The following is a 140,543-nucleotide window of genomic DNA, read 5'->3' as shown; positions in this document are numbered from 1 at the left end:
TAATTTTAATATTTTTGTTTGAGATAATTCTTGGAATAACATGATTCTTTTCAACAATAACATTAAAATAATCGTTACATAAAATTACATGATAATCATGGTCGAAATTTTTACGTATTAAATTTGTGAACTAAAAATCGAATTTGTATTATTATATTGTCACTGAAGTTATTGTATGAACAAAAAAAAATTTACCATATAAGATTTCAAATTAATAATGGTTAATACTTATACTATTGTACGACTCTCGCATCATACCACGAATTAAAGTAACCTTCACTTTTATCCATGATCTTTCAAGTTTTCTTATATTAATCTTTTATAGTTTAATTAATCAAATAGGTATATAACAAAATTAATTTTATAAAGTTTTAAGTAATGATGATTAAATATAATTCAGATAATGTATATAAAAGAGACTTAGTTGATAAAGGTTGTAATTGTAAGAACACTTATTACTATGTTCTTACTACTTATATTATAAGCGTTTAATTTCTATTTACTTAATTCGTAATAAATTTTAATTAGCATACAGGGAGATGTTGATGTGACAATTCTACTCGTCTGTAGCCCGGAGCTACCGACGTTGAACTAACAAAGAGCAGTTGTGTTTGATTTGCCGTTATAAACATAGATTTTAATGCTATTACTTTCGTCTTATTTATAATATTAATAACATAACTTGTTTTATTCTATGACTCGTCTATCGCCAATTGTCACCATACCCAATCAACTCCGTCTCACTTAGATATACCTACTAATCAACTGTAGGATTCAGGTCAGACGTATTGTACATAACATATAACTTATATTTACTGAATATCTAAAATATAATTTTACTTTATCGTTTACATAAAGCAATAGTCTAACTTTATTATATAATCTATCTCTTGTAACTAAGGTACACGATTGCCTGTGTATCTCCTTCAGGTTATTAAAACTCGATTAAAACCGAGCATCATGCCTTTAAGACACGACATCGCTATCCGATACGGACATCGATAAAAATTTTGAGATTATGCTCGCCAAGAAAGGTACGTACTCAGGAAGGGGTAGCGGCTTTATTCTATCACATATTGACGGTATTATGCTCAGCGTATAGTAGTATACGCCCCTCGCGTAATATCATAGATTACGATTCTGCTCGAAATTAATCATCAACCCACAAAATAATGATCAATCTTGTTTCAAGTGGTCCATTTTGTTGAAACATGTCAAGGGAGACCACAAATATCGCGTTGATCGAAAATATTTTAACGAGCAACACAGGTATGATTTTACGGGAATGACGTTCCTCACACCTGTGTCCCGAATTAAATATTCGAGCAATGAAACCCTAACGTGTTTGTCAACATGTACGGCTTGGAACGGAACGACGTGAAGATGAATTGATTGGTGTATCCGCTAAAAGTCGTCGACAAAGAGCAACAAAATCATTTTGACCTCTTATATATTGGCGACTCTGAAAAATTACATTACGTGTATATTTCCGATTTTTCAAAGCTTGTTCTTAAACAATAAATCCTAATATACATATACACTTACAAACGTTGCTTCACTAGCTTTGATGATCAGTCTAAAAAGCTTATTTTTCGAGGTAGTCAAGCTAGGTTAAAACCGTAAATTGAGTTGAAAACACTCAACTGCAGAAGAAGGCACAAAATGCTTTTGAAATAGCGTTTTTCAAACTTATGAATAATGCCGTCTTTTGTAAATGCACGCTCAATGCTAAAGCAGTTGTGGGATATTCGATAAATTTTTCATGTTATAGAGAAAACCACGGAAAACATGTGGAAGCGCACCCTTATCGAGCTGATCACCACTCCCGAATCTTCAAAGATTATATCAAATTTATGGTGAAAGTTTGTGCGCTATCGTGATGGATACAAAGATTGTAAAATGTGTAAAACCTATTTATGTCGGTTTAGCAGTACTTGACATAAGCAAGACGTTAATGTACAAGTACTGCTACTATGTATTAAAACCACATTATGGCATGGAAAACGAATAGGTTTAAATGGATTCTAGTGAGTACAACCTATACAATATAGATATATTTAAGTATTTATTTACTTATTTTATTTCAGACCCCTTTTTATACCTGATCCGTGTCAAAAACTATTATCAGAATTAGGCTGACAGACCCAGTTTACTGGTGAACGTGGACGCGGATGCAGGGTCCAAGGATCACCCTTGCTACTACACCGATAGAAAGAAGAAGGCCTGTTTTGAGACGAGATCAGTAGTCATATACTGTATGAGATCGCTGAACTTCGATCAAAGTGTTAAGCTATGACATAGAAGGCAGCGAACTCATCAAGTTGAAAGGTCATGTTGTCCGCAATCATCTATCTTTGGATGATTACAAACGATGATAATAACGATGGTGACGATGCGTTTAAACGAGTATTGGCCGGAAAAAATGTTCGTGCAGTCATTGGAGCTGTACGAGGTGGTGAACGTTATTCATCGACATCATCGCAACCATACACTTCGTACCAAGAGAACGTGTAAATCCGTTTATTCGAACACGAGGTTCTCACTGTACGTACAACCAAGTTGACGCTTAACCGTTACGATGATAAGCGTTATACGCTCAAAATAGAATCGAGACATTAGCCACGGGCATTACGCTATACCACCACCACCACAGGAAAGTTAATACATAGTATTATGTATTACGTATAGTACAATATAGTAGTTATATTTTTATAGTAATCTATAGTATTTATAGTAATTTTTATAGTTAATATTTAAATAGAAAAAGTGCGAAAACCGAACCCGCCGAAAAGAACAAGGCGCTTATTATTGCCCGTTTATCACGCGATCGTGCGCTGAAATCAATTAAAGAAATCTACGCAGTTGCAGAAATGGTTAAAAGTGACCCATCACTAATGTCTGAGTTGGAAATTCGTTCGCGCCAACTAGATTCCCATGTTACGCAATTTCGTGAACACCAATATTCTGTGATTGAAGCTTCGGTTGACCAAGATATGGTCGAAGAATTCGAGTGTATTGATCCTCCAGTACCGATGTAATGGATACGCTTATTTTTAAAATAAATGCAGTATTAACGCCAACTACTTCCACAAATAGTATGCCCACTTCTATAACGCCTCAACCACAATATAACACATATTTACCGAATGTTGATTTGCCTAAATTTGATGGTAATCCCGAAAAATGACGTTCGTTCTATGAAAGATTTGATTCTTTTGTTTCCGCTAGAAATATTAATAAAATCGACCGATTTCATCTATTATTATCATGTTTATCTGGTCCGGCGTTAAACACAATAAAATCTTACCCACTCTCTGCCGCTAACTATGATAACGCATGGAGGGGTATGAAAACCAACGACTATTAGCATCAGTACATTTGGGGATAGGTTATTTTCGTTCAAACCAATAATAACAGAATCATTATCAGCCTTAAATGATTTTATTGATGTTTTCAATGACAATGTAACAGCCATAAAAAATATCGAAGTGGAAGATTTATCTGGGTTTTTACTTTTTTATATGGGTGCTAAGTAGAGCTTTGCATAGGCCAAATTTTCAAGGACCGGACCAAACCGTACTAAAAAACTAAAAAGAAGACCGGACTGAACTATTATATGAAATTTAAATTGGACAGGATAGAAATTGTAAATGGACCGAACCGAACTGGACTATAAAGTAAAAAAATTCTAGACCGAACCAAACCGGACTATTAAATAAAAAAACTCTATCCAGACAAAATTAAACCAGATATAACAAAAATATTGACCATACTGAACAAAACATGAACATTAATTCAAATAAACTTTGGGACTTGATCGGACTGTTGCAAAAAATGAAAATTGTACCTGGCTAAACAAGACCTAATTGAAATAAACTAAAACTTTACATATTAAAATCTTTAGACATTATACATTAATGGAATACTTTTTTTTATATTTGGTCCTAAATTTAAAACAAAATGATTATTCACAAAAATAACTAAAAGTTTACTCAGATATAAACTTATTTTAAAATCATGAAGTCATAAGATAATTTATTACTCAATATAAAAAATTAAATTAAATTATTATTAATTATTTAAATAGAGAAAACAAAACATATTAAAATATTTTAATTACATAAAATTAAAAATTATCCTGTTATAAAATTAAACAAATCAGAAAAATGTATATTATACTATTAAAGTTAAGTTTTGTAATAATTGTTCAAAAATAATATGCCATCAACTATAGAACCGTTTAAACAACTCCTTCGTTCTTCTATTACCCTACCAGCAGTACTGAATGACCTTTCACTACTTGCACTACTAGCTGGAATAGCCAATATTTGTCGTGCTAATTTTGACAGGCATGGGAATTCAAATTTTTTATTTTTCCAAAATTGTAATAAATTGTCTTCGTGGACGTCGAAGTATTTATTTTTGTATTCTTCCAACTCCTTTTTATATTTTAAGCGACTTTCTGAAATTTCTACACTTGAAAGGTCTTCTCATTCCGAAAAAATTGTATTTTTTTTATTATTTCACTGATTTAGATTTTCTTGTTGTGAATCACTATAAATTTCATTAGTTTCCTCTGATTGAATTTTATATAACTTCATATCAATTTCGTCTATAATTCTTAATTTGTCAATTTCAGAAAACATTTTTAACGATTTCAATTTCGGCGATATAAATACAGCTATTTCATGTTCAATGTCCAACTGGAATTTGGAGTTCATGAATTCTAATCCTTTCTTACCTAATAATTTTAGTATAATCGAAATGTTGACATCGCTATTAATATGATTGCATTCTTGCAGTTCTGTAAATTTTAAATGGTTCTAAAAATTCAACGAGTTTTTTCAGTAACTCTCCGTTAATATTTTTTCATACACTACTTTTCCCCTCGTGAGGAAACAAAATATAATCTCCAGAATCACTCAATAATTTTCTTTTAACAGTATTTTTAAAAACAGTAAATGCTGGATTTTTTTCTAAATTTATTGTTAATTGAGTTGTATTCTCTAAGTTAGAAGGAATAATAGAATTATTTGAAAAGTCATCATCAATAGAGCTCACCGAAGTTGAGTTCAAGAACTCGCGAATTTGTTGAGAATTATTCATGATTCTAAAAAAAACAACACTAAAATGTTTTTTTTAACTATAATTATTTTTATTTTGTGTGTAATGGAGTTAATGATTTATGATAAATGAATCATCCTGTATAGGTTATAAACAAAATTCAATAACTCAAAAAGATCCTTGAGTAAACTAATAATTTCAAATTCGTGTTGTACAGAATTTAACATATTTAATTTATACCTACAGAATAATTTTTTAACTATACCTCATGAAATAGCTTTGAAATTATTATTGTTAATAATTTTTTTTTACATTAACGATTCATTTTTGAGCAATTTAAACGAAAAATTAATTTTGTGCTACCATTTCGAATGTCAAATGGCAACCCCAATTTTTTTCATTCAATCAAATTTATTTAATCGAAAAAAATATTGTCTTACATATGAGGTAATTAAATCATGACTGATTGTTAATTATTACGATATATTTGAATAAGCTTTCACTTAAAATATTAAGTAAAAACTATTAGTTTATTTAGCCTAGTGAAATTTTTGGTTTAACAAGTTATTATTAGCATATTATTTTACATCGATAAATATTTTACAAGTAACGTTTAATTTTATAACAAAAAATTAACACCTATCAATATAAAGCTGTACAAAACAAAAAATTTTCTATCTCTCCTAAAAAGCATATGTGCTTATTCTTATTATACTATTTTTTAAATAATTAAAAATTTATTTTATAAGAAAAAATACTTACAGGCTGATTGAAAATAACTGACGTCTTTCGTTGATGATAAAGAAATAGAGCTAGATGATTGTGTTGATTGATATTTACCAACTTTATTTTATCCAACATAATGCACAAAGACTCATAAATGTAATATTGTTATTAATACAAGGGTAATTCTTTAAAAACACGGTTTTAAGTCTCAACTGAATTAAAATAATATTGTATGTTAGATGGAAAGTAATAGTCTTTCTATGTCTAGACATAATTATAGTCAATAAAAACGATCAGTTTATTCCAAAATGTGCAGAAAAACTATGAAATAATATAATACACTTAACGATTGACAGCGTAAGAAAGCAATACATTATGCACTATGATTTTAAATCACATTTCAGGATCCTGGAAATTCTATTGACATGTGGGTCATTATTTGAAAGAATTCAGCTTTTATGTGACATTTATTGTATTAATTTTTAGTGAGTGTTATCATCGTTCACTATAAAAAAAACCGTTTAAACCTATTACGATAAAAATTATGATTTTATTTTTATTATATCACACACGAGTTTCTACTAAAAACAATAACACAAATATATTTATAATACTATACTGCTATTAAAAGTGGACTATTATCTCAATTTGAAGACGGATCGAGACCGGGTCCTTGAATTCATTTAAAGACCAGGACTGGACCGATGAACTTTTTAAGGGACCGTAAAAAAAATGACCAATTATTTATAACTAGGACCGAACCAATTTATTATTTGAAGTATAAGACCGAACTGGACCGAACCGTGGTCTAGTCTGGTTCAGTCCGGACCGGTTCAAACCCAACCATGCAGAGCTCTAGTGCTAAGGTATTAGACGTAGATACGCGTCGTTTGTTTGAGGCCACAGTATCGCAATCTACAATTCCAAATATAGATGACCTGATTCTTTTGTTCGGCAGCGCTGTCGAATTTTAGAAAATATCAAAGGCTACAATACCGATAAGGAAGAACGCGCAAACAGAAATAACATAGGTAACAAATTCTATGCACAACAAAGAACTGTATTAACAGGATCAGCAAAAAACTTTAAAAAATGTCCATTTTGTTCAGACTCTCATCCAGCGTATCGGCGTAATGTTTTTCGGTCACATACTACTGAAAAACGGCGTGAAGCCGTTGTTAAAGAGAAGTTATGTTTTTCGTGTTTGAGTGATATGCATCGCGCCGCGGAGTGCAAATCTAAGTTGTCATGTTCGAAATGCCAGAAACGTCACCATACTTTACTGCATTCTAACATCTTAATTACTCAGAACTCAGTACCAGTCAGCTCAAATAGTGAAACTCCTGGTACTTCAGAATCTAATGTTCAGGAATTTTGCGGTTTATCGCAGTCAAATACTACCGTAATTTTAGGTACTACAATTATTCGTGCGCGTAATACTCGAGGTGATTATCAAACAATTCGCGTTTTATTAGATAGTGATTCGCAGGTGTCTGCAATAACAACGCGCTGTGCATCTAGGCTTGGTCTACCTAGACGCAAGTGTTTACGCAGTATTATCGGTCTTGGAAAAAACCCGGTAATTTAATAAAGTGGAGAAACCAGTTGTTTTTTCGTACCGCGACAACAATCGGAGCCGGCCTTTTGTTGCAACGATGTCGAAATATTACAGCAGATAACAACGACAATGCCTACCTTACCACTACCGTCTACCGTTTGCGAAGGATATAAACATTTATTGTTAGCGGATCCCGCGTTCGATATACCTGCACCGATAGACGTTTTAATAGGTGGTGACTTATTCCCGCACGTAATGCGCCCTTGAGGCGGTATTATCCACCACAAAGGTTTACCTTCAGCGATAAATACACATTTTGGCTGGGTAATATGTGGTGCATTACACGAAAAATGCACGTCACCTGTACAGTCATTATTAGTGACATCAGTAAAATTGGATAATCTAATGCGTTTCTTTTGAGCTATAGAGGAAGCTGCAACACCCACTGAGTCGATAACTGAAAAGCAACGATATGAAGAATGGTTTTCAAAGACAACCACACGAGAAAAGGATGGTCTATTTTGTGTAGTACTTCTATTTCGCGACTCTATAGGTAGTTCAAATAGTGTTAATCAGCCCCCTGATACAGCACCGCCGTGTCATGGCCTTGGTAATTCACACGCGTTAGCACTAAAACGCCTTTATAATTTAGAAATGCAATAATACCGGAGTGTGAATGGTCATATAATACACGGTCGACAATCCCGCGGACACGGCATCGCGCGATCTACTACTATATAATACCGTATTATGTCAAATTCATAGAGAAGGACCAGCATTTTTACAATTACCTGCTAAACAATGGCCGCGCCATAATTACGATCTATTGAAGCCTGAACAATTACCGGATTATCAACAAAAGACAGTAGTTCTCACTACCATCAACAAAGAAATCGCCTCCGATCAAATTTTACATCGCTTTTTTACATTACAAAGAATGCAACGATCGCTCGTTTACATTTATCGCTTGACTTTTAAGGCCCGTCATCAACACATGCTCACAGAGACACTAACTTATTTTGAATTAAACGCCTTAGTACAAAAGGCAGCCTCATTAACACAAGAAGAACATTTCAAAAATTTAAGAAAACAGTTACTTAATCATAATCAAGACACACCAAGTTCTCTCGCTCAACTAGCGCCGTTTATTGACGCGACTGGCCTAATTCGTGTTGGGGGCTGCCTCCACTACGCATCATTAGGTCCAGATTGTATGGCCGTAAAGGCACTACACATTGAAATCGTTTCAGATTTAACTTCGGACGCTTTTCTTGCCGCTCTTGACCGGTTTGTAGCGCGTCGAGGAATTCCGTTAAACTTATATAGCCATTGCGGTACTAATTATATTGTAGCGTCGCGTCAATTAAAATCTCTATTTGCGAATAAGGCCGTACAAAACGCAATGATCGCACGAATCCCATGTAATTGGCACTTCAATCCTCCCGCCGCCCCTCATATGGGTGGAATATGGGAGGCTGGCATTAAAAGTGTAAAACACCATTTAAAACGAGTTATCGGACTTCAAGTACTAACCTATGAAGAAATGGAAACGTTAGTAATTCGTATCGAAGGTATACTCAATTATCGTCCTCTGACACAAGCTTTAGCAGATCCTCATGATCCACTCGCATTAACCCCCGGCCATATTTTAATAGGACAACCTATTCAGTCTTTTCCCGAAACACACGTTACTGCAGTACCTATGAACCGCCTTACACGCTGGCAACTAATTCGTCAAATGCACCAATCGTTTTGGAAACGTTGGTCAAGCGAATATTTAACGACACTTCAAGGCCGAATTATATGGACAACAGGGGAAGAAAATATTAAAATCGAAGATCTTGTTATTGTTGAAGCTCCGAATCGCCCACCGGCCGAATGGAAAATGGGCCGTATTATAGCAGTCCATCCAGGCATAGATCAAGTAGTACGCGTGGCTACCGTACATACCGCAGACGGCGATGTCAAAAGACCGGTAGTGAAACTACCCATGAATAATTAATACATCTAACATGTTTTATATTTATCCTATTCTTTCCTGATTTCTTTAATAATCCTTTAATATAACTATGTACATATTTTTAGTTTAATTTTAAGATAGATTTTAAGTTCAAATTCCATTGAGGATATCAATAAGTTTGTCTTGAAAGCTTTAGCTTTCAACGTCGGGAGTATGTTGAATACGCATCACAAGAGGTCGTTTTTCTTAGATTTTGTTGTGACTGATAGCGCCACTCGCGCTGCCACCACCGGTTGTGCGATGTATTCGTCACTACGTTGGATGCTAGTATACGTGATTATTGTGTCTCGCCGAATTATTATCGGTCCCTTTTGTGAATTTTGCGTTCTCGCCACCATTGCTACGTAGTTCTATGGTGCATCTAGCTCATAGTCGTTTTAATGGATTAACCACCCGGTGATTAGTCGTGGGTATAGAACTGCTATACCAGTCTATGCCATTGTGCGCCCTTTGTGTACATAACAAGTGCCGCCGTTTGTATCGACTACCCTTGTAGTCTTCAACATTTTAATGTAAAGTATTCCAACTGTTCATTTTCACCGTCATCAGTCATCTTTCATCTATTGTACATTACACAGTTAAGTTTTTATTTGTTTGTAATTATTATATTATATTTTATCTATTTTGTTCAGAGATGCCTTGTTGATCATTTTAGTATTAAGTGACCCCCCAATCCACAATTCTATGATAGTTTATATATATACATATTGTTACTTTAATATATAACTCCTTATCTTGTAATTCTTATTTTTTTATTTAGTGTAAGACCATCCTCTTATATACAGTCCAATACCCATTTCTTTCTCCGGCATAATTAAATAACCCAACTGGACGTTAACTAACCCGCATATTATAACCGGGCGTTCTGTTCAAACAAACGGAGTTGTAAACGAATAAAAACCAAGAAGAACGAAAGTTCAATAAAAAGAACGCCACAACCAGTCAAGGTAAACGTCGAAAACGGAACAGCCAGCAATATCCGTAATCCATACTTGGCGGTGGCCTTATCTCTGTGTCAAGGGCGGGGACATAACCGATTGTCATATTAATAGCTGGATGGCTGATATCAAGAGAGACACGGGCGAACGCCAGCCTAGAGTGTAGGGCAGTGCCGTGTCAACTCTCCCCACCAAGCCATCAGCGATTTTTGTAAACAAATTGTCGCATCATACACACTAGTTATAAGTAATAAACAATTGTAGACTTAACGCCATGTTCCTTGTGTGTGTGGATGGTCATTGCTATTGCTTTTAAGACTTACCGTGTTAGACTGAAACAGTCAGTCTCGTTGGCAAGAGTGAATGAACTATTCAGTTCGGTCATCCGTAGGCCCGCTGATCGCTGCACCACCGCGGCAGTGGTAACGTGGCGCTGTGGTGAGGAAGTAGCACCCTCTCCCGGCACAGGCCGCGGGACCACCGGCACGATGGCGATGGATCTCCTTGTCTCGCGGAGTGTAGCCGCCCGTCCGTCCCTCATCCCACGACTATAAAGACGCTCGCTATCCGGTGTAGAGGAGCGTCCCGGGCCGCCTCTACTGACGAACGGATCGCCGGGGCGTGAGCCAGCGGGACGTCGAGCGCCTCCGCCAATCGGCGGAGGAGATCGTGCACCAGCTCGTGACGCTCGCAACTCTTCTAACCTGATATGCTGAAAATTAAAACGCTAATATTAAAATATAAACGATAATCTGTGTTATTATTTAAAACATCGTTTTAGTGTTTCTAAACTTGACACTCCTTACAAAAATGTTGACAATACCAATTAAACCATTCGAAATTACCATCGTTATAATATTAAATTGTCTAGGCTTTATTTAATTTCATTTGCATCTGAGTATTATTATAAATTGACTTTATTTGATAGTCAAATTAAATATTTAATTTTTAATATTTAATAGCAAATGAAATAACTTAATTCATTTGCTAGAAGTACTGAAGTGGGTTCCAAACAAATGTTAATTTTTTCATAATTAAAATAGGTATAAGCCCATTTTTTTGTGTATCATCGCTCTTATAAGTAATATGAAAAATAGTTATATTTTCAAGTTAAACATTATTAAAATATATAATAACTCGTATATATTGTATGATAAAAAAATAAAAAATATACATTTCTATTTATCATTTCTAAAATTAGCTTTATCATTTAACTTTTTTGTTCAGTTCACGTATTTATCATTTTACTAGTCACATTATCGATGTTACCATAATTTATAGATTTCATTAATTATTTAAATCTAATTTGTGTTTTATTTGGTTTTTTAAATTGATATAAAAATATCCACATCGGCCAAAAACAAACTAGTGCAATATTTTGAAAAAATTCATTTTTTTTGTCATAAACTCTAATATTTCGAGATTTAGTCACTGGATGTATATAATAACCATCATAGTCTTTTACAACTTCCGTAAATTCCAATATTTCTTCTCTGTAATCACATAATTCTAATGGCTCAATCCCATTGCTAAATATAATCCATAACCAATAGCTCTTAAATGGTGAAATTGCTTTTAATATACCTAGGTATATAGCAAACGCTAAGTAAGAACAAAACAATATAACACTTTTTATAAAAATTTGATAGTTTTCATCAGCCATTTCAGACACTATATTTGTTGGGACGTCTCCTTGAAATCCTGCTTCTGCGTATTCCTTTTGATCTAGTGTAGTGCTAGACTTGGGTTTAAATATAGTATTAGCCTCATCACCGTTGTAACAGACACATTTCCAATGCCATAAACAATAACAGCGGCCATTTGGACTGGCTATAAACATTCTAGATGCTATTTTATTTTTATTTTCGTCTAACAATTCAACTAATATATAGAAAGGAGAGAATATTAATGTATTAACAATCTGAATCGTATTTTTATTCTTTACGATATAAATATAAATATTTTTAATAAAATATAAAATATTTGAAAATAATATAGTATTACCAAATCCACTTGTATATTCATTTGGATAGCTTTTAGGTTGAAAAACGAATTCAGCAGTTTGCTGCGAATGTACGAGTACAGTAGAATTTCTAACGTTTTCATCCCAGTATATTAAGTTTATTAATACTTTATTAGATACCAGACCTAGATTTGTCAAAGATAATTTGATTTTCATCAAGTCGGAAACTGTCGACACGGCTACTTCGTTTATTTGAAACTGAATTCTGTTATAATAAAAATCAAATAAAGGCAACAATTATTTTTAGAAATTTATTTAAGGTATACTTGTTCGTTATTATTGAATTATCTTTTCTAATTTTAACTTTTACAATACCCTGGACGGAGAAGTTTTGCTTCTCTTGAAATGCATAGTGGTCTATAGTCATTCGACTCATGTCAAATTTAATTTCATTTCCTAAGTAACTTTCAATGAAATTTTGTCCAAGTCGTCCATATTTTTGGTCATATTCAGATTGTAACCATAAATCAATGGGCTGATGATATAAACAGCTACCTCGATTTTTGTAACAACGAGATTCTTGCTGGAAAAATGCTTGTTGACCTACCCCAATTTTGTTACATTCTAATCCCCCAATAGATATCTTGTTTGATTCGATTGCTAGTAATTTGTTTGCTAAAATATTTATATTGTTTGTTAATAACTGTTAGTTAAAATTGAAAATATTAATTTTACGATCTAATCGTGGTAAATCATTTTGAAACACCTTGGGCAAATTTTGAGGTATTAGAACTAATATATCGTTTAAGTTTTCTGGAACATGTTTATTTAATCCTTTAGTTTTCCCATAAAGAAAATTAATTGAATTTTGAGTTTCTTTTTCTTTTGTTGGTAAGAATCTAGAATTATAATTCTAAATTATTATTTAGAACAAACAACATAATGACAAAAAATTATTAGGTGAAAATTATTTATGCCTTATTTTATACTATTTAAGTCGCAATTTTGAATGTTATTACTATGGGTGTATATTTTCCTTTTGAACATTGGATTATTATCAATAGTACGATATTTATAGTATGACAATGTTTTTTAAAAATGAAAAAATTTAATTTGTATAAATAATTTTAAAAATAAACGGTAGCACAGTGGGGTCGCGGCATAGTGGAGACATTGCATAGTTGGGTTCAGTATAGATTTAATCTGACAGTGATTAAAATCACTATCATAAGAAACGCTTCGATGCAAATCTGTAGATAGTGTTTAATTTTAAAAAATTGATGGATAATTGCAAAAGCAACATCAACTTCTATTAAAATAAAATACAAAACCCATAATTATCATACAAAAATAGTATATTTTTCAATATGGTAGCCATTTGCGTATAGAAGATAGATCGTCGGGACAAATTTTTTTTTTTCATTTTGTAGTACATAAAATAAGCTTTAATTTTATATATGTTTAAAGGACGCAGTATTTCCGGAACATTTTCAAAAATTAAGTTGAAAAAGTTATTTTTTGTAAAAAAGTTACTATTTTAAATCCTCCCAGTGAGCAGAATAAGTGTTAGATTTTCAAAAAAAATTATATCAAATGAAAGGGAAATATCTAAGGTTTCAATACAAAAAAATATTATTTTTATTTGTTCATTTTTGAAAAAGTTATGGCAGTTTTAAGTACAAAAAACATCCCGATAAAAGGTAATTTTTATCGCAAACATTACATTTTTTTAAAAATTTTCGACAGCCATTTGCACATAGAAGATAAGATGTCGGGACAAATTTTTTTTTTTCATTTGATAGTACATAAAATAAGCTTTAATTTGATATATGTTTGAAGAACGCAGTATTTCCGGAACATTTTCAAAAATTAAGTTGAAAAAGTTAATTTTTGTAAAAAAGTTGCCATTTTAAATCCCCCCCAAGAGCAGGTTAAGTGATAGATTTTCAAAAAAATGATATCACATGAAAGGTAGATATCTAAGGTTTTAGAATAAAAATAAATTATGTTGATTTGTTGATTTTTCAAAAAGTTATGGAAGTTTTAAGAAAAAAAAGTAAAAAATTTCGAAAATTAGCGATTTTTAAATTTGTAAGTTTTTTTGGATATTTCCCCCATTTGCGGGGAACGAGGGAAATTTTTTCAATTTTTAAAGGTAATATCTTTAACTAGATACGATTTGTGATCTTTTGACGTATTTTTGAAAGAAATCGGTCCAGTGAGAGCTGAGAAAAAGTGGCAACAGACATAAAAAAAAAAAAAAAAACATCATAGTAAAATTAATACCTTCTCCGCTTCGCATCGAAGCTAAAATTATTAGGTGAAAAAAAATGATAAATCAAGTTGTTTATAAATATAATAGAATTTATTTAATACTTACTTGCCTAACTTATTTTTCTTGTACAATTGAAAATCAATAGGAATGTTTCCATGAGGTTTTTCAATTTTGTAGACATTAAACCTTAAAATTATAATTTAACCATCAAAAAAATTAATTATACAATTTGATTTTCATAATAACGATTTGTTATTTATGACTTGGGAGGAATCTGAGCTATACAATGGTTTCCTTACCATAAGTCACTGTATCTAAAGCAATGTGAACTTTCGTGATATGTTTGTGGATTGGCGTAGCCAGGACCTACACTTATGTTCCTACAGTTCTGACCTCCTCTTGGTTGAGTTTCTTTAAAACCAACTTGAATATCTTTGTTTGGTTGTCTGATGATGTTTATTGTATCCAGACAAGAACAGCAGAATCCCTATCGCACATATTAGTAATATAGTTTTACATACATTTACAGTAATACATTTTGAAGAGGTTGCAAGATACTATTTTCATAAGTTTTTCATGATAAAGTTAATACAGCTCATGACATTAGATCCCGGGTATCAGTGAAATGGCTTGTGCTAACCATAAATTTGAAGTCTATATTATTTAAAATTGTGATAATTTTAATAATGATTTATTTTTTTCAAGAAACTTTCAAAAATTAAATTAAATTTTAAATTACTTAATGTATGAAAAACATTGATTCCTTGAAAGTAGATTTAGGGCTTTAATGAAAATAAATTCCTCAAATGAAATAATTATAGATATCAAATTAATTATTTACAATGACACAATCGGGTTTAAAATATTTTAAAAAGTTTTGTTTATTTATATTAATAATCTTTGATTTATCATAAATTTAGAAAAAAATTACGAAATAAACATCTGACAATTAAAATAAATACCTCTGAGAATGGTATTGGGTCATTAAGACCATAAAGAAGAGTTCCACACGTTGAATATTTTTCTCTTGAGTCACAACCAAAATACAATTCTCTATTTTCTTTACTGATTACTTCTTCCGTTGGTTTTCCATTTACATACTACAGAAATACAAATGCTATCTGACGTAAAACACTTTTAAATTAATGTATTTTTTTTTAATTGAGTAGGTAGTTGGTGTATAAATAACATTTATTAGTATTCTAAAAATTCAACTTAATGCATAAAATTGTGCAACTGTTATGATAAATCAATTATTTTAAAAACACAACAAGGCTCCTTTTAATGTACATAAAAAGAGATATTAACTATTTACGAGCATTTAGCTGAATTATGACTCTTGAGTTATTTTTTTTATTATTTCATTTATTTCAAAAGTGTGCAAATAAATTTAAAGCGTAAAACGTTGTAACATACATTTATCCATTTTAGATGATATGTTTGTCTAGGTTCATTCAATTTTGCTTTGAGAACAATAGGCTTTAAAAGATGATGAAGAATATGAGAATTAGTCGAGTCAATTGCTTGTTGAATGTAGAGTATCTAAATAATAGAATATCATGATTTATATGTACTTTAATTTAAGTATTTTTGAAATTGAAAATTGATAAATCTTCTGATATTATTTTGTCTTTTTTTTTTATTCAATTAAAAATTGACAATAAAAATTCTTGATAAATTAAATAGTTCCATCAGATATAATTTCATTATTATTTCAAAATTAATCAAGTATGTTAATTTTTAACCTCTTGAGAGGTTTTGTTCCAGATTTATCATTTAAAAATGTAATTTATTTTGGCTTTGTTTATAAAGCTAAAAAATGGATTGTTTTTTAAACTTTACTACAAAGAAATAATATATAAATTATCAAATAATCCAGAAAACAAATTTCATGTATTGCACGAAAGAAATTATTGAATGTTTAACTTGAATACTCGAAACCAAAAAGTATTTTTAATGGGGCGTATAAATAAAAAAAAAACGGTAGCACAGTGGGGTCGCGGCACAGTATGGACGTGGAATAGTTGGGGCAAGTATAGATGATATGTGACAGTGATTAAACTCACTATCATAATGCCGGCAGTACACATTCGCTGAGACAGTCTCTTTTTTTCTTTTAACTCTGTTACTGAACTATTTAGTTGTCTACTTAATCGAACCCATACATCGTTGATTTTTTATTTTGTCCTTGTGGTATGAATGCATTGGGTAACTGGTTCATTTTGGTATAATTCACAAAAATTTCAAATTAATTCATTTGACCTAAAACACATTTCAAAAGGCATAACTTACTCACGAAGAAAATTTGAGAATGTACAAATGTACTAGGTCCTCTCGTGCTCGCGTTTCGGCTGACCTCGTGTCCTTTGACTCAGGCACCAAAAACCGCCATTCGACCGAGCACCGTCGATGCGAGGCGAGGCGAGACAAGACAATAAGAGCGCATATAGTTCACTCTTGCGCTCGGCTACTCTTGCGATGTCTCAGCGAATATGTACTGCCGACATAAGAAACGCTTCGATTATTATTAGTTATTATTGGTCCTTGTGTGACATTTTTTGCGTTTTCGCTGCCATCCTAGTTCGTTTTGTTGTATGGCTCTACGGTGCTTGCGAGCACGTAGTTGTTAAAAACGCTTATATATCGCCCTTGCGATTGTCGCACCTTNTTAAAAACGCTTATATATCACCCTTGCGATTGTCGCACCTTTGTGCGTTATTGTTTTAACGCCCCTGCGATACGCTCATACTATTCGCAACAATACATTTTGTCTGGTTCAATCATCATGCCAACGATTTCATTCGCATCAACCAGTCATCATCAGTATAGATAAGTAGTTATTAATTATATTGTTTTGTCTTATTTTTATATTATTATTTGTTTTATTTGACGCATTGTTGCATTATCATTAAGGGCCCCCTACCCACATTGATATATATAATATTTTAGTTTATATTAAAAATACAGTTTATTGTTTTATATTCTTTCAATACATTTACTCATTTATACAGTCCACTCCCTACATCTTACTCTTGCATGATATAAAACTCCAGAAACGAACAGTAACTAACCCGCACATCAGTACCGAACGTTCCGTTCAAACAATCATGCATCTATTTAAAAAAAAATTATATTGATTTGGTAAAGTTTTTGATTAAGTTATACCAGTTAACAAGGTTATAAGTTTTATACACTGGACTTAGACAATTTTTGAGGATAATATCTTCAACTAGATACGAATTGTAATCATTTGACGTATCGTTGAAAAAGTAAGTCAAGCTAGAACACAGAAAACAAATGATAGGCACAAAAAAAATACCTTCTCACCTTTGCATCGAAGCTAAAACCTAAAATATAGTAAAACAATTTTAATATGAGTAAGAAATTTCTTTTCGCGATGGGCGACTACATATAAAAATCAAACGAGTTGAAAATTTATTCTATATTAAAAAGAATTAAGAAAAAAATGCAAAAAATTCCTTGCCATGCACGGGTTGGAACCTTGTACCTAAAGCGCGTAAGACACAAGGGTTACCGACTCAGCAACCGTTCGTCGATTGAAAAAAATGGCAATTTAAATTTCCATTTTCATCATGAAGACAAGTCTAGAGGTCAATATTTTTTTTCAAATTAAAACATATTACATAAGATTTAATTTAAGATAGATATAAAATGTTCAGTCTTTTGTAACCCTCCCATGGGCAGGTAAGGGTCAAATGTTCACAAAAATATATCAAATGATAATGAAATACCTAAAGTATCTATAAAAAAAAAATTATATTGATTTGCTCATTTTTAAGAAGATTATAGCAGTATAAAAAAAAACATTGAAAAAATGTCGAAAATTACCGATTTTTAAAATTGTAATTTTTTGGGGGATTTCTCCCATTTAAGAGGAACGAGGTAATTTTTAAAATTTTTGAGAGTCATGTCTTCGACTAGATACAATTTGTGTATTGTTCATAAAAATCGGTCCAGCGAGGTCTGAGATTTAGTGGTAACACATACAAAAAAAAAAAATAAATAAAAAGAAAAACACATAATAGTAAATTTAATAACTTTTCAACTTCGCATCGAAGTTAAAAATTGTAGCCTTACCAGCTATTTATTTTTATTGAATTCAGAAGTGAGTTGAATTGAGAAAATATAAATAAACGCGGACTTATTAAATAGTTTCAAATCATCATAATTTGTATCAGTGATTTGTACTGCTTAAGCCCCAGAGGCTCGGGCCTAGGGCGGCACGATCTGGGAGGGCGGAAAAATATTCACAACAATGAAATTTAAGAGCCGAAGAAATATACCAAAAATTTATTTTTAAATTGGTTCTGATTGTTTTTAATTTATTAAAAGTTTTATTTGGATTATAATATAATTCATTTTGTCATTGACTTTTCAAGTTGAAGGCGCATTATTAATATTGGGATAGAATAAATTATATTTTCCATCGAATAAGGTTATTAAAAAGAAACAATCAAATTGATAATCTTCTTTTGGAATTACTAAATAATATTTTACTTTTGTATCTTTGATGAGATTACTCATTAAGATTACTCTTTTTCAACCTTGAGAAGAGTTAAATCTTAATTACGGGCAAGTCTGGACCAAAATAGACTCAATGTATAAATGCTTTTGCTTGGACAAAAGACAGGAAGAAGAGATTTACAAATTGAGCAATGGATAGTTTGAGAAAAATGTTTATTATTATTATTTGTTATGCTAGAGTTTAATAGAAAATTGTTTGTATTATTTAATGATAATATTTAAATAAAATAAAAGCTATATTTAAAAAACAATTGTGAATTAAAATATATAGAATTTTGTTGATCAAAAAGGGCCTAGGCCAGCAAAAAGCTTAATCCGCCACTGATTTTTATAATTAAATCTCATTAAAGTTATAAAATCAATGAATGTATTATTGAAAATATATATTAAAAAACTTTTGAAAAACTTTAGTTTTGAAAATGCATCAAGTCAATACATTTATCCATCGCATCTAGGTTGTATACCTAGATGTTAATAGTTCTCTAATGAATTGATAAGAAAGTAGAAAAATTTGATGTATAAGTTGATTTAAAATTAAAGTTATTATGTAATAATAATTTTACACACATGAACATCATTGAAATTTTCAAATTTTATGTCAACAGACAAAATTTTTTGACGTATATCCAATATTACATCAGGAAATTTTTCATCTAAATACTCAAGTATAGGACTTTGATGAGTTCCATTAAACTGAGCTTGCTTGCATTTAATATAAATATTATCTCCATTTGAACGTCTAGTGCAAAAATTATGCGATTTCAAATTTGATGCACTAATATCATGTATAATAAAGAATAAACAAGAAATTAATCCTTTAAAGTAATAAGACATGTTTGTATAATTTATGATTCATTTTCAAATAATTTGAATAATCATCTTTGTTTATTTTACTCTGTAGCCATGATTCAAAAATAACAATTTCTGTGTGAAATTCTTAGTTAATAACGGTGTTTACAAGAATTTTACTGGAGAGTTATTTATCAGCCAAATATCAATTCATTTGTAAAAACCAAATAAAATTTAAGCTTTAAAAATATCTTTTCTCTTGCCCTTTTGTAAATAGGTTCGGTTTGAGTTTCCCATCTTCAAGTTTTATAGGATGATACTGATAAAACCTTATGTCTATGAATTGGTAGTATAGGATTACGCAAAATTTTTAACTAGTTATGTTAAAAAGGATTCGTGTAGACCTAAGAAGAAATTTGGCCAAAAAACCATATATCATAACGTGTAAATGCACGTAAGATGTTAGAATTTAGAGAGATCATTTGACCTTGTACCCTAGCTAGATAACAGGGTACTCTAATAAGGCGGCAGATGGAAGAGACGAGTTGACCGAATAAACGTATCGCAAAACATTATGTCATGGATTTAATACAACAAACAGAAAAGTTCAACATTTTAGATAATAATTTTTTGTTAATTTTGAGTAATTACACTTGTCTAAAGGAATTTTCATCAAAGACAAAAATATAATTATCTAAACAATTTTATCAAATCTGTGCAAATCAAATTTTTTCTATCACCTCTAATTTTTGAACTGTTAAAAATAATACATACAAAATTTCAATTTAAAAAGTCATATTTAACATATTTTTTTGGTTCTTTTAAGTTGATTATTTCGAACATTTATAATTAAGAAAATTGAACTTTTTAACGTAATTTCTAGGGTAAATTCCCTAGACCCCCTGAGTACAGTATTGCACATAGTCAACATTTTTTACACAAAATTTTCTATTTTCTAGCCGGGCTATATAGGTATTATAGTTGCATGTTCAGTTTTGCATAATATAGTTCGTTATAGTCAAGACGATCTGGAGTTTGACAGAACTAAGAATATAGATAACATTTCATTTAACAATGATATAATTAATAGTGCTGAAAATGAAATAACGGAAATTATATAATTGATAACCTTGAATGGTTCTTATTTTTATTACTTCATAATATACAAAAGACAATTAGAATTTATGCAATACATAATTTTATAATAATATTTTGCTAGAAAAATTTGTTGAAAAGTTACAAATATCATAAAAAAAATCGAATTAATAGGCCACAACGCCTAAAAAGCATTGAAAAATACAAAATAAAGGTCGCCAATCCACTGGGTGAGACAAGGTACTATAGGACCACAGTAGGTTTTTACAAAAAATAAAATATTGTACATTGAAAGCAATTTAATATAAAAAAATATAAAGATTGTTCCAATATTAAAGTCATTATTAAATTAAATTACTACTAACAATAAGAAATAAAGGGAAATGGTTTTTTATAGTTGAACAGGCCATGATATTACTAAATACTGAGATAGTTATAGACTTAAAAATTAACATAAGTTGTATTTGATATTTGTTGAGTCGTTGATAGTTGATGTATACCAAAACCTTGTGACAGTTATCACCTAACCATATACTAGGAGGAGTTGATTTTTGGAAGGAAAAAAAAATACAAAATACACGAGACAATTGAAGATGAAACACGCAAAAAAAAATAAAATGATGGTAAAGTTAAATTAAAGGGTCTTTATTATAAAAAAAAAAAAATTAATTAACACAAGGCAAAAAATTAGATATTAATAAAAATTATTACACTTACACTTTTTTCCCATCAGCTATAAGCTCAGTATTACCGATAAGGATGGTGGGTATACGCCTCAAGTAAGCGACTGATTTAAGCAGTTAGAATTAGCTTGCAAAACGTAGGGACACCCCGAAATAAAATGCACTACGTCACCATATTGTACTAATAGTATATACTAATCATATATAAAAAATCACAAAAAAACATGACAGGTGGTATTGTAACACGCTTTCCATGTTGAGGGATCTAAAAAAAAGTATAGGGATACCTACAAAAAATTAACAAAACAAATTCGCCAGACGTGATTATGACACGGCACACTAAAATAATATGGCTCAAAACATTTAAAAAAAATATATATATTACCAGGCCCGAAGAGCTAAAGAGTATGAGGCAGACTCAACCGACGCCGAAATACAAAAAAATTACATTATTAATTACAGTAGCGGACTTGCATGAAAAAATATATAAAAAAACTACGATGTTACAGCGCACACAACAAAACAAAAAAAATCACGCTACGGACGAAAATTAACCCATAACCAGTTCCGACAAAACGTCCAACGTTTTATATGTTACAACATATAATTTGACAATCAATCGGTGGTAGGCAGGTATGGACAACACCGATATACCACCCACGCGTGGTAATGTGCTAACGCAGTAGAATGCAAAAACCAAGAGTTAAAAAGTAGTTAAATTAGCCGAACGTCTCGGTAAAGGTGTGTTCTTAACGGACCAGTCCCCCCACCACTAGTAGAATTTTTTTTTGTTGTTTTTCAGCATGACCAACGGCAACAACACCAACAACACCCACCCCTTCGTCGAGGAATTCCGCCATTATGTTGGCCAATTCAAAATGGTCGAATATCTGCCGCAACAATACGCTGCCCAGTCATCTTCGTAACACCAACAAACTATTGTTCGTCCGTTTTGCGAAATATAGTCTCCGTTTTCGTTTCACTATTAGACAGCGACGTTTACATATTGTAAAAAAATATTATTCTTGTTTTTTTTTTGTTTACGAGTTAATTTGAATAAACAGCGTTACGCTATTAAAAAACTATTAAACTGTGGCGTCTTCTTTCTTTTCTTTTATTATTTTGTTCGGCACGTGAACGTAACAGGAGCGTAATGATAGTTGAGGATGTTATGCTGCGTGTGTATTAATCATTCCCATATACCGTTATACTTATCCGTTCACTATTTAATGCTATAAACTACTATAATGTCATAACGTTACAACAAACAGTATCGTATTTACAAATATCTATAGAACATAATACATATAATTTTAAGTGTATAATTTATTTAGTTATCACAACAAATAACATATCATTATGTTTAAAATTATTCTTAAGAACTTAACATGCGTGAAAACGAGGTACGAATTATATTATCTACTTCAAAAGAAATTAGATAATCAATTATCATCTTCATCGTTAGCACAGAAGCAAATCATTAATTAAATTTCATTGCATTTTTTTTAATCGATGCAAATACACAAAATCATCTGTTTATTCTTTCAAACGAATTGTAGGAGTGCAGTAGTTTGTTCGGACAATCCGATTTTATGTAGAGAAATTTGTTGCAGTAAAATTTTTTGTTTAACAAAAATAATACTGTTAGTATAAAATTATTTAATGTAATTAGATATACCGCTTTTTTATGAGAGAAATAAAATTGTTTTATTTAAAAAGAAAAGTATCATATTGTGATATCTGTTATCACAAAGATAATAGTCAAAGTTTTTTTATGTAAAAATGTACAACACGTTACTTTCTTTTGTATAATTCATGTAATTCTTTAGATTATTTAACTCTGTTCAATGTTACACAATCTAATATAAGTGTAATAAAGTATAAAATATTGTTTCGTTTATTCCAGTATATATTAGAATATTACAGTGGTGACGAGGATTTCATTGGATAAAAAACGCGTAAACTAAATTATTAGTGTTCGCTGAAGTTATTATTTTTTTTTTATATATTTTTATTTAATTTTCTTTTGTTACTGCATTGGACCTTGGTATGGCACCAAAAAAGGATCCTACATGTACGGAAAACCCTCCTCAGTCGCATCTGAGTGTAGTTCTGGCGTAAGTAGGATATCTGTCGCTATAGACACGGCGCCTAAGCATAAGATAGGCGAAGATTGGAATTTGTAAATTGAAACAGCCTTTCAATTTACAAATTGATTCAGCCAATCAATTTTTTTCTGTCAAATTTCATTAAAGAATAGCGCAAGTTCCCCGTGCTAACCATAGTTATTGGATCTAAAGCCTATGCGGTGTTACGCGAATTATGTGATCCGGTACTACCGCGCATACTATTTAATATAAAGTTTTATGCAATTTATTGCAAAAAAAGCTTACTATTTTTAGAGAGTGTATTAAATTTTACGATTTAAAAAAAAATATAAGTGAGTGTATGGTATGTACGAATTAAGAAAACAGCTATGACATGTCAATTTGGCGCCAACTTAGTAGAAAAAGTGTAAGACAAGTTTGTCACTGGAATGGTTAAAGGGCATATATTAGTCAGGCTATTTGAAGAAGAGTGTTGAAAAGAGAAGCTGCAGTTGCTCAATCAGGTAATGAATCAATAGTAGTCAATAAATTTCAGCAAGGTTATAAGAGTAAAACCAAGATAGCAAGAGGACATGCCAGTAATAAGAAAAAAAGTTTATAATGGTAATTCTACCTGTAACCATTGCGGTAAGGTTTTATTTATCATCTTTATAAATGTAAGCTTTGTAATAACCATGGACACATAACTATTGTTTGTAAAAATAAAAATAGTTTCAGAAATATAGTATTAAGCAGTATTGATAATAATGACAACAGTAAATTTAGTAAGCTAAATTTCTTTAACATTAGTATGTTAAATTTTGTCCCTCTAAAATTTGTAAAAGTAAGAATTAATAATATTAAGGTTAAAAATGGATATGGATTCTGAGGCAGCCATGTCAGTAATAACAGATAACTTTTTTTTATAATTGGCATTTTACATTTTTTGAAGGTTCAGTTTTAGAACGATTAGGTGACTTCAAGGCAAAAGTTGAATTTAAAGGTAAAACTGTTAATGGAAATTTTGTTGTAATTAAAAGTCGTAAAAGCACATCCTATATTTAGAAGGGATCTTATGAAGTTTTTAATGTATCATTTCAATTGGTGGTGTTATGAGTAATGTTAACAACTTAAATGTAGAAGATAGAGTAGTTCAGTGATGTTTTTGAAAACAAATTAGGGGAGAATAAAAATTTTGAAATCCACTTAGAGATTGAGGATGGAGTTAGCCCATTATTTTGTAAGCTCTGGTTGGATTAGATAAATTAGATGAGGCTAGTGTAATTAAAAAAGTGATGACTGTGTCTGGGGCACACCACTGGAAACGGTGCGATGCGGATGGTAATATATGGCTATGTGCATATTATAAAACAACTAACAATAAGTATATTAATAATGTACATAACACATTCCCAAGAATTGGTGAATTATTCGCTAGTATGCAAGGAGGAAAGAAATTTACTAAATTAGATTTCAAAAAAGCTTACAATCTACTAAAAGTTGATCAGAAAACGAGCAAGTTGTTAGCATAGAGTACACATAAAGGTGTTTATTAGATGTTAAGGTATATGGTATTAAACCTGCCACATCCTGTTTTCAGTGGGAAGTCGAAAAGGTTTTCCAAAACTGTTCTTTCACTGCTTGTTTGTTGTTAATTTGATATTTACTGGTACAAATACTGAAGAACACATAAAAAATGTCATAGAAGTCCTAAAACGTAGTAGGGAAGCTGTTTTCAAGCTGAATAGAAGTAAATGTGAATTTAAGTCAACTGTCAAATATCTTGGTCATAATTGATGAAGAAGGTTTAAAGGCTAAAAGATAAAGTATCAGATATTGTAAAGGTATCAACACCATCAAGCATAACAGAAGTTAAATCCTTCTAAGGTATGATTAATTACTATGGTAAGTTTGTGCCTAATATGTCTGTGATGGTGTCCCGTTACCAACATTATTGTGAGAATTATTATAATAAAATACAAACAGCACATCCGCTTCCTGAGACTGATGAATTAACAAATAATATTTATTGCCAAATTGGCAATAGTTCAAATTATTATAAAAACCCAAAAGACCTGGCCATCTTGATTAGTCGACTCCAGTGCCTTGTGTCATTCATCAGCCTCAGTACTCGATTGTTGCTGTCCAGCTTACTGCTTAAAGTAAAGTCCTTGTGTATTCCTTTTTAACCTATCTACTCAGTACCACAACATTTCAGAGTACTTGTGTCTTGCACTTTGTCTGCACCTCGTACTTCATTATCCTCCTAATAACCAAATTACTTGTGTCTTGCACTTCGTCTGCACCTCATACCTAGGTGTTACCCTTATTCCCTTCCTATAACAACAGCCTTTCGACACCCACAGCTAACCCGGAGGCGTATTTACAAACCCTCTATAGTCCCAGCGCCTGGTCTCAATACGCTATTCTTATTGGTCCGTTTAAAATTAGCGCCAAATATTGTGTTATCATTGCGATAACAGTGTATCACACTATCACTATAACTATCTTTATTTATTATTATTAATTTGAAATAAAACCAATTTCAACATCATTTATAGTGTATATAAATTATATTGAAAAATGAATTGTTCATTATAGAAATACAACTATTTACACAATACAAGTTCTAATAATACAGAAACAAATTAATTTCACTTATACTTTAAATTCAATATTTTTAAAAATATGTAACATAATATTTTGGCTCTTTGGGTAAGTAATTTAATTTTAAATTGGTAGATTTACATATCTTATCACAAATCTTAGTCAATACTTAAGTAAATTTTAATGTTTTTTGGCATTTGGTATATTTTTTAAAATATTTTGACCTAAGTTGTTAACTTTTTTAATTTTCCCTCTAACCATATAGTGTTCAGGTCTCCTTCCTGCTGGAATTCTTTTTGAGCCTCGAGTAATATTACCTTTTCTTCTACTGATAGAAGTAGGCTGGACTCTAATTTTACCTCTTCTGTTTATAGTCCTTGCAGACGTGTTAACAGAATGAATAAAATTTGCAAATTGTTGGTTGGTTTTTATATTTTTTAAATTTTTGGTCAATTTTTGAAGCATAATGGGTGGTAAAGATGGCACCATTTTTTGTAATCTTAACCACTCAGTTTCAGTCTCAGCAATTAACTCTGAACTGTTTGATACATTAGGAACTATTTTTTGAGCACTATTCGAAGGATCTATTATTTCATTACTTGGGTTTTGCTCAATACCATATTTGACATTTGTAATTTCATTGTTAGCTGGTGTATCTGGAAGACATTCTTTTAGACCAAGGAAAAATGCTGCTTCTGGACATTTATCACCCAATGCTAAAAGACCAAGAGCATGACGTTCAATGAGAGAAATAGGTGGTAGGTTAGGTAACTGTATTTTTAAATTTAATGAATCCATGCTTGATGCTTACAAAAAGCTCCAGCACATCCAATTTTGCACGAACAGACACCCAATTCAGTATTTATTATATATACAATTTTTGGATCTGATTCGCTTGGTATAGAAAATGTACAATTATTTAATTGTTTAACATTATCCTTCACAATATGTTCTATTTTAGAGCACAATTTTTTATATAGTCTATGGGATTCAGAATGCCTATCATGTGCATGATCAAGCAAACGTAAAATAAAATAATTTTCACCGACATTAACAATAAAATCAACTAAAGCTACTGCATTATATGCTTTAGTCCTACTAAGAAGTATATCTTTTATAACTCTGATTGACGCTTCTGCATAGTTATTAGTTTCATGATTTCGGTAAAGAATATCTAGTCTATATAATTTAATCCATTGTTCTTTTCTATTATAATTATTTTCAAAACGTTGCACAAAATTGTTATATTTGGTTGACATATTACGAATTTCAGTTATTGAGTTTTCTAAATCATGTGTGTTGTCTGCATACATTACCTTTTATGTAATGATAATTAGTCTTAGACATTTTATTCAAATATAATTATTTATAACAGAATTATGAAATTTACTTTCTGGAACAGTCTCATCAGTGAACAACGATCAGCTAGTTTAATTCCATTTTTGGTATTGTGTAACCAACGCCATTCAGCTTGTGCCATGTGAAAATGACAAAGAAATTGTTTAGCAGAAGGCCATACAGAGTGCAATGAGTTTTTTTCTGCCCTAGAATCGTCACTCATAAAAACCATAGGTGTCTGCATAGGTATATAAAGAACAATATTGTAAATAATTAAATTAAATAATCAACTTATAAACACATTTTCAATGGTATGATTTTTACTACATAATCCATTCTCTAATTAAATTAAAAAAACTTAATTTATAAGTATTTAAGATGTATTATGTAATTTATAGATGTGTTTAAGATTTTTTTTTTATCTTTTTTAAGATTTTTATTTGAGAGTTAAATTATAAAAATATTTTTCTAACTATTTGATATCATGGTTGTTGAGTATATATTGTAATATATATTCAATAATACCATATAAATATTTATATAACTTATTTTAGTAATTTAAAATATTATAGTATTTATTCATTATAGATTTTGCTGTTTAAATTGGAATATTCATAAATAAAAGTTTTATAATCTGTATATAAAACAGTATACAAAATGTCTTACACTGTTGCCCCCAAAACAAAGAGGAAAATTATCTTTCAATAAAGTAAATGCATTTGTGTAACTTCTTTCGGATTCTCCATCATGAATAAGTATTGCTATTGGTATGGCTCCAGCTTTAGATGGTGTTAAAATAACCGTTATGCTATTACTAGTGGTGTCAACACTACTAGTAGAGTCAAGAAAAATAATTTATTGAGAGCATTTAAGTTTTTGAGCTCTTTCCATAATTGGTGTTACTATTAACACTGCCCAAGGAGCTTCTGAATGAATAGCAATTGTAACACCTTCATAAGATCAAAATTATGATGTAAATTAAAATATATTCATAAAACTATTATTATTTTTATGTGCTCAGTAAAATAGTACGTTATAAAACAGATTAACATTTTTTACCTAGGTTTCTATATGATTCTATCTTTTCTTTTAATTTAGTAAGTGGTTCATGAATAGATCCAAAATTTTTTTTTCTCCATTCATCATGCAGATAATATACTTGACGTTTTGTTGGATTTATTGAAGCATTAGCTAACAATGAGCATGAGTTTTGATGAATTATTAGCTTACTTTCATGCAAATGTATAGCCTCACTTGCAGTTAGCCCATCATTAAAATATGACAGAAATGTTTCTTGAGTCTTTAATTGGTATTAAAAAATAATTTTTATGTATAAGTACCCATTTGATAAACTAACTCAAATGTAGTATATATATATATATATACTAACCTCGTTAGGAACTCTGAGCAGTTTCAATGCTCCACATGAATTTATAGGGTGGTTATGGTTATGTTTTAAATGAACTATTGCACAAAGTGGTTGTTCTCTTTTTAGATATTCATCATTTTTTTTTGTATTTTTATTATTTTTTTTAAGTAATATATTCAAAGATGCTTGGCAACTGACATCTCTTTTACTTTTTGAACCATTTGATAGTGTTTTATTCTTTGCTGAATGGTGACATACCCAGTATTTATGAAATATGACCCTATTATGTAAATAATTTAATCAAAATAATTAAAATTATGTTCTTCGTGAGTAATGAACTTTAACTCACACTAATATATTCTTATACACAAAAAGAAATTATTGTAGTTCTACATTTTATAAAATGTACTTCGGTAAATAGTAAATTTAATATAAAATCAGCTAATAACTTAACTGTCATAACCTTAATAATTAATACAGTAATAAAATAACTATATTTATGATTATTAATCTTTAAAACTTTTGATTAATATTAACTATTCAAAACAATTTATTTTAGTGTTTTTTAAACTAATATATAATTATCTAAATCCATACCTAATCATCATAAATATGGATCACCTTTAACAAAATTGTAAATTATTTAAGTAAAAGTATTCAAATGCTTTCATTGGTATTGAAAAGTATTTTAAAATACATTTTATAAAGAGTATTTGAGTATTATTTTAAATATAATTATTTGGAATTTAATTCTAACTGATATTCAGTCTTATTATTATTATTATTATTATTTTTTGCTAACTGTGACCCATTAAGTAAAATAAACTCAGACAAAATCTAAATTGAGAATAATTATCTGTTAACATGATAGACAAGCCCAACAATAACAACTAAAAAAGATTTTAGTTGTTCTGAACAAATTATGATGAATTAATATTTTTTTTTACTGATAAGTGTCCAATATATAATTTTATTTAACTCTAAAAAAAATATTGAAATTATTAAATAAATACTCTCAACTTAAGAGCACTCAATATTTGAATAAATTTATTGTCATATTTATAGTATATTCATATAGTGACTATGCACTTTATTAAAATTAAAACAATATTTATATTTCATTTTTTTTTTGTATTCAAATTTTTTTTTTCAAATATTTGGGTGTTATTTAAAATACATTTTAATAGTATTTTTTACAACTATGACCTTTAACATCTAATTAATTATATATTTATAATTAAGAGGATCATTGACTTGATACATTTAAATTTGCTTACATTTATGATCTAAATGATAGCAGTACAACTTACAAAAATCTTTGTATTGTCATTTAAATTTTGTAAAATACTGAGATACTAATTATTTAATTAATAATACTGTTCTACTCTAAAATACTCTAAACTACGTATTTATTTTTACTTTCAATATTTTGAAACTAATAAACTGAGACCCCAATCAAAAAACTCAATTTAATTGTTATGCATAAGTTTATTAAAAAATTTTTAACATATGAAAAAATAATAAAAAGGTTTTAATAAATGTATGATATAATAACATAACATGATTATAAAGCTTAAGTCTTAAGCTAAAATCAATATCATTCTTACAATGAAATACTTTACATACTTTTGAGGATTTTTTAATTCGAAACTAACAATCCAGTTTGTGTTAGTTGTTATAGAAAACAAATTTACCCACTCAATAGCATCTTCAATATTACTAATGTTTGTTCTTATTATAATATTTTGTTTATCTAAGTCAGATTTAGAGCGATCAATTTCACATATAAAATGTTCATTCATTCTTTTAATTATTTCCTTGAAAGGCATTTTTAATTAATTAGGAGTAAAAGTTCACAATTAAAAACAAATATAAAATTTGCATTATTTAAGTTTGAATCGCAATGATAACACAATATTTGGCGCTAATTTTAAACGGACCAATAAGAATAGCGTATTGAGACCTGGCGCTGGGGCTATAGAGGGTTTGTAAATACGCAACCTGGAGTGTCAGCCGAGCATGGTGATTGCTGTACAACAACACGCACGTGAATACCTAGACAGCAGCCAACACATCCTCATCTTCATCTTCGTACACATTACATTCCATTTCCCACTTATTGTGTTACGACATGTCAAACATATTAGCACCCTTGCATAACCTTTAAAAAAAAAAATACTACATTTTTTTGGACTCGAGCTTGTTCTGAATATTTTGAGAGGATTGAAAATAATCTTATATCAAATAAATTCTTAGTGCATTATAGTTTAGATCTACTTACTATAATTTCGTGTGATACGTCAGTAAGTGTAACGCACAGGTTTCCAAACGGCGATGAAAGGCCTAAAAATTTGGGTCACGCGCACTCACCAAGGCGGAACAAAATTATGCAAGAAAACACAAGGAAGTTCTAGCTTTTGTATGGAAAGTTTCAAAATTTTACAAGTACCTTAAAGAACGAGAGTCCACAATTGTCGTAACACAAAACAAATCCCTAAACAATACTCAAGAGGAAAGGAAAAGGGTAGTGTAGTATGTACAAAAATGATGTTGAGTTTGCTGACTAGATATACCGTGCTTGACTAAAATTCCGGGTTAGCTGTGGGTGTCAAAGATCATTGTATTGGAAAGGAATAGGAGTAACACCGAGATATGAGGTGCAGGCATAATGTTAGACACGAGTACTCTGAAATGTCAAGGACGAGAGTAGGTAGGTAAAAAAAAACAAAGACTTGACTTTAAACAGTAAGCAAGGACAGCGACAACCGAGTACAGAGACTGATAATTGATACAATGGAGTCGCCTGACGACGATGGCCAGGTTATTTGGGTTAAATAGTAATTCGGACGATTGCCAATTTTGCAATAAATATTAATTGTTTACACTAAATATTAATTGTTAATTTATCAAATTCTAGAAACGGATGCGTTGTCTGTATTTTATTGTAATAACTTTTTACAATAATGATAACGTGACACCATCACACAATTAAGTTGGATCATAGACCGTAATTATTACGTTTTATAGAAAACAAACAAATTCCAAAAATAGAATGAGGACGTGTACAAAGGTGGGCATTTTCCTTGTCAGTTTTAAGTATGATATTGAATATATATATCTCCCACATTATCTACGCTCTCATCAATTGTCCTCATATCGCATTCAATAGCATCCTTCCATTTCTTTTTTAGTCTTTCTCTACCTCTTCTTCCTTCAACATTCATTTCTATAACTGTTTTTACAGCTTCCGATTGTACCTCCACATAACATGACCAAACCTTCTAAGTCTATTTTATCTCATCCACGATTGATACTATACCTATACTCACACTTATATGCTCGTTCCTTATTCTGTCTTTTCTAGTCACTCCACTCATCTATCTAAGCATTGTCATCTCTTCTACACTCATTCTCTGCTCTAATTTCTTATCAACAGTCCAACACTCTGAATCATACATTATAGCTGGCCTAATTTTTCTTTCAGCCTCATTGGAATTCTTTTATCGCATAAAACGCCAGACGCTTCTCACCACTTCAACCAACCGCACTTAATTCTATGTCTTACAACCTCGTCAATACCACAGCTTTTTTGCACAACTGACCCTAAATACTTAAAACTCTCCACCGCTCCAATTACGTCCTCACCTATTGTCACTGACCTCACTTCACCTACCTCGTGTTCACCTTTGTCAAACTCGTACTCTATACGAGGTGTGATCAAAAAATACCTGGACTGTGTTAATAATATTTATATCAATTAAGATAACGAAATCCCGATAATTTAATTCGATAAAGTAACTTCTAACGAGAATTTGAGCATTGGTTTGAAATCGATAACAATATTTATTTTTATTTAATGGCATTTTTACGAAAACATGTTTCAGTCATGCGTCGATTTTTGAAATGGAAACAATTGAAGAACAACGTGTGTGTATAAAATTTTGTTTTAAATTAGGGAAAAGTTCTAGTGAAACTTTTAAACTTTTGAAGCAAGCTTTTGGAGATGATGTTCTGTCTCGGACAACATGTTTTGAGTGGTTTAAACGGTTTAAGGAAGGTAGGTCATCCACTAAGGATAACGAACGATCTGGTAGACCATCGACCAGTAAGACGAGGTTTGGTTGGGTTCCTCGTCTCTTAACGAATGAACAAAAACAAATTTGGCTGCGATTCGGCTCATGCCCAATTCTTTGGTTAATATTTTTTGGCAAGAACCATAAGATATTCCGACGTCTTCTGCAACTTCTCTGATAGTTAATCGACGATTATTTCGAATAATTTCACGAACACGAGCAACAATTTCATTTGTTTTACTGGTCGATGGTCTACCAGATCGTTCGTTATCCTTAGTGGATGACCTACCTTCCTTAAACCAACGTCGAAGATGAAATGAATAACCTAAACAATTCAATATCTGAAATTGAAATAAATGAAAGCTAATTGTAAATAAAAAATGTACGAATTGGTTTAATCTTATTAGCCTAATGCACAGTTATTTTTGTCCGCCGCGATAAAAAATTATATTTTTGAAATCTAGACTAGTTGCTCTACAACAGTGATGGGAAATTTGATTCGATCAGATGAATCAACTCTTTCGAATCAAATCATTTAAATGAATCGATTCTTTGAATCAATTCAGTGATTCATACAATAATTATTCATATTGAACTTAATTAAGAGAAAAATGTTTTATCATGATTATGTTTAGACACTAAAAGATCAAATAATTATACAACGATTTTTATGATCATTATTTTTTTTGATAGTAAATAGTAACAGTTGCTTGTTGGTAATTTGGGGGGGGCCAGATATAACATTTTTTTATTATGCATTATTTTTTAAATTCCGTTAAAAATATTCCTAGTCAGAAAAGTGGTCTGATGTTTTCTTGCTTATCCATTTTTTGGTTCGAACTAATGGTATTTAGAAAATTAGAATTGTTTGCTATAACAATGATAACGTAGATCATGGTGTATTTAGGTGTGCTTTTATTGCGAGATAAGCTAAATTTCAGTGTTACTCATTAACTGATTCTTCTACCACACTAAATCACTTCAATCGAATCATCTGGGGAATCAATTCATTCGTAAATTACTCATCCCTGCTTAGTACATACTAAAATATCAGTGTTACCCATGAACCGATTCTTTTTACCACGCTGAATCAATTCAATCAAATCTAGTTGTCGAATCGATTCACTGAATCGATTCATTCGTGAATTACTCATCCCTACTCTACAATATCTATGCATTGATACTTGGGTAAAATAGTGTAATTTTTAGTATTGTACTTTTTAGTAAAACGCCTCAAAAAATGCTCTATTTTATTAAAATGATCATTACTAATTAAAAAAAAAACTTTTTCGAAATTTTTTAACTTATTAAAAAATCTTACAACGAAAGACCTTTTTATGTTGAAATAACCGTAATATAACCATATCTATACTTCAAACGGCTATTAATAACGACCGGATTAACATGTGACCTTGAAATTTTATATTTTATCTAAGCAATATACTAGAATTGAGTTTTCATAATTATTTTAAAATGGGACTTATGAGCGCCTAAAATTCGATTTCAGACCACTGTGCGTAGGTGGATTTATGGCATTCTTCGCTCACGTAACGACCAATGAACAATTCATTTTTATTTTAATTTTAATTTAAATAACTTAAATTAAAAATTAATACAACTAAATGATGAATTTTCAATGAACTCAAAACACTAAAATAAATTACAACACACATTGAACTTTTAAAATTCATTTATCAATTACATAGTATATAGATTGTAGTGGTGTTCATTACTTATAGATGTATACTCGTGTACTTGTATATCATTATACAAGTAAGATAAAGTTAAATATATAACATCATGATACATTGAAACAAAAATATGCATTTAAAAACAATCATGCCGATAGCAGTTAATATATTTTATCATCGGTTAAGTTGTTTATGATGATTATTTTTAACTTACAAGTAATAACTCTAGTAAGGTACATCATTAGTACTGATACTTGTACTTAATATTATGATATTATAGTTAGTTATAATTTATTGTTTTTACAAAAGTTAATCAATTTTACTATTGAGTTTGTAAAATTAAATAGCAAAAAATGTATTAAATCAAGAGTTGATTAAAAAATGTGTTTTCCTGATTTTCAAACTGTATTTTAGTGATGACATATTTTTTTCTAAACTTTTAAATTATTACCATAGCTTCTACAGGTACATTTATATGTATTTTGATTTTGAAAAAGTTAATTTAAAGTTAACCATCAGAGATACTGAAACCTAAACTTGGTTATTATTACAAATTGTCTAAAATTAAAAACTCTATAAAACATTGAAAAATTAATTTTAAGTTTTTAAACTTGACAGAGGTATTAAATATGTACTATTACAATAAAACGTGAAAAAAAAAAATTTATGATGGCTTGTGTTTGGCTTGAAATTGTCGACTTTTAACAAAAAATGATCGTTTTTTAAATATTCATTAATATTTCAAAAATCAATAAAAGTCAATTTTTTTTATTCATCATAAATTTTGAAGTATAAATAGACTTTACTATAAAATTTAGATTGATATCATTAAAATTGGATGAGCAATTTGAATTTGAAATAAAAGCGTTTATTTTACTAATTAAATATATTTTAATAATTTAATATGTGTTGACTTAGAATCATACATTATTTTTATTGTTAATAAACACGTTTACTTATTTACAATATTTGTTCAATATAATATAATAATAACTGACACGGTACCGTGTCATAACTAATCTGCGTACGCAATTACTCCCTTAATACTTAATTCTAATAACCAGAATTAAATATTAATCTTACGATACTTAGAATTAGTAATAAATCTAATTTAATAACAAAAGTACTTAGCTAAAAATGTGAATAAATATATTAATCCTAAAGCATGGAGATACGGCCAAAACGATACGAAGCATCAAAAACCACCCGAAGTCTATTTGATCACCATTTAATTTAATAACCTGGTGATGCAGAATAAAATACTTTCTGGACACTCGAGCTGGTAGTCATGTGACCGAGTGTCTCATACTCTTTCATTAACTCCCTATAGGCGCCATATAACTGGGAGTCACTCTTTAATTTTCTTTCCAAATTTTCAAAACACCGAGTAGCTACCTGCAGTAAGCCCGACAGGCTGTCACAGCACTCGTCTTCGCGAAATGGCAAGGGGACTATAAACTGTCCATGACTATCTCTGGTCGTTAGGCTACGAAACATCAGATCACTTCTTCCTTCTTCAGTCACATCATGTTCATTACGTCCTGGTTCTTCTATTTTTCATAATCTTTCTTATAGATCTTCCAGCGATGTCATTAATGACGAAAGTATAACATAGAAAGATACTTTCGAGGGGAATTCCTATCCCGCCAATTAAGACCCAACCGAATATAGAGCCGTAGGCTACTGGTAATTGACGGTCTATTTCAATGTGTTTACCGTCCATCACCTGGGCAAACATGCTGCGCCCACTAACATATCAATTGGCACTAGCTGATAAAATGTGGGGTCAGCCAGTGAGAGATGTGCAAACTGGCTCTCTATGTCAACAGAAGGACTTCTGTTCAGAAGAACAGAAGGACGGTCCTTGATGTACGTTAGCGCAGAACCTAATAAGATAGTATGTCTGGGGCGAGTACCCATTACCGATGTTTGGTCCTCTCCAACTGATTTTTCTACGTGAAGAAGACTGTGGTGTATTCTAGGACAGTAGCTGTAAGGTCGGCGCTCACTACAACGGTTGCTCTAATGTGAGCTACTAAAACAAATCTTCTTTTCTCGCACCATAGTGTTACGATCTTCTATCGCTAACTACTAAATGAACCTTCTAGGCCAAAATTATTAAATTTTAGCAGACACAAAGGCACGCAAATACTATTTAAATATGGTTTTTAGAATAATTTTTTTTACTTAAAAATTAAATCAAATCCAACAAGAAATAATAGAAAGTTATCACTAGATTTTTATATTTTAAGTTTATGAATATTATCCAACACACCAGCAATAATTAAAAAATAATAATAAATTAAAATGTTGTGCCGTGCTTATTTAAATTACACATTCATCAATGTACCGCTGTAAAAATATTAATCAGCTATTAGCAGCACTATTAATAATATCATAAAATGCAATAAATTTAAGAAATGTATAGCTCACTACTATAGCACTAATCTATTCAAATAATCAGACTTTCTAAACGGTTGTAAAATTATCCATGAAAAAAAGAAAGACAAATTCAAAATAGATTCAAAACAAATATAAGGTTTAAAATACAACTAATATAATAATATATAATATAATATAATAATAATTAATCTGCGTACGCAATCACTCCCTTAATACTTACTTCTAATAACCAGAATTAAATATTACGATACTTAGAATTAGTATTAAATCTAATTTTTAATAACAAAAGTACTTAGCTAAAAATGTGTATAAATATATTAATCCTATAGCATAGAGATACGGCCAAAACAGAAAAGAAACACAATTATCTTAAGTGCTATGACATTAAAGTAACTAAAGCTCGCTGGGCCCAAAATTGCACTTAACTGATTTCAGTATATTATTTAAATTACACACAAAAGTAAAAAAATTAATGGATTTAAACTCAGAATTTAAACAAACCATGCTCTGGATACCAATGATCGTCTACAGGCTAATAAATATCGGTTGGCCTGACTGACTTAGGAAATGAATAAAAGGAAGTGCATAATTAATTAAATTTATTAATTAAAGAAACCAAAAAAAAAATTTGTGTCTAATAACAAACATTAATGTAATTAATAATAAAAATTTATATTTGGGCATCTCCACTTACATTATTAATAGACAGATGAATAAACGATTAAATACAGTGATATAAAATGAATACAAGTATAACTTTATAAAGATAATTGAATGTGATGATTTGACCTGGTAACAACTTCAGTATCGAGTAAATGATCGCAGAAAATAATAATGAACTGAGGCGTCAAATACTCTTCACACGTTTTTCGGAAAGAACACAAATACGGTCCCAACTATATCACACATATGGTAAATCAACCTTATTCGCGTATGCTCCACGATACCGCAAAGGTCGCGGAACAACTACTGGCGACGCCGATGTGTCTACGCACAATTCGACCATACACCGGTTTCAACAGACGAGATAAGGCGACGACTATCACCGGGCAGCGAACGGCTTCCCCACTACTATGTTTAATAGGTTTCGTTTGGGTTAGAAGTGGAAAGCGGCCACATATAACTTGCCGCAACAATATTATTAACCTTCCGGTGGACGCGTAGCAGCACTGTGTGCTGCCANACCAATATATATTGGTACTGTTGCGTCTTAAGTTGCAAAAAAGACAAAAATCAAAGTCGACACTGGTTGTTTATAAGAGAAAATAATCATTTATTGATTATTGGAATACACAAAGAGTAAGACAAAAAGACAATCGGAGCGTACACGAATATGTAGGTTAAAACTATTGAAAAAACAAAGAAAAACCACTGAAGTTGCCGAATGAGTAACGTGTCGATCCTTGTGGAATACTCCAAGCCGGTATGCATGCGATAGTGTCACGAAGCTGACTGACTGGACGTATTATTGCGGCGGGGTATACGACGCTAGGCATTTGTTGGACTTTACACCACGACGATAACGCGTGTGTGTAACGGTCCGGTTTACAGTGAAGCGGTGGCTGAGAAGGAGCTGACACGACCGCGGGGTGTCAACGTGTGACAACGCCGTGGCCGTGTCAAATACCCCCCCACCAAGCCGCCGCTGTACTCTAGAAATCAAATGAAATAGCGCATATGGCGTTCCGTGTTTGGTCGAATATATTAGAGTGCGCATAGCGCAATAACAAGCCGCAATACTTACGTTGTATGTTTGATGGAGTGGGTGGTAATGCCCCGCGGAGTGCGCGCAGCAGGGAGGGGTCTATGGAGGGAGCTCTTACTCGGCCGGGGGCTCCGGCTGTGCTGGGGAGGTGGGGCAGGAGAGGAACAGGTCCATCTCCCGAACCAGGCCGTCGTCCTATAGCTCCATCGGCGTCTCCGGCTGCTCCTCCTGTGCTGGTGTCGTTGCTGGTGTTGACGCCGCCAGCACCCCGTCCACATACATGCCCGACGGCCGGCTGACAATGGCTGTTATCACTGCTAGGGCTGCTGCTGATGTTGTCGGTGTTGTTGATGTTGTAGGTGGTGCTGTTGTTGTTGTCCGCAGTGTTGCGGTCGGGGTTATGGGCGGTGTAAGGTCCTCATCGACGACGACCCCCCAACGTCGTAGCATATACTCCCTGTACTTCTTCGTCCGGCGTTCCCGCTCGGACGGAGAGTAGTACCGAGGAGCTTTACTAGTCGTAGGGGTAGCCGTCGCTGCGGACCTTCCACTGCCCCTGGCGTATAGATGCTTCGAGCGACGTGACGTGGGTGGGGCGCTGTCTGGCCGCGTGGCGCGGAAAGACAGTAGTGGCCGAGGGGAGGGGGCCACCCGCGTATTGCTTGTGGACGCCTCCCCTGGGCGGGAGAAGTGTTGGGCCGCCACAGCACATTTTTTATTGATAATTGTTTTATTTTTAATTTGCATTTACTTATCATAAAAGGAAAGAAATTGATTGGATAAATTTGTGATGATTTACTTTTGTGCATTAAAAATTATTGTCCATATTTAAAATTCAAAGTTAGTTTATTATTATTATGTGTATACAGAGTGATCGGTTTAACATGAACCACTCGATTGCTCTCAAAATAAATACAATATTGCAAAAAAAAATTTTATTTCTTGATTTATCAGCTAATAATTACTTTTAAATATCATCCCTTATAACTTAGAGGGGTTTAAACTTTATTTTTTGTAAATGGAAACATACATATTTAACTATCCTATAAAATCTACACGAGCAGAGACAGCAATGATTTTATACATTATGTGTATTACATTAACAACAGCTAGAAAGTTAACGGAACAGTAATCGTTTATTACATGGATTCTGTGGAAAACGTACCTTTTACGCATAGCAACAGTCGAGCGCATACGTCATTAGTCACACTCGTAGAGCTCCCTCGTAATAATAGGACCAATCTAGTATCTAGTTATCCGTCAGGCAATGTTTATTAAAAATTCATTTGTTCTGGCAACATACATACGAGTCTCGAGACCGTAAACACCTGAGAGACGAAATACAAATAAAAAACACATCGGAATTTTTTCAAAATTTTCAAATAATATTTTACGTTGATGTTTTTTATATGGGTTATATTTATATGTAATAAAAAATACTCTTTAAAAGGATTATTCGTACTGTCTATTGGTTTACCAATAAAGAGGATTGATTGGCCTATAAAGTTACCGCAGCCACCTAAACCAGTTCTAGAGGTGTTATCAAATTTAATGAAATGTAAAATTGTGCACAGTATTGAAAATTTATTTTTAGGTTTGTTGCTATAAAAAACGATCGCGACACCTCTAATGATTTGTTAGAATGCGTTTTATTCTATATTTAATTTATCGATCGTGTATTTATCCACACATTTATATTTATACTATAATGAAAACAAGCAAATGCATATGTTGTAATAAAACAGTCATAATTTGTATCGTAATAGATAAAATGATTACTAATAAAAAAAACCTAATGGTTCGAAGTTCTGATAAATAATCGATAAATGATAAAAATTTTAAATTGTTTACTTATTTTTTAAACAGATTTTTTTTTAATAAATATATTTTTTAACAACCCTAATGTTATTTCTACAATATCGAATTATCATGGCTTTTATTTTTATACGAATACTTAATTTTATTATAATTTATTGTCGATAATTAAGACACGCAGTTCGTAAAAATCATATGTTCATAATTTTTATATACGTTGTTTTTGAAAATTTACCTACAAACCCAGTTTATTGTCATATTTCTCAAATTACTCTTGGCGTATTACATTTTTGTTATTTTTAAATTTTTGATACAGGTTTATACACAAATAATAATAATTATTGTTTTCGGTGGTAATGCGACATACCTAATTTCTGTAACTATATATGTTTGGAAAAAGTACTCCTTTTTTAATTTTTTTTCGGTTTACGCATAATCAAGATATTATTTCATAACAAATGACTATTTAACAACAATTTTTGCTGACGCTTTATATTTTTGGTGACAGTGATGTAAGTATTTCTGAACAATTTTCTATTTGTGTTCGGTATTTTGATTCGGACACATTCTCAGTGCAAGAACATTTTCTTGAATTTAAAAAAGTTGAACACATAACTGGTGAGTATTTAGCTGACACCATTATACTAATATTAAAAGAAAAAAAATTAGATCTTGCACTGATTCGAGGACAAGGATATGATGGTGCCGCAAATATGAGTGGTGCATTTAGAGGAGTTCAATCTCGAATTGCAATTTTACAGCCTCTTGCATTTTATATTCATTGTGCTAACCATAGATTACATTTAATGCTCAGTAAAACAAGCACGGTACCACCAATTCGTAACACAATCGGAATTATAATAAATATTTATAGCTTCTTAAGTGAATTTGCATTAAGAAAATTGAGTGAAAAAATTACAAAACTTTTCCCATCCCAAAAAGCAGTAAAAGTTAAAAAGTTGTGTGAAACACGTTGGGTCGAAAGACATGACGGGATTTTACATTTTTTGGAAATACTACCAGCTATAATAGTTACATTGGACGAATTAAGTTTTAACAACCATACTGGAAGCAAATCACAATCTCTGTCTGCAGCCATTTGTAATTTTAATTTTAATTTTATTTCATTCAATATTTATTTCACTGTAGTAATACACAATTTTGGAAAGTGAAGGCAAAAAAAAATTTTTTTTCAATTATAATAGCTTATATTAATAAACACAAAATAGATATCTGGCTTATTGAAATATATAAAATGTAAAGTATATACACTAGCTATTATTATAATCTTATAATAATTTTTTTTATGACTTTTTAATTAAATTAATTTTAAATAAAAAATTAATTACGATAAAATATGGCGGACCGTAACTCAAAAGATCACGATGATATTTTATTTTATTTTTACTATGATTTAGCGAAAAAAATGGTCTTGAATCATCCTACTTTAGAAGGTAAATAAAATGAATTGAAATTTTAATATTTATACTATTATTTTTTACCATTTCAAAGTTGAGTTTATTTTGTTTATTTAAAAAGTGTATTTTGCTTATTGCAATAAACACTAATAGTAGTTAGGTAGTACTAGTGTACACAGAGTCATTTTTTTATCATAACCCATTCAATTACTTACAGAATAATAATTATTTAAACAATTTTTAGTTTCATATTTTTTTTTTTTTAGTTAACAGTCCAAAGATTTCTCAGCTTTCCTTTTTGATTCGCAATAAGACCTGCAGTCTATATCTTTAACTATTTGATTAACGTATTCCCGTGGTGGTCGTCCTCTGCTGTTGTTTCCTTCAATGGCATCTTCTATTATTCTGGTTAGTAGACTGTTATGACGTAGTCCGTGTCCAATTAGCTTGGCTCTTCTTGTTTTTAATGTCTTCAGAAAACTCCTTGTTTCTCCGGCTCTGCGATAAACTTATTCATTTGTTATGTGTTCTGTCCAAATTATTCTTAGTAGCCTTCTGTAACACCAAGTCTCGAACGCTATGAGTCTTTTTTGTTCTGTTTTACCTATGGTCCATGTCTCACTTCTATACAGTGCTACACTCTAAACATAAGCCTTTAGTAGGTTTTTCCTCATTTGCATCAATATTTCTGGATATTATCACATTTTTCTTGCTCTGAAATGCACACAGCCTGGTTTATTCTGCTTATGATCTCTCTGGTATTAAGGCCGTCCTCTGTTATCTTACTTTCCAAGTACAGTGAAATTCGCTTATAGCGATCTTCTAGGGACCTAGGGAATCTGATCGTTATAACCGAACTTCGTTATATCCGGATCATAAAAAAAAAATAATTTTTTTGAAAAATTGATTTATTAAACACATTTTAACATTCAAGGTACTAAATTTTAATAAATGTACAGATTATAATACATATATAGTATACGTTTACGATTTGTTTGAAAAATAATCTTTAATAGTAGTTTGTTTATAATTTGAATAAGATTTTTTAACAAAATTAGAAATATTATTTAATGCCATTGATACTTCTGGCGTATTTATGTCACTGTTTACCGAAACAAAAGTACGCACCTGATCAATATAAAAATACATTTCCGAAATAGATGGTAATTTGAATACGATTTCTTCGCTCTCTTCGTCAGCTTGTTCACTTTCATCATTATTTGCATTCAAAATAGACTTGACAATTTCTTCTTCATTGGGTTCTTCATTGGTCAAAAGAGCATCGTCAACCTCCGCAAAACTTTGTATGTTTTCTTCAGAAAAACACTCTGTGTCCAAATGATTTTCACTTACTACTTCTGTTTCGTCGTTTACCAAAGCCTTGAATCCAGCGTGGTGGAAACAGTTTCTTATTGTTGTGGTAGAAACATCATTCCATGCATCGGAGATCATTAAAATTGCATCTAATACTGAAATTTTAATATCTTTTCCCTGTTCCTCTTGGTTAATAATTTTGAGTACTAGTTTTTCCCGAAATTTCACTTTTAATGCTTTTATAATACCTTGATCCATAGGTTGTAACACAGAGGTCGTGTTTGGAGGGAGAAAAACCAACTTTATAAAATCAGTTTGAACAGGAGGATGAGCCGGACAATTATCTACAGTCAATAAGATATGTCGTTTTTCCTTTGCTAGTTGTTTATCCCATTCTTTTAACCAGTCGGAAAATATTTCACCGGTCATCCATGCTTTTTTATTGCTTTTGTAGTCAACTGTCAAGTTTTTGACATTTTTAAAACATCTCGGAGTCTGAGATTTTCCAATTACTAACAATTTTTTTTTGTAAGAACCAGTCATATTAGAGGCTACAAGAAGCGTGAGTCGCTCTTTAGATAATTTACCACCACTGCATGTTTCCCCTTTAAAACGTAATGTTTGAGACGGTGTTAGACGGTAAAACAATCCAGTTTCATCAGCGTTATAAATGTCACAATCTGCATAATTTTTACGCAAATTAGGCCAAACGTGTTCCAGCCAATTTTCCGAAACACCAACAGGAACGCTTGACGATTCTCCGCTTATTTTTCCAAAAACAATATTGTGTCTTTGACGAAAACGGGTAATCCAAGAGGAAGAACATTGAAAATCGATTTTATTAAAACACTTCCCGAATTCGGTCGCTTTTTCTCGAAGTATCGGACCACTTATTGGAATATTTTTAGATCGTTGTATTTTGAACCATTCCAAAAGAGCCTGTTCGACGTCTTGATGTTGGCTACATTTTAATCTTTTGTTAGATGTCACGTCTTTTTGAAAAACGCTTTTTATTTGGTCTTTTGATTTCCATATGGTAGATAGTGTTGATTGACTAATTCCTAGCTCTTGGCAAAGATCTTTATTAGAAACACCACATTCTAAGCGTTCAATTATTTTCACTTTTTCAGCAATAGTGAAACAGCGTCTTCTTTTATTTGACATTTTTATCTACGGAGTTCGGAACGTGTCTAAACGGATAGCAATCAAAACGGCGACTAAACGAGTAAGAAACGTATGCTGTATACAGTACGGGCGTACAAGACACATTATCTGTTACAGATAAGATTAAGAATTATCGATTTGGACGAAATCAAATTTACTACTACAATACTGTATTATTAATCGCTATAGGTGATCAATAAAAACCAATTTTCGTTTTAAAATAACATCGCTATATCCGGATTATCGTTATAACCGATATCGTTATATACGAATAAAAATACTACACATAACATATAAAACCAACCAAATACATCGCTTGGAATCGTTTTACCCGGATTATCGTTGTATACGGCATCGTTATAAGCGAATTTCACTGTAATTATAAGCATTTACTTGCTCTAGTGTGTCACCATGTAATATAATTTGAGTTTAAGTTCTTTTGTTACAGCTGCAAACAAGGACTTTAGTCTTTGCCTTATTCATTTTCATATTGTATTGTTAAATTTATAAATAAATAAATAAAAGAAGTCCCAAAAAGTACACTAATATAATGGAAGATATTTATGATTGCGCTTGTACCAGGGTAAAGAATGTAGTAGGAGTAACAAAAAGTTTTAGGGTAAAATATGATGCCGTGGTGCATGTTGTTTACTGACGATAATAAAGTGTTAATAAGAGAAGCTAGGGAGGAAATTAATTAAAAACTAGAGGTATGGAGATCAGCTCTTGAAGAATATGGTTTAAAAATAAGTAGAGGTATGACAGAGTATATAGAGTACGAGTTTGACAAAGGAGAACACAAGGTAGGTAAAATGAAGAAGTAGAAGAATTAAGGCAAGTAAAAATAGGAAGAAGAAGATAATAATTTAGCACTATGTTTTCGAAAATTAAAAATATGTTATTTAAAATGCATAAAATAATTTAAGTTCGATTGTAGATAAAATAATTCGGAAACCACAATAGATGCAATTTTTACACGATATCTTTATAACGTCCATTCAAAAACTTACATTAGTTATTTTAGTAAGCATAAACCCAACCCAACCCAACCTACCATTGATAATAACAATGCTGTGTACCTTCGATTGATGTCATAAAAAAACAATTAGCTACCTGTATTTGTAATCTCTTGTGTATTGTACATGTATATTAACTCAAAAATTTGAAACTTTAAATGTTTATATCTAATAAACAAATAAAGTTATATTAAAAATTCAAACATTTTATTAAATTCAAAATATATTTTCACATTTGAAAAAAACAAAGTTGACATCCCTGCAAGGCATAAGGGATTAACTTAAAAAGTATTACGTAGTTAATAATTCAATAATAATTTGTAACTAAAAATAACCCCCCCAAAAAAAAAATGTTTAAATTATATTTATTTTGTAAGTAATTGAGTAGATTATGATAAAAAAAATCACTCTGTAGAATTAATTTTTATAAAGCTTGGTCCGAATGGTTTTTGGCGCTATCTATTAGAATTTAAAAAAAAAACAATTTATTTTGATAACTAGATAGCAGTAGATTAGGATGATTGCAATAATTTTCTTAAAAATGAAAAAAATGTGGGATAGTTCACTCTGTCTCTGAGCGCCTCAAATATTTGGAGCAAAGAGATATATTGTTAATAAGTTACTTAAACAACACAAATTTTTATTATTGGAAATTAAAAACTGTTTGCATTCAATATTATCAATGCCAATTTACTTGTAAAATTTAAAGTTTTATGAGTTAATTTAAACGATTATTTTCATAAATATTTAATAGTTCAATGAGTCAGTAAGATAATTTGATATAACTAGAGACTGATTTGAACAATTTCAATTTCAATGAAATATTTAGTATTTTATTATACTTATAAATACAAGTATAATAATTTATAAAACAACTTATTATAAACTAATTTAATCACCAAACTAAAAATTATCTGAACCATGAAGTCTGTAGAAAAGTAATACGACCAAGTCAATAATAACTAAGTTAATCATTTAAATTTCAGTACTAAGAGTATCTTGTTGGCTCAAAGCATTAGAAAGTATTAATGAAAAAAATGTTCGAAATAGTTATATAAAACTACTAGTTATGGCATTACAACATCCAGAACCTTTATGTCCATTTAAAAATTTTCCACCCGATAGAATAGATCCATTAGAAAATGAAGTAACCTAATCCATGCAAAGTAATTTATAGTTAAAAACTTAATTTTTCATTAATATAGTTTATAGAAATAGCTAGACAGTTCATGAAAAAAAAAGAAACTTTACTATGTGTGGCTGAGACTCCAATAAATTCCAATCCAATAATTACTACAGCGGTATCTAATGATAAATGTCAGTATGCTGCCACTCAAATTATAGAGAATGTTGGAGTACAGAGTTACTTTGCGCACTCGAATGATAATATACATAATTGGATATTACCACCACAAATTATAATTCCTAAAGAGCATATGCATGCAAGTGATGTAGACTGGGAACGAACAGCAGCAGGAATTCAATTAAAAAATATTCCCATAAATATTAAGGAACAACAAGAAAGTGATGATGAGTATGTTTATTTTATACATATACATAGTGAACCAGCTTTAAATGAAAACTCTTACAACTTATGATAAAGTCAATATTTTGTTATGATTTATTTATGCGTTCTTAGACTAGCTTAAAAATATTTATTTTTGTTTTTTAGTAATAAATATAATAATTTTTTTTATTTCAAAATAGCCTGATTTTAGGACTTTTTTTACAAAAATGATAAGTGTTAATAATACTTTGAGGACAAATATAAAATGTAGTAATACTAAAAAATGAATCCAGATTCGATCTGTAATTCGGTTTGAACTATTTATTCCTGATTATAGATTGATCAAAAATGTGCTCATCTCTAGTATGTAGTGCAGGTAGGTAAAGTTCGTACTGGTGTATATGTATAAAAAATATTCTACCCGCGTTAACGTTTCTATACCTAGGCGGGCGGAAGAGTGAGGCTGACAGATATCTAATAAAAAAAATAGTAACACTCATTCCTCTCTCCTATCATTACTTTAAATTGTTAATAACTAAATTGAAATACTGGTCTAAAAGTTGTAATCTTTATGGGAATAAACATAATAATAATCAAATACTATATGATTGATAAATTAAAAATATATAACTAAAAGAACCAATAAATACATTTTTTTTTTTCGGTTTTTTAAGTTGTGAGTGATGGACAAATCACTCTGTTAATATAATTAATAGAATTGGTAATATTATAAAATGAAACACTTCAAATTAATACTTGGAGCATATTTGGAATATTTAGGGCAGCAATGATGAAAGTTGAATCACTACCCTGTCGATTATTGAATGTAGAACAACAAAATCGAAATATCACGGAAAATTTCACTTGGAGTAATTCGAGTTTGTTGACCGGAGAAATAACACTAGGTGCAGAGATGTGCTCAGACCGAAATATCGATGCTCAAGTAAAAACACAGATTGAGTTAGATGAAGATGCTATAACAGCATACGATAAAATTTATCCTGGCGATTTTAAAATAGTAGTGAATTCATTAATTGTCAATGAGATAATTGGTAATAAAAAACATATCGTATCAGAATCAGGAGATAAAAGTAAATATTAATAATATTATAAGTAATCATTTATTAACATGCTTATATTAGTTTCACATGTATGTGGGTTGTGTGTTTGAAACTTTCCACGCGGCACGTATTATTATTCTCGCGTATCACGTCGTCTATTACCTTGAGACTAGACGTCATAACGCATTCACCCCACCCTGCTCACCACACACCGTAAACACTAAGGACCCCGACATACTAGGACGGTTGTGCCGTACGGTTATATCACCACGTGCCACATTAAACGGTTTGAAAACGGTTTTGCCGCGTTTTTTGGTTTATAATTCAATAGTTTATATTTTATGAATAATGGGGCTGTGCCCTTTCAAAACCGATATTTTTAGTGGGGTATGTATGAACTTTAATATCAATAATACATTTACATATTTGTACTTAATCTCTTTTTATTATTATTATTTAATTTTTTTTATAATGTATTTTAAATATGCACTACATACATCCACAAAAGTATTTTCTAAATTCTATAGTTTTTGTAAGTCATAATAATAATAATTTATAAACAACATAAAATATTATTTTGCTCATGTGAAAAACGTACTTCAGTTGAATTTTCAACATCTTCCTTAATACTTATAGGATCAAAATTACCAATTGTTCTATAAGACATGAAATAACAAAATTAAAAAATTTAATATTTATTAAATTTCATATTTTTTTTGTTGTTAATAAAAATGAAATATTAAGAAGATAGTTGAGACTGTCTTCCAGATACAACAATATAAATCTAAATCCGAGCCAGTTGGATGATGAATAATTCTGCAACTAATATACATCAATTAATAAAGATCATTTTTTTAAATAATAGTTTAAATGACAAAATTATCTATAAATAATAATACATTTCACTTAAATATATTGTTTTAGGTTTTTAATACCTGAACTAAACAGATAGTTGCTGATATTACTGAAAAATAATATAATATTTAAAAAAATACTTTAAGTTAATTTATAAATTTCTCTTATATTAAAACTTTATTTAATACTCAATAAATATTATAAATTTATTATTTAAAAGAGTACATTTACTTTTCTTTTTAAATTCTGGTGTTAAAAATGATAATACATCCTCATACACATATTTTTTTGTGAGGTTTGGCTTCACTACCAGATTTAGTTTTCCTAATTCCATTAACAATTCGAGTGTAGTTATCCCAATATTTATCCATTTTTTTTTTAAATCAACAACTGTAATTAATATGTAAAATTTATACAACAATTTATTAAGAAAAGAAATATACGGAGAACTGTACATAGTAGTTGTTTGCGTTTATGTAAAGTATTACAGACGTAATACAATTTTTTTTAAATATACAAAAAAATCAAAATAGTTGGATAAAATTGATAGCTATAAAATGTAAATACATTTACAGGATATCAATATAATATTTTTTTAGCACCAGTAAATAAGCATTTGTTGAATTATCACGTAATATAAAATGTATCAATTCGCTATAATTTAGTACAAACTAAAAATAAAAAACCCAGCAAAGCGGGGTCGCGGCACAGTGGTGACGTGGCATTGTTGGATTAAGTATAATGATATCTGACAGTGATTAAAATCACTATAAAAAAAAAACGCTTCGATACAAATCTTTAGATAGTATTTAATTTTAAAAAATTGGTATATTATTCCAAAAGCTATATAATCTGCTAGTTCCTTATTAATATCCTGATTAAGATAAAGTATGTTGAAGAAAAAAGGGATTATTAAAAAATATTATTTCTCATTAAAAAATTATGTTGATCCATACACTTTTCAATAAGTTATTTCATTATAAAGTTAAAAATGTAAAAAATAAAATCGAGAATTTTCACACAGTAATAGCATTTGGTAGCTATTTTCACCGCGAAGACAAAATAAAGACCGAATTTTTTTTTTTCATGATAAAGTACATTGCATTAGCTTTAATTTAAGGTATACATAAAAGTGTCACACTTTCCGGAACACTTTCAAAATTTAAGTTGAAAAAGTAAATTTTTTGTGAAAAAGTTGTCATTTTAAATCCCCCCTGTGGGCAGGTCAAGGGTCAGATATAAAAAACAATATACCAAATGATAGGTAAAGACATCATGCATCTATAAAAAAAGAATTATATTGATCCATACATCTTTCAAAAAGTTATAGCATTATAAAGTTCAAAATATAAAAAAGAATTTTTTTAGAAAAATCGTATTTTTTTTATTAAGTTTAATGTCTGTTTTCACCATGAAGATAAAATGAAGTCCGAATTTTTTTTTACCATAATGAAGTATATTACATTAGCTTTAATTTAATATGTATATATAAAAGTGTCAGACTTTCCGAAACACTTTCAAAAGTTAAGTTGAAAAAGTTCTACTTTCTACATGCAATTTTTAGATTTGAACCTCCCTGTATTAAGGGAAATGGTCCGATTTAAAAAAACAGTATGTTGAATGAAATATGTATATAAATACTACTTCTCATGAAAAAATTGTATTGATCCATACATTTTTCAAAAAGTTATAGCATAATAAAGTTAAAAATGTAAAATACAAAATAGAAAATTTTCACACAACAATAGCAATTGGTAGCCAATTTTACCGTGAAGATAAAATAAAGTCTGATTTTTTTTTTTTCATGATAAAATACATTAAATTAGCTTTAATTTAAAATATACATAAAAATGTCAGACTTTCCGCAACATTTTCAAAATTTAAGTTGAAAAAGTTGTCATTTTAAATCCCCATTTTAAAAAATTTCAAATATTAGCGATTTTTAAATTTATAATTTTTTTGGAGGTTTCCCCCATTTACGGGGAACGAGGGAATTTTTTTCAATTTTTGAGGGTAATGTCTTCGACTAGATACAATTTGTGATCTTTTGACGTATCATTGAAAGAAATCGGTTCGGTAAGAGCTGAGAAAAAGTGGTAACAGACACACAAAAAAAAAAAAAACACATCTTAGTAAAACTAATACCTTCTCAGCTTCGCATCGAAGCTAAAACAGAACAGAGTTACTTTAAAATATTTTTAATTCTAAATAAGATTGTTTCATTATTCGAATTTAAATATTATAGTCGATTGGAGTACTATTGCACTAAGACTCTCATACCATATTGACACATAATAATTCATTTTCATAAATGTTCCAATATAGTCATAGAAAATACCATATTTTATTTTGAAAGTAAGTAGTTTTTATAAATATAACACATATTAGGTTCGATGCGAAACTGAGAAGGTATTAATTTTACAATGATGTGTTGTTTTTTTTTAGCTTCGATGCGAAGCTGAGAAGGTATTGGTTTTACTAAGATGTGTTTTTTTTTTTTTTTGTGTCCTTTACCACTATTTTTCAGCTCTCACCGAACCGATTTCTTTCAATGATACGTCAAAAGATCACAAATCGTATCTAGTCGAAGACATTACCCTAAAAAATTGAAAAAAAACCCCTCGTTCCCCGTAAATGGGGGAAACCTCCAAAAAAATTACAAATTTAAAAATCGCTAATTTTCAAAATTTTTTCAATTTTTTTTACTAAAAACTGCCATAACATTTTTAAAAATGAACATATCAATATAATTTTTTTTTTTATAGATGCATAATATCATTACCTTTCATTTGGTATATTTTTTTGTTATATCTGATCCTTTAATTGTCCACAGGGGGGGATTTAAAATGACAACTTTTTCACAAATAATTTACTTTTTCATATAATAAAAATTGATCACTTGTGGCTAGTTAATTAAGTAAAATTAAAACTATATTAAAAATATTATTAATTTAAAAAAACTAAAAAATATTAAAAATATTAAACTCAAAAGCCACAAAAAAATTAATGATTTTTCATTACTTTTTTTACTTAACTTTTGAAAATGTTCCAGAAGGTCTGACACTTTTATATATATCTTAAATTAAAGCTAATGTAATGTACTTTATCATGATAAAAAAAATTTCGGACTTTATTTTATCTTTATGGTGAAAATGGCTACCGAATGTTATTTTCGTGTGAAAATTTTCGATTTTGTATTTTACATTTTTAACTTTAAAATGCTAAAACTTTTTGAAAAATGTATGGATCAACACAATTTTTTCATGAGAAGTAGTATTTATGTACATCTTTCATTCAACATACTTTTTTTTTAAATCGAACTATTTCCCTTAATACAGGGGGGATTCAAAACATAAAAATGCATGTAGAAAGTAGAAATATTTCAACTTAACTTTTGAAAGTGTTCCGGAAAGTCTGACACTTTTATATATATATCATAAATTAAAGCTAATGTAATGCACTTTATAATGGAAAAAAAAATTTCGTACTTTATTTTGTCTTCAGGGTGAAATTGGCTACCTAATGCTATTTTATGTCTGTTGCCTCTCATTCTCAGATCTCACTGGACCGATTTCTTTCAACAATACGTCAAAAGATCACAAATCATATCTAAATGAAGACATTACCCTAAAAATTGAAAAATTTTCCCTCGTTCCCCACAAATAGGAGAAATTTCCAAAAAAATCACAAATTTAAAAATCGATAAATTTTGTCATTTTTTTTTCTTAAAACTTCCATAACTTTTTCAAAAATAACAAATCAACATAATTTTTTTTTATACTAAAACCTTAGATATTTACCTTTTATATGATATAATTTTTTTGAAAATCTTACGCTTAACTTGCTCATTGGGGGGATTGAAAATAGCAACTTTTTTACAAAAACTAACTTTTTCAACTTAATTTTTGAAAATGTTCCGGAAATACTGCGTCCTTTAAACATATATCAAATTAAAGCTTATTTTATGTACTATAAAACGAAAAAAAAAAATTTGTCCCGACACTTTATTTTCTGCATATAAACGGGGCTGTCGTAGTTAAAAAAACGCTATTTTTGTGTTAAAATTTTCGATTTTAAATTTTCAACTTAAAAATGCTATAACTTTTCAAAAAATGTAATTATCAGCACACATTTTTTTTTTCTAAATACATTATAAGTACATCTTTCATTTGACATACTTTTTATTAAAATTGGACAATTTCCCCTTATATAGGGGGCGTTCAAAACTTAAAATATTGTAAAAAACATAGATCTTTTTCAACTGAACTTTTGAAAATGTTCCGGAAATACTGCGTCCTTTAAACATATATCAAATCAAAAGTTATGTTATATACTATATAATGAAAAAAAAAAATTTGTCCCGACACCTTATGTGCAAATGGCTGTCGAAATTAAAAAAAAAATGTAATGTTTGCGATAAAAATCATCTTTTATGGGGATGTTTTTTGTACTTAAAACTGCCATAACTTTTTCAAATATTAACAAATCAAATTAATATTTTTTCATATTGAAACCTTAGGTTTTTCCTTTTATTTGATATAATTTTTTTGAAAATTTAACACTTATTCTGCTTACAGGGGGGATTTAAAATAGCAGGTTTTTTACAAAAACTAACTTTTTCAACTTAATTTGTGAAAATGTTCCGGAAATACTGCGTTCTTTAAACATATCAAATTAAAGCTTATTTTATGTACTATAAAATAAAAAAAAAATTATCCTATTATTTATGTGCAAAAAGATAACGTATTCAAAAATATGCTATTTTTCTATTAAAATTCTAGGTTTTGTATTTTATCTTATTTTAAAATATCTTACTAGGGGAATACACTAACTTTCATGAATATTGTATAATTTAATTGACATAGAATAAAGTTCATAAGACATAAGAAATTAAATTTATTACTTATAATTTTTACTTTTTTAAAGTGGAATAAGTAATTTTTTAATTTGAGTCGGCTTATATAGCCATTTTTATCATGTGACGAAAGCAACGAACAGTTGCCGAATCGGTTGGGTTGTGTTTGGTCTCTTTCACGCTTAGGGCACAAGGTTCATATCCGTCGGTTACTATTTTGCATTTTTTTTGAGTTAGAATAAAATTTTCAAATCATTTGATATTTATCTCATTTAGATTCAATAATTTCAATAAATATAATGGATCCTATCACTATAGTCTCCCCTTGTGAGAAGAAATTTATGTTCATGTTAATATTATTTTACTATGTGGTTCTTTTTGTGGCTACGATTTATTTTGCCAACCCTCACTAGACCTACTTTTTTCAATGATACGTCAAATGATTACAATTCGTATTTAGTTTAAGTTATTACTCTTAAAAATCGAAAAAATATTCTTTATTCAAATAAAAAGTAGCTTAACCAGCTTTTTCCATACAAACAATTAAAAACATTAATTTCTATTATTCTTAAAGTATTCATTGTCAAATTAGATTTGATATGATAAAAGTATTCAACTACAAAAGTAAATAATTTTACTTTGTAATTTATTAATTTTTTAGTTCTATTTGTGTGTGCTACTACTAGACTATAATATTCCAAATTTGTTGGTAACATGTTGCTATACAAATCATTTCAAAAAAAAATGATTGTTAGTTTCTCATGAATTAACAATGGATTTTTACAATTATAATCAATTTTTATAATACGCTAAATTTAATAACCCTTTTTTAATTGGTTTTTTTTTTTGTGTTAGACAGCTGAGCCGCTATCTAATTTTTTTATTTATAAAATAATAAAATTTACAATCTGTACATAAGAAAAGATACAATAAGCAAATACGTGAACAATATAATATAACACATTTGACTTAAAAACGGGAAAAAGGGAAGCTATCCAGNGAGCAATAGAATATAACACATTTGACTTAAAAACGGGAAAAAGGGAAGCTATCCAGTGATGGGACCCTTTTGACTTGAATTGGTTATTTAGCCATCACAATTTAAAAGGTCACGGCACCAGCGTCTTTTTAAACGGCGAGGAGGGTTTTCCAGAATTGTAACTGTATGTTGGTTAGCAATTAATGGATTTGGATGTAGAAGTAATTTAGTCAAACTTTATGTAGTATAATTTAACTAAAATATCGATTGGTTCAATGTTTAAATCTTTATGTAGGGTAAGATTGGAGACATACCTAGGAGCGGACGTGATTGTACGAACGGAAATTGCTTGGAAGGCTTCAATTGTTTTAAACTGCGATTTTTTGGCACAACCCCATATTTGGACTCCGTAAGACCAAATTGGTCTTAACATTGACTTATAAATGATTATTTTGTTATGTACAGGAAGTTTTGATTTTAATACAGGACGTAATAAGTGGGATCTAATGTTTAATAGCTTTCTTTTGGATTTGAGATGAAGACCCCAGGTTAATCTTTTATCAAGTGTAATACCAAAATATTTGACTTGAGTCGAAGAAGGGATAGGAACTCCTTGGAAGGAGAGAACAGGCATATTTTTTTATTGAGAGTGAAAGGAACATTTACTGATTTGTCTGCATTGATTTTAATATTCCAATTTGTGGACCATTTATCTATAAAGTCGAGGTGGAGTTAAAGAGCATTATAAGCTGCGATTGGGTCTTTATTGGAAGATAAAATGGCTGTATCATCAGTGTAGGTAGCCAAGGATTAAACAGTGATTATTACATAAAAATTACATTTTTCATTAAATTTTATGGCCCAATTGCTTGTTGTACTCCGTAGCGATATGTGCGTGTTCTATTGTTCTCTGTTATTTTATTTTTCTCTAACCTTAATAATTGTGCTATTATCTCAAAATTAATACCATTCGATCCGTCTTGTTACACTGATGCATTATCTACCATCTTTTGGAAGTTGCTAACATAAAATCATAATAACTATCAATTATCTCTCGGAACTCCCCGGTCTTGCCGTCGGTCGTTCCTATCTTACCTCATTCAATGTATATGCCCATAAAACCGCTATCGGTCAGTTCACAAATTAAATCTAAACAAACAACCAAAAATAAAAATAATTCAAATATTAACACTGCGAATCGCATACAGAGTGTTTCTAATATATCAAACACTTCTAACAATGTTTTTTCGGATGATGAAACTCTTTTGGGTTTTCAAACAGTGAAAAATAACTATAAACGTAACCTTTCATCAACCTGTTCTACTGAAAAATCCGAAATGAAGAAATCCAAACCCGTCTTTGTAAGCACCAACAGGTTCAACTTGCTACATTCTCATGATACAGAAAAATCTATTGAAACAAATGATACATCAAATATAAACTCTAATAATACTGATATTCAAATAAATCACACCCCGCCACCACCTCCAATATTCGTTCTTAATGTTGCTGATTTCATTGAATTGCTAAATCAAATAATAAAAATGATCGATTCTCAAAACTTTAGCTTTAAATTATCTGCTAATAACCTAAAAATTTAAACTACTTATTCTGATTCGTACAGAAAAGTCATCAACTATTTATAAACAAGTGATGCAGAATATCACACATATCAAGCCCGTGAACAAAAAGCCTTTCGTATTGTTATACGTAACTTGCATCCCTCTACACCTACTACTGAAGTTGGCGCTGCCATCGAAGAGTTAGGCTATTCTGTCCGCCAAGTTACAAATATTATTCATAAAAATACCAAACACCCCCTTCCAATATTTTTTGTGGATCTTGAACCCGCCCAAATCAACAGTGAATTATTCAAATTAAGTTCGTTGCTCCATACCAAAATAAAGGTAGAAGAGCCTCACAAACGTCGTGAAATTATTCAATGTTCAAATTGTCAAGAATACGGTCATTCAAAAGGATATTGTGCTCATCCTCTTAGATATGTTCGTTGCGCAGACTTCCATCCCACTTCACAGTGTACTAAATCAAAAGATACCCCTCCTACGTGTGCTCTTTGTAAAGGTAACCACACAGCAAACTACCGTGGTTGCTCAGTACACAAAAACTTACAACGGTCAAATCTCAAATCTAACAAACCCCTTAAAAATATTAACACTATTGTAAAAAATCAGGAGTTGCGATCCAATGATGGGACTCACCAAACCCCTCCTAACATCGCAGACAATAAAATCTCTCCTAATCTTACTCAAAATACCCAAATCTGAATTTTTAAACTTTCTTATAGATAATAAAATTGATATAGCTCTAGTCACTGAAACACACTACACAGATAACTCCAAATATTTTTTTCCTGGTTACAATATTTACAAAACAAACCACCCAGATGGTACGGCACGTGCGGGTTCTGCAATTCTCATCTCATCCTTAATACAACACCACCTTCTACCAAGTGTACTATTACAGACTGTCCAAGCAACAAATATCTCAATTTCAATAAATCATAATCCTATAATTATTTCAGCAATATACTGTCCTCCTCGACCAAACATTTCTCAGCCCCACTTAGAGCAGCNATCCTCGACCAAACATATCTCCGCCCCACTTAAAGTAGCTTATTTCCTCATTAGGACGTAAGTTCATCGCTGGGGGAGATTTTAATGCGAAGCACCCATTATGGGGTAGTAGCGTTGAAAACCCTAGAGGGAGGCTATTTTGCAATTCTATTATATCTTACGGTTTTTCACCTCCTGGTCCTACTTACTGGCCAACTCATAGGAATAGACTACCTGACTTACTTGATTTTTTTATATCATCAATCCCGGATCGTATAAATCACTCTATTCATAATATATGTGACCTATCATCTGATCATTCAACCGTTTTGTTAAAGATTGAAGAATTTCCAACACAATCTCATCCTCGCCTCTCCCTTTCCAAAGGACCTGTAAATTGGAATCAATTTTCTTCAACCTTAGAAAATAGTACAAACTTAAAAATCCCTCTAAAGTCTTGCAACGAAATTGACTCCGCAGCCCAACAATTAGTCAGCTCAATTCAATCAGCTGTACATGAATGTTCTTATGATTCCACTCAAAATTCCGATTCAAAATTAAAATCTTTTCTTTTACCTTCTAATATAAAAATACTAATTGCTGAAAAACGTAGGGCCCGCGCCCGTTGGCAAAGAACTAGACTTCCCTCAGACAAGTCTACTTTCAATAATCTATCTAACTCCTTAAAAAAAATAATTTAAAAATATAAAAACAACCTCTTTGACACGAAATTCAAATCCCTCAACTTTCAGGACGGTTCATTATGGAAAACCATTAAAAATATGATTAAACTGAAAGATTTTTCCTGTCCTATTAAAAATATAGATGGTTCGTTGCCTTGTCTGATCTTGACAAATCCAATCTTTTTGGAGAACACCATTCGAATATTTTCACACCTCACCTTGATATTATTCCTAGCAATTCTCAATTAATCAAAATAAATAATTTTTTAGATTCTCCACTACCTATGTCTCTCCCTACTAAACATGTCTCTCTAAATGAAATTGTAAATGTGATTCAAAAATTAAAGTTCAATAAATCACCTGGGCATGACTTGATAACAAATAAGATTTTAAAACATCTCCCTAAAAAAACAATCATATTAATAACTTTCATATTTAACTCCATGTTAAGACTATCGTATTTCCCTACCATTTGGAAACAGTCCATTATTATTCTTATTCTCAAACCGGGCAAACTCCCCAATATAGCAACTTCATATAGACCAAGTAGTCTGCTTCCAGTGCTTGATAAGCTATTTGAGAAAATCATTTTGAAAAGATTAAGACCAATCTTAGAATTAGTAATACCCAACGCTCAATTCGGGTTCCGTTCAAATCATTCCACTATACAACAAATACACAGGCTAGTCGATATAATATCATCAACCTTTGAAAATAAAGAATATTGTCCGGGAGTCTTTCTCGATGTGGTTCAGGCCTTTGATAGGGTTTGGCATCCTGGCCTATTCTATAAAATTAAATCATTCCTCCCTGCTCCCCTATACCTTCGTATTCGCTCGTACCTAGAAAACAAAACCTTTAAAGTTCGTTATGGTAATTCTTATTCCTCTCTTTTTCCCATCCTAGCAGGAGTTCCACAAGGTATACAATATTTTCACTTCAGACATCCCCCAAATTCAAAACACCTCCTTGGTTACCTACGCTGATGATTGGTTTTTTTAGATATTTAATCATTAAAATTAATTAAATTCTGAATATTTCCATTGTAGAATCTTTTTAAACGCCAAAAGTTAATTAGAAATGATTACTATGATTTTTATTTAAGTGATCTATTCAGATAAAAATGTAAAAAAAATCTAACTTTTCTGATAAATGTACTGTAAATAGTAATTATAAAATTTACTGATTGCATATTAATCTTAACAATTTCATTTTTTTCTATTTAATAATGTCAATTTCAAACTTGCAAGTTGAGCTACATGTTATGGTAATAAATTCATTTTTTTTTTTATTAAAATTTTCACTTTAAAGGACAATAAAAAGTAGGTTCAATATTATTACTTTTAACATATTAAAAATTAAAATCAACAATAATTTGAAAACAATTAATTTAAAAAAATATATAATATATAATTAAAAGAATTACTAATCTGGGTATAATTAAGGAAATAGAAGTTGATGTTGCTTTTGTAATTACCCATCAATTTTTTAAAATTAAAGACTATCCACAGATTTGCATCGAAGCGTTTCTTATGATAGTGATTTTAATCACTGTCAGATTAAATCTATACTGTACCCAACTATGCAACGTTTCCACTATGCCGCGACTCCACTGTGCTGGGTTTCTTTTTTTAAATTAAAGTTAAAATTAAATTTTCAAGTATACTATGTATTAGTAATTTTGTATTAATATTTAAATTTTGATATTATTATTGTAATAATTTTAATTGTAAAATTAAAAAATAAAACTTGTATGTATTAAAATTTATTCTAGAGTGCAAAATTCACATTAGTCATTGATTTTTAAGTTATTTTTTTTTTTAACGATGCAAATTTAACCAGTAAAAATATTAAAAATAAGATATTATACACTAATAACAGATAAATACAAATATCTAAAACATAGTTTGAAAGCAACTCGTTTTTCAAAAAAGTGATTCTGATATCTCTTAAAGAATTTTTAAGTTTATCATCCCATTAATTTATTATTTGTTACAAAAAGTGATTAATAATTTACTTTTAAGTTTTTGCTCAGCTTCACTATAACTGTTCCAACCTACAAACATCCTTTGGGCCACCTCAATCCACGCTTTGGATTTCGTGTATCGGTCCGAATACTCTTTACTATCAATTTCCATATACATGCTTGTTTTTATATTTCCACAATAAACATTTCTGTGTCAAAAACGTTAATTTTACCGTGTAGTGTGACGCTCTTGATTTAAACATGCATATTCTTGATGAACGGTATAACCGTACAGTTTGGTTTAACCCAACCGCCCTGGTGTGTCGGGGCCCTAATTCTGTATAATTTTATATTTTTGATTTTCGTACCCGTACACGCGTGCGTTACATCAATTATATGTATATAAACAAATTTTTATTTTGACTGACCAATACCGCCCGCGTGTAATGCGCATTACATATATACCTTAGGTCAGTGATCGGCAATTGGTGACCCGCGGGCCATATCCGGCCCGCGATGGGAAAATAACTAGACCGCCAAAAATAGTTTTCTTCAATGCCGGTTTCCACACATAATAGAAATATTTAATAGTATGTTCTATTTTTATAATGTATTTGGAGATTACGATGGCGTTCATTGTTTATCGTTGTTTATAATAATAGTCTAGATAACACAACACAGGACAGTTATAGGTACTATTATAATATTATAAGTTATTAGTAATATTATAAGTTATTGCTTGTAACACTTAATAATTTTTCAGTTCGTGTTAAATCGTCATTGTTATCGCATCGCGGTTTATCGTGTTTAAACGAATAATTAAATTTATAAATATTATTTTAGCGCAATCGAAAATGTTTTCTAAAAAACGTAAAGTCGATAATGAAAACAGAAAGTTTCTGACTGAATGGACTGAACAATATTGTTTCATATTACCAGAAAGGACTGGGGCCATTCCAGTTTGTCTCTTATGCAACAATACAGTTGCTGTTATCAAATGTGCCAATTTAAAGCGGCATCATAAAACAATTCATAAAGATTTTGATAAAAAGTTTCCTCTTGGCAGTGCAGCGCGTAAAGATAAGATCTACACGTGTCTCTCGTCTTACAAAAATAGCACGACTATGTTAGTAAAAAGTATGAGTTGGCAAGAAAAGTCTGTTGAAGCATCATTGCATATATGCAGGACGTTAAATAAACACCAAAAGCCATTTTCAGACTCGGAGATTGTCAAAGAATGTATGTTAGAAGTGGCCACTGCACTTTTTGAAGAAAAGAAGCAATACAAGGAGTACCAAAATTTTGGCTGATGACAACAAAAATAGTTTAATTTCCATTTTACAGAAAGCACCATGCTATGCATTAGCACTTGATGAATCATGTGATATTATTGATTCGGAACAGATCTCAATATTTGTGCGATTTTTTGATGTTGAAAGTAGAGTATTTAGAGATGAATTATTGGCATTATTGCCATTGAAATACAAGACTCGTGGAGAAGTTTTGTTCAAAACTTTTGACAACTTTATGAATAAATCAAATATTACTTTTGATAAAATTGTGTCAGTTTCAACCGATGGCGCCGGGACAGTGGTTGGTAAAGAAAAGGGATTTGTTAAGAGAATTAAGGATAAGAATCCTAAAATACTTTCATACCAATGCATAATTCATTAGACGTCCCTATGTGGCAAACTCAGTACAACACTGAAAGAAGTATTGGACGTAATGATTAAGATTATTAATTTTATGAGGTCCCGATCTTCTCTTCAGCACAGGCAGTTTAAACAATTTCTATCTGAATGTGATTCGGCTTATACAGATTTACTTCAACAACACAATGTTCGTTGGTTGAGTAAAGGTAGAGTGATCGAACGGTTTTGGAACATAAAAGTAGAAGTAATCACGTTCTTGGAAAAATTGAATTCGTAAGAATCAAAACAGTATCATAAATTATTAATAAACAAGAGTAATATACTAGCTGTGGCATTTTTAAAAGATATTCTTGAATATTTAAATGCACTTAATACTGAGTTACAAGGAAATAAAAAATTAATTTGTGATCTGATATCAACTGTATCTGCTTTCCGTCGAAAACTTGAAATATATGAACAAGATATTAAAAATCAAGATTTTATTCATTTTCCAACAATGCTTGAATATAAAAATAATTCCAATATAGATTGCACAGTGTTTTTAAGTTTTTTGTCCGATCTCAGAGAAGAATTTTCCAAGAGATTCAAAGACTTTGCAAAAGTTAGAAAACTTTCGCAATTTTTAAAAAATCGTTTTGAAGTTTCTCAAACAGGAGAATGGATTGACGTAGCTACGAAATTCCAATATCCACAATCTTTACTTCAAATAGAAATTATTGAATTGCAAGAAGATATTTTATTGCAACAATACATAACTGCATCTACTGAAGATTTTTGGACAAAGCATATTTTAGATAAGTACATTAACTGTAGAAAACTGGCTATAAAATTAGCTACCATGTTTGGCTCCACATACATATGTGAAACTTGGTTCACCAAAATGACGTTTTTGAAGAATAAATATCGTTCAAGATTAACTGATCTCCACCTTGAAAACACTCTGCGCATATGTTGCTCTCCGAGAGTATCAAATTTCAAAAAATTAGCTCAGGACAAGAAATGTCATTTTTCTCATTAAAATAAGTAAAGTAAATTTTTATTTGAAAGGTTACAAATATATAAAAATCAAATTAATTGGCCGCAACGAAAAATTTGTAACTTTCATGGCGTTTTACAAAATTATAAGAAGAGGGTCGCCAACCTACTGGGCGAGACATTGTACTGTCGGACCACAGTAGGATTTTAAAAAAAATTAACTATTGTATATCAAAACAATTAGAAACAAATATATAATTAATAAACATTAAAGTTGATGTCCGTTGAGTCGTTGATAGTAGATGTACACCAAAACCTCGTGACAGTTGTCACATAACCATATTTATGAGGGATGACCTTATACAAGGCCGTTGCCCGTACCTTATAAACTAGGGGAGTAGATTTTTGAAAGGAAAAAAAAAATACACGAGTCCATTGAAGATGGAACACGCAAAAAAAAAAAAACAGATGATGGTTAAGTTAAATTAAGGGGACTTTATTAAGTAAAAAAAAAAAAAAAAAATTAAGTTAACACGAGGCAAAAAACCGAATGATCAAAAAACCTCGTCTATAAATTAAAGGGGACAAAGAATGAGATAAAAAAAAAATAGATATTAATAAAAAAAATAGTTACACCTACACTTTTATCATTTGAGAATACGATGAACGTCTTCGGGTACCCGCCGGCTATTAATCGCAGCATTGCCGCTAAGCACGGCGGGTATACGTCCCAAGTAAGCGACTGGTTTCTGGCAGTTAGGCTTAGCTTGCAAGACGTTGGGACACCCCGGAATAAAATGCACTACGTCACCACATTGTACCAATAATATATACATCACCCAATAAAATATGATATAAAACCTATAAAAAGTCACAAAAAAAATATATATAACATGACAGGTGGTCTTGTACACGCCTGTCATGTTGCGGGACCTAAATAAAAAAAATATAAGGACACCTAAAAAAAAACTATATAAAAAAATATAAAAAAATTCGCCACACGTGCTTATGGCACGGCGCACTAAAAAATAACTGGCTCAAAACATTATATACAAAACTATACATTACCAGCCCCGAAGGGCTAACGAATATGGAGGCAGGTTTAGCCGACGCCAATATAAATAATAATTACATTATAAAAAAAAAAAAGGACACTCACGAAAATATATATATAAAAAAATGAAAAAGTTGCAGCGCACACAACAACAAAAATTACGATCGCTACGGACGGGAAATAGTACGACCAGTTCCGACTATGGCTATTCCCCGACAATCCGTCCGACGATTGACCCGGCGGTCCGTTGGCGACCAAACGGCTAGCCTTTAGAGTAGGGGTCAAAAAATAACTAAATACCCAGTGCCGGAAATTATTAAAAACAATTTAAATCATATGGCGACAATGTATGCGGTGAGCAGTGCAAATGACGTTCAAGATAGGAAAGGAGCGGGGTGAATGTACACACAAATGCCGTCCATGAACCGGTCCGAAGTAGTACACAGCTGACTATCTCGCGCGCGCATAAACAAATCACAACACCTTATCATGATAATTTTACCAACAAATGCCGTCGCAGTCCGCATTCGGCTCAACACAAATATATATATACAAATAGACAAAAAAAAACAACCAGATACTTTTGTCACGTTACATATTATTTTATTAATTTAAGTTTTATACTTTCATAATTTATATTATATTAAATAATTTGTCTTAAACTATGTTTTTAATAAAAAAATAAACATATTTATGTTTTATCTGGCTCTCGACATTTTTTTTTTCAAATTATTTGGACCGCCATGGAACCTAATTGTCGACCCCTGCCTTAGGTATAACGTTCCCCCGCCCACAAAACAAGGCTATACCTATTGCATGATACGTTTACGTACTTAAGTTGCTTATATATTTTAATTACTATTAAAAATATATATTAACACGCTTTATTCTCATTAAGAGATATAGAGTGTATTCATTCCGATAACGGGGGATGATTCCCATATCGTCATTTTTCGTCACTATCTCAACGTTCCGGAAAAGTGTAATTTGCGCGCCTGCTGCTTTGCTTGGTGTGGTAGCCGTTTGTCAGACTCCCTTCCCGGAATCGAACCTTGATTTCCCGTTACCCGTTACAACCATGATATTGATAGTAACTACTATCATAACATGAAACTAAAAAGTAAAAAATAAAAAAACTATATTTATTAGTATATCAATGATACCCTGTCATATTTTAATAGATTTTACTAAAGAAGAAGAGACTCAAGATAATACAAAAAAAAAAAATAATCATAATGACATAAAAAATCAACCACTTGACTCTCCAAAATTTCACGTTACTGGTTATTTACAAAAAAATAAACATTTACGGCAAAGTGCAGGCCAAGAAAATATTTCTAAATTTAAAAATGAGTATAATACGGTAGTTATTTTTTTTTAAATTATCTAACAGTAATTTGTAAACATTTTTTTTTTTTAATTAAATATATTTATAAATCTAAACAATTTTTAGTTAGATTGTTATGAAGGTAATGATATATATGCAAAATGCAAAAAAGGTTCAATAGAATATGAAAACTTATGTAAACCTCGTTCAGTAGAAAAATCGTTATCGTTCCAAAAAGCATCATTGGAATTTAAGCGTACAACGAGTGAAGTAGAAAATTATTTGGATAATGTGAAATCATTATTTAGAATAAATAATAAAGATATTGAGTCTTTTGAATAGAATTTCTTTAAATTAATTTATTATTTACAATGGAATTCGTATATTATTATTTCAAATGTAAAACATTTAACTCAAAAGATGTATAGCCAATTTATTAGTGTTTCCCTATTTTTAATCCTTTCCACCGCATAAAAGTTAAACGTAATATTATTTGATATTTTACAGCTGGTAAAACCAAAACCTGTTTCAAATTTTATATTCCCAAACGTGGGAATAAAAAATTTGTATATAAAATTATTGTTTTTCGGCTATATATTATTTATTTTTATTGTAAGCATGCCAAATTTATTAACATTTTCCAGTTTACCATCGGACTGATTTGCTTATCACCCGAATCAAGATAGTATTATACCACATAGTGTTGTGCTTGGCCGACACCAAGTAGTTGCGATTAAGGCAAGGTAAAAGAAGAAGTGTTGTACTTCCCTAAATTGCACAATATCAAATCCCGAGATACCTTATTGCTTATTGGCGACCATCGGGATTGACATAAAACGAGTCATGTGTAAGAGGACGCCAACAGTTATCTATCAATACGATCGTCATCATGGTCTACATGTCTTATTGTATTTCAATAAATAAAGATTTAAACAATTTTATCAACTGAAACAGTGTTTAAGTTATTTTCTTTATTCTAGATTAGTGCTTTTTAATTTAGTAATATTAAATTAAACGTCTCAGACACGATCGTTTCATTTTGGCGATAACGATGAATGAATACTCATTATACATTGGAAATTTTTTTATTTATTGTTAATTTTTGCACCAGTTTTGTTGTGCGGATTGTTTTTAAATTATGAACAATGTAAAATGTTTATCTCCAAACTTAATTTTAATTATTAAATTACATTTAATGCAAAAATAAAGAAACAAAAGGGGCTAAAGATATAACAAATAAAAGAAACAATTTGCTTGAACTATTTTAGGGGAGGGTTCATTGATTTATAATTTTGTAATGAAAAAACATTTTCTTTGTCTACAATAAAAACTCATTTTCAAATTTTGAAATTGTACCGGATTTAAATGAATTTTATACCTATGGAGTATTACAATGTATACTATGCGCAGATGAAGTAACTTTAAAAACTAACTTATATTGTTTAATTAAAGGCTATGAAATAATGGGATTTAATATTACAAATTACTGTAAAACTTATAAAAGTACTATGTATGCATTTATGAATGCTTAGAGGCATAAATATAATTTATACCCCTAATTTATTTTAATCATACTTTCACCACTGAACAACCGATATTTTGTACCATCATATGTGTTTTAAATGCAGATAAAACTATATAGATACATAAAATGTAAAAAAAATTAATAAATATTACACAATAATATATTCAATGAGAAAATAGAGAAAAAAATTTCATTATTCGATCTCAAGTCTGAACGTGTCATAAGATCACGTATTCTCGATTCAACCATAACACGCTGCGGTTTTAAAAAGAAAAATAATTCTATTTAAGCTGATTAAAATTGTTTGAACTAATTAAGATTTCTTATTTCTTTGAACAGATTTCTCGACTTGGTGAGGCATTGGCAAAAAATTCAAAATGCGTCCAATTCTGTATTCAATATAGATTATTTAATTATTTAAAAATGTATATATGTATATTCATAAAAAAAGGAGAAAAAAAGAAAAAAGGTGCTACGTACACAACATTTATGAACGGGTAAAAATGGGGGTTTCATTTTTACTTGTCGTTGATTGATTGATTTCTTGAAACAAGTTTAAGGACCCATCGCAGGCCACAACTGATTGCTCAGCCCATCATATGTTGACGTTTTTGTTTTAAAGGAAAAAGAAAATAAAGAACAAAAAAAAAAACGAAGAACAGCCTGATTACAAAAGTTGAGAGCAAGTTAAGAAAAGAATGGAGGACAAAAAAACTTGGTTTTCACCATATAAAAATGTAAACACAGAAAAATAAACTTAGTAGTATAGCTGAGAAAAAAAATCAGTAGTCATGGCATCGTGTAGTTGGTGGTGGTGATGATGCCAGGGGGTGGTGGTGTCAACTTTGAATAAGTTCATTGGGGGTAAGTACAAAAGTATTGGTACAAGTGCACAGTGTTATGTATTTTAGTAATACATATTTTAAAAATGAGTACAAGTTAAGTTATTTCAATAAAAAACTTTATTTTAATAATAATCATGAGAGCTTCTGCTTATTACAACATTAATACATCTTAATAATAAAGAGGACCTAGACGCTGGCTGCCCAACAGTGCAGCCACCAATACACAACATCCTTCTCTTAACAATTTTTTTTTTTTTTTAAATATTACAAAAACATCAACAAAGAAAAACATTAATTCAAATTTAATATTATTTTTTTTTCAATTAAAAAAAACATTAAATTAAGAACATATTTAATATACATAAATAAAAAAAATATAAACATTAAAATAATAATCCTACATAAATACAACTCAAACTTTGTATCTAGCTGGTAATCTTATTATTCTATTTGGTCTATTCCTCCTTTCCTTCTGCTTTTTGTTTTCTGTTTCTACACTAGTACTTTCCTCTATTTTATCCTCAGGTTCAGATTTTCTTAAGTGAAAGGAATTTCTCCTATACTGACTACCTCTATCATCTCTTATAATATAAGATCTGGGTCCAGCTTCTTTTACTATAACTCCTTTCACCCACTCTTTGCCTTTTTGCATTGATACTTTTTGTCCTATCACAAAACTATCTCTTTCTTTAGTATTTCTATCATAATACATTTTATACTTCAATTTATTTTCACATAATTTATCATAGATATCACTTGGCACTTTAGGAACTAATTTATTTGTATGAATTGGTAATGCAGTCTTTAATAATCTACCCATTAGTAGTTGACAAGGTGCTAAACCTATTGACGGTATTGGTGTTACCCTATATTCTAATAATTGATTCTCAAGACTAGATTTATCCATTTTCTTAAGTAACATTTTACCTATTTGTACAGTTCTTTCAGCTAGCCCATTACTTCTAGGGTAATGCGGACTACTGTAGCGCATTTCTATATTGTTAAGTTTTGCAAACTGTCTAAACTCAAAAGATCCAAATGGTACATTATCACATATTATCACTTGAGGAATTCCATGAGTTGAAAAAATAATTTTTAAAATATTAATAATATGCAAAGCAGTTTTATTTTTTAATTGTTTAATCTCTATCCATTTGGAATAATAGTCCATTAAAGCAAGATAATCATTTCCTCCAAAAGTTAAAATATCTACCCCTACTTGTTCAAATGGTAAATCAGGTATATTTTGTCCTATTAATGGCTCTTTTATATTAGATACTCTATATTTTTCACATGTCTTACATTTTACTATAAAATTTTCAATTTCATTCGACATGGCTGGCCAATAAAATATTTCTTTGGCTCTTAATTTAGATTTTACTATTCCTTTATGATCAATGTGTAGTGCCTTTAACACTTTCCCTCTTAAGACAGAAGGAACCACTATACGTTCTTTATAAAATATTATACCTGAATCACTCAATATGTCATTTCTTAAATTCCAATAGTGCCTTATTTCTACAGGCACATGCTCCTTACTATTAGGCCACTCTTTACTAAGTTCAAGTACTTGTTTTAAAACTGAGTCTTTTGCTGTTTCCTCACATAACTCACTTTTAGTTAAACCATTTTCACTATTAACAAAATGTATAGTTCCTTTTATGTCAATCTCATTATATGTCTCGCTACTATGATTTCTAGATAACAAGTCTGCTACATACATATATTTACCAGGCAAATAAGTCAATTCTAAATCATACAACATTAACTTAAGTCTCATTTTTTGTATTCTATTTGATGCAATTTGACATAAATTTTTTTTACATATAGATACCAGAGGAGAATGATCTGTCTGTATAATTACCTTATAACCATAAATAAAATTGTGAAACTTTCTACAAGCAAAAACTATGCCTAACATTTCCTTTTCTATTTGAGGATAATTTTTTTCCGTATCATTAAGACTTTTTGAAGCAAATGCAACTGGTTTATTTTGTTGTAATAAACAACAACCTACCCCTGTACTTGAAGCATCTGTTTGTATAATAATAGGGAGATTAGGATTAAAATTTGATAAAACTGGTGCATTAGTAATTAGTGTCTTTAACTCATTTAATGCATTAGAATGATGTTGAGTCCACAACCATATTATATTTTTTTTTAACAACTCCCTTAAAGTTGATGTTACTTTAGACATGTTTGGTATGAATTCTCTTAGATAATTACACATACCTAGTATGCGTTGCAACTCTATTTTATTTTTTGGCTCCTTTAAATTTTTTATAGCTTCTATTTGACTTTCATCTGGCTTAACTCCCTCATTATTAAATTTCATTCCTAAATACTTTATTTCCTTTTGTCTATACTGTACTTTTTCTGGATTAAACTTAACATTCAATTCTTTTGCTTTGTTTATTACTTCTTCTAGCGCCTCATCATGTTCTTTTTCATTACTACCAACTATTAATATATCATCTATATATATAATTACATTTTTAATATGTCCAAAATATTTTGTTAAAGTCTTAAAAAATACTTCTGGGGCGCATGATATTCCAAAAGGTAATCTTTTAAATGCATAATACCCATAAGGTGAGCTAAAAGTACACAATTCACTTGACTCCTCACTTAGCGGTATCTGATAAAAACTTTCTCTAAGATCTATAACTGTAAAAATTGTTTTATTTACCAATTTTGCTCTTATTTCATCTACTGTAGGAATTAAAAAATAATCTCTTTTAATATACTTATTTAAATCAGTTGGATCCAAACATATTCTTAAATTACCATTCGCTTTTTCTACAATAACAATATTACTGGCAAATGACTTAGGATATTCAACTGGTTTGATTATTCCCTTATCACACAATGATTTCAGAGTATCTTCTAACTTTTTAAGAATAGATTGAGGTACTCTACGTGGTGGCTTAATTGTACATTGGTAATCTGGCATTAACCTAATAGTATATTCCTCACCAAACTTACCCAAGCCCTGAAACACACTCTCATTTTCTTTTATAAATTGCTCTTTGTCTGAATATTTTTCTTTTAACTGAACATCACTTACTCTTTTAATTAAATCTAATTCCATACAGTCACTTAACCCTAATAATGGTTCAACTTTACACTCAAGCTCTAAATCATTAATAACAACAAATTTTAATACACAATTTTTATTATTAACTATACATTCTAACGTTATCTCGCCAACTGCTTCAATAATAAAGCCTCCATAAGCTTGTATTTTCACCTCATATTTTAGCATATTATAATTCTTATTTAACTTTTTTAAAATACTCAAAGGTAAAATATTTATATCAGAACCTGTATCAAGCTTAAACTTAATAACATTATTATCAACAATTATATTTTCTGACCAAGATTCTCTAACCAAACTCTGACATATATTAACTTTATTAATAAAAAATAATTGGTCACTACTATTATTATTTTCATTAGTAATAGCCCTAACCTGTCTATTATTATTTACATTATTACTTAAATTACTCTTATCTTTAACAATTCTTGACTTACATCCTACAGCAAAATGACCAAATTTTAAACATATCTTACATTTTTGATTGAAGGCTGGACAACTCCTAGGACCATGATGTCGACCACATTTCTTACAATCATACATTAAAACATTTATGTCATGATTTTTATATTTCATTGATTGACTGGACTGACCACCACTTTGTAACCCATTTGACTTATCATCAAACTTGTTGAAATCTTTAGAATGTTCTGTTTTAGTATTATAAATAACAGCATCAACCATTGGATTACTTGACAAATAATTAGAATCACCCTTTGACATTACTACTGACTGGTTCTGTTTAGCAGCTTCAGCAGCTCTACAACACTCAACAGTCTGTTCTAAAGTCAATTTTGGTTCTCTTAATAACCGTTCCTGAAGTCTCTTGTCATTAATACCAAGAACTATCCTCACTCTTAAAAGATTATTGTTCAATTCACCAAATTCACATTTTTTAGATTGCTTTCTTAGATCAATTAAGAAATGATCAAATGATTCACCTTCTTGCTGATTTCTTTGAAAAAACTTGAATTGTTCTATTATTAAATTTTTTTTAGGTTCAAAATATTGTTCTAAGCCACTTAATATAGTACAATATGGCTTATCAGTCAGCTCAAGCGTATCAATCAGCTCATTAGCATCATCCCCAATAAAAGAATGTAATATTGCTGTTTTAATTTTATTTGACTTATTTTCCAAGTCATTAGCTGATATGTATAGTTCATACTTTCTTTTAAAATTTTTAAAATTTTCCATTAAATTACCGTGTAACTCCAGCGGTCCTGGGGCTGGTACTATCAATCCTCTCGACTGCGCCATGTTATGTATTTTAGTAATACATATTTTAAAAATGAGTACAAGTTAAGTTATTTCAATAAAAAACTTTATTTTAATAATAATCATGAGAGCTTCTGCTTATTACAACATTAATACATCTTAATAATAAAGAGGACCTAGACGCTGGCTGCCCAACAGTGCAGCCACCAATACACAACACACAGTGTATGGTCAGCTGATGATAATAGGATAATAGATATAGGACCGGTTGACTGAAGGAGGTTATCCCATACACTGTTATCAAAAATACTTTACACCTAATGCACACGCCACTAATTGATAAGACTTGTAAAAACAAACTAGTACAAATTCTGCAACATTACAAAGTTTAATGTTACTCCACCAGTAATAAAAATGTATACGTTGAAAGGTATTCAAATAATATTGCTTCAGGTGATAAAATGCTTTTTAATTTATTAAGCATTAAGTCCACATAAAGGTAAGACAATTAAGAATGATAAATTAAACCACGTGTAGCAAGCTGTGTAGACCACATATAAAATGAAATAATAGAATATAGGGAAAACATGATCATGACAGGTCCAACGTGTGTGCCAGTGTATAATAAACATGTCATCAACGTCAAAACGTTGACTTCTTCAACGTATATTCGCGGTTGGGTTTGTTCGCGCTTTGTGGTATGGGTTGTGGTCGATCATTTGTGCGCAAACGAGGGTGGTGAAGGGGGTTGCTTGTTATTCTACCAAACAAAAGGAGGGGCCTCCGTCGACGGGCCTGCACTATCATTGACGCCAGGCTGCTGTAATGAATGAGAGTTAAGGGCGGTGATGTCAAGTCACGCAGCGCGAAACAACATCAGGGGTCGTGGTCTGGTGCTACCCGTTCGCGTATCGTGATTGGGTATCTGAGGTGGTGAAGGCTATGTACTTGTTGTACTGGGAGTTGGTTGCCGGGTTCTAAAGTGTTGGGCCGCAATATTTATCACTGTCTGATAGGGGTCGCGTCCGAGGTGTTCAATTTATGATAGCGAAGGTCACAATTAATAATATAAACGGTTTTATGGGACCCGGTTGTTAAATGCTATATCGAACGCGTGATATGAAGTGTATTGTGCACTACCTGTCTATCGCTGTCGTTGCAATTTAATGTGTATCAGTAGCGGGGCCTTGCGCGCGCGATAAAGATTGGATGGGCAAACAACTGGTTAATCTACTTGTTAATATTAAAAATAATTAACGAAGTGGAATTCTACAATTGTTGCGCTATTGACAATTTATGATAACCGGGTTGGGGAATTCACTGCTGTCATCAGTGAACTGTGTGATCACAAAAACTTGTAGCATAGGGGCGGTTAAGGGTACCTAGCTTTTGATTAATTTCTTTCTATTAACACTATATCGTCAGCAAACAACATACCTGCTCATTAGAATTTTTTTATCGCATAAGACGCCTGACGCTTCTCTCCACTTCAACCGCCCCCACTTAATCCTGTGTCTTACATCCTCGTCAATACCATCGCTGTTTTGCACAACTGACCCTAAATACTTAAACAATACTTGTTACTAATTTTTCTCCTCATATTTTTTTCCAAATTTTCATACTATGATTCATTAGCTTTATGCCTCTATAATTTCTCGACTACTGAATGTCTTGTTTGCCTTTAAATATCACAATACTATTCTTCCAATATTTGGCATTTTCCCTTCTAATAGGATTTTATTAAATAGATTATTCAATCACCTTATGTTAACACTATCCAATAATTTCCATAGGGAAAACTATTCCGCACATAATTTTTGGCTCCCTGGACAATCCACACCGTTATTTCTTTTACTGCCTTTGATAGCATCGCGAACCATTGCTCTAAGTCGGTCAGGACATTGGTTAGTTAGTATTAACCTATTAAACTGTGATAACGGACGACAAGAAAGTTGCTCTAGTCCTCGTAAGCTATAATATGAATGAGAAGTCTACTGAACAAGAGAAACTCATTAAGTCTAGTGGTGAGGGCTTGATATTATTGGTTACTGATAGTACCAATGTCATTAGATTTTTTGACAGATCGAAGGAAAAAAATTATTTCCCAGAAATTGGAAAGAAGAAGACTGAAAAAACTACATAATTTAATCCCATGTCAATTATTTATGGAAAAATAATCTGAATTACAAATTTTAAATGATTAACGTTGCTATGAATGATAATTTAGCTTTAATAAACATAACATTTGATTTTGTACACTACATAAATTTTTAGGCATGTAATTTTAAACAGTTATAAAAATTAATTACTTCGTAAGGTATTTATTCATGATGACTCAATATAATGAAAATATTTCACGTTTGATAGTTATTCCTGAACCACCAGTAGTCAAGCCTCCCATGTATCGATCAGTTTTTACAGATTCAATCAAAATGTCATTCAAATGTAACAAAACTTGTCATAAAACTATGGGCTATGCAGAGATTCAATTAAATTCTCCTTCTGAATTTTTAAAGAAACATTCAAGAAAAGTAGTTAGACCATTTGTGGGTAAGTTTTATATAATAATTTTTATTGCAATCACAAAAAAATTTATTTTGTTTTAATATTAAAATAACTGTTTTTTAGAAATAAATAAAGTAAATACATTAATTAGACCTTTACCAAACAAAAACAACATTGAAAAAATATTCAAGAGTAGACCAATTAATTCATTAGTTAGTATTAATGAAAAAAAAAATATAAAACATATAAATATTGTTGACGCTATTCGTAAAGTCCCTCCATTGTCTAAACATAAGGTTCAAGATACGAGAAATGGACATGTTATTATTCTCGATGAAGCAGGATTAGAACCTACGTATGTATCAAAAAAAGTAATAAAACTTATTTATTTCAAAATGAGATAAAAATGTTTAAATATTTTAATATAAATATTATTGACTTTTAATTAAGACTTTCGGTAAAACTCCCGGGTATATTTTTAAATTATACAAAGAAAAAGAAAATAAAAAAATATTAGAGGTTGAAAAAAATATGGCTAAAAAACCTGCGTTGATGTATATACCTGAACAAGAACGAAATCTATTATTAAATGTGAGTAAAAATAAGATTAAAATGTATTTTATTATTATTGAAAAAGCGTTTATAAAACTGTAGGGTCTAAAAACAAATTGGACCAAACTTCAACGGGAATTTCAGCGTTTACCAATGTTAACAGATACTATTAAGAAAAAAAAAAAAAAAACTAAGTTAGAAAAACAGTTAAAAGATTTAGAAAGAGATATTGATTTAATAGATAGAAATCCAGTTATTTATGTGTGTAGAGATGTAAATGATAAAGATTAAGATAAAGTCTAATAATTACAATGTAATTATAAAAAAATTACTTATATGCAAAAAAGCAAAAAATTTAATGCAATGAAAAAATAGAATACTCCTGTTTCTTTACTAAGCTTTTGAAATACAACCTAATAAAGTATGTGCAAATATACAATAGTGTGTTCAGTCATGTTTTAAAAAGTGAATTAAATATACTTTTTATCCAGCAAATATATTGCGTTATTGTATTTTTCTAATGATTTTTATATTTTGAACTACAGTGGGTAAAAAAAGTATTGACACATTGTGTTTTTTTCGAATTTCCAGTCGAAGGAATCATTTTTATTTAATGGTTTTTATACATTATAATAATAATTGATATGTTAATTATTTCTATGCTAAAAAAANAAAAACATATTTTTTATTGTTTTCAAGTAAGAAATATATATAAATATATGTATATACAGAGTGCTAGTTTTATGCATATCACGAGTAATAAGGTAAAAACTACAATTTTCTATCATTAATGTTTTAATAAATAAATACATAATATTTCTGTATATTTAGTGATTCTACACGCTTATAAAGTTGTCTTATTGATAAGCCGGTTATTGATATAGTAATAACATTGTTATTTATTGAATAAATATGTTATATTTATTTAAATGAGACTAGTTAATAATTGCTTCCTACTGAACGAAATCAAGTCGTATACTTATAACATGTATTAAATGTATATTTAATTATAAGCATAACTTTACAAGAACCCGAGGAGAGCTTAGGTAAGCCAAAGACAAAACTGGAGCACCATGGATTTTGTACCTTATCCTAGGGGAAAAGATTATAATTTAATACAACAATTCTTAAAATTTATTAATTATTATAAATCAACTAGCTGACCCGGCAAACGTTGTTTTGCCATATAAATTATTTCTCAAGAAATATTTTTTTAGTTCAATAAAAATAACTAACTTACTATAAGTGTGTAGGGATGTACTTATAATCGAAATCATTGTATTTTTTATTAAAGTAACGAATATATTTTTAATTACAACTCTTAATAACTATCTAAACATAAAAAATAATTATTCATATTTTTACTATTATGACAGTTAAAAAAATTAAGATTAATTTCTCAGAGAAACGCAAAAGAGTGTACATAATTCTTGGTTAGTCCGTCTTTAGCCAATACAAACAAACTGGATGGTTTTCAACTGGCGGGGATAACTGATCGATTAATAGTTGATCAGTTATCGACCGGTGAAGGTGGAAGATCAAGTTAAATTGAGAAAAAAAGCATAATTAAAGGAAATTGAAATTATAAACTCTGAATAAGAATTTATGGTACAACAATTATTATGTTTGATTCCCATCTTGCAACCTATTAGGGATCTGTGGATAAAATAAAAAATAAAAAAATATCGTGGTTGAAAAATAGGGTTTGATGAGCGTGAAAAAATTCATAACAAAATAAAAATAAAAATCTTGCCAAAAAAATATGAAGGAGTGGACCTAACATTTAGGGGTATGAAAAATAGATGTAGACCGATTCTCAGACCTACCCGATATGCACACTAAATTTCATGAAAATCGGTTAGGTTATTTTGAAAGAGTTTGGCATGGTTGAATGGCTCCAATAGTATTTCTAATATTTTGAACCTTATTTGATTTATATAAATTATTGTTTAACAAATGATTTAAGCATATGTCTTTCTTAGATGATTTCTGTATAACAAACAACTGCTTCNGGACATATCATAGCATTCTTAGATGATTTCTGTATAACAAACAACTGCTTCACATGTTAACATTGCACCCATCACAAACAATTCCTACACATGACAATNATGTCTTTCTTAGATGATTTCTGTATAACAAACAACTGCTTCACATGTTAACATTGCACCCATCACAAACAATTCCTACACATGACAATAAATCCAATCCTAAACTTTTCAACTTTCTCACAACTGTTGAACCAAGTACTTCACCTGTTATAGTTGGTTCTGATTGTTGCAAATCTATAATATCACTGCCATTATCCAAATCCGAATCAAAAGTATTGGAATCTGCATAATTCTAAATATATCACTATTCTAGCAGTTATAGTCAAATTACGACTTAAAACACAATGACTGCTATAGCAGTGACTGTACTTCAATCTGTTAAAATTGCATTTATGAAAGTTAATAATAAAAAAAATTAAATTTGTTTTCATCATTTTTAGTTCAACTTGCAAATATGAAATTGACATATTAAATATTAAATAGAAAATTTTATGAGAATTAAAAAAATGTTATTGTTAAGATTAATAAGCAACTAGTAAATTTTATAATTACTATAAAACCACATAGAAATATAATTTTAATATTAATAAATAATTTCTTCAAACTAGGGGAGACTACTGTGATGATATCCTTGATATTCATTGGATATGTTGAATTTAAAAGAGATAAAAATCAAATGAGTTGAAAAGTTTTTTCTAACTCAAAAAGAATTAAGGAAAAAATGCAAAAAAATCATAGTCATACGCGGGTTGGATCCTTGTACCTCAAGCGCGTAAGACACAAGTGTTACCGACTCAGCAACCGTTCGTCGCTTTCGTCAATTGAAAAAAGGCAATTTAAGCTAGTTCACATTTCAAAGTTATTTTACTCAGACAAATTCAGAGGAAATATTTTTTTTTTTTCAAATTAAAGTACATTATATAAGCTCTAATTTAAGATATATATAAAAGTGTCAATTTTTCCGGAACATTTTCAAAAGTTAATTTATTGTGAAAAAATTGCCATTTGGAAACATTTCCTATAGGCTGGTAAAAGGTCAAATGTTCAAAAAATGTATCAAATGACAGGTAAATAACTAAAATATCTATAAAAAAAATATATATATTGACTCGATCATTTTTAAAAAAGTTATGCTAATTTTAAGTAAAAAAAATTGAAAAAAACCCCCAGCACAGGGAGTATAGTAAGATCAAGTATAATGATATCTGACAGTGATTAAAATCATTATCAAAAATAATCGCTTCAATGCAAATCTTTAGATTGTGTTTAATTTTAAAAAATTGGTGTATTATTCCAAAAGCTACTAGATCTGCTAGTTCCTTATTAATATCTTGATTAAGAAAAGTATGTCAAATGAAAAAGGGATTATTAAAAAATATTCTCATAAAAAAATTGTGTTGATCCATACATTTTTTAAAAAGTTATAGCACTTTAAAGTAAAAAATGTAAATTATAAAATCGAGAATTTTCACACGAAAATAGCATTCGGTAGCCATTTTCGCCGTGAAGAAAAGTCCAGAGGTCAAATTTTTTTTTTCAAATTAAAGTATATTACATTAGCTTTAATTTAAAATATACATAAAAGTGTCAGACTTTCCGGAACATTTTCAAAATTTAAGTTGAAAAAGTAAATTTCTTGTGAAAAAGTTGTCATTTTAAATCCCCCCCGTGGGCAGTTAAAGGGTCAGATTTACAAAAAAAATATACCAAATGATAAGTAAAGACATCAAGCATCTATAATAAAAAAAATTATATTGATATGTTCATTTTTGAATAAGTTATAGCATTATTAAGTTAAAAATATAAAATAAAATTATTTTACAAAAATCATAATTTTTAGCATCGATGCGAAGCTGAGAAGGTATTGGTTTTACTAAGATGTGTTTTTTATTTTTTTTTTTTTGTGTCTGTTACCACTTTTTCTCAGCTCTCACAGAACGGATTTCTTTCAACGATATGTCAAAAGATCACAAATCGTATCTAGTCGAAGAAATTACCCTCAAATATTGGAAAAATTTCCCTCGTTCCCCGTAAATAGAGTAAACCTCCAAATTTCAAAATCGCTAATTTTCGAAATTTTTTCAATTTTTTTTACTAAACTTGCCGTTACTTCTTCAAAAATGAACATATCAATATAATTTTTTTTTTTATAGATGCTTGATGTCTTTATCTATTATTTGGTATATATTTTTTGTAAATCTGACACTTAACCTGCCCACAATTTAAAATGACAACTTTTTTACAAAAAATTAACTTTTTCAACTTAACTTTTGAAAATGTTCCGGAAGGTCTGACACTTTTATATATATCTTAAATTAGGGGTGGGCAACTGGAGGCCCGCGAGCCATTTTTATCTGACCCGCGCTACATTTTCAAATAGCAACATACAATTTTAAAGTTTATCGTCTATCTATACTCTATAATTTATAATGTATAGTCTATAGTCCATACTCTATCTTATCGATATAATAATTGTTATCTGATATTGAACATCGTTAAATGTATAAATGTCATATAATAGTTATAGTATATACACACGTATGCATACGTATAGCTTTTAACCATAGCTGTTTGTAGCAACCTATTTAATTATATCAGTTTCTTCGTATCGTTTGTGTCGTTGAATTTATTATTTTCGTGTTTTTGTAGTGCCTAATAATGTCCGCAAAAAAGCGTAAAATTGATGATGAAAATAGAACTTTTAATACCTCATTGGAGAATGACTATTTATGTATTATTAACATACAAAAAAAACCTCAATGTCTAGTTTGTTTAAGCGTTATTGCGGTCTTCAAAGAATATAATTTAAAAAGACATTACATGACAAATCATTTGTCCAAATATGAAAAATACATTGGTGATGCAAGAGAGAGTGTTGTAATTGATCTCAAAAGAAAACTTCAATCACAACAAAATGTGATGACAAAAGCAACAACTTCACAACAATCAAGTTTATTGGATTCATATATAATTTCTAACGAAATAGCAAAATCTAAAAAATCGTTGAGTGATAGCGAATTTGTTAAAAATTGTGCAGTAAAAATAGCTAAATCAATTAACAAAAACAAAATTGCCAGTGAATTTGAAAAAATTTCACTTTCAAGGCGCACAGTGACACGTCGTATAGCTGACATTGATAGTGCCATTCATAAGACATTGCAAATTATTATGACGGATTGTGCATATTTTTCGATATCTCCACAGTTTGAAGTGTATGAAGAGCTATTAGAATTATGTTCCCAGCATGAAACTACCAAAGGAAGTGATATATTTAATGCAGTACAAAACGCAATTGAACCATTTGGTGGATTCGAAAAAATGTCATCGATTGTACATAGATGGTGCCAAAGCTATGGTTGGCAAAAATATTGGTTTTGTTAGATTATTACGCAAATTTAACGTTAATGTTCCTACTATACATTGTATTATTCATCAGGAAGCGTTGTGTGGAAAAATAATGAAGCTTGACGAAGTTATGAATACTGTTTTTAAAATTACTAATCTCATTAGAGGAAGCAACCGTAGTTTAAACCACCGTAATTTTATTACATATTTGGAGGAACTTGATTGTGAATATGGTGATTTATTATTACACATAGATGTACGCTGGTTAAGTCGTGGAAATTGTCTAGAACGTTTTTTTGTTTTGAGAAAAGAAATACTTGAGTTTCTTAAAACAAATATTAAAACTGATACTACGTATTTGGAAAACAAATTGGTTGATAAACAATTTTTATGTTCATTGGCATTTTTAACTGATATTTCTCAACATTTAAATAAATTAAATTTACAACTTCAAGGTAAAAAACAAACAATTTCTCAAATTATTGGATTTTTAGATGGATTCAGAAAAAAATTGGTAAAGTTTAAAAATTTAGTCGTTGAAAAAAAACTAATTCATTTTCCGTGTTGCGAAATTATAAAAATAGAATTGAACGATGAGTTTAATTTTCAACATTGCATTACCCACTTGGACGAATTAACTGTAGAATTCGAAAGACGATTTGAAGAAATTGAACTTATGCGCCCTCAAATAAATTTGTTTAATAATCCAATTTCAGTTGAAATTGAAAAGCAAGATGCTGAACTTCAATTAGAATTATGTGAGTTACAAACAGATCCATTATTATTATCTACAAACATAAGCTTCTGGAAAAAACTACCTATTATAAAATATCCACTTTTACGAGAGTTCCCATTATAAATGTTATCCATGTTTGGGACTACTTACATTTGTGAATGTACATTTTCAAACATGAAACATATTAAATCAAATATATAGAAATCGACTTACAGATGAAACATTAAGTCGTGTTTCTTCGTCCGAAATAGAAGTCGATTTTGCCGCGTTGTCACAGAAGCGACACATACTCAAAACTCACACTAAACAAATATCTATTTATATTTAATTAAATTATTTTAATAACCCTTTTTGTATTATTACATTATAAACAAAAAAATTCTGAATGACCTTTTTTTTTTTTTTGCTTTCTATGCTCTGGCCCGCTAGATTTTTCTAAAAATTAATCCCTGTCTTAAATTAAAGCTAATGTAATGTACATTATTATGAAAAAAAAAAATTTGACCTCTGGACTTGTCTTCGTGGTGAAAATGGCTAACAAATGCTATTTTTGTGTAAAATTTCTCGATTTTATATTTTACATTTTTAATTTTATAATGCTATAACTTATTGAAAAGTGTATGGATCAACATAATTTTTTATGAGAAATAATATTTTTTAATAATTCCTTTTTCATTCGACATACTTTATCTTAATCAGAATATTAATAAGGAACTAGCAGATCATTTAGCTTTTGTCACTCTTTCCGGAACATTTCCAAAAGATAATGTAAAAAAGTTACCATTTTGAAATCCTTCTTGTCAAATGGTCAAATGTTCACAAAAAATATATAAAATAATAGGTAAATATCTAAGGTATCTATAAAAAAAAAATTATATTGATTCGGGAATTTTTAAAAAAGTTATGGCAATTTTAAGTAAAAAAAATGAAGAAATGTCGAAAATTAGCGATGTTTAGATTTGTAATTTTTTTGTGGATTTCCCCCGTTTACGGAAAACGAGGGAATTTTTTTCAATTTGTGAGGGTAATGTCTTCGACTAGATACGATTTGTGATCTTTTGACATATTGTTCATCAAAATAAGTCCAGCTAGAGCTCAGATTGAGTGGTAATAGACACGCAAAAAAAAAAAATCATAGTAAAATTTTAATACTTTCTCAGATTTATAGTGAAAACCTTATTTAAATTTTTTTTGCTTTTTTAAGTCGAGAACAATAACTTTGAAATTTAAACTAGCTTAAATTGCCATTTTTTTCAGTCGACGAAAGCGACATGCGGTTGCTTAGTCGGGAACACTTGTATCATATGAGCTTGGTGTACAAGGTTCCAGCCTGAGGAATTCTTTGCATTTTTTTCTTAATTCTTTTTAAGTTAGAATGAATGTTCAACTCATTTGATTGTTAACACTGTAGTCGCCCCTAGTGAGAAGAAATTTCTTATTTATATTAAAATTATTTTACTATATTTTAGGTTTTTGCTTCGATACAAAGCTAAGAAGTTATTTTTTTGTGACTAACTTTTATTTTCTCTGCTCTAACTTGACCTACTTTTTTCAACGATACGTCAAATGATTACAATTTTTTGGAAACATGTTGCTATAAAAATAATTTCTAAAAAAAATGATTGTAAATCATTTTAACAACTTTTTTTGATTGGTATTTTTAGTTAAAGTTTTAATATCATTAATATTAATTCAGTTTATATTTCAATTATAGCATCTTTTTAAACACCAAAAGTTACTAGAAAATTATTGCTATTATTACTATTTAAGTTACCTATTACGATAAAAATGTAAAGAAATACTGAGCTTTTCTGATAAATTTACTATAAATAGTTATTATAAAATTTGCTGACTGCATATTAATCTTAAGAATCAATTTTTTTAATTCTCAGAAAATTTTCTATTTAATGTTTTCAATTTCAAACATAAGTATAACAGGTCCAAAGCATGTGCCAGTGTATAATAAACATGTCATCAACGTTAATGGGTAACCTCTACATAAATGTGGATAGCCCACTGAGATGTTCACCATGTACATTCTGACGGCACCCGAGGACCTGACAGCTCATGGGGAAAAATGAAAAAATGAAACATATAACACGGCACCGCCCTTTGCTCTAGGCTGGTGCTCGCCCGCGTCTCTATCGATATCAGCCGTCCAGCTATTAATATGACAATCAGTTGTCTCCCCGCCCTTGACACTGATATAAGGCCGCTGCCGAATATGGATTACTGATATTGCGTTCTGTTTGGTTTCCGACGTTAGCCACGACTGGTTGGTCTGATACTTTTCTCTTTCTTTTTGGTGTACCCCTTTTATTCTACACTTAAGTTTTGTGCGCTTTTCGTTTTTTGTTATTTGCTTATTGTTTCTCCTTCACAGAAATCTTTACGTCGTCTTTCTACGACTCAAATTTATTCGTTATATATATAACGGTAAGAATAGCCGAAAACGGCAACTCGAAATAAGTGTGCCTAATATATGACATTTATCTACGATAAATTAATCAAACTGATACATTTAACCACATCACAATTGGTCGTTGTTCGTCGAAAAAGTGTAACTTTCGTTTGTTCTTTTTTTTTTTTAAACAACCTGTGCGCCCAATTGGATTACGCATTACATATAAGGATTGACCATTATTCATCATAGAAAATTAATAGTTTACATATATAGTCAGTAACTAAAAAAATAAAAATCAAAATATACGTGTAAAAAACAATAAATTAATTTATACGTGCACGCTGTGCAAGATAAAATATAAAAGAAGGAACAAAATATACCACATATATCCAAATCCATGTGATTTATGTAGTGCCATAACGATAGCCAAGCCAAAATAAAAAACTGCTACTCCATCTTCGAAGTTGACGTCAACAGATATTAAAATTTTAAACCATCAGGAGTGCCAAAAGTGTATATATGATGAAGAAGAGTAATTTAGAAAAGTAGAAATTTGCTAATAAGTTTTTTTATTATAACCTTTCACAAAAATCAACTTTAAAGGATTAAAAAATAAATATGTCATTTTCCTTATTTTAACATGTTAAAAATCAAAATCAGTATTAATTTAAAACAATTTTTTTTTGTTTTTAATTATTTTTTTATATGTAAATACTTATTTTTTAATATTAAAACTTAGAAATGATAGAAAAAGTCTAACTGCACATTTGAAAACAGCGTGAAAAGTTAATTTAGAAAAGTATATTTTTGTTTCTAATGAAAGTTCCTTGTAATCCAGTGAATAAAACTTATAACTTTGTTATTAGTAACAAACATTTATTATTGAAAAGTATTGCATCACCCTTTAAATTTTTATGTGTTAAAAGTAAAAAAATATACAACTTGTAAGTTAAATTTACAAATATCCCGAGGTGGGTCCACCGAGAGCCGAGGCAAAGCCGGAGCACCAAGGTTTTTGGTACCTTACCCTAGGAGGAAATAAACAAATTACTTACATAACAAATTAAAATATTTATACAATGTGCAAGAGGAACAAAAAGATAAACAATATCACATAATGATCTAGTTGATGTCCAAGTTTTGATGTTTACATTGTTGATGCTATTATGATTGTCAAGCTAAAATAAAAAATATTACTCCATAATGAAATTGACGGCAACGGAAAAATTCATAATAATTGGCAACATGAGGTTGTGCCAAAAGGTTTGGAGATGACGAAGAAAAGAAAAGTTCTGTTGAAGATGAATTTTGAACATAACCGTGATATTTTTCATGCCGCCTTGATCACATACGAGCGAGGGTATTTGATAGTGTGACCGTTGACAGATGTGGTATTTAGGATGAGGATCACAGGTGATAGGAAATATGTCTTAATTTAATAAATAATTATGTATGTAATGTGTAACACTGAACATACAATGAATGACGCGTACTGTTTGAATACAGTTCCCTATGACCTTATACTAATGATCATTTTATTACGTTACAAACTACTTCATTTTTTTATAATGTCTCCGTAAAAACTACAATATTAAATTATTGAATATCAATTTCATACTAAATTTAATTATTATTTATTCATATATTATAATTACAAATCAAATAACTAATCGGGATCAAATTAAGGGAATCAAAGTTATTGTTGATATTGAAATAAACTACCAATTTTTTATAATTAAACACTATTTACAGATTTGCATCGAAGCGTTTATTAAGATAGTGATTTTAATCACTGTCAGATATCTATACCTGGCATTTTCAATGGGCATCTTCTCCTTGGATAATGATAAAAGCATTTAAATGTTTTATTAGGTCATTTTTTGCACTAAACTCCTCCTGTAAAAGGAATTTTGTGTTCATTTTTTTGAGCTCTCACGTGATCTATTTTAATGACCAATACATTAAAAGAACACCGTTTTAATTAGTATAACACCAAATATTGAAAAAAAATTTTTAATTCTAGAAATTGAGACAAATATTTTATAATTATGCTAATGTAAAAAATGCCTACTTCAAAAAAATAATTTCCAAATAATTCGTTTTTATACTGAAATTTAATGTTGCTTTTTATGAAAGTTTATAATTTAAAAATGTTTAACTTTTGAACACTATTTTAACTCATTAGGCAAATTAAGAATTTATATCATTAAATAGCAAATTTTATGAGGAATTAAAAATTTTATTTTTTAGATTGATATGAGATCAGGAACTTATAAAATTAATATTAATAGTAAATTTATAAAGAAAACTCAAAATTTCATTAAAATCACTATTTTTTTTGTATTTCATTGTGATAACTCATTTAATTAGAAATCGTATTAATTATTTCTATATTACTTTTGGAACACCTATCATATTCATCTATGCCGTATAAACCTACGTAAACTACGTACCTATGTACGATCATCAATAATCCGAGTTCAGACGAAAGTCGAAAATTTCCGAAAAACATCTATTTGCTACGGCCAAACACATCATATCCCGTCGCGATCGATCGGCAGGTCACAAGAGTGCAGTTACCCTTTGAAACATTAGCTTTCACTATTCATAAATCATAAAGTGCAATGTGTCTAAAAAGTATTTACAATGCAACATGCTTTTTATGCAAGATACAGACTAGTAATGTCAGCCGAGGGTTAAGAATCTACTATTTTCCATTTAATCCAAAAGTCAATTTTGACTAGTCTAAGGTTTTGCAAAATTAATCGTACAAAAATGGATTTTGAAAGATAAAATAGATGTAAATAATGTAAAAATTTCTTGTCAAATTTATATTTGATAATATGAATAATGTATCATATTATTCCACTTCTATCATTCAAGCTGTATATTATTTTGATACGTTAGTAAGTACGATTCATTAAGGTCCAGTTGGAGATAAATTAAAACAACTGATCATTCGTTATGAATGTTATTTTATGATGTATTCATGAGCGATCATTAAAAAAATTATTTATTTTATTAATGTTTGAAATAATGAAACTAATCTACGAATATTTCATAACAACATGTTTATTGTGTTATTATTTAAATATTTTCATTTTTCTTCAATTAGAAACGTTTAATTTTAATTTAAGTATTATACTATCAATGTATTATTTTTTCAAAATAATGTCTTGCTATCAAATGTTAAATCATTATAAATTTATTTGTCTTATAAACATAATTTTTAATTAATGCATTTAAGGTAAATATTAATTTACTTTTTAGTGTTTAAATGAAAGATTTTATACCAGACTTTAAAATATTACTATCTACACTTATGACGACTATATTTTTTTGTGCGAATCAGGTAAATGTTAATTTAATAAATAATTTGGAACATAATTATTGAATGGAATAAGTTATATAATTAAAAGATATAGAAATTATTCGTAATATAATAGTATATAATATATCAAAAAATGTAATATAAGAGATGTACAACGGCAGCGGGTTTACTCGATAGATGGCGAAACTACGACTAAATCTTAAATATGTATACATTAGGCTGCATTAAGTTACAACATAACCGAAAAAGAGGAATGTGTCCTTTTTGACCTTGTACTATACAAACATAAGTAAAAATACATTTTAAACTGTTATCTTAAATAATATTACTGTACAGTGTGTTGTTAATTAATATCACCAATAATGAATGATTATTTTTTATAACTTCATTGCTATGAAAATTTTACAAAATTTCTTTCTTTTAGATATTTTTTGGACAATATACAATTTTAATACTATTTACTTATATAGAAACTAAACATTTCTTTCACACAGTTTTTCTAACTTTAATCCCTATATACTTAAATACGTTATCAAGTAATCACAATTATTACTATGAGAAATGAGAAACTCTTGAAGAACTATCCGAAATAACACTGTAATGTTTAATGCCTGATTTAATAAAGTCAAAATAGGCGAAATTTTAAAAATGCTTTCTTGTATATGTTAACACATAACCACTATAAAATGTCTATTAGATAATCAATACTTCTATGCATAGTTACTTTAAATTTATATTTATTTTGAGGTTGTGTACACTTTACATAGCTTTCTGATTGTCATATATTTGTTTTTTAATAAGTTCGAAATCACACAACTAGAATCGGGGTTGAACATTTACAAGATTATTTTATTCATTACGACAAGGGCCCCAACAAGGGGAGTCAGTGAGTACTAGGGTCCCGGGGCCTGGGGAAAAAACAAAATATACGTATTGTTAATTTAGATTAGTAAAATATAATGAGTCATTGTATCCTTTATGTAATTCCACAGCCAAAGCTTGCATTCATAAAATCGTCCATAAATTTATCCCTTCCTTTACAGTTCCTCGTCAAATTATATCAGATTATGGTCGTCAATTTATTAGTTTAGTTTGAATCAAAACCTTAGAAGCTATAGGTATCCTAGTAACATATACATCTGTTTACCGCCCTTAGAGCAATCCTGCAAAGCGGGTAATGAGAGAACTTGGTCTGTTATTTCGAACATAGTTTTTCTCATCATGAATACTGGCCTCGCCACTTAGCTTACGTTGAATTTTCCTCAATCCTCTACAGTGAACTATATTGAAAACATATGAGCTCATCACTTTCAAATTACCCAAGCAAAACGCAGGAAAACACTCCATGACGTCATAGGTAACTCAATCCAATATAAACCTGGTGATTTTGTTCTTCTAAAACTCACAAACTTAGTTGCTCTAGTGTTAAAAAGCTATCTAAATTTTACTTATTATATGAAGGTCCATTGCTTATAACTCAAACCAAAATAAAAGTTGTATCCTTATTTTCAAATTGATCAATTGAATATTCTACACAATTCATTTATTCCATCAATTTTTCCGTCTATCTTGAATCAGATCATTTTCTCGGGCTCAAAAAATCTGTTTAGGGGATTCTGTGACATAAAAAATTGATCTAGAATGAAAAAAAAAAGCAGAAAATCTTTAGAGCCAAAGGAATAGCTTATGTTAGTACAACTGGAAAACTTATTCCTTACAAAATTTTTTCTCTAAAAGAAGCTGTAATAAAATGTGCTTCACTTTGCTTTCTCCAGAGTCATAAGAGTATTTTTCAAAAATTTACGACTTGTAAAGTTATTACCTGCAAAATTCATTTATATTTGGTCAAATAAAACTTAAACCCGTGAATCGACATTATGGACCTCAAGAGATGGCGACAACACGGCCAGCCTTTAGAGTAGGGGTCAACAAATTTTACTACACAGTGCCGGAAATTATTAAGAACAATTCTAATCATAAGGCGAAAATGTAGTTGGTGAGCAGTGCAAATTACGTTCAAGATAGGAATGGAACGGGGTAAATGTACACAAAAATTCCGTCCATAAACCGGTCCGAAGTAGTACATAGCTGACTATCTCGCACACGCACTAACAAATCACAACACCTTATCAAGATTATTTAAATTATAAACGCCGTCGTAACACGTATTCGGCTCAGCAAAATTAATTTAGAATACAAATATATATATTTACCTTTTGTTACGTTACAATCTTTAAATTTCCACCACCTCATCTTCAATTTTTCCCCTGTGTTCCTTCTATTTTTGTATATTCTCTTTCCGGTACACACACCTACATAACCATCAGTCGATGTTATGTAGTTACATTCTCGTCTGGTATAACTTTTCTATCTTTTACTCGCTTTACGCTCTCTCTCTTCCACATAAAATAATCAATCCTAAAATAATACCATTGAAAAAGTTATGTAATAGCCTTCCATTATATAAACATAGTGAAGCACATCGTACTTATTGTATGTGAAAAAATGTACAGGTCTTTATTAGGTTTAGGAGTAGATAGCCAATTACAAAAACAAATTCTTAGTGAAACAGAAAAATGAAAGCTGTCTTAAAAATAGACCAGTCAGTTTTACCAGGAGTAAGGGTTTCTTTTTTTGAAGACGGAACGTTTAAACCTATTTCGAGTAGAATAGGTGTGTGATCGGAGGATAAGTCAAAGAGATTGCTTAAGTTATTTTGAAAATTACCTGATAGTTTGTTTATAAATATGTCAAGTATATCTGAAAGCCTGTTATGTGAGGGCCATAAGTATGTTCAGGAGGATCTAGGATTGATAAATTAGTATTATTAATATAGCGAAGTAACGTTCTGCCCCTGGTATTGAATGCTCGGTTTCCCCAAGAAGGGTTTTTGGCATTGAAATCACCCCCAGTGATGAATCGTAGACCTAATGTGGCAAAAAATTCAGAAAAGTTTTCATAGGAGATGATGGAACCAGGAGGACAATATGCTGAGCATATAGTGATGGATATATTATTGTGAGTAATTAGTATACTTGCAGCTTGGATATGAAGTGTTATACAGAGTGATTTTTTTATCATTACCCACTCAATTACTTACATAATAATGATAATTTAAACATTTTTTTTTGATTATCTTTAGTTATACATTATTATTGAATTATTAACTATGTAATACTTTTTAAGTTCATCCCTTATGCCTGGTAAAGGTGTTAACTCTGTTTTTTTTAAGGGAACACTTATTTTGAATTTAATAAAATGTTTGAGTTTTTAATTTAATAGTAAATGGCATTTGAATTTTTAATATAACTTTATTTGTTTATTAGATATAAACATTTAAAGTTTCAAATTTTTGAGTTAATATACATGTATAATAGACAAGGGATTACAAAAGCAGGTAGTTAATTAGTTTTCTATGACATTGCTGTCACAGTCACGGATTGTTTATTATCAATTATGACTATCAATAGATATCCTTTCTGTATAGTCAGTTAGTGTATTTGTATACTCACAACAATGTGCCTTACTACCTTTGACAATAACAATGCTGTGTACCTGTTAATATCGATATCATAAAAAAACAATTAGCTACCTGTACTTGTAATCCCTTGTGTACTATACATGTATATTAATTAAAAAATTTGAAACTTTAAATGTTTATATCTAATAAACAAATAAAGTTATATTAAAAATTCAAATGCCATTTATTATTAAATTAAAAACTCAAACATTTTATTAAATTCAAAATAAGTGTTCCCTTTAAAAAAAACAGAGTAATACCCTTACCAGGCATAAGGGATGAACTTAAAAAGTATTACATAGTAAATAATTCAAGAATAATGTATAACTAAAGATAATCAAAAAAAAAATGTTTAAATTATCATTATTGTGTGAGTAATTGAATGGGTTATGATAAAATAATCACTCTGTATATGGCGGTAGTGAATAGTGATCCAATTTAGATTTAATAAGTATTGCTGAGCCAGCGTGTGCTGTACTATCAGGATACAAGTGAAATATGCCTTGTATACAAAAAAATTTGTACAAGAGTTGGGGGTGAAATGAGTTTCAGAAACAAGGGCTATGTCTATATTTTTATCTTCTAATATGAATTAAAACTCATTTTTGTACTGTTTGAGTTCATTAGAATTCCAAGAGAGGATGGTTAGCGGGATATTTACATTATGATTATGCGTCATTTTTGGCTATGATTTTGTTTATAACAGTTGTAAGAAGATTAATAAATGGTGTGATCAGAGATTAGAAGTTCTTAAGAAAGGAAGACAGTCGAGAGAAAAGTGAGGAATCGTTGGATAAGGTATTTTTTGGATTTTTATTATTAGTTGAGAGTTTTATTACATCAGAGTAAGAAAAGGGTTCAGGATGAGTGCTGAATGGCTTATCATTTACATTATTAGTAGTTGAGTCTTGTGGGTTCATTGGTGGTTGAGATGACTTGAGCATGTGTCTAGACCTTTGGAGCTGTTAGTGAACAACGCATCTTTTATGGTTGGCTGGATGTCCTCCACCACATAGTGCGCATGTGGCTGGTAATTCTATTGTTTTTTGACACTTATCGAAAAGGTGCTCTTGGCCGCACCGTACATACCTGGGCTTACGGTTACAGTACGATCGTGTATGGCTATAGTTTTGACATCTGTGACATTGTGGAATGTCACGACGAGCATGGGGTTCCTGAATTTTTATTTTGGGGTAAAATAAAGTTTTTATTATGAATATATCTGGAGTATTTGACGCATTGTTGAGGTCGATAAAAAATTATGAGAGTGGCTCTCTGGTCTGTTTTAGCTTCGATGCGAAGCTGAGAAGGTATTGATTATACTAAGATGTGTTTTTTTTTTTTGTGTCTGTTACCACTCTCAGCTCTCACCAAACCGATTTCTTTCAATGATACGTCAAAAGATCACAAATCGTATCTAGTCGAAGACATTACCCTCAAAAATTGAAAAAAATTCCCTCGTTCCCCGTAAATGGGGGAAACCTCCAAAAAAATTACAAATTTAAAAATCGCTAATTTTCGAAATTTTTTAATTTTTTTTACTTTAAAGTGCCATAACTTTTTCAAAAATGAACATATCAATATATTTTTTTTTTATATAAATTCATGATATCATTACCTTTCATTTGGTATATTTTTTTTATATGTGACTCTTTACTTGCCCACAGGGGGGATTCAAAATGACAACTTTTTCACAAAAAATTGACTTTTTCAACTTAAATTTTGAAAGTGTTCCGGAAAGTGTGACACTTTCATATATATCTTAAATTATAGCTAATGTAATGTTCTTTATTATGTAAAAAGAAATTTCGGACTTTATTTTGTCTTCACGGTGAAAATGGCTACCGAATGCTATTATTGTGTAAAAATTCTCGATTTTATGTTTTACATTTTTAACTTTATAATGCTATAACTTATTGAAAAGTGTATTGATCAATATAATTTTTTTATGGGAAATACTATTTTTTAATAATCCCTTTTTCATTCGACATACTTTATCTTAATCAGGATATTAATAAGGAACTAGCAGTTTATGAAGCTTTTGGAATAATCCACCAATTTTTTAAAATTAAACACTATCTAAAGATTTGCATCGAAGCGTTTTTTNGAAATAATCCACCAATTTTTTAAAATTAAACACTATCTAAAGATTTGCATCGAAGCGTCTTTTTTTGATAATAATTTTAATCACTGTCAGATATCATTATACTTAATCCAACTATGCCACGTCACCACTGTGCCGCGAACCCCCTGTGCTGGGTTTTTTTTTTAATGTTAGTAACGTTTCTTACAGAAAATCCATAGGCCGACAGTTCTTAGGTGATATATTCGGCAGATGTCGTATGGTGAAGATATTTTAGCATGACTCTGTACAGTAGGGTGGTCGCTATTTTTTAAGTTTTAAAATTTGAGAAGCACCGGGTATAAATTTGTTCCTTTATGTCTAATGATAATCTCTAAAAAATTTGAGCTTTATACTACTTGATTAACTGGGCGCACATGAAGCTCAAAGTTTTGGAAAAATATGAAAAATTTCAGTGTTTTACATTTTTAGACTACAGACTTTGTTTTACGAAAAATATTATAATATATAATATTTTAGCTATTGTAATTTTCTATAAAAAAGGTCTTCTTACAATTTCGCGTTTATTTAATACTTTTTGGTTAAAATAATAAAACTCGACAATACTCGTGATTTATGAAAACTTCCAACTATTTGGTTTTTTGTAATTATCTGGTTTAATTTTCGCATTACAAAAAAAATTTTAAACATAAATTTGTTTAAAATGATATTTTAAATAAAAAATGTTATTAGATAATTTCCTTTAAAACTGATACTTTTTGAAAAATTTATAAAAATATTTAAAATAATTGCCCAATACTTTTACAAAACAACACTTAAAAAAAAAATAATTTTAATAAAAATGCAGTTATATTCATATGTATATATTCTATATGATTTACTATTGAAATCAAAGAATTTATTTATTATATGCCTGATTCAAAATTTTTTTTGTCGCCTGAGGATATTGAGTTCTGTAATCTTGTACCACCTAAAAAAAATATATATTTACTTGTAACAAGAATTGTTTTTGTGATTCGTTTCTTGTTATACTTTTATTGAAATCTTGTATAAGTTTTATGCCCCTTTCAGCTGAATCGTTTACTACTTTTAGCTCCTTAATAATTTGTTTACCTTGTTGGTATTCGCGAGAGCTTGACCACTGAGATGGGTGTATATGTAAAAAATTTTTAATTTTGTATCGTTGAAAAATATTTTTTGAATGTCCATTAAACAGGGATATTAATACATCATCATCACATTTTTCTAAAAATAAAGGTACTTGATTTAAATTTAAAGACAGCTTTTTTATTTGGTAGTCTTTGTTGTCTTCGTCAATTTCAGCAAGTGTTGTCATTTGTTCTACCATTTTGATTTTAGTATCAACACTTATACTATCATCAAACAATGAAAAAGCTACACATTCGTTTGTTAAATAGTATAAATGATTGACTAACTTTCCAATAGCTATCTCAGAGATATTTTGATCAATATCTTTATATTGATACAATTTTCGTAAAAACTGAATATCTTTTAATGGTGCACATATTGCCTCTGGTGCATAAATCCAATATATAATGTAGCATTTTACAATAAAACATGTAAATAGAGTTAATGATTTTTCTTCATTTTTAGTTAAATTGAACTCAGTACGAAATAAATAAATTTTTAATGCATATATGGCTTTAGCCATCCACCTTGCCATGTGATAGGCTCCTGGTTTCTTAAATTGTATACCTCCGGGGGGTATTCCACCCAAAAAAATGATTGCAAGATCAATAAGCTCACGATAGTCTTCACGAGGATATTTTTTATAAATAGCAATATTATAATTTTTCAAAATATTATCCAAGTCATCACCAACAACACTTCTTATTTCAGAACTATTTATGCCTGGAACAAAATTATTTGTATTTACTTGGGACCAATTAGCTTGGAACCTTTTAAATAGTGGGATATCAGGCCCAGAAATTGAAAATTTAGATTTCCCAAATACAGCTGCTAATACTATTTCTAAAACGTGATGTCGGCAGCCAAAATATAATAAATCCCTTTCTAATTTTTGTTCCAATAACATGCATGCTCCTTTTATCCTGCCAGTATTTGACGCTGTAGTATCAAATCCAATTGCTTGGACATTTTTTATTAAGTTCCAACTTTCCAACGTATCATATACAGCTGATGCCATTTCAAGTCCGGTAGCAGCAGGTATTTCTGGAACACCTAAAAGTTGTTCAGTACCAGCACCTGTAGCAATTACAGCCAATCTTTCGACTGATTTGCCACTTATATCATGTAGTAATTTAGTGTCCCAATGGATTGTTACTATTTTGTCATTAAGCTGAGAAAATTTTTCTTTAATTCTTATGTAATTTTTTTTTCGAAATTGTTCCCGTTGTTTTGAAATTGATGTCCGATTTAAAACATAAGACGATGGATCTAGAGATACAGCATCCAAAAAAGCCATAATTAAATGTATACAATCTCGCCCACTAACGTTACATCTATCTAAAGCTGCAGATAGTCGAGAGGTTAATAATTCTTTGCGGGGCCTTTTTGTGGGATTTTCATAGATTTTTATTTCTTGTTCTTGAACTATTTCTTCTTCGATGCAATCAATTTGCGAATCAGATGAACAATTCTCAGAATCGGCAACATCAAACTCCGCTAAAATATTACAATACAATAGTATAATAATTTTTGTCCTTTTATAAAAGCTTATATTTTTATTAATATGACTTAAATATAAAATTTGTAAGTCAAGAACTGTAATCGATTGGATAGAATGATACATCATACCCTCACTGTTCACGGTTCAATACTCTTAAAAATAAATAGTTTTTTTTTAATATTAGTACTTTTGATGGCCATACCTGAAGTAGAAGGAATGCCAATGTCTGCAGATTTGCGTTTTCTTTCGTTTTCTTTTTCTATCCTTAGCTGTCGTGTTTTTTCCAATAGTTCTTCTTTTTTATCAATACCTACCATACAGCCTGTTCGTCCTTTTTCGCGCTGTTTGATTAAAAATTGCTTATCCTCATCGTACTTAATAAGTATTAATGCATCTCTATGTGCTATATCGAACAAATCATTTAAAGAATCGCTAAATTCAGTTCGCTGTTTATTCAAACTTTCACTTGTTCTATTAATAGTTTTGGAGAGTGATTGCCACACTTCATAAAGTTTTTGTAGTTTTAATTTACATTTATGTAGTTCTTGTGTAGGAATTTTTGCTTTTTTCCAGTATATAACACATTCTTCAATAACCAATGATGCACTGACATTAAAGTTAAGCTTGGCAATTCGCATATTATAAAATAAAACACGTAAACAGTCACCATTTGAAGGTAATTTACTTCCGGTTATTTGGTGTTTAAAAAATCCAACAAGAAAAATTTTTTGGCGAAGTGACGACATACTTAACACAATTAAAAAATTGATACTTATTATAATATAAAAAAAAGACAATCGCTAGTAGAGATAAAAAGTTCAGAAACTACAAAAATATTGTGTTATCACGTCCTATAACTCTGTTAATGATAGTACTTTGTCATTCTAAGATATTTTTTTTTTGTTATTGTACTTAGAAAAATTATCAGTAAACAGGTTTATTAAACGGAATCCAGAAATCATGGCACAGTATGATATAAATAGCACAAAATAGTTCACGTTATAAAAATTAGAACATATCGATAAAATATTTTTATTATATTTATCAATACTTCAAAAACTATCAGTTTTAAGGGAAATTATCTAATAACATTTTTTATTTAAAATATCATTTTAAACAAATTTTATGTTTAAAATTTTTTTTGTAATGCGAAAATTAAACCAGATAATTACAAAAAACCAAATAGTTGGAAGTTTTCATAAATCACGAGTATTGTCGAGTTTTATTATTTTAACCAAAAAGTATTAAATAAACGCGAAATTGTAAGAAGATCTTTTTTATAGAAAATTACAATAGCTAAAATATTATATATTATAATATTTTTCGTAAAACAAAGTCTGTAGTCTAAAAATGTAAAACACTGAAATTTTTCATATTTTTCCAAAACTTTGAGCTTTATGTGCGCCCAGTTAATCAAGTAGTATAAAGCTCAATTTTTTTAGAGATTATCTTTAAACATAAAGGAACAAATTTACGCCCGGCGCTCCTGAAGTTTCGTACAAAAATTTTCCTTCATATGTAAATAGCGGCCACCCTACTGTACAGTTTCTGGTCTTTTGATTGGTAAGTATAATACTCTATACAGTTATCATTGAGTAGTTTGGCTACTTTTTGTTATGAGTTTGATGACTGTTCGAAAAGTTTAAGATTTTTTGAAGTAGATTTGCAAACAAACTCCTCCTCTTCTCTTATAGTTATTTTTAATTCGTTACAGAATTTAATGTAATCTAACGGAGTTACAATAAATATGGTGGTGGGTTCAGTATTCATTTGAGTGTCGTCCTTAACATCGTTGAGTGCATGGTATCTATTTGGAGTAGAGAATGGGTTATTCTTTTTATTTTCTTCAGCGTTGGGTGAAAGTTCTGAAGAAGATTGACGTTTACTGGTTTTGATGATCCAACCAGGTTCTGTGTTGACTACTACATTTGGGGTGTTTAATTTGGATAATTTATATTAAATTATCCAATATCTCCTATGGAGATATTGGTTTACGAGAACTGCACTGTTGTCGAATAATACTATTGTGGCTAACTTTTCTACAGTCCAAAGGTCACCGAGTGAGCGGTGCCTGTGGATTGATGATAGCGATTATACCTATTGATAATTAGTTTTCCCAATTAAAAAGATTACTTTTCCTCTCTTAGCATTAGTAATTGACAATTGAGTTGAAACTGATCATGCAGCATAGATGAAAATTAGATTTCTTGAATTGTGCGTGTAAACTATTTCTTAAAAACCGTTAAGATTTGAGAAATCTGTTTTACTTTTGTCGTGAGCGGTGAACGTACGTATGCACAGTCGCGCATCCGTTCGGGAACTGAAGTATATTTTTAGACTTATATTTTATTTATTTAGTGATACTAAGATTTTAAAATATTGAGATAATGCTATAATATATTTAGTGTCAAAATTTTGAGTATGTTTAGTTTATTGAACTTTAACACAAATATGAAATTTTATATGATAGTTATACATTACGTCCTATAATTAATAACAGAATTTCATTAATATTAATATTAACAATAGTAATAAAGATAAAACTGAATAATTATGATATAATTTTAATTATTTTACTGTGATAACAATGCCACCAAATATTAATATTATACTTATTACATTTTACTACTATTGACCATTTTTAAATTAAATTTATTTTAAAAATTATAATATTTACTTTATATTTGTTATACTACTAATTGTGAAGTAATAGTTTTTGTGTAAAAAAATTTATCATGGCTAGCGCACCACGGTACTCCTATTAGAATCTGCAATCTACTTTTGGTGTTTCGCGTATTGATTAAGCAATATATAAAAACACCGATTTACGTAAAAAATAGAAAAATGATAGACGGTTTATTATTTAAATACTTTTAAAATTTTACAATGTATGTATGCACTAAGTGTACTAACTGTCTACTTGTGGCGAACTAACTAACTTATGACTGATTAGTTGATTGATGTCGTGCCTTTTTATATTGTGTAGTGTTTTAGAGTATTCTTTTATTAATCGAGAATATTCCACGTATATGAATTTTGTGTTGCCTATCTGTCGCGAAGATTCTCGATCGTTCCATGGTCGCTACATACCCATCATAGGCTAGAATCTAAAATATCCTACATGATAGTATAAAAACTAGGTGCATCTCAAAAATTGATTTAACATCCACTTTTTAGTAGATACAAATAAATATATAAATATAATAAATAAAGTAAATATATAATTTTCATATACTATTAAATCGCTCACTAGTACAACACTCAAAGCTATTTAGACAGAGTTTTCTGTTTTTAGGGTTTTAGGGTTTTCACTTAAAACACAAGGTATTGAGAAAGATTTAACTAAAATAAAAGCTATGCTAAATTAAACCCAACTTAAAACGTTAAACGTCTGAGGTCATTCTAGGTTTAACGAATTACTATAACAGATTTTTGGAAAAATATAGCATGGTTTGAAAAACTATAGTGTGAACATTAACACAACATGACTTCAAACATTCAGACTCGTTGCCATTATTCTTGTCGTTGATTCTTATTATGTACCATCACACCTGTATACTGCTATTGGTGTGTTTATGGTCCTTAACGTGCCGCCGCTTCAACTGTTTCATCAGCCTTACCGAAGGTTCGAACATCGGCCCACGTTACTATCCTATCACTCAGCTCTGAGTCGTTTATCCGCTGATCTTTGACAACCGTGTGTGTGTGTGTGTGTGTGTGTGTGTATGTGTAATAGTTATCAGTTTGTCAAAGAAATAAAAAATATGCTTACACGATTTATAGTTATTATATCGATAAACGAAGCTCTGTCATACATCGTAATAACATACTTCATAGTAGTATGCTGTATGTTAAGGTTAAATAGTGGCTACCGTCGTCGTCGTCCTTAATAACCTTGACTATTCCTAGAACGACCCTACCATTTTGCTCTTGTAACAAACTGTGTAATATTATACGCATTATAAATCATACAAATTATCAATTTTCTTATGGTATTTTACGTAGTTATGGAATGAACAAAAGGTAAATTTAATGACTATATAACTTATTTTATTTGCTTAAGTTTTTGTAGTTTTCTTTTAATTTTTGCAGGAATTTTCACGTATAATATTGATCTTGGTTTTCAGTATTGACGCAATTTCAATAAAATTTTTAGAGAGTCTCATTACATGTAATTTACTCCTCCCTAATTTTTTTTTTATCATAAGGTCATACATGTAAATTTTCTTAAACTTTGGATCCAGTACTGATCTGTACTCATTTTTAGGATAAAGTTAACAAGTATTAAAAAAAAAATAATAAAGCTAAATCATGAGTTACACTTTGATATATTACAGATGATAGCCGTCTCAATTACATCTGGTACCTCAAAACACTCTGTGACAGATAAAATCATACGTTTTTCTGGAGGTGAGAAGCCCACCATACAAACTGTACCAATACTGACATCTCATGGAGACATCCCTGCATTTTTTGATGCTCGAATCAAATGGGGGAAAATATGTCCTTTCATAGGAAAAGTAAAAAATCAAGGAATTTGTAAATCTGGTTGGGTAAGAGCTTATATCAAGTAATAACAGTTGTATACATGAAGTATTATTTAGAATAGTTAAAAAAAAATTAAACTGTTAAAATTATACGAAATAGAGATCAATTTTAGTTATTCTTAATTTTGGTTTTAGGCGATTGCTGTTGCTGATGTAATAACAGACCGTAGATGTATAAAATCTGGAGGTAAGTTTCAGGACAAATTATCACCTATGCATTTGTTGTCATGTTGTACAAATTGTTGTGGGTGTAACGGTGGACATATTTTGAATGCTTGGCGATTTGTTCTTCATGAAGGTTTAGTGACAGGAGGGACATATCCAGAACATCCAACTTTTGTACCAAGTGATGTAAGGCTATTAATGTTAAATTTAATAACTAGTTACAACAAAATTCATACAAACATAAGAACATTTTAAATAAATCCATAGAATAATTCAAATAGATTAATTGAGTTTTCCAAAGGTTGTGTTATCCTCATAATATTTGTTATTGAATTTTTTTTTTTTTAAAGTATTATAGACCAATACTACTTTCCACTCTTCTCTATTATACACATGATTTAAGTTGCCATGACACTCTGGTCTCAACCCTGTAGGTATCTTTTTACTACATCTAACCACCGTTGCTTCGGTCTACCGCGTAGTCTTTTCTTGTTTAAATTATTCACAAGTACTGTCTTGACAATACTGTTGTCGGCTCTCCAGACATGATCTGCCCATTCTATTCTTACTCCTTTAACAAATTGTACTATACTTCCTTTTCCATATAATTGTTGTACCTGTTCATTTGATCTTCTCTCCCACACTTAAGTTTCAGGGTTGTAGAAGGGGCCATAAATTTTCCTTAACACCTCTCTTTCAAAGATATTTAGCATATTTTCATCTCCTACTGTTGTAGCCCAGGTACAACATGCATATGATACAATTGTTCTGAAATACGTAGTATAAAGTTTCTCCTTAGATTTCTTAGACAATAATTTTGACTTAAACAGATGTGCCATAACAAAATAACATCCATTTCCAACTTTTAGACGGAGTTTAATTTCATTGTGCATATAGTTTCTATTATTTATGTTAACACCGAGGTTTTTGAAGTCCTGTACTTGTTGAAAGAATAGTCCATTAACTTCTTAGTCGGATTCATCTTCAACATCTCGTACTTTTCTAGCCATGAACATATACTTGGTTTTTTCCTGATTTATCGAGAGCCCCATATACTTGCATATTTCCATTAAGATTGACATACTGTTTATGGTATCCTGCTTCGCATCGCCCAAAATTATTTTATCGTCAGCATAGGCTAGTAGAATATGATTTTCATTTACTTCCATTGTTTGTCGCTGTGATATTCTCTTTATCACACTTTCTATAGTTAAATTAAATAGCACCGGTGATAGCGCATTACCTTGTCTTAGTCCTTTACTTACTTCAAACGCATCTGACAGCTACCCTTGTACCCGGATCACACATTTTGTGTTGCATAATGTTATTAAATTTACTATTTTAGTTGGAAAACCTAAATTTATCAAGCTTATCTATAATTTACTCCTAATTGTATTGTCATTGGCTTGCTTAAAATCCACAAACACTATATGTATATCTTTATTATATTCATAATGTTTACTTATGATTTGCCGAAACGTGAATATATGATCTATGGTTGACTTACCTTTTCTAAAGCCACACTGGTAATCTCCAATCACTCGCTCCGATATACCCTGTATTATTCTTAGAAGGAACATAGATAGAACCTTATATCCCACATCTAAAATAGATATACCTCTATAGTTTTCAGCGCATTTAGGGTCATCTTTTTTAAATATTGGATAAACAACTGATGTTCACCATTCGATTGGGATTTCTTATTTGTATCATATCCTAGATATAAGATTAAATATCTCCTCAGTTACCCTAGGACCTCCTAGTTTTAGTAACTCTCCGCAAATTCGGTTTTCTCCTTCACCCTTATTATTCTTAATTGATTTAAGGATCACATCAATTTCTGCTCTGCTTGGATCCACTTCTTCGTTTTCTAAGCTGTTGATTGTCGGTTCCCCTTCTTCGACTTCTTCTTGGGTTACACTAGGTTCACTATTCAGTAGTTGGTCAAACATTTCAGAAATTCCTCTGCTTTAATTTCTACTATTTGAAACTAACTTCCCTTCTCTGTTTACAATAAATTGCGTTGTTGGCTTATATCCATTTTTTAAAGTTTTACACTGCCTAAAATACTCCTTGGCGTTGTATCTAAAACTTTCCAATTTTTCAATATTTTCCTGTCATATCACTTTATGTACTTTTTTCCTCCATTTTTCATATATCTCCACATTAATTGAGTTGATAATTTATTCACTTGCAATCTATCATCACTGCGTAGTTCAATGACTTCTGCACACTTTAGATTGAACCAGTGCTTTGTTTTCGACCTAAGCGGTTGTTTAATTACGCTATCCGACACCCCCAGAACTGAGTTCTTAATTATTTCCCACGTACTTTGAATTTCCTTTTCCTATTCTGATATGCTTTCATCTCATAATTTGTCCACGTCGAACCTAAGATTATTTATTTTTCGCTTTCCACTGGTTTGATAATATTATTTTTACTTTAACTAGCACTAGAAAATGATTTGAGTCACTATTCTCTTTTCGATCTTACATCCTTTACACATGATCTATGTACTTTATCAACCAATATATGGTCTATTTGACTTTGATATGTTCCGTGTGGTGCGGTCCACGTGAATTTATTTATATTCTTCCTGGGAAAGAAACTACTACTATCATTAGCTATTGCGAATTCAATTAATCTGGTACCGTTTCCATTACTCATATCATGTACACTAGGGTGGCCCTCAAAAATCAAATGTCTTTTTTTTTTTTTACGCTACCCCTTAATTTTTTTTTAATGGTCAAAAAAATGAGCTGTGCAAAATTTGGGACAGATCCGTTAAGGTTCACCCGTGCCCCCGGGCCTATTAAGTTGAGTCGAAGAGTCAAATTTAATAGAAATAACTGATCTATGTATCATAACTTTTTTTTCTCTTAACTTAGAATAATAAAAGTAAAACTCAAGTAAAGGAAATTTTACAAGAAATTCAAAAATAATAACTTCAATGTTGTTTTCTCAATAAATAGCCCACAAAAACACTACATACAGTAAAAAACATGTAAAAGTCTTAAAATACGTTATAACTGATTTTGTTGATTTTTAATTATTTATTTTCATTTTATTTTTTGGAAAACGCATATTCGTTTAAAAAAAGATTCTAGAAGTTTAATTTTTTATGCCAAGTACGATAATTATATTAGATTTATTATTTTATGGACAGTTAATTAATGATTAATTACAAATTTAACAAAATTGATTGTATTATTACATTTTGTCGTATCAATATATCAATTTTGGTTTACTGAATTACTTTAAGATAGTACCAATTATATTATTATTAAAGATAAGTATATTTGAGTTATTTTCGACAACTGACATAATTTGTGTCATATAAATGCAGCAGACAATTTGTGAACACGTTAAATATATTATACCTGTTTATTATTATATATTAAATGATACGTTTTAATCACAAATGTACAATACTTTTAGCGTCTTTAAAGTATTACGAACTAATATTTATATTATTGGTAATTATTACCACGAAATTACTGGTAGTAAGATACCATCAAATTTACAACTATTTCATCTGAACACTGATTTTTTGAAAATTGATCCATCATTTTGGAGTTCGAACAACAGTTACATAAATGCTTTAAATACTATAAGTAAATTACAAGTCATTAATGATACCGCCTAGCGTGGCATTAAATTAATCTAAGACTGCATTAATATATTAACTACAAATGAATAACAGAAACAATACGTTTTACAAACAGTAAGTAATTATCGGAAAAAATTTCCTAATTGTAAAAAAGTACATTATCAACAAATATATTATAATAATATAATTTAATTATTGTTAAAATATTTTTTTTAAAGTTATTATTATTTAAAAAAAAATAAATTAAAAATTGTTAATAACAATTAAATTAAACTGTTAAATTTGTAATTAATCATTAATTAACTGTCCATAAAATAATAAATCTAATATAATTATCGTACTTGGCATAAAAAATTAAACTTCTAGAATCTTTTTTTAAACGAATATGCGTTTTCCAAAAAATAAAATGAAAATAAATAATTAAAAATCAACAAAATCAGTTATAACGTATTTTAAGACTTTCACATGTTTTTTACTGTATGTAGTGTTTTTGTGGGTTATTTATTGAGAAAACAGCATTGAAGTTATTATTTTTGAATTTCTTGTAAAATTTCCTTTACTTGAGTTTTACTTTTATAATTCTAAGTTAAGAGAAAAAAAAGTTACGAGACATAGATCAGTTATTTCTATTAAATTTGACTCTTCGACTCAACTTAATAGGCCCGGGGGCACGGGTGAACCTTAACGGATCTGTCCCAAATTTGAGGGCCACCCTAATGTACACTCTCATTGCCTATTTTAGGTTTATGTATAGTCTCTTGACCCAATCGAGCGTTAAATTCTCCTAAAATGATTTTTATACAGTATCCTGATTGCCCATTGAATACTCTTTCTAGTTCATCATAGAATAAATCCTTTAAGTCTTCTTCACCCGCTTCTGTAGGCGAGTATACACATATCAATGATGTCAAAATACCTAGGCAATAAGTTTGACAGATCATTAACTTTTAAACAACACCTAGAAGGAGTAAAAGACAAGTTGAAAACACGAAATAATATCATCAGAAAACTGGTAGGAACAACCTGGGGATGTAGGGCTAACGTCATTCGAATTTCATCCTTGGCATTAGTTTATAGCGTTTTAAAATACTGCGCCCCAGTGTGCAAGTAATAATATCTAATGTTCAATGTAAATTTTATAATTAGAGTCAAAAGTAGTAAATACACTTAGTAATACAACGACGGAATTACGAATGATTATATTTAATAATATTGACCCGAATATGCACGAGTCGAGTAGTCAACTATATGCTGATCATCAAGACTTGTGCAATAGTTCATAACATCACGGCCTCTGTACTGTAATGACAGAAGTGTGTTATATATTAGTGGCTGCACTGTTAAACAGCTTGTAGCATCGTTCTCACTCTCATTAAGATGTTTAGATTTAGTAAAAAAACACGCTGTTATGATTTTTAAAATAAAGTTTTTACAGTTATAACATAACTAGTTTTTATTTAAAATAAGTACTTTTAAATACATAACAAAGTGAGAATTGGCAAAAGGAAACCACTACAATTGTAGTTAAGGTAAGAAGATGAATGCGGTTTGTTTAAAACGCAAACGTTATTATCACTCATGGGCTGCCATGGTGTTATCAAAAAAAAATATCTTATAAAATTTCTTATGAAAAAAAAAAATATTAATTAAATTTTTAAACCTACATAAGTTTAACAAAAATAAAAGATGGTAGTTAATATTTTTCGGATGAATTGCGCCCCTCTTACCACAAAACATCCGCCTTTTGTATGATAGACACTGTCTATTATCTACACTTGTCTTATGATCTATACTACTACGTTGGGCATCTGTTATTATGAAATAGACTGATAACAATTTTTTTACTTTTATTGTTTGAAAACATTGAAACAGATAGCATTTTTAGATAGAGAGCTATTTACACAATATTAACTAATTAATCTACATAACGTAACGCACATAGTATTACTTGTTTTAACCAGTGTTGATTACACAAGCAGTTAGGCTATAACGACATATGATGTATTTTACACAAGGTAGAGCATCACACTCTGTTCATGATATTTTATAATTACAGTATATATACAACCTAACATTTGTATTTTATTAATCTGTCAAAGATTTCTGCATTTTTATTTATATAATGAAAGTTATTTAAAATAGCCGGTTTAATATACTTTAAAATTTGCGTATTTATTTCATGAATAAAAACATTTAGATCTAGTAATTAATGAAGCTCCTTAATAATATTAATTAAATTAAAAATAAATATAAAATTTTGGTCATAAATTAAACTGTGTTAAATTCATCGCAATTCACTTTTAAGATCCACTATATTTGTGTACAAATAATTTGTGGATCAATTATTAAAATTGTTCTATTATATTAATTGTTCTAAATAATTTTTTATAGAGTAACTGTATCTATATTTCAAATACTTTTCAAAGTGTCTTATAGATCTGGTTATAAGTGATCAGTATAAACACGTAATTAGCACTATTTATTTGTAAAACAATTTTATTAACCAATAACTGGATATCTTACAATATCTTACTAACAATTTTTTACTATTAGAGAAAAGTCTCTGTTTAACTAAATTCTTGTATCTTTGATGACGTTATTTTTTTTAATATTATCAATGACAAATGCATTGAAGGAGTATAGTACGTCAAAAAAAAAAAAAATTAACTGATACTATCATGAATTAAATTGAATTAAATAAACTTTTATGATCATGTATTTGTTAGGGTTGTCAGCCATATCAAATTCGACCATTGATGGAAAGCGAACTAAATAAAAGTAGTACGTTTGGAAGTAGAACACCAGCTTGTAAAGGAATAAAATGCTCTAATCCAAAATACTATAGAGAAGAACAAACTGTGTTTAAAAGTATATCTATTCGTGTAAAATATAAAATTTTTAACGACTGTTACACTATAAAAATTTGTCAAGTATCACAAACAAAAACCATTTTATAAAAAATTGATTTTTTTACTTTAATTAGTTCGTAGTTTTTCTTTGCTTCCTCGTTCAAATCCAGAAATAATTATGAGAGAAATTATGGAAAATGGTCCAGTTCAAGTATCATTTCATATGCATGAAGATTTTCGATTGTATAGAGGAGGACATCATAACAGTAATTATTTTTTTAATTGTAGTATATCGATCACATAATAATATTTACGGTACAGGGGTGACGTGGCATAGTTGGGACAAGTATAATAATATCTGACAGTGATTAAAATCACTATCTTAAAAAAAAGCTTCGATGCAAATCTTTAGATAGTTTTTAATTTTAAAAACTTGGTGGATTATTACAAAAGCTACATGATCTGCTATTTCCTTATTTATATCATGATTAAGTTAAAGTATGTCGAATGAATAAGGGATATAAATATTATATCTCATAAAAATTTTTTTATTGATCCATACACTTTTCAATAAGTTAAAGCATTATAAAGTTAAAAATGTAAATAATAAAATCCAGAATTTTAACACGAAAATAGCAACGGTAGCCATTTATAACGTGAAAACAAAAAAAAAATCCATAAGATAGGTACTTGTAATGTACGAATCATGCTCCAAGGAGGGAATCTAGAGAACATCAAGATGGAAATGAAAAAGCTAGACATTGATAGCTTAGGACTGTGTGAGATGAGATGGCCAAATAATGGAGATTTATAGAGTGGCGATTATAAAATTATTTATTGCCATAGCATAAATGGACAAAATGGAGTTAGAATTATTCTAAATAATAAATGGGGAATAGAGTTACAAATTTTGTGACCTATAATAGCCGATTACTACTTATCAAATACAAATCCATCCCTACCAACATTATAATAATACAAGTGTATACGCCTATTTTCAATTCATATGAAGAAGAAATCGCTGAAGAAGTATACGCTGGCATAGAATAATTAATGAAACTTACGATAATGTAATTGCCATTGGAGATTTTAATACTATCGTTGGAGAAGGAAAAGAGGGAAGAGAAGTTGGCCAATTTGGATTAGGAAAACTAAATGTGCAAAGGAGAAAGACTTATAGAGTTTTGTAGAGAATGGGGTCTAATAGTAACAAACGCCCGTTTCCAAAGCCATAATAGAAGAAGGAAAACTTGAAAAAACCCTGGAGATATTGCTCGCTATCAAACAGATTATATACTAGTTAAAAATAGATTTAAAAACCAAGTTAAATTCAGCAAATTGTACCTGAGTGCTGATTGTGATAGTGACCATAATTTACTAGCAATGAAGTGTGAACTTCGTTATAAGAAAAAGACACATGAAAAAACAAAAGATTGTCAATACAATATACTATCACAAAAAACGAAGAAGTAGTAGAAAAGTACAGAAATCAACTGGAAATGAAATATCAGAACTATGAAAATAAAAATTATACTATACCAATAACAGTGAATCAAATATGGCAAAATATTAAAACCACAATTAGAAGTGCAGCAGATTCTACATTAAGAAAATACAAAAAAAAGTAAAAAAAAAGCTGGATGAATATGGAAGTTATTCAAAGTATAGAAAAAAGAAGAAAATATAAAAACAACAAAACTACGGAAGGGAGACTAAGGTATAGGCAATTATGAAATCAAGTAAATAGAGAGGTTAGAAAAGCGAAAGAAACTTGGTTAGAAGAGCAATGTGAGGAAATTGAGATACTTTTTAAGAGAATCAAAACAGAGCCTATCGTAAAATTTTAAATGTCGTAGGAAATAAACAAGTTCATATAACTATAAAGAATAAAGATGATAAATTGCTAATTGATGACGCCCAGATAACAAATAGATGGAAAGAATACCTTGAAGAACAATATGATGAAGAAAAACTAGAGAACTTGGAAATAAAGGGTTCGACAACGATGAGCATATCTATTAAGATCAGAATTTGATACTGCACCGAGTGAATACAAACCAAAAAAAGCACTGGAAATTCATTACATACCAGCGGAGATGCTCCAAAACAGCAGCTATATAGTAAAAGAAGCTTTATATGATCTCACTAAAGACATATACGAGAAGGGAGAAATTCCAGATGACTATTGCAATAACATAATTGTGACTATCCAAAAAAAAAAAAAAAAAAAATAAATATATATAACCAATTCAGAACACTGAGCTTACTCACGCATGCATCAAAATTCTTACAAAAATTATTAATAGCCATATAGAGAAGAAAATAAAATTCTTTTTAAAAAAAGATCAATATGGGTTCAGGAACAAAGAGTCACAAGAGAAGCAATTTTCGGACTTCGAGTGCTCATAGAAAACAGATTGAAAGGAACAAAGTTTGATAATGTAAACTGGAATATATTGTTTTATACAATGCAAGAAGTAGGAGTGGAACAACAAGACCTTAAAATAATGCACTCCTTTACAATTAATTAATTAATTTATTTATTTATTTTATTTTCTAACGCCTAAACAGGCAATTTTACAAAAGGAAGCAAACATTAAATGTAAGGTTAATTATTTTGATACAGCAACAAAGTACTACAAACTAAAAACGTTAAAAGCTAAATTTGAATATATACAACAAGACATTAATACTATGTACAATATAAATTATTTTAATTAGCAGCGTAGAATTATAACTAAACACAAAATGGGTCTAGACTAAACTCATCAAGTCGTCTAAGTATTCTGTGTAGTGGGTGGTTTTGGCCATATGAGGTGGAATGAAAGGGAAGTTTGAAAAGGGAGTGGTTTCTTGTGTTAAAGGAAGGGACACGAAAGTATATTTTGGATAGAAGTTCAGGAGAATCAATGGAACCATTGAGAAGGGATTTTATGAATGAGATGTCAGCATCTTCTCTGCGGGAGGCTAAGGAAGGAAGTCGGATAGCGGTGCGAATAGTGGAGTAGTCATGAGGAGGATGATTTATTTTCAAAAGGAAGGCAGCGTAAGAAAGGAATTTATTTTGCACTCTTTCCATTCTTATAATGTCTTTAGTAAGGTAAGGGTGCCATACCACAACACCATACTCTAGTATAGATCGGACCAAGGAAAGATAGAGGACACGGAGACAGGAAGGAGAGGAGAAGTTAGAAGTGTTTCTTTTAATAAAGCCTAATACTTTTAGGGCTCTACCAATAATATTATTCATATGGAATTCAAAGGAAAGAGTAGGAGTGTAATAAATACCGAGGTCTTTGATAACGGAAACACGGTTGAGAAGTGAGCCTTGGAGGAAGTAGGAGTGGTGTAAGGGGGAGAATTTGCGGGAGAACGACATTATGTGGCATTTGCTGGTATTAAGAGATAGGTTGAGCTCCATGGCCCAATTGGAGAAAGTGTCGAGGTCGGATTGAAGGAGTAAACAGTCAGATGGTGAATTTATGTTAAGAAAAAGTTTAATGTCATCGGCAAAAAGAAGTACTTTAGAGTTAAGTAGTAAATCGGAAAGGGAGTTGACATAGAGGGTGAACAAGAGTGGGCTGAGATGACCACCTTGAGGAACACCAGAAGGAATGATGCAAAGATCAGAAATCATACCATTGATCGAGACAAATTGCCTTCTGGAGTCTATATAAGATGACAACCATGCGAGTAGTGGATTGCCAAAACCAAGGTTATGTAATATTTTAATTAGAGTGCCGTGATCAACGGTATCAAAGGCTTTTTTGAAATCAGTAAATATCACGTCAACTTGTGAGCCGGATTCAATATTATCTAGGATATAGGTAGAAAAGACGAGACTGCTAGTTACTGATGATTTCCTAGGACGAAAGCCATGTTGGTTGTCACTGAGGAGATGATTAACATTTCTTTTGATGGAGGTAAAAACCAGGGACTCAAAAATTTTAGCTATATGAGGGAGAATGGATATAGGCCTGTAGTTAGTAATGTCGGATGGATCACCGGATTTAAGGATTGGTGTAATAGAGCAAGTTTTCCAGACAGTAGGAAAAACTCCCTCATTTAGGGAACGTTGAAAGAGGAAAAAAAGTGGTTGTGCTAGGGAGTCACGACATCTATAAAGTAACTGGGCCGAAATATTATCAGGACCATTGGAGTGGTTGTTTTTTAAGGATTCAAGAGCATAATGTACATCAAATATTGAAAAAGAACAGTTTGATGGAAGATTAAATTGGTAATTTTTGGTAACTTGAGGAGTAGAAATGGAAGTGGAGAAAGTATTTGGAGGTTTAAAAACCGAGGAGAAGAATTTAGAAAAGAGATTGGCATTTTTCAAGGGTGAATTTGATACTTCATCAAAAAGATGGACGGTGGAAGGGATTTGTGAATGTTGTTTGAGGTCTCTGGTATATTTCCAGAATAAGGAGGGGTTAGTTGAGAGAGAGCGCTCAGTGTTACTGATGTAAGAACGGTAATTACTAAGGGATAGTTGTTTACATTTGGCTCGTAGATGAGAGAAAACAGAATAGTCAGAAGGAAGATTTGTTTTTTTAAACTGTTTATGAGCATATTTTTTTTTGATTATTAAGGACTTTAGAGTAGGTGATACCCAACGGGGAAATTTCGGGTTTCTGAAGGTTTTTTTTGGAATGAAATTCTGAATAGCGTTAAGTAGAGCATCGTTGAAAACAGTGGCGGCATCGTTAATAGAGTAGAGCGAAAAAGTGGTCTCCCAATTAAATGAGTCAATGAATTTAGAAATAGAGGAATAGTCACCGATTTTAAAGTCAAAATAAGAATGTGTAGTATTTAGTTTAGGTGGTTTGGGATAATGGTACAGGATACATAAAGGAGGATGGTAAAGATCGGGTTTGATGAGAGGCGAAGTGGCTTTGTCGACTGACAAGTTCTTAGAAGTGGATAGGACTAAATCGAGGATGTTGCCTGTACAATTAGTAGTATGGTTGAATTGATAAAAGTTTAAGAAGGAGAAAGAATCAATAATTAGAGTGGAGGTTGGGGTAAAATTGCCACTTGCTGAAAGGCCAAACTCATCAGATGCCCATGAAATACCTGGCATGTTATAATCACCGCAGATAATAATTTCATCTGGCTGGTGATTAGATAGCAGTTGTTCGATTGATGCAAGATGGGATTCAATAATTGGTAACGGACTAGATGGAGGTAAGTATGTGCATCCAATTAGGAGAGTAGAGTGGTTAATTGTGAGAAGGACAAAAATATGTTCTACGCTTGAATTAATTATTGTAATGGGGGATGAGGGAATCGAGCATTTTACTGCAATGAGAACTCCACCACCACGAGAAAGGTTACTGCTGTTGATATTTCTATCAAGCCTGAAAATAATGAAATTATGTAATCCTAGTTCAGAGTCTGAAATGTCAGGAGATAGCCAAGTTTCCGTTAGGATAATATCATAGGAGAGAAACATAGGAATAGAGCAACGCAAATTGACGAGTTTAGTCCTTAGACCACGTACATTTTGGTAGTAAATATTTAAATGTCTATTAAGATTAACATTTGATTGTGAAAAGGAAGAAGTGTAATTACGTGTAGTATTAGAATGTAGGGAGATAAAGTTGGAAAAGTAATTTATAGTTGTATTTAATGTAAAGATAAAAAAGGAGTGCGGCAAAGATGTACTCTATCACCACTCTTGTTCAACTGTAACGTAGAAAAAATAATTAATATTGTGAAGACGAATTTAGTAAAACAACAAATTGGTATTAGAATTGGAGGTGAAACTATTACTATGATACGTTTTGCTGATGAAATAGTAATAATAACTGAGAGTGAAGGAGATTTACAGAGAACTATCAACGAAATGGCAAAGACGTTTAAGGCCTTTAAAATGAAAATCAATGAAGAGAAGATAAAGATCTGTGCACGGAAACTCCAAAATACAATTGCCGATAAATATCTAGATAACCATAAACTAAACCAAGTAAGCGAATTTCCATACTTAGGTAGAATGATTACAATAGATGGGAAGGGCACAAGAGAAATCAAAAGACGCATAGGAATGGCAAAATCAACGTTTAATAAAAAATCAAAATTATTCACGTCCAAAAAATTGAACCTTAGCATTACGAAAAGACTCAATAAAACATTAGTTTGGAGTATAGCCCTATACGGCTGTGAAACTTAGATTATAAATAAAATTGAAAGAAAAGCATTAGAATCATCTGAGATGTGGTGCTGAAGACGCATGGAAAAAATAAGCTGGATGGAAAGAAAAAGTAACCAAGATATACTGGAAATAGAACAAGTAATAGTTTGATGTATTTAGTATATAATAATTGTGTTGAAAGTACAATACCATTATCCAAAAAATAATTTCGTAAAATAATAAAAAATGAACGCATTGAAAAATTTTTTTTGTCTGAGAAATGTCTTTGTGCGGGTCTGGTGTTATAAAATAATTATAACAGTCGTACTAGCATTAGACCAAACTATTACTGTGGTACGCTATAAGATTTTTTGGTGCAATTATATTCTGCCAAAGACTATACTTCATCATTTCGAGGAGTTTATTTCCTCTGGTTTTACACCCGTACAAAAGTAACTAAACAAATTTTTAATTTGAACTATAAATGCTAGTATCTAGTAACATATAAAGTAAAAATATTTTAATTTCAATTGTTATATACTTGGAATATTTGTTATGACAATCAAAAACATAAGGACTTGATACGGTCCCGCGGCATTCTCGATACATAAAGCCCCGCGACCCGTGACACCTTTATCAGCCGTCGCTCTACTACGTGCATATGGTAGTTTGACTGACTAACACCACGTGCGATACGCCACAGTACAAAGTCCAGGAAGTACCGCACGTCCATCTACGACCCGCCGCAAATATACGTGAAGTAATCTCCGTGACACCGCACGATACAAATCTCGAGATATCGCACTGTATTAATCCGCAGCGTCTCCAACCTCACCGGCGGTTTCTAATAAATATTGTGTATTGTACATTTTTCTTTTTCTTTTATTTCTGTTCTAAATTATAGTTGACTATTCTTATTTCTGAACAATTAATATACGGTTTCGTGCCACTTGTGGTAACCAAACCTGTGTTATTTTAATAGTGTCCTACGACGATAGTCGTTACAGTCTATTGTCTATGTCTTCTTTTTTGTGTTTGTTACCACATTTTCTCAGCTCTCACCAAACGGATTTCTTTCAACGATACGTCAAAAGATCACAAATCGTATCTAGTCGAAGACATTACCCTCAAAAATTGAAAAAATTTCCCTCGTTCCCCGTAAATGGAGGAAATCTCCAAAAAAATTACAAATTTAAAAATCACTAACTTTTGACATTTTTTCAATTTATTTCATTTAAAACTGCCATAACTATTTCAATAATGATTATATCAATATCATTTTTATTGTATAGATGCATAATGTCTTTTTCTATAATTTGATATATTTTTTTATAAATTTGATCCTTTAGCTGCCCACAGAAGGGATTCAAAATGACAACTATTCAACAAAAAATTAACTTTTTAAGGTGTTTTGGAAATCTGACTTTTATATATACCTCAAATTAAAGCTTATGTATGCTTTATTATGAAAAAAAAAAAATTCGGACTTTTTTGTCTTAACGGTGTAAATGGCTACCGTTGCTAATTTTGTGTTAAAATTCTTGATTTTGTATTTTACAATTTTAACGTTATTATTTTTTATTTTATTTATTTCATCATTCAACGCCCATTACTGAAATAATACAAATCAATAAAAATAATAACAAGCTATATAACTTAAAACTTTAAAGTTATAAATATTAAAAAAATAAAAAATGAATTTAAATAAATATTTGAAAGATCGCTTAAAATTATACTTTGATAGTATTACGACATATTGACAATAATAATGTTGACGAATCAAAATTACATAAGTTTAGCATGCGATTAACTTGCTAGTTTTTACAATAGTTCTTTGTGGGGGTAGATATTTAAAACATGGAATTTTTATGAAGAAATACTTGAGGAACATTGAATGGTGGTATCTTTTCTAAAATTTCGGGACAATCTATTTTGTTATTGAGGAAATTATACATCCACCTTACATCTAAATATTATCTTCTAAATAATAGTCTATTTTCAAATTATTAAAAAAAAAATGTTATGGTTAATTCTATTTGTATTAAATTTGCCCGATAAAGAAGTTAAGAAACGTTGTTGAATTGATTCAGTCTTTTTAATATCATTGGCTATAAATTGAGATCAAATAATAGAATCGTACTCCAGACTAGATCTTACAAAAGAAAAGTATAAAGTTTTTAAACAATCTATATCATGAAATTCATTGCAATTACGTTTTATAAAAATTATATACAGAAAAACACGACTTGTCGCCTCGGTAGTATGGTTGGGAAGAGAAAAATCCGTTGTCGCGGCATTTGTATAATGGCCGCTGATCGTGACGCCGGGTGGTGGTGGTGCCAACTTTGAACACGTTCATTGGGGGGAAATACAACAATATTGGTACAGGTGCACAGTGACGGTCAGCTGATGACGATAGGATGACAGATATCAGACCGGTTGACTAGTGGAGATTATCACATACACAACTATTAAAATACTTTACACCTACTGTATACATCTCTAATTGATAAGATTTAAAAAAAAAAAACTAGTCAAATTCTGCAACATTACATACTTTATCCTAATCAGGATATAAAGACTAAAATGTATACATTTTTTATTATACTATTTCTTTGCAATATATAAATTATATCTGTAACCTAAAAAATATAAAACGAGTTACCAACAGAAGGATTCGGCATTTACTTAGTACAGTTTCTTTAAAGTTACAGTAACTATTAGCGGTCACAGGCTCCCAGCTACCATAATAGTTAGCGACCCACCCATATAAATCCTTTTTTAATTTTTAGCTCGCGATAATTTTTATCTTATCAATGTCAATACCATAGACTATAATTTCATATATTCTGCATTAGTACAATAAGTAGTATTCATTTTAATTTTTTTTTAATTCGTTTAAGTTTTTAATTTAAATTTTTTACAATTTAAAAACTTGTGTTTATAGATTATTTTTATAATTTAAGTTTTTAATAAATCACATTTAGTTAGATTGTTAAAGGTAATATAATATTTCACTAGTATTATCACCACTAGATTATTAATTACTGTAAAAATACGTTTAAAAGCTGTAATTTCAATTACCAAAAAATTTGGAATACTATAGACTGGTAGTACGCCAAAAAAATAGTTAAGAAAGTAATAAATGATAACTGCTTCAATCTTTTTAATAATCATATATAAATAAATGTAGAAAATATTTATTATATATAAGTAGGGTAAAATGGAGAGAGCTGCCCCCGCCTCACTCACTCACCGCCAATACAGTGGAGGTGGAGGAAGTGTACGGGGGGATTAAATCCTACGTAAAATAACCTAATGCTATAGTGGGGGAGAACGATGAAACTCAACGTAATCTAACCTAATGGTGGGCTGTGGGAGAGGATGAAACACACGTTTTCTAAGAATTTTATCATGGGCTACCAGACGTTTAGGTAAGCATATTTTTCAACATTAAAGATGTCGCCGTACAGTAATGATAATTGTCGTGCGGATTTCATGAGAACAATGGTAACGTTTGTCGTTATGCCTTTATAATTTACTATTGGTAAAGAACAAAATTGGATGTTATAAGTACGCACAAATGAAGTGAAACTACTTTCAGAATCATTCAAATGAATAAAACAAAAAAAAACAACTAAAAATTTGATTTGCATTTGAAATTAATTAAATTTATTAATTTACTTACTCTATTTTTACAAAAGATATAATAGGCTAATGATAATTGAAATATCTAATACGTGTTTTTGATTGGACATGATAAAGATCTCGAGTCAAAAATGCATATAATTTTTGTTTACATTTTTATATGCACAACCAAAATTACTTGAAATTAAATTATTCAATGCATTTTAAATAACATTAATTTTCAAAATTTCAAGGGTAAATAAAAATAAAAATATATTTATTACTTACTATTATTGTTTATTAATAAACTATATACAATTTTATTTTATTTTTACATTAATATAATATGTATGTAATACCTAAGGATATAATTAATTTTATATATTAATAATAAAATATCTAATAATTATAGATAATATTAAGAATTATATATATTATTTATTTATAAAAATAATTATGAATAAATACAAATATAAGTAGGGTAAAATGGAGAGAGCTGGGCCTCCCGCCTCACCCACTCTCCCTCTTTACGGTGATGGTGGAGGAAGTGTACGGGGAGGATTAAATCCTACGTAAACTAACCTAATGCTATGGTGGGGGAGAACGATGAAACCCAACGTAATCTAACCTAATGGTGGGGTGTAGGAGAGGATGAAACCCCACGTTTTCTAAGAATTTTATCATCGGCTACCAGACGCTTAGGTAAACATATTTTTCAACATTAAAGATGTCGCCGTACAGTAATGATCATTGTCGTGCGGATTTTATTAATGGATAATGTGGAAAAATTATCTATGTTCATTAGCAGTGAAGACGTGCGTCCACCCGAAAAATTAGAAGCAAAATCTGTATTTGTATTGGATAATGTGATTTGTGAAAAACAAATTCATATGACATCTTATTTTTAGCGAGGTCGACACAATGGTGTTGTTAGTTTTTACCTAACACAGACGTATTCTAGAATTCCAAAACAACTGATAAGAGATAACACTTATATGATTATACTGTACAAACAAGACGAAACAAATCTCAAACACGTTTTTGAAGATCATTGTTCCAGTGATATGAGTTTTAATGAATTCAAAGCAATGTGTTCACAATAATGGAATAAAGGACGATATAGTTTCATTACTAGAGTGAAAGATGATTACCTCAACAATGGTCGATATCGATGTGGGCTTGATATATTCATAAAAATGACGCGAGTATAAAAAGACGACTCATACTGCTATATGTTTAATTAATATCAAGATGTCGGATAAAGTGTTGAAAGAAATCATACGCTCTAAACAAAACATAAAAAATAAAATACAGTTAATTCATAGAAATGTTGAGAAATCGGAAAATTTTGTACGTACACATATGACCGCTGGTGACACCTCTTCAAGAAATAGCTAATCAAAATCGTGTTGAAATGGAAGAAAAGCAAAATCATAAAAAGTCATTGTTTCGTCACTTGGGAAAAGCCCGTCCTATAGTAAAAACTGATCCAATTACATCCTTAACATCCGAAGAAAATGATATGATACAGAGCTCTAGCGAACCCTCTACATCTCAGGAAGAGGAAATAAAGATGGAAAGTTCAATAAAAAATGAATCTTCTACATCACAGGAAGAAATAAAGACGGCAAATATCGATAAGCCTAAACGCTCGTTTTCCAGTGAAATGCAGCGAGAAGATTTTTCAAAGTGGTTGTTAGAAATGGACCCGGTTTACGGTTTAAAATATGTGAAAGATAATGATTTTATCATGGGTAATACTACGGTTAAAATAACCGATGATTTTTCAACTATTAAAGTTGGGACATTAGCACCACGACCACTAAGTTATGGGCTTTATCAATTATTATTTAAAAGTAAACCTGCAGTTGGTTCATTCAATAAAATGGATTTATCGGATTATAAAATTTTACTACTTTACACTAATGCCCATTTAGGTCGAGATGGAAANATTTACTACTTTACACTAATGCTCATTTTCGAGATGGAAAATTGAAATGTAATGTAGGTTATAAATATAAATACATCATTAGTAACTTATTTCCTCCGAAAACAAGAAGTGGTGTGTTAACCTACAAAATTTTAAACAAAAGACCTAAAGAATACGTATATTGGAACGATTCTAATGAACTCATAGTTCGATTAGAACTTTTACACAATGCAAGAAGTGCTGGAAATACAGGCGTGGGAAACGAAATACTGTCAATAGAAGAAGAGTTACGAGAACTAGGTGTACTATCATGAGTAAAATAGCAGAGAAAGTAGCAAATGAATTACATAGAACGATTAGAAAAATATTTCCTAGAAGAAGAGTTGTATCGTACGACAAAGATGACTTGTGGCAAGCAGATTTAGTAGATATGAAAAAATACTCTACAAAAAATAAAAATTTTACATTTATTTTAACGATAATCGATGTTTATACAAAATATGCGTGGGCTGTGCCTTTAAAAAATAAGTCTAGTACAAATGTCAAATCAGCTTTTGAAAAAGTCTTGTTCAATAGATCTCCAAAAAACTTGCAAACAGACCGAGGTTTAGAATTTTTCAACAAACATTTTCGGATGCTCATGAAGAACAAAAATATAAATCATTATTCAACCTACTCTACAATGAAAGCGGCTGTTGTGGAACGATTTAATAGAACACTTAAAGAAAAAATGTGGAAAAAATTTACTACCAATNAACTTAAAGAAAAATGTGGAAAAAATTTACTACGAATAGATCATATAGTTGGATAAACATTATAGCAGATTTAATAACAAATTACAATAATACAAAACAGCGCCATAGGAACAACTCCTAGTATAGCATCACGTATTCCTGGAAAAGTCAGTTTTAAACGGCTACCTATTTTAAAATACAACAAAAAGTTTAATATTGGAGATAAAGTTCGTCTGAGTAAACATAAAGCAGTATTTTCAAAAGGATACACACAAAATTGGACATTGGAAGTCTTTATAATCGCAAAAATTCGTGATACAAAACCTGTCGTGTACGAACTGACAGATGAAAACAAAAGACCTATAAATGGTTGTTTCTATGAGCACGAACTTAGCAAGACTCAGTTTCCAGAAGTTTATTTAGTGGAAAAGATTATTAAGAAGAATAAAGACAAATATTTTGTCAAATTTGTTGGTTTGGATAATTCACATAATAAATGGATAGATTCAATCGATATTATATGAAGCATCCATATTTTTTTTTTTTTGCTTCGATGCGAAGCGGAAAAAGTATTAATTTTACTATGATGTTTTTTTTTTTTTATGTCTGTTGCCACTTTTTCTCAGCTCTCGCTGGACCGATTTCTTTCAAAAATACGTCAAAAGATCACAAATCGTATCTAGTTGAAGACATTACCCTTAAAAATTGAACAAAATTTTCTCGTTCCCCGCAAATGGGGGAAATATCCAAAAAAATTACAAATTTAAAAATCGCTAATTTTCGAAATTTTTTCACTTTTTTTTCTTAAAACTTCCATAACTTTTTGAAAAATCAACAAATCTACATAATTTTTTTTTATACTAAAACCTTAGATATTTACCTTTCATTTGATATCATTTTTTTGAAAATCTATCACTTACCTGCTCATTGGGGAGGATTTAAAATGGTAACTTTTTTAAAAAAATTAAATTTTTCAACTGAACTTTTGAAAATGTTCCGTAAATACTGTGTCCTTTAAACTTATATCAAATTAAAGCTTATTATTTTATGTACTATAAAATGAAAAAAAAAAAATTTGTCCCGACACTTTTTCTTCTACATTTAAATGGCTGCCGTAGTTAAAAAAACACTATTTTTGTGTTAAAATTTTCGATTTTAAATTTTCAACTTAAAAATGCTATAACTTTTTGAAAAATCTATATATCAGCACAAATTTTTTTTTTCTAAATACATTATAAGTACATCTTTCATTTGACATACTTTTTATTAAAATTGGACAATTTCCCCTTATATAGGGGGCGTTCAAAACTTAAAATATTGTAAAAAACATAGATCTTTTTCAACTGAACTTTTGAAAATGTTCCGGAAATACTGCGTCCTTTAAACATATATCAAATCAAAGGTTATGTTATATACTATCAAATGAAAAAAAAAAATTTGTCCCGACATCTTATCTTCTATGTGCAAATGGCTGTCGAAAATTTAAAAAAAAATGTAATGTTTGCGATAAAAATTACCTCTTATCGGAATGTTTTTTGTACTTAAAACTGCCATAACTTTTTCAAAAATGAACAAATCAACATAATTTTTTTTTAAACTAAAACCTTAGATAATTTTCTTTCATTTGATATAATTTTTTTTGAAAATCTAACACTTATTCTGCTCACTGGGGGGATTTAAAATAGTAACTTTTTTACAAAAAATAACTTTTTCAACTTAATTTTTGAAAATGTTCCGGAAATACTGCGTCCTTTAAACATATATCAAATCAAAGGTTATGTTATATACTATCAAATGAAAAAAAAAAATTTGTCCCGACATCTTATCTTCTATGTGCAAATGGCTGTCGAAAATTTAAAAAAAAATGTAATGTTTGCGATAAAAATTACATTTTATCGGGATGTTTTTTGTACTTAAAACTGCCATAACTTTTTCAAAAATGAACAAATAAAAATAATATTTTTTTGTATTGAAACCTTAGATATTTCCCTTTCATTTGATATAATTTTTTTTGAAAATCTAACACTTATTCTGCTCACTGGGAGGATTTAAAATAGTAACTTTTTTACAAAAAATAACTTTTTCAACTTAATTTTTGAAAACGTTCCGGAAATACTGCGTCTTTTAAACATATATAAAATTAAAGCTTATTTTATGTACTACAAAATTTAAAAAAAAATCTGTCCCGACGACCTATCTTCTATACGCAAATAGCTACCATATTCAAAAATATGCTATTTTTGTATGAAAATTATGGGTTTTCTATTTTATTTTAATAGAAGTTGATGTTGCTTTTGCAATTATCCATCAATTTTTTAAAATTAAACACTATCTACAGATTTGCATCGAAGCGTTTCTTATGATAGTGATTTTAATCACTGTCAGATTAAATCTATACTGGACCCAACTATGCAATGTGTCCACTATGCCGCGACCCCACTGTGCTACCGTTTTTTATTAATTATAATAAAACATTTTTTCATTATTGTAATAAAACATTTAGTTAAATAAATAGACAATTACAAATACTACACGAGTTTTTTTTTTAATAATTAAAAATATAAGTATATTTTCTTTTTTTTTTTTTTTTTTATGTTACATTTTAAAACTATATACGATTACATGTGTTTTACTAACATTTATTTACAATTATTTAACAAAAAAAATCTTAAAACTATTTATACTTCTTACACATATTTTTTACAAATTATGATTTCAATATTTAATTTTAACAATATTTTTTTCCAACGAGAATCACTTAAATACTACTATATTTGTATAACCTTCCTATAGTGGTGATCGTGGTGGTATAGTATAATGCCCGTGAGCCAACGTATCGATTCTGTTGTCGAGCGTGTAGCGCTTATCGTCGAAACGGTTAAGCGCCAACTTGGTTGTACGTAAAGTGCGTACTTCGTGCTCGAACGAACCGATTGACACGTTCTGTCGGTACGGAGTGTATGGTAGCGATAATGTCGGTGGAGTCCCTCCATCGCGTACAGCTCCGATGACCACACGGGCATTCTCTTCAGCCAATGCTCGTTTTAACGCATCGTCGCCATCGCCATCGTCTTCGAACAAACATTGTTTGTAATCATTCAAAGACAGATGCTTCCGGACGACGTGCCCTAGGATCCCCTTAGACTTTATGAGTTAGCTGCCTTCTATGACATATGCGTAGCCCTTTGATCGAAGTGCAGCGACCTCAAAGAGGGTGAGGCCACTGGTCTCGTCTGAAAACAAGCCGGGCATCTTCTTTCTATCGGTGGAGTAGCAAGGGTGATCCATGGACAGGCTAGATGCGTCCACGTGTACAAGTAAATCGGGGCTATCAGCTAAATCCTGGTAGAAGTCGCCGACTCTGAGCAGGTATATGAAGGAGTCTGAGAAAAATTAAAAATATATAAATATTATAAAAAATATTTCTACNAAATATATAAATATTATAAAAAACATTTCTACTAAATAATTTCTAAATTCTAAAATATTTCTATTTTGTACGGTTGTACTCACCAGTATCCATGTAAACCAATTCGATTGCGTTGCCATAATGTGGTTTCAATACGTCGTAGAAGTACTTGTACATTAGCGTCTTGCTAATGTCATGCACTGCTAAACCGACATATATTGGTTTGATAAACTTTACAATCTTTGTGTACATTATGACAGCGCACAACCTCTCACCGCATTTGATACAGTCGTTGAAGGTTGGTTGGTTTACGAGCTTGAGTAGACGTTTGGAACTGGAGATTAGCTCAATGCGGGTTCGCTTCCGCATGTTCTCCATGGTTTTTCCTATAAAATGTGAAAATTTATCGAATAACCCACAACTGCTTTAGCATTGAGTCGTTGTGCTCGTCATGCAGCTCTTGTGGATACGATACTTCCACTTCATATATACGCCCCGCATTACCAGTGTCCGACAACGATTGGAGGTCAGCCATAGGGTCTGCTCCTTTATACCACCGTACGGCATGGACGACTGACTCATAGCCCACCCGTAAAGGTTATTGCCTGTATACATTAAACGTTTTTAAACCATCGCTCAATTATTGCGCGTTTATATATACGTATAGATTACTTACAGTCTTGATACACGATCCATGAGTCTGGTTTTGACGCATCGTAATCGGGTGTCTTAGGATTGTTGGCCTTTGCATAGTGCTTGACAGCCTGCACTAACCCACTACAAATGCCCTGTTCCACATAGCATGTCGTAGTCGTTCAAGAGCTCCAGCTTCATCCTGGTGTATTTCAATATACAATCGAAGCTAAAACCGGGCGCGGTGTAATAGTGTGCCGGGTCCAAATTGTACGTTGAAGTACAGATGTCGCGGATGTTCTCAAATACATCAGCCAACAACAACACGTCGATCTTAAGGTATAGGTCGCTGTACTCACCGAGGGTTGAGCAGCCGAAACGGTTCCACACCTCCGTGGCATGTCTATAGTCATCATCATCGATATTCGACTCACTTAACTGACTATAGAAAGCGTCTTGAGGTGGTAATTCCGTTTCGTCCAATTTAATCCAACTATCAGTGTACTCGTAGGGGTATACGCCCTTACGTGTCACCAACGGCATGTCTTCCGGGCGGAACACTTTGGCCGTCTCCTGAAATTGAACGAAATCAGGCGTCATTAGGTTACTGGCCAAGGTGGACATGAACCGGAAGGTGTCGACGAACCGTATGGAAAAGTAATTGGTCACGTATTTCGTTACTGAAATATACTTCTCCTCGGAATTCGGTATGACCGAAATTCTTTGGTCGTCGTACCTCAATTGAATGGCAATGAAATGCGCGTCGTAACCTGATAGATTGTACAAGAAGCACGGTACAAAATTGACCGTCTTCACTTTTAGGTTACATGCATTGCACAACGTCTGTCTGAATCTCCCCGATAAATGGCAGTGGTCTACGACTTTAGGGTTGGAATCCTTGAATGCTGTACGGCACAAGTCGCATACCACTTTCTCTCCGTGCCTGCGCACATCATCGGCAGACATTGGGATAGGAACGTTGGTTTTGCGCAAAAATTTAGAAATGTTGCGAGTCACTTCAGTTACAGTCATCACAAATGCCTTAGCGACCTCTTCGCGATCCTCAGACCCACGGTATATCACCGGTGATTGTGGTATACCGTAGCGTTCGAGGAGCTCGGAGGGTACATCGTCCGATGTTTTCACCATAAACCCATAGCTCATGGGATGGTGGGTGTGCACAGTCCTGGTGTATGCACCCATACGATCGTCTGTTTTCTCCAGTAAGGCCTCAAAATTGGCGTAGATGACGAACGATAACCGTTGCGTCTTTACCCACGCTTCAAATTCAACCTTACCACCCTCTGCCGGCATAACAGGTAAAATTGGTTTATTTTTGCCGCATATCCACTTGTGTTGCTCCAACGCTTGTTGACCCCGAAGAATATGCTTTTTAGGCCGATCATCAAAGCAGGTGAAGCAATGTTTGCTAGTGTATATGCGACCTTGGTGTCTGGTTTTTTGTTTACGAAGCTTAGAAAAATCTGAAATGAACGCGAAATGTGATTTTTCAGAGTCGCTAATATACAATAGATCAAAATGATTCTGTTGTTCTTATTCGGCAACTCTTAGCGGATACACCAACCACTTCATCTTAACGTCGTCTCGTTCCAAGCCGTACACGTTAGGGTTTTGTCGTTCAAATATTTTAATTTGGGACACAGGTGTGGGGAACGTCAACCCTGTAAAATCATACCTGTGTTCTCGTTAAAATATTTTCGATCAACGCGATATTTGTGGTCTCCCTTGACGTGTCTCGCCAAAATAGACCACTTGAAACAAGACTGATCGATATTCTGTGGGTTGATGATTGCTTTTCTATTATTAATTCCGGGCGGAATCGGAATATACGATGAGACGGCGAGGGGCGTTTACTTGTATACGCTGAGCATAATGCCGTCGATATGCGATAAAGTAAAGCCGCTACCCCTCCCATAGTACACGTCTTCATCGGCGAGCATAACCTCAAAATCTTCATCGACCGCACACCCGATATTCGTATCGGATAGCAATGCCTTAGCCCGTGTTTTGAAGGCACGGTCCTCGGTTGGTGCTTCTGATCGCGGTATATGGTATGAGGCATCCAATTTGAGATTATACTTGATCGGGCGGTTACCTACGATTTCAGGGAGTCTGGCGACCAGCTCGGGTTTAACGGCGCGCAGAAAATCTCGATAGCTAGCGAAATTTTCCACATTCTTCCGATAAAACCAAACGGCCCCACGCTCAAATGCGGAATCGATCTCGGTGAAATCACGGGTATCCATCAATTGCATACGTAGCCTTTTCGACCTAACCGCGCTATTATTAGCCCTACTACGCTTAGCCGCCTGACGTGATGAAACAGATGTCTCGGAAGTAGCTTTAATAAAAACTGAAATAAATTATTTTTTTATACATAAAAATAAGTAAAGAAGTTTTTTTTATAATAAATAAATAAATCATAAATTTATATAAAATTGATAGTAAAATTAGGTATTGGCTTTATTTTACTATTTTTGATAAATTAATTAATTAAAAAATTAAAAATATTTAAAAAATAAATTTATTAAAATAAAATAAGTTTATAATTGGAAAAATCTACATACCTTGTGTAGAAGACGATTGAACTTGCTGGTTCATGGTTTTATTTATACGTGTAAATTATTAAATAATAAATTTCTGGTTTTCAAAAAAACAACTGCACGTCAATGATAATCAAAATCAAATGTGACAGGACAAGAAGTGTTTAACCGGTTATATAGTAAAGAATAAAATACGTAGGCATGAAACACAGCCAGTGGTGTCATTTTTATCATAAAATGCATACGACAGTGATCGTTACTGTGCGGTGGTACCATTAATGTTGGAAATATCCTTACCTAAGCGTCTGGTAGCCGATGATAAAATTCTTAGAAAACGTGGGGTTTCATCCTCTCCTACACCCCACCATTAGGTTAGATTACGTTGGGTTTCATCGTTCTCCCCCACCATAGCATTAGGTTAGTTTACGTAGGATTTAATCCTCCCCGTACACTTCCTCCACCATCACCGTAAAGAGGGAGAGTGGGTGAGGCGGGAGGCCCAGCTCTCTCCATTTTACCCTACTTATATTTGTATGTATTCATAATTATTTTTATAAATAAATAATATATATAATTCTTAATATTATCTATAATTATTAGATATTTTATTATTAATATATAAAATTAATTATATCCTTAGGTATTACATACATATTATATTAATGTAAAAATAAAATAAAATTGTATATAGTTTATTAATAAACAATAATAGTAAGTAATAAATATATTTTTATTTTTATTTACCCTTGAAATTTTGAAAATTAATGTTATTTAAAATGCATTGAATAATTTAATTTCAAGTAATTTTGGTTGTGCATATAAAAATGTAAACAAAAATTATATGCATTTTTGACTCGAGATCTTTATCATGTCCAATCAAAAACACGTATTAGATATTTCAATTATCATTAGCCTATTATATCTTTTGTAAAAATAGAATAAGTAAATTAATAAATTTAATTAATTTCAAATGCAAATCAAATTTTTAGTTGTTTTTTTTTGTTTTATTCATTTGAATGATTCTGAAAGTAGTTTCACTTCATTTGTGCGTACTTATAACATCCAATTTTGTTCTTTACCAATAGTAAATTATAAAGGCATAACGACAAACGTTACCATTGTTCTCATGAAATCCGCACGACAATTATCATTACTGTACGGCGACATCTTTAATGTTGAAAAATATGCTTACCTAAACGTCTGGTAGCCCATGATAAAATTCTTAGAAAACGTGTGTTTCATCCTCTCCCACAGCCCACCATTAGGTTAGATTACGTTGAGTTTCATCGTTCTCCCCCACTATAGCATTAGGTTATTTTACGTAGGATTTAATCCCCCCGTACACTTCCTCCACCTCCACTGTANGGACAACCTAGAGCCCTTATTAGTCCGGATTAATGATATATATATAATATGTACATATATAATCGCTAAATGCAGAAAGGGCACATATCAGAGTTTTAAAAATTTTCAGGAAACACAAAAAATTTAATATATTTAAAAAAAATTAAATTACAAATTGTATGTTATAGAATAATATAGTTTAAGACATGGTATACATGTTTCCACAATCACTTTAAGAATTATATTTAAACTGTAGGTATTTGAAGGACTTTAAGGCCGTGGACATGTGCCGTTTATGTTTCAAATTATCATTTATATTTCGAAAATAACTGTTTTCTTATAAATAAATAGCTTTAATATGCATAAAAATTAAAATGACATGATTAAATAATATAGAGTAGATTATATACTAATATTGAGTCACAAAAATTTGATATCTTTGAAATAATAAGAAATTAAATTATAGAAATATGTTATGTTCTATTTTGCCTTGCTTAAGGTGTCTCAGTTTGAAACGAAAATATAAAATTCCAAAATGATAATAATACTGGCTCTGGAATATATTTCGCTAATTGCTTCAAATCTTTCATTTTATTTTCAATAATTGGTAAGCTCGAAGTATAAGGTAGTGTTTTTGGGTACTGTATGGGCATTGCATTGTTTTTTCTCAATTTGAAAGGGTATGATATTGTTCTGTCAATAAATTCACTTGCCTTAATTATTCCACATTTTTCTGATACACATAAAAAATAATGTTATTTAGAAATTAAAAATTTTTCAATTGTACGACGCTGTTTAAATGTTTTATTACGGCTTAAACATTCTAATGCGTTAGTATTTTTAATATAGAATTGTGGAAACCACATTTAATAGTCATAAATCATACTTTTATCAACTAAGAACACTGAAAATTTTTCGGGGTTTTTTGATGATTTTAAAATAAGTTCTACATAGTCTTCTAAAGTGTATAGACGATCCACTCTGTTCAGTTGTTTTTTTATCAATGCGAAGTCACGATCACACGGCAAAAACGAGTGTCCTCTTTGTGTAAAAAAATTAGAGCCATAATCATTTTGAGTAATGCGTGGTTTTTGTTCTGCCCAGCACGATTGTCACAAAACAAACGCAATTCCTTAACATCATCATCAACAAAACTGAAAGTTTTCTTACATACTTGAATATGCCGTCCATCTGCTATTAAAATATACTGAACACTTTTGGATTTCGGTTTTTCTTTTCCTTCTTCTGTTTCTATTCGTTTTCGTTATCTAGTAATTTCTTTTATTTCTATTGTTCGTTGAAGATGAAGGTCTTGTTCATTTCTAGAATGCAGCTCATAAAACATTTTCATTATAACTTCAAGTTTTTCTTGTTGAATGTTTTTGAGACATTTTTTTGAACAACTGTTAATTGAAAATATTAATGTAAAAATATAAAAACTACTAGTTATTAATAGCGAACAAAACTAACTAAATATGATATAATTACCATTCTTTACGTATTAATGAAGGATCATTTTTTGCAGCAACTATTTTTACAACACTTTGTATGTTTCTTCTCTTCGATTTTTGCTTGCTTAATAATATTTCTTTTTTATCTTTTAATAATTAAAAAATGAAACAAATTACTGTAAAATTATATTATTTATTGTAAATTAATAATTTTTATGTATTTTATAATGAAATTAAATTACTTAAATCACTTCTACATTTCTGAAAATCTAAGAAATATGAACATTTCCAAAAATCTTTTAATTGAAACTTGATGTGTAACGTTTTTATACTACTTCGTATTTCATATTATTTTTCTTTTATAGAAATTTTTGCTCATGTTTGGGGAAAATTGGAAAATGAACATGCTGCAAAGCTGATTGGCTGGGGCACATATGATGATGTTAATTATTGGCTTTTGATGAACTCATTTAGCAGAAATTGGGGAGAAAATGGTACATTTAGAGTGCATAGAACCAGAAGTGATCACTTTGATTTTGGTTATGCTATAATAGCTCCATCTATTAGTAAAAGCTCCAGTACAGAAAACTATGTTTATTTAATTATAATTATTAAAATTATTTTATTTTTGAAATTTTAATTCTTAAAAAATGCTTTTAATGTAGACATTCTTGATCTTTAATAATAAGAGAATTATTAATTTCGTGTATTTTACTCATCTTTCATTAAAGTTAAATTATATCAAAATTGTTCCTATTGGCTGATTGGGTTTATTAATTATTTTATTTATCTATTTAACTTACGCAAATTGGGTTAAAGTACAAAAATTATAGAGTAAAAAAGACAAAAAAAACATAGTTGTATTATTAAATAGTATCATAACTTAAGAATTAATAATTATGTTCGGTAGTTTATTATAATGTACCACAATATAATACATAATACACCACACATTTAACGAATATGAATAATTCACAAGGGAAGGTCACGGTGATAAAATTATCAATTTTCATAAAAGTTATTTGTATGTTGTATGGGCTCACGATTTTTTTTTTTTAAGGATCACAATGGGTAATAATCCAGTCCTAAACATGGCACCATAAATAAATAATAAAAAAAAGGATCGCCAACCTACAGAGCTAGGCATTATATTGTCTGACCAATGAAGGATTTTAAAAGAAAAATAGAAAATTAACATCAAAATTAATTTAAAAATGTTTGAAAATAATGAAAATTAAAATGTTGTCCAATTTTTAATATAATTATATTAAGCTACTAAATAAGAGAAAAATGTTTTTTATGTAAATAATAAAATAAAACATTAAAATATAAAAATTTACTATATACTTTTTGCTAAGGGGAGAAAAATGACTTAATCGGACTTACAATTGTTAGTCCCATTTCCATGAATCACAAAAATATATTAACTTTTTTCTTAGTTTTTTTAAAAATTATTTATATTATTCGACATAAGGTCGCTACGCATTTGGGATTATAATAAGTGTTATGTAAGCTAGTTTTTGTTGTTCTCCCTTTGGTGGGTTACAGCAAAATGTTCATAATTAGTATAACTAAATATACTAAGCATATTAGATTCATATAACTATTATGAAAATTGGTGATCCCGTCATTGTGACCTTGCTTAATAGTATTTATGGTAGAGGCCTCCAGTATATGATCTGCTTTTTTGAATGATATTTTTTTTTAATTATATTGCAAGCGGGCTTTTAGATTAGTAATTCGGCCTGTAACAACAACGTGGTTTGCCACTTGCATAACGACTAGCTAGAGTAGCAAGGGTCGCCACCACCTAGGCGAGGTGTCACACCTATCAGATATGATTACCGGACCATAGGTGGAATTTAATTTTAAGTTAATTAAAAGTATAATCTAAGTTAATATGTCGTTATATGTATAAATTACTATAATGCCTCGTGGTTTATAGAACACAATTATGCCAATCAAAGTTGTATGTGGTTGATATGTAAAACATACCGTAGCCCGTGTCTAGATTAAGGAATAGGAATGAAATACACGCGAGTAATTAAGTTACTCGCGCAATAAAATAAATATTACAATTGAAATTAATAAGGAAATTTAATTTAATTGTTAAAAAAAGAAAATTAAGTTAAACATGGACAAAAATGCGAATGCATCAAAAACCATGTCTACAAATAAAGGCAATACAAATAAAATAAAATATTTAAACAAATAATATTACAAACATCACGGACGGTATTGGAACACATCCGTTAATGTTAACAGGAAATTAATGAAGAACACCAGGAGCGGTCTGGACACTCGCTCCTTAGCGTTGGCTAGAAGAAACACGTGCTCTTCACACATAAACAAAATTAAGTTAATTTACAATAAAATAATTAATAAAATATAGCTCATTACATAAATATAATATAAAAAAAAAAACGATACCCGGTCTCCGAAGAGACCCATCCGATGGTCTGGATGCTTCGCCGAAAAGATCTGGCCGTTCGCCGTTGGCGGTTCTACTCCATCATTGAAAAATATGTCAATAAAACAACAAATGTGTGCACCCTAGCACGGTCAATGACAGAAGAAAGAATAGAGAAGAGTCAACACCGATCTAACGGGAATTTCATATCGATAACGGCCAGTCGTCTTTTTGGAAGGGATCAATACTGATAAACAATTCGATTTTAATTATATTTCTCTTTTATCGCCTTATCTAGCGGTCAGAGGCAAAATAATGAGTGGTTGACACCGCTGTGTCAGAAAAAGGTTCTTTCGCGCGATAAAATAAATAAGTAGACATAACAAAAAATCATAAACCTTCGAATTTGTGACGTTACAATATTTTAATAATGATGACGACTATGACATTGACATTTATTTTACGCCCATTTTTCGTCAAATGGTTGCGGGTTTATAGAGAATGTAGTCCTTTCAGCGCCGCCTTGAAAGACTGGAAAAGTTGATTGACTAGTTACATCTTTTAACAAAATTCGTTTTTTTCCCGGTACATCATGTTCTGAGAGAGAAAGAAATGAGTTGCCAATTAAAAAATTTCCCAGCATGAGGGAATCACTTTCGGCTGAGTCAGAGGAGAGAAGAATTAAAGGACGCGATAAAAATAGCCTCTTCGCGGAATATGACCATAAAAATTCTTACAAGGTCAGAACTTGATTTTCAATAATTATGATTACCATTATGATTTGACAGAACGAACCGTGGCCTCCCTTTGACCTCCTAAATGATGTGCGCTTGGAGGATTAAATTGCCAATTACATTGAAGACTGGTGATTACATTATTTTGATAATCAGGCTTACAAAGTAGTTTACGAAGGTAATTAGAACTTCACAATCAAAGTATAAATCAGCGGGCAGATCTCGACGAGCTACAAAACAATGTAAAGCCGCCAAAAATTCCTCCGTGAAAAGGTAGTACACATACTCCAAGTGCATTCGTTTATTGTATAACAATTAAACTGAACAAGAATCATTTTTTTTATAAATTAATTATATAGCAAGATGTTACCAAAAAAATTGGAATATTATAGATTGGTAATGGAACACACAAATTATACCGATAAGCGAAATAAATACGATAATAGACGTATTGTAGGATTAGAGTTTTATTAGTAGAACTATAAATTTTTTTTTTTTTCAATGCACTGTCTTTTAAAATGTAATAACATTAAACATATGAGAGAATTAATTTAAATCGATGTACAAAAAAAATGCAAAACATTAGATTATTTTATTTAAATTTTATAATAAAAACTTAAATAAATACTTTAACAGTGTGTGGTTTGGTAATTGAAATAATATAAATTTAAATTAAAATTTTATATTTAATTACATATATTGTTTTACACTGCATATTGTGCATTATTTTACAGTAGACTATTCGATTACAGTGCAATGTATGCATTTTTTATTGCATAAAATAATAAGCTATAACTTAAAATTTATTAAATATTTTTTGCAACTTAATTAGTGGCTATTTAACAGTGATCTATCTTAATCGATCACTTTATTGTGTTTAAATAAATATTAACAAGCACAGTGTTGTGAACTGGCTTTTTGCTGCCTAATTGTAATTATGTAATTTAATAGTATATATATAATAATCATGGGAACGGAAGCCTCTATTGTCTTGTATAAAGTATTTACCAGGCAAGCATCTAGTCCTTCTAGAACATTCGATGCTTGCTCAGCCTTTTTCAATGCATTGGGCCTACGGCCGCCACCGCCTGAGGCGACGCGCCAGTAGGAGTCAGCTACTCGTTCAAGAGTCATATAGTTCATAGGGTCGAACCTGGACGACTCTCCACTGAATCTTTTGTTAATTTGCTCACTGAATCTTTTATGTTAACTTGTTCACTGAATCTTTTATATTAATTATCAACTAATTAAAATCGAGAAGTTAATTATAAGTGTAAATATATTTTTAAATATAATAAACTAATTATCAAACGCATTATCTTTTCATTTTGTCTACCGTACCAACCCGGTCACAACAACAGTGATATACTGTAATCTCAGTCGTCGAGATATTTCTGATAAAAGTAGTGTGCCCGACTACATCAAAATAATTATTTCTAATTATCCTATTGTAATAAAGTTTAAAATATTCATTTCACTCTGTGGACATTTTATTTTACTGACTCAACAACTAAAATAAAATTAATTATTTTAATTGTCTAAATGAAGAAACCTGGTTAAGCAAGTTTTTATTTGATAAAAGGAATTTTTTTCAATTTTTGAGGGTTATGTCTTCGGCTAGACACGATTTAGAGGGTTAGGTATATATTAGTTTAGTGTGTGAAGAATATATTTAAGTATGATGTTTAATATCGTTAAATCCAAATGTTTCTCGAAAAGTTATTTATCTATTTCGGGTAAAGGTGTCGAAGAACAGAAAACGGGACGTGTATCGCTGATGCATCTGTGGGGATGGTCGTCGTCATGTCCGTTTCATTGTCCAAGCAATCCGTTACCAATGCCCTACAGACTATTTCACCGGTGGGAGTGGCTTAGTCATCACCACTCCCTGCAGTCACAGTACCAACCCCGTGGTTGGCTGCAGGAGCCTGCCTCAACACTCCTGCATTAGCGCATATTCGATTGACGTCGACACCTACGCCCCACACCAAACGCTGGCACTGGGGCATCCGATTTCCCTAATGCAGTAACCTTTCCGTTCCATTGTCACTGGCCCAACCTTTTTTTTTTTTTTTAAATTTATTGCTCCGATTGGCTTAGTTGTGAACCGCCTTGGAACTACCAATAAGTATTACTTCAGGCCGGCTCACGCCGTCCTTAAAACTCACAACACCACGTTGTGAATCAGCCCGAAATTAATCAAGAGATGATTCACAACGTGGTGTGGCCTTCCCCGTTAGCCGGATCCCGAAAGTGTGATCCGTTGCCCGGGTTGCACCGTGTGGAGGTGGAGGCAGGACTTTGCGAAGGGGGCAAAATAACTCACAAACATAAAAGAAACATATAAACACGAATACCTAAGGCACTGGCCTAAACTAGCGCCTCAGGTCCTCCTGTGCCGGGCGGCGTGGTTGCCTCTCTCTCAGGCGTTCCGCTTCCTCCTTCTTTAATAAGACGGATTCGGCCTCCCTCAACATCAGGTCCACCATGGACCCGACTCGGAACGTGGACCTTAGTCCAGACTCCAAAGAGTCCTGTTCCTGGCCCACGCCTCGCACCGGAAGAGGGTGTGCAAAGCGCTATCAGCCTCTCCCGGACGATCCGAACAGTGGTCGCACGTCGGCGCGGCTGCTTTACGAATACGGTGTAAGTACTCGTTAAAGCAGCCGTGGCCGGACATCACTTGGGTGAGACGATAAGTCATCTCACCGTGAGTCCGGTCCACCCACCTGTCCAGCCGATCGGGTCCTATGAGGGTCCACTCCGAGAGGCGAGTCCGCCACCGGAGCACGGACATCCGCCTGAGCGCTAGCCGGTCCTCGGGTTCGAGGGACCGGTTGCGCTCTCGGCGGAGCTCATGCCCGGCGGCGCGTTCCTCGGCGAGCAGATCGGCGGGCGGCAGTGACGACAGGATCCCCGCCGCCACTCCGGACACCGTNAGTGACGACAGGATACCCGCCGCCACTCCGGACACCGTAACTGTCCGGATCGCCGCCCGCCTTTGCACCCTGAGCAGGGCCTCACGGTTTTTGGACGAGTATCCGCCCAAACCGGGGACCCGTACAGGAGAACCGAGTGTACGACGCTGACTAAAAGTCTACGCCGCATCTCTCTCGGCCCTCCCAGATTGGGCATGAGTCCCGCCAAGCAATTCATAACTTTCTGGGCCCGCTGGGCCGCACGAGTAATGTGCGGCCCGAACTTTAGACGTTTGTCTATGACAAGGCCCAGATAAGTCATGGAGTCCTTAAGCGGGATCTCCACCCCCAGCACGGCGAGCCGTGGAGGAGTGAACTTGTACCTGCCCGTGAACAAGACCGCTTCGGTCTTGTCCAGGGCGAGGCTAAGTCCACTCCCCTCCTGCTGGATCCAGGCGGNGTCTACTCCCCTCCTACTGGATACAGGCGGTAACTGCGCTGAGCGCGCAGTTCGCCCAGGCTGTCAGCCTGGGCGCCCGATCCCCGGACCTCCAAAAGGACGGCTCCCGTTCGGCTCCTCCTGGTCCCAGCCAACTGGACACCCAGAGCTTTGAGTTCAACGGCAGCCATCGCGGTCTTTATGACCGCGAAGTACCGTTGACCTTCCCTGAGTGGCTCGATCACCACCGCCTTTTTTTAATCATCCGTAAATCATGAACATATTTATTCAAACTACTCAATATACCCTCAACTTATAAGTAAAGATAAATTATGATTAATTTAAAGTATGCATGTTATTATTTATCTGAGATTTCTCATTTTTTTATTTAAATTATAATTCAAGTAACTGTAACTGAAGTAACATATTGTTTATAAGGTGTATTAATTATAAATTATATCCAGTGTTTATTACTTATATGACATTTGTGTTTTAATAATGGAAGGAAATGATGATGAAAATTTATTTAATATAAATGATTTTATTGATATGAATTCGGTTTTAAGCAGTGATATTGAATGTGATTTTTTTTTTCCAGAAGTTATTAATTCTTCTACGAGTTTACAAAGTGTAATTACTAAGATAATATTGTAAGTTATGATTTTTAAATCTAAGTCGTCGCATAGTTGTTAATGAATTAAGATTATTTTGTTTTATTTAACAATACAATACATAGCCGCAAGCTGATAGTTTTTCTAAGCATATTTGAAAGAACTGAATAATTTTAAGTAAATTAGAAATAACATTTAGTCAATTTTAGATCAGATAATCAAAAATCTAATAAGATGTGGAGCAAAAGTTGTACTGATTATAATGCATCCAACAAAGATGAACCTGATGAGTTATTACTTAAAGTTACTGAATCTATGACTGATACATTGTCATTCGAACAGAACAATTATTTTGAGGGGTTGCGTGAATGTGTAAATCTACGGAGGAAACATATGGAGACTAGGGATCAGGATGTTTCAGTTACCTTGTCTTCTATGTTAAAACTTGATTGTTCTAAAAGATTACTGAAAGAATTCGACTTAAAAGAGTCAATAGAATTTTTCCAAAATGAATTCAATGTGATTTTACCAACCATTAATTCTTCTCTGGATGCCGAATTTTGTGACCCTAATTTTAATGCTTGTGCAGCAGCAACTAATTTTCTTCAAGGGATGGCTAATAAAATTGTATCAGATGCCTCTAAAATGTAAACATAAAATATTTTAAAATTACACAAATTAATTACATGTTATGTATAATAATTAAATATTTTCAAATTCGATGAAAAGCTGAGAAGCTATTGGTTTTATTTGAGACAGTAATGAAAATAAAAAATATATATATTTTGATTTTTTTAACAAAATTGAAAACTTGACACATTTATTAATCCTTATTTGCATAATTTTTTTTCTATCAAAAACATTTTTCTTTATTAAATGTATAAAATACTTGAAAAGAAGAATCTTTATGCATTTATAATTGTTAAAAAACAAATTATAATGTTGGTTGCAGACGTGTAACTATGCGCAGTTTTACGTGATAGTACTATAGTGCATATACTATAAATTTGTCATTATAGTAATATAGAATTGAGAAGGGAGACCTATAGTTTAATGTTTCGTAAACGTGTAAAAACGATTAATAACACTTGCGTTATAAACATGCATAGTTCACATTATCCAAACACTGGTAAAATTAGAGCGTACATGTACTTTAGTCATAAAAGCTGTAAAAATTTGTCCCAATTTTAAAGGTACATAACCCAAAGTATTCAGTTCTAGTAGAAATTATTGCCATGATCCCGAAAATGAGGGCAAAACAAGTTACATTAAAGAAGATGAACGCGATTAAAAAAACGAGATGAAAAAACTATTAGTAATAGTTTTAAATATTTACACTATTGACTAATCATCGCCCTCCAAGATTGTTTGTCGTAACCTACAAAAATAAAATCCAATGATATAATACGAAAAATAAGGTCTGAAAAGCTTTGTGTGCCGAAGACTATCAAACAATGATTTAGATGATTTAATATGTAGGTTAGTGATGATAAAAAATAGCAATAGCAGCTATAATAGCACTGCTATTTTACAATAGCAGTCGCAGACTGCTATTCAATGTAAATAATAGCAGTGATTGCTAAATTTCGTAATTTATGTTTTTAACAGTCTACACTGTATTATAACTGCTACACTGCTACTATAGCACATAATATAATGGAAAATAGCAGTAGCTATAGAGCGGCATCCTGGCGGCAGGCTTGGTGTTATGTATGATAATTGATAATACGCATTCATATCTATAATATCTAATACGACAAATACAGTATTATTNGGCATTAGCTGTTAAGCATCCAAAATGTTTCTGTTATCAACGCTTATCCAGTTATTAGATATTAATATCTAATACGACAAATACAGTATTATTAGTGAAAAACAAAAACCACAATGTCAATAATAACGTGTTTATAATAAAATAANATATCTATAATATCTAATACGACAAATACAGTATTATTAGTGAAAAACAAAAACCACAATGTCAATAATAACGTGTTTATAATAAAATAATGAGTGTGAACTGTGAAGTGAATAGCAATAGTGTAATGTAATGTGGATGAGAAATAGAATAATGGATTCATACACTCTACAGTAATATTAGCCTATACGTAATAAGAATATTATGAATATTTTAAGAATGTAATATAATAGCCCCATACATGAAGCAAAAAGATATAAAAAATGAAACTACTATGTTCAAAATGTGAGTACACCAAATATTATAATTAATAATTTTAAAATATACATACTTATTATACAAGTGTCACATCAAATCTATACACATTCATATGAATATTATTATATAAGTAACTACAAAAAATTGTTTAATATTTATAAAAGCTAAAATGTAATTATAATTAATATTTAAATTTAAAAATTGAACATTTAAGGATAAAATATGTATACATATTTAAATGTATATACATTAGGGTGGTCTTTAGTTATACTAGACAAAAAAAAAGTTAAATTATTTTCAATGTCTCAGCCTCCCATATTGTTCAACATGATAAGAAAGTAATTTGGGTAAAATTTTATCATGTTAAACCACCCCCTTCACGTGCCTGTAAAGGGTTACAAATTGACAAAAAGGGTAGTTTTTTAGTTTTTTTTAATTAACTTCAAACCTGATGACTGTAGCGTAAAAACGTATACCAACTTAATTATTGTTCATTAAATTTTGCATAAAAAATATAATAATCAAATTTTCCGTAAGTTCATTATTTCCCGAAAAAAATTAATAAAACTGTAAAAAAAAATTTTTCTCCCAAAATAAATTTTTTTATGGTTATTTAATTATTTAGAACAAATTATTAGAGATACGATAAAATGTTTCATATGAAAGTTGTACGAAATTTAATTTCCTTAAAAAAATAATTTTAATTTAAGTGTATTGGCCATTATGATAAAACAAGTTGTCAAAAATCTCCAAATAAAATAGGACGATACCTTGTTATCGAAATCTATTTATACCAATATGATAGATGTGAAGTAGGAAATTACTTTTATGGCTTATGCTATTGATTACATCACAGTTGTCAGTTACATTTCAATTATATACACTATTTTTTAAATTTTATACTTGTATTTATGTATGCTTAATTAATTTCTTCCATTCTTAATAATGACTACAAAACTTAGAATAAATATTTATTTAGTGGGGAATGAATCAAATCAAATAACTGGTGGTAAATTGCCATCTAATAGACAAGTATTTTTAGTTTTCTTTTATAATTTACGTGTTATGAAATTAAATATGCGTCAAAGTGCACATTTGGCTATAAAAGAAACAATAATATTTTATTGAAAACTATGAAATTTGTATTAATTTATAATATTTTTAGATAACAAAATTGAGTTCATTTCTACATCTTCATCAAATGAAAATGAATCTGATATAGAGCTTGACGAAAAACTTTGTNCATTCTAAATGTCCGTGTCAATCTTCATCAAATGAAAATGAATCTGATATAGAGCTTGACGAAAAACTTTGTGGTCCATCAACAAGTTCGGCTATTGTTATAAGTGGTCGAGGGAAAATTGATTTTATAACAGACCGACTTATTGCGGTTCTTGATCATTGCAAGATTAGCGACAGAGATGCTGTTCATCTTTTAATAGCTGTCGCAGAAGCATTAGGTCATGATGTGCATAATCTTATAATTAATCGTACCTCAATTAAGAATCGTCGTCAAAATATACGACAGAACGTAGCTGAACATATAAAAAAAAATTTTAATACTGAATCAAATACAGTCATTATTCATTGGGATGGTAAGTTATTACCCTCGAGCAATTTAATGCGTCAAGAGAGACTTCCAGTTGTTGTGACTTTTGATAGAACTGAACAGCTTCTTGGAGTTCCAAAACTAAATTCTGGAACTGGTGAACAAATTGCAGCATCTGTCTATCAACTACTTCTCGAGTGGAACCTTACTGAAAAAGTGAATGCTCTTTGTTGTGATACCACCGCATCAAATATGGGATTCAATATTNAAAAGTGAATGCTCTTTGTTGTGATACCACCGCATCAAATATGGGATTTAATATTTGAATTAAAAATGAAACATCATTCATCGGGGCCCGAAATACAATTATTCAAACGATTTCAAATTGAGTGGAATAAAATGGATTTAACCAACTTTTCTTGTGGAGTTGAAGACGACGAGGTAAAAATTATATTAAATGATGTAATGACACGGACCGCGTTGTTCTCTATACACAGAGCCCCGCGACCCGTGACACCTGTATCAGCCGCCGACCTTCTACGTGCATATGGTAGTTTGACTGACTAACACCGCGTGCGATACGCCACGGTACAAAGTCCAGCAAGTGCCGCACGTCCATCTACGACCCGCCGCAAATACACGAAAAGTCATCTCCGTGACACCGCTTTGACCGCATCGCCGACAACACAGCACCGGACACACCGATACGATATATATTGTTTTTTTTTTGGATACCTACTTAAGTACGTCAACCGTCTACTTGCTTACTGTGTTTATTTGTTTCACTTTTTATTTTCGATATAAAGTTCTGTTCAGCGACAAATAAAACATTAGATTATTCTGAACCAAAAATAACGTGTTGTGTCTTTTTGTTATTTTCCTAATATTACAACACCCCACGAGTGCGGCAGGATAAAAAAACCGCATCAGTAATTAGCAATATAAAAACGTTTTGCTCTCATGAATTAGAACAGAATTATAGTAGAGATGACTACAAGGGATTTTTAGAGCTTGCATTAATTTTTCTTGGAGGAGACGAGCATAGGAAAATAAAATTCAAAACTCCTGGTGCTATACATCATGCAAGGTGGTTGGCAAAGGCCTTATACTCCTTCAAAATTTATTTATTTCGCAAACAATTTAAATTAACAAAAAATGAAGAAAAAGGATTACGAGATATATGTATATTTCTTATTCGCTTACACATTAAAGCTTGGTTTATAGCACCTTTAGCAATAAAAGCGCCCTACCAAGATTTTAATTTTTTGAAAAATCTGTCATCATATTGTGATAATGAAGTGGTCCAAACTGCATTAAAAAAAATATGTGGTTATCTGTGGTACTTAAACGAAGAAACTCTAGCAATGGCATTTTTTGACAATGAAGTGCCGAATGATTTGAAAAAAAAAATGTCAACATCTCTAACAGCAAAAAAAAATAGTAATGTGAAAATAAAACAATTACCACTTAAACCAGAAGATATAAAAAATTTAATTTCAAAAGATTTAAATGTTTTAGTATCGACTAACACTAACAAGTTTTTTGAACGATTTAATATTGATAAACAGCTCTTGACATACAGTCCAGAAACATGGTCAACTTATGATTCTTACAATAAGGGCTTAGAAATAGTTAAAAATATTAGAGTTGTAAATGATACAGCAGAGAGAGGTGTCAAACTTATAGAGGAATATAATAAAATAAT

At 30.7% G+C, this 140,543-nt stretch overlaps 4 protein-coding genes, 2 long non-coding RNA genes and 2 pseudogenes across 7 annotated transcripts; 3 read left to right on the top strand and 5 right to left on the bottom strand.

The window, feature by feature from the left end:
- Positions 1-11,542: 11,542 nt before the first annotated feature.
- LOC126898187 (uncharacterized) lies at positions 11,543-16,961 on the bottom strand (annotated as a pseudogene).
- Positions 16,962-23,473: 6,512 nt separating this feature from the next.
- Positions 23,474-28,492, top strand: LOC126899846 (uncharacterized). 2 transcript variants are annotated; one of them, XR_007702717.1, is made up of 4 exons: positions 23,474-25,630; positions 26,905-27,117; positions 27,726-27,934; positions 28,277-28,492. It is a non-coding gene; the product is annotated as an uncharacterized LOC126899846 (long non-coding RNA). The 2 variants fall into 2 exon arrangements; XR_007702716.1 differs by lacking the exon at positions 28,277-28,492 and having other exon boundaries at positions 26,905-27,108; positions 27,726-27,837.
- Positions 26,118-27,932, bottom strand: LOC126899811 (uncharacterized; annotated as a pseudogene).
- Positions 28,493-43,083: 14,591 nt separating the features above from the next.
- On the bottom strand, positions 43,084-45,015 carry LOC126899807 (tigger transposable element-derived protein 4-like). The gene has a single exon (XM_050675027.1). It carries the CDS (start codon positions 44,638-44,640, stop codon positions 43,147-43,149), a length of 1,494 nt encoding a protein of 497 aa, XP_050530984.1. The 5' UTR covers positions 44,641-45,015; the 3' UTR covers positions 43,084-43,146.
- Positions 45,016-73,942: 28,927 nt separating this feature from the next.
- LOC126899826 (enkurin-like) lies at positions 73,943-75,371 on the top strand. Its single transcript, XM_050675052.1, has 4 exons — positions 73,943-74,378; positions 74,457-74,704; positions 74,784-74,924; positions 74,988-75,371. The coding sequence occupies exons 1-4, from the start codon at positions 74,156-74,158 to the stop codon at positions 75,174-75,176; spliced, it is 801 nt and encodes a 266-aa protein (XP_050531009.1). The 5' UTR covers positions 73,943-74,155; the 3' UTR covers positions 75,177-75,371.
- An 11,343-nt stretch (positions 75,372-86,714) lies between these two features.
- LOC126899820 (cathepsin B-like) lies at positions 86,715-128,661 on the top strand. The gene is made up of 6 exons (XM_050675044.1): positions 86,715-86,773; positions 99,343-99,558; positions 99,688-99,903; positions 106,054-106,195; positions 106,311-106,442; positions 128,367-128,661. The coding sequence occupies exons 1-6, from the start codon at positions 86,744-86,746 to the stop codon at positions 128,639-128,641; spliced, it is 1,011 nt and encodes a 336-aa protein (XP_050531001.1). The 5' UTR covers positions 86,715-86,743; the 3' UTR covers positions 128,642-128,661.
- Positions 121,727-122,430, bottom strand: LOC126899832 (uncharacterized). Its single transcript, XM_050675062.1, has 2 exons — positions 122,114-122,430; positions 121,727-121,983 (listed from the first exon to the last, which is right to left on the bottom strand). Exons 1-2 carry the CDS (start codon positions 122,385-122,387, stop codon positions 121,754-121,756), a joined length of 504 nt encoding a protein of 167 aa, XP_050531019.1. The 5' UTR covers positions 122,388-122,430; the 3' UTR covers positions 121,727-121,753.
- A 5,858-nt stretch (positions 128,662-134,519) lies between the features above and the next one.
- Positions 134,520-136,370, bottom strand: LOC126899847 (uncharacterized). Its single transcript, XR_007702718.1, has 3 exons — positions 136,003-136,370; positions 135,647-135,753; positions 134,520-135,578 (listed from the first exon to the last, which is right to left on the bottom strand). It is a non-coding gene; the product is annotated as an uncharacterized LOC126899847 (long non-coding RNA).
- Between the last annotated feature and the right edge of the window lie 4,173 nt (positions 136,371-140,543).

Source organism: Daktulosphaira vitifoliae, unplaced genomic scaffold, assembly GCF_025091365.1.
Source record: "Daktulosphaira vitifoliae isolate Bord-2020 unplaced genomic scaffold, ASM2509136v1 Scaffold_2, whole genome shotgun sequence".
Taxonomy (NCBI): Eukaryota; Metazoa; Arthropoda; class Insecta; order Hemiptera; family Phylloxeridae; genus Daktulosphaira; species Daktulosphaira vitifoliae.
Note: the sequence above shows the minus strand (reverse complement) of the source record. Positions and strands in the feature narration are given on the sequence as shown.

Excerpts from the sequence above, each read along its gene's own strand:
- LOC126899807 (XM_050675027.1), bottom strand. The coding sequence starts at position 44,640 with ATGTCAAATAAAAGAAGACGCTGTTTCACTATTGCTGAAAAAGTGAAA.
- LOC126899826 (XM_050675052.1), top strand. The coding sequence starts at position 74,156 with ATGATGACTCAATATAATGAAAATATTTCACGTTTGATAGTTATTCCT. Across the intron at positions 74,705-74,783 it reads CTACGTATGTATCAAAAAAA|ACTTTCGGTAAAACTCCCGG; the intron begins GTAATAAAACTT and ends CTTTTAATTAAG. Across the intron at positions 74,925-74,987 it reads AACGAAATCTATTATTAAAT|GGTCTAAAAACAAATTGGAC; the intron begins GTGAGTAAAAAT and ends ATAAAACTGTAG.
- LOC126899820 (XM_050675044.1), top strand. The coding sequence starts at position 86,744 with ATGACGACTATATTTTTTTGTGCGAATCAG. Across the intron at positions 86,774-99,342 it reads TATTTTTTTGTGCGAATCAG|ATGATAGCCGTCTCAATTAC; the intron begins GTAAATGTTAAT and ends GATATATTACAG. Across the intron at positions 99,559-99,687 it reads GAATTTGTAAATCTGGTTGG|GCGATTGCTGTTGCTGATGT; the intron begins GTAAGAGCTTAT and ends TTTTGGTTTTAG.
- LOC126899832 (XM_050675062.1), bottom strand. The coding sequence starts at position 122,387 with ATGGAGAACATGCGGAAGCGAACCCGCATTGAGCTAATCTCCAGTTCC. Across the intron at positions 121,984-122,113 it reads ATTGGTTTACATGGATACTG|ACTCCTTCATATACCTGCTC; the intron begins GTGAGTACAACC and ends AATTTTTCTCAG.